Below are 143581 nucleotides of genomic sequence, written 5' to 3'. Positions count from 1 at the left end.
GGAAAGTTTTTTCATTGTGAAGTTAAGGACTGAAACAAGGGCATGGAGTCTATAGAATCTCTGTCTTTGGAGGATTTCAAGACCTGACTGAACAAAGCTGTGAGCAACCTGGTTTGAAATCAGTGTTAACCCTGCTTTGAGCAGTCCCTTCTAACCTGGCTGAATCTGCAGTTCTGTGTTGGGTGAGCTCCTTCCTCACCGCTGTCATCTCCATACACTAAAACCTTTCTTTCAGTGTGGTTTTTCAGCTTAGATAGAAGCAAGTCTGTTCAGGGGGTGCAGAGATTGCTTGTTTCCAAGTTAAATGGATGTAGTCTGGATTGTTATTGCTATGTTTACTCTCTGACAGGGCTGGAATACAGGAAAATCCTTGTTGGTCAGGGATGCCGGTGTGACTGAAAGCATTTAGAAAAAATAATCTTTTATTTATATTCAGTATGCTTTTCTGGTGACTGCCTCGGTACAGTTCGCTGGAGGAGTCATCGTCTTCTTTGGGCTTCTAATTTCACCAAAGGAAGTGGGTAAGTAGAAGAGAGTTCTACCATTTTAGTCTGTTTGTGGAAAACAGGTTTGCATCTTTCTCTTTAGTACTAAAAGTGCTGCTAGTTCTGACAGTGCTTATCCTCAGAGCTCTTCTGAAATGGTGTTGCACTTCTGTGCATTTAGTGGAGTAAATGCTTTCCTCACCAAGATCACACTAAATGCTGCCTTGGATCATGTGCCTGGGTATTTTTAAAAGTAAAATAAAACAGCCTGGTTCTAAGGTCTCCATTAGGATATGCCTAGTTTCCTGTTTTCCTTCCTGGAAAATTGGTATTTTTTTAACAATCAGTAGGAGCAAATCATGGCAAGCTTTAACTTTGCACGACGAAGGGAAAGTGCTTTGTGTGTACATGACTCCTTCAGCCAATTAAATAGTGCTCATGTGGGGTAAATGTCCTGTTCTGAGAAGATGGTGGGCAAGGCAGAGTGTGACAGGAAAACAGAAGAACTTTGGGGCTTTGACAGGGCTGTGGAGGTTTCCCAGGTGTCTACAAAGGCTATAATGTTGGTAGCACTAAAGTAGTGGAGCATGTGGGTAAGCATTCAGCAGCTCGGAGAGCACAGGGCAGTTCCTAGGCCTTCTGCTGCGGAGGAGGCGTTAACAGGTGGCAGCTGTCAGAGTAGGTGCTAGCGCACTCAGCCTCTTTGCTCAGGTGAGGTTATGCCCAGGAGACAGGCCCAAGGAGTCCAACTGCAAAACAAGGGGGAAAATGCACTAATTTGTTGTGTCTTCCAACAATGGCCAGACACTCAGAACAGACAAAGCCGACGCCAAGATCAGAGAGAATACTTTCAAGAGTACTAGAAGACAAAGGGTAGAAACTGGTGACACTTCAGAACACTATCTAGAAGAGTTTCTAAGCCAAAGGAGGATGGAGGTATGGGAGAGCAAGGGAATTGCTAGAAGGGAGAATTTCTTAAAAGAAGCAAGTGTAGCTTTAAAGTGGGGAGAGGGTGGACTGGCTGTGGCCCGTTGTTCCTGTTGTACATCCTTTGTATAATTTAGGCCTTCCTGAGCTTGGAACAGATGAAGAAGGCAGTGCTGAGGAAGATGCCAACAGACCTTTAATGGATGATAATGATGCAGATGATGAGGACTGCAATTACTCTATTCAAGCAACTGACACTGATAACCAGCCAAAGGCCATTGGCTTTTTCCAGGCTTGTTGCCTTCCAGGTGTTGTACTGGTGAGGACTTTTAGCACACAGATTCTTGAGTGAGGTCTAACTTTTTATGTTGTTAAACACATATCTGACTTTTTGTGTTGTCAACATTTGACATTGACATGTTGACCATGTGTTGTTGTTGACATCTGACTTCTTATGTTGTTAAAACCTTCGGGGTTGGGACTGTTATCCTTGTGTGTATGCATTATAATACTATCCTAATATGTGGTTGCATGTCAGTCTTCCTGTTGGACTCTTGCTTCATTTGGTGCATGTAATGAGCCAACTGTGGTAGTAGAGAGTCTACCTTTTTTGATCCTGAATTTAGAAGGGAGGCCATTAGCAAAGCAGGTGGTTGTAGATACTCTCTTGGTAAGGTAGCTACTCGTTGCCCTGAGGAATGGGATTCTTACTGCTGACTGAGCATCACAGAGAACTCTGTGGCACTGGTATTTGGGTTTGGTGTTTGTGTGTGGTTTTTTGTTGTTTTTTTTTAAGTGCCTTTGGGCAGAAAGCCTGAAAAAGCCTTAATCAACATGATGTATTATGTGGCAAAGTCTTTTTATAAACAACTGGCAACAGGGCCTGGTGATGCAGTTTCACCATTAGCTTAAGCTGAACTGAATCTTGGTTACATCTCCATCCTGTCCTTTCTGTCAGAACTTGTACTTCTGCATCAGCATTGTTGCCCAATTCAAGTATTTGGTTCAGCTGAAAAATTAATCTACCAAAAAAAAAAAAAAAGATATTTTTCCTGTGCCAGTAGGCCATGTGTCCCCTGAATACTAGAGCTGGTACAAGAAAGGGGGCAAGGAGGCTGGCTCAGTAATACAATATGAATTCTCTTGATTGATCGTGAAACAGAACCACTGAATGGATGGTGCTGTCAGATACCCTTAATGAGTAAAGCAGTTGGTGGTTGCAATTAAAGTAACACAAAATGTAGAAGGGGTAGGTAGATTGTCAGCATGCAGAGTGCTGGATAACCACCACTCTGTGGTGTTGCTGAAGACCTGGGTTCCGGGATGGCAAAAGGAAGTGAATTCTCTTGAGGTCTTTCCTAATATGGCACTTTATATGGCTCATTTTTCATTATGCTAAGAATGGGATGATGTACAAAGAACCTTTAGGCGAAATACGTTGGCAGTAGTGAAGGCTGCCTAAGCTGATGTATGACTTTTCTTTACTGGCCAGAACATAAGGAGGTACCAAACAACTGATGTTGCTGTTTTGGTACTTGAGATTCTGAGGGTGAGCTCTCTGTGCTAACCCAGCCATGTGAACACCTCTGACATGAATCTGTGAGTTTTATCTGATGTCAAATCAGTGAGTGAGAAACCACATAGTGAGAGAACCTCCAAAGCCTGGTCAAAATTATACAAAGATATTAGTTGACAAATTTGTCTATAGTTTCTCTCCTCTTTTACTGATGAATGATATGATAAAAGAGTTTTAGTATAGACAGATGTCCCATGGGCCTCTGGAAATTCAGTGTTTAATTGGTCTGGCAGTTGGCTGACAGTTTCTAAGTGTATTGTAATAAATATAGCTTGGTACAGTGCAGCTCTACGTACCAGAGCCAGCAGAACTCTAGTGAACATCACTGTCTTACATGTGTGGTGAAGATTGCTTTGTGACCTTTAAGAGTGGAAAAGCATTGACAATACAGCTAAAAAGGGTATATTTATTAAAAGAATCTACCTTGAGAAGAGATGATTTGGGGGCTTTTAATATATCAAAATGTCTGCTTGTTAAAATCCAAAGACAAGTGCATGTGCACAGTCCCAAAAGCTGTGGTCCCAACAGGTTATTCCATCTTCATTTGCCTCTTCAAATATGGGTTCCTTCAGCTGCCATGTCAGTGTTTATCAGGAGGCCGTACTAAAACAGTGTGCCTTATCCTTCTGCATGCTGGCCCTGCAATCCCCCAGAAAGAACCATTGTCGCGTGTGGAAGCTCTAAAGGCAGAGCTCTCCTGCTAGCTAAGGAGAATTTGAGCCCAGCAGCCAAGAGCAGGAGGCTGCCTCAGTGTTGGGTTTGGAGGCCTGTACTTAGCCTTGGCCAAACCTTTCATCTTGTATCCTGGAATACCTGTCTGGGGATTATGAACAAAGATTTTTCTTCTGGTGCTGTAACCAGGTGAGCCTTCTGAACAGCAGAAGATAGCACAGAGAAACTGCTTCACATAACTTTTCTCATCATGATGCACAGATGACTAAACCTCAAGCTTGTTTCATGTCACACAGTTGGCTCCATTTTCTTTAGTAGGTGAATTAAAAATGTTTTTGTGGGGGGGGGGGAGAGAAAGCTTGATGTTAGTTCTTCTCAAGGTTACACTGACAGCATTTTAACTCTCTGCATTCAGTGAAAAGAAAATAACCTTCCTGGCAATGATTTTCTTACTCTTGGGTTCCCTTTGATCAGTATTAAGCTTTCATAGTGCTGCCTCCTTATATGAAATGCAAAAGCACTTCCCGCTGAAAGCTTCAGCTGGGTCCAGAGCTTTATGGGAAGAAGCAGAAATGCAGTTTGCATTTCTCAAGTGCTAACTGCTTGCTGGCTGACTCTTTGTTCCAGTATTCTTTGGCCTATGCCTGCTTGAAATTGGTGAATTACTCATTCTTCTTCTGGCTGCCCTTCTACCTCAGCAACAACTTTGGATGGAAAGAAGCTGAAGCTGACCAGCTCTCAATTTGGTATGATGTGGGAGGAATCATAGGTGAGTGATCAAGTGAATGACATTTTTCTGCAGTTGCCCTGTTAGTATTTGAAAATGAAAGACAGCAAATGCAGCACAGAGCAGTCATGCCTAGTGGGATCTAGCTAACTGAATATATAAAAGGGCTAGTTATGTATGTGGCTGCTTGACTGTTTTCTAAAATGCAGAGTATGTGAGCGCCCTAAAGAGTTTATATAAGATTTAAAGGGTGCCATCTTATTCTTGTATGGTACCCCCTGCAGGCATTTTTCTTTATGTGCTAGGACTTTTGAAGGGTGCCATGTACAAAACAGTGCTCCAGTGCTTCCTACTTCCTTTCTGACAGGTACCCTTGAGGGAGAGGTTAGACTTGGACTTAGTGGGTTCTGTACTGTCCCTTCAGCGCAGAGCTCACCAGAGCAGGCATAACTGTGTTGTGAAATCCAATCTAATTGCACTTGTTTCTGCTTGCTGCAGAATCTGCTCCTGTTCCTCCAGAATGTAGTGAAGAACATACTGTCTGTCTGGGCTTCCACTCCCCAGTGTTCAATTTCTTGCTTTATACCCTAGTCCAGTTAGCCTTCGTAGAATCAACATCCTTGTTCTGGTCTGTTCAGGGTCAGTTTTTCTGCATCTCTGGCCTTTTCTGTATTAGGCTTTCCCCAAACGTCCTAGTTCTTACCAGCAGAGCAGTTTCTACAGAGGTGGCAGTGATGCGTATGCTGATCTTTGTCAGCTATTGGCATTTCTTACAAACCCTACACCTACCCTGAGTAGGTGAGACAGCAGGAATGAGACCCCTGTGTGCTAGTGCTTTCCCTTTGAAGTAGAACTTCCTTTTTTGTCCACTTTCTATTAAAGAAACCAGCCACAATGTTAAGCTTGCTCAGATCAGGAGTTGTGGTTGCTGTGATGGTCCTACAGGGGAATGAAAAGAAAAGCAGGATCATTGCATGCCAATAAAAGAAATATTTCCTGGGAAAACAGTATGAGTAGTTTGCTCTGCTCTGTCCTGGCCACCTAGGTTTGCTCTTGCCTCTGTCATGGGCAGTAAGGGCAGGAGACTTAGTTTTCAGAAGTATAGAGAAAATGTATTTTCAGGAGTATAGAGAAAATGTACATTAATGAGAAAGCAAGAGGCCACTGCACTCAGTGAAGTGACCCAGTGTTGTTCAAGGTGTTAGCATCCTGGGCCTGATGATGTTTTATTTTTTGCAGGTGGGACCATCCAAGGTTTGATTTCTGATGTGCTACAGAAGAGAGCTCCAGTGCTAGCAATTAGCCTGCTCTTTGCTGTAGGCTCTCTCTTTGGATACAGCCGTGAGTATGTTTTTGCTTCATGGTGATTGGAAGCTCTTTTGATACTTAAGGGAGAAACAGAACACAGCCTGTTCTGATCACGTTTGGCTTTCTGGTCTTGAAACTGCTTCTGGATCACTATGGCACCTTTTGGTGTATTTTGTTTGAACTGTGACACTGCATAAAACTATACTGAGCTTGGAATCCAGGAATTGGGGAGGAAATCTGTTCTCTGGTTAATGAGGTGGAAAAGAATTAGCTGAGTAGTTGGGTTGCCATGAAGTGGTGAGTGATGGCACTAATCCTTCTCCAGTGTCAGTGAAATTTCTGGCATTGTCGTTGTGTCAAAACTGCAACTGGTAAAGCAGCAAATCTATCCCAACTCTAACAGGAAAGGGAGTCTAGGGACAGAGCTGTGCAGGAGCGTATCTACTACAAAGAGGCAGACGCTCTTAGACTTCACCCCTTATGCTTCTGTATGTGGTGAAATCTAAGAGTTTCTCCCTCTCTGGTGGTAGATAGAGCTCTCAGTGACTGATGTTTTTGTAAGGAGCCTATCAGGAAAACTGAGTAAAAGGGCAGGCAGATCTAGTTTCTGTGAAGTAATGGCTGTGAAGCTATTGTAAGGGTAAGGGGTGTGCATCTGCAGTGGTACCCCTGCTCTCCGGTGGTACCAGAATGCTTTAACTCCATTGCCTGTCACTTCACTCCTCTGTGTCTTCCCCCGTCTGTAATAAAAATGAAGTGGCGATGCAGACCTTATTCTGTAGAGCACTTTGAGGTCTGTGGGTGGAAATCAATGCCAGAGCTACACATGAACAGTAAAGCATGTGTTTCTGAAGCGTGCTGACTCAGCTGATCTCAAAGTAAGGTCAATAGGGAATCATCCTTAAATAGTAAGGGTTAGGTTTGGTGGTGTTCAGTGGAGTTTTGTAGGCCCTTGTGCTGACTCATTGCTTTCATCAGTGAGTTGGAAGCAATATAAAATCGTTGCTGATAGCACAACAGCCAGAGGTGCAGGTGTCTTGTGCTTAATTCAGAATGCACTACTGCCCAGCTGGATACAGAAGGCTTAGACAAGTGATACAGAGTTACTGCACTGGATAATTAAATCACCATCAGCCAAACTAGGGAACATTTTTATGCTCTTAGCCTGCTGCACATCAGAGTGAAAGCAGGCCAAGAATATATTAGAGGGCTGCAGTTTGCCTTACGCATGATAACTTGGCTGTGTGTGGACCCTAAGTTGTGGTTGAGAGTAAGGAATTCAGGTGATGACTGGAAGCGGGGTATCGAAGAAAACAGTAATTCTGAAAAGCACTGAGGGATTGTAGTGGAAAAGCAGCTGCGTATATACAGTATGATGCTGTTCCTGAAAAGGCAGACAGATCAGTTGGATATCCAAGTGTGGTTTTGTAAGGAGGAGTAAGGAGATTGGGTTTTGTGTTTTTACCCTCTTGTCCAGCATTGTTTAGATAGTTATTGGATTGCTACCTCCAAATTTAATATTTGCATTTTAAAAAGGATGGTGAAAAATTTGGAACAAGTGGAAAAGATGATTCAAGTGCTAAAAGGAATACTTTATGGTCGGAGAGTTGGAGTTGAATCTCTCTCACTTCCCCAGAAAGACAGAGGAAGGATTCTCTTACTATGCAGATGGATTTTCAAGGAGAGTAAATGCAAACTCTGTCTCATGAAAAAAGGCATAATGAAAGTTGGAAGCCAGAGCCAGGCAAATCTAGTACAGAGGCAGGGCATAAATGTCTGATGGCAAAAGCGATTTTCTGCTGTAAAGTGCTGTCAGGGAACTGGTGGATCTTCAGTCTCTAAATGCCTTTGCAAGAAGACTAATCTTTGTACAAGTCTCCAGTCAAATAGTAGTTACTGTTGTCAGTACATGAGTAACTGAATGAAATTGAGCAGATAGTTCAAACTGGATATTTGCATGCTTCTTTCTGATCCTAAATAAATAAATTGCTTTCTCAAGTTCTTTTTTTTTTTTTTACACTCATCTGATCTTTCTCCCACAGGTTCTCCAAACAGCAAACCTATCAATGCTGTGATCATGGCAATTACAGGTATCATGTAAAATACCACCGTTACCCTGGTAGAAATGTACATTGCAGAAGAATCAGCAACACCAGCATCAGGTGGCGGTAATGCATTTGTGTGTGCTGCCATCTCTGCTGGTTTTGCAGAAGGAGTAAAAGCTGAGGTCCAATTTATGGTGCTTTTGGAATGTGGCAGTAGGAAAACTAATTTGCAGATGGGGGTATAGACTATATAGAATAAGGTATTGGAACTATAAAGCTCTGCCTTATCTTGCTATGATAGAGACAGATTTATGCCAAAAATACCTAGCAGTGATCTGTTATCTAGAGCATGGACACATGCTAGCTGCTGCTGTCTGTGTTACAGGAGCAATAATTTCTGGTAGAGGGGTGAATATATGGTGAAGTTGTGAGCTGTAACAGCTAAATTCAAGGGTGTTTGTCTGTCAGAACCCCAGATGCGCTGCGTAACGTGAAGGGTCACAAGTTTTCTGTGCTACCAGACATACTATGCTGTGTTACAGAATTAAGATTAGCTTGCACGAATAGAGCCTTTCTCTTGGAACACTCCTACTTCAGAACTCTCTGTTGTGTGGAGTTTTTTTTTTCTTCCATCTCTCCATCAGCCCCTGGAGACTGAGGCTATAGCATGGGGGTGTGCTACTCCAAAGTAGAGACCTATCTTTATCTGCTTCGTGTTGAGGGTTTGCTTGTGCACGCTCTTCAGCAGTAGCTTTCTGTATTCAGTTCAATGCATCCTGACTCTTCTTGCAGAGTGAGCCACGTCCAATTATTTTGGTTTTGCTGTTGGATGAAAATGTGCATGTTGGCTATTTCCGTGTGCATACTCCATGCACACAAGCTGTGCTGCAACTGTATGCTTCAGCTGTGACAGTTAATTTCTACCTGCAATTAGTCTGAGGTCACTGTACATAAAATTCTGATCCTGAGGTTTGCGTGATAGAAAAATCTGTGTTTTTAAGATGTTCTGTTGAGAATCCCCCTGCTTGTTTTTCATCAAGGCTGTTTTCTTGGCAATTTCAGGATTTTTCATTGGAGGCCCCTCTAACATGATCAGTTCTGCGATTTCTGCTGACCTGGGTCGTCAGGATCTGGTCAAAGGCAGCAGTGAGGCTCTGGCAACAGTCACAGGAATTGTGGATGGAACTGGTAGTATTGGTGCTGCAGTGGGCCAGGTGAGGTGAAAATAAAATATTTTGAAATTTGTTTGGGATTTTTGTTCAAAGGTAAGGTAACAGCAAAAACCTTTGTTTAAAGGAAAGTTTACCTATGTAACCAACCAAAAATGACATACTTATCACAAACTTAACAGTGTTTACAAGGTAATTTAAAATTTGCTCTTATTTGCAGTTCTGGCTGGGTAGATGAGGGGAGAGCAGTGGATGTTGTCTACCTAGACTTCAGCAAGGCTTTCGACACTGTCTCCCATAGCATCCTCATAGACAAGCTCAGGAAGTGTGGGTTAGATGAGTGGACAGTGAGGTGGATTGAGAACTGGCTGAATGGCAGAGCTCAGAGAGTTGTGATCAGTGGCACAGAGTCTAGTTGGAGGCCTGTAGCTAGCGGTGTCCCCCAGGGGTCAGTACTGGGTCCAGTCTTGTTCAACTTCTTCATCAGTGACCTGGATGAAGGGACAGAGCGCACCCTCAGCAAGTTTGCTGACGATACAAAACTGGGAGGAGTGGCTGATACGCCAGAGGGCTGTGCTGCCATTCAGAGAGACCTGGACAGGCTGGAGAGGTGGGCAGAGAGGAACCTCATGAAGTTCAACAAAGGCAATTGCAGGGTCCTGCACCTGGGGAGGAATAACCCCATGCACCAGTACAGGTTGGGGGTTGACCCGCTGGAAAGCATCTCTGCGGAGAAGGACCTGGGAGTGCTGGTGGACACCAAGTTAACCATGAGGCAGCAATGTGCCCTTGTGGCCAAGAAGGCCAATGGTATCCTGGGGTGCATCAGGAAGAGTGTTGCCAGCAGGTCGAGGGAGGTGATTCTCCCCCTCTACTCAGCCCTGGTGAGGCCACATCTGGAGTACTGCGTCCAGTTCTGGGCTCCCCAGTACAAGAGGGATGTGGCACTACTGGAGCAAGTCCAGCGAAGGGCTACAAAGATGATTAGGGGACTGGAGCATCTCTCTTATGAGGAAAGGCTGAGAGAGCTGGGCCTGTTTAGCCTGGAGAAGAGAAGGCTGAGAGGAGATCTTATCAACGTGTACAAGTATCTGAAGGGAGGGTGTCGAGAGGATGGGACCAGACTCTTTTCAGTGGTGCCGAGCGACAGGACGCGAGGCAACGGGCACAAACTGAAACACAGACAGTTCCATCTGAACATGAGGAAAAACTTTTTCACTGTGAGGGTGACAGAGCACTGGAACAGGTTGCCCAGAGAGGTGGTGGAGTCTCCTTCTCTGGAGATATTCAAAACGCGCCTGGATGCAATCCTGTGCAACGTGCTCTAGGTGACCCTGCTTGAGCAGGGGGGTTGGACTAGATGATCTCCAGAGGTCCCTTCCAACCTCAGCGATTCTGTGATTCTGTGATTCCCTTTTCTATCTAGGGCTGTCTCTTACACCTTGTAAATCTAGCACCGCTTGCTTTGATAGTCCTCACAGTATGCTGCCAGGGATTTGAGGACTAGACAGTTGCAGAAAAGGAAGCTGATAGTGTGCCTATCGGACATTCTTATTTCTCAAATACAAGATATGACTATGTGGAAGAGCACAGTGGTGCTTTGGGGAGAGGAGGACTTAGTAGAAAGAATGAAGCCAGTTCTCTCCCAGGCCCTCTCTAGTGCTGGTGAAATACCAAGGACTTAGGCAAGGAGTACAAGTTTCTATACAAACTCAAATCCTGTTTAAGAATTTGTCATTTATTGCCTAATAAATACAATTGTTTTGTCTTTCTTTCATAGGAAAGATGCCACTTAGTTCCATTAAACATGGAAAATTGCAAGTGTCTTGTGGACTTCTTAAAATGCACTGTTACACTCAATTTTCTTGTTATATTGTCTTCAGTGTTTTCGCCTTCCTCCACACATACCACTCAAACTTACGTCATCATAAAAACTGGATCTTTAATTCTGAAAAATTTCACCGGTCTTCCTATTCTAACACTGCATTTATTTCAAGAGAGACAACCATGATGTCATTCTGGGGGTGTATGAATAACAGCAAATGCACAATGAATGTGCTAGAAATCAGATCCTGTTTTGTGCTAATACAGCCGGTAGTGAAGAAGAGAGGCCCTTGTACAGCAACTGAATATAAATCTGCTAATAAGGAATACATTTTCTTTTGTAGCCTGTATAGCCCTATTGAACTGGGATGTGGTTCAAAACGGACTGTAGTCTCAAGTATCTTGCTTGCGATGAAGGGTTAAGTAGTTAGTGGTTGCACAGCTCTTGAAAATGGATCCTGTGTAATTTATAAGCCATTCTAGAGCTTTTAGTTCTTCTGAGAGTACTTATATCCACTTACGTCCCAGTGTTCTGCACAAAAAACTTGTATTCAATGGAGTCAATTTGTCACCTTTGAAACTGCAGTTCAGTTCTGTCTTTATGCTGCTATGAGTTACTGTAAAGCTTCAGGACGGTATCTCCACTTTGCTGAGACTGTGGGTTTTATACAGAAAGGCTGCTGTCCTAAGTCATCTATTGTGTCAGGGAAAGATCAGCTGGAGGGTTTTGTGATCAGCTTTTTATTGAGTGTTAACAGCCCACAAATTCTAGAAAATGAAAGAGTGGTGTCTGAAAGTCATGCTTATCTTCATAATTTCAATAATTTTTCCCCTCTCTCTTTTTAGTATCTAGTGTCTCTGATCCAGGAGAACCTGGGATGGATGTGGGTTTTCTATTTCTTTATTCTAATGGTAAGAAATCTCCTTTTTCTTTCTTTTGTCAAAGTTCGACCTGCAGTAGAATGTTTTTGCAGGAACCTGAAAATTGTGACCTAGGTATGCAAGGTGTTCCTGCAGCAGCTGCAAACTCTGCCTGCCGTTCCCAAGGTGATCTCTGGTGTGCCTTTGCCTCAGGATGTCTAAATCAACCAGGTTCATTTTAACTCCTTTAAGGTCACGTTGCCCAACAGCAACTGGGGTTGTGGCAGAGAGAGATTTGAAAATACTTGTCTAAAAATACCTCTATGCAATTCCTAAAGCTTACTGCATTTGACTTCCAGGGCAGGGTTTTTTTCCCCTTTCATCACCATGGTACGTGATTCCTAATATTTTCAGGGAGCTGAAGTTAAGCTGCTTGCTTATCAGCCCTTCAAGATTAATGAAAGGAGTGATGAGGATTTTGAAGCTAAAATTAATGCCTTGGCCTTGTATGTGGGAGAGGAGACAGTTCAGGCCCTGATCTTCTCAGCATTGCCACAGTGGTGAATGCTGTACAAATCATGCAGTATAGTCTGTGGGAAGTGCCAGGAACTGTCTTTACATCTGTGCTGACAAGTGAAAAAGCCACTTTGGTTACCTTCAGAGGCAGCCAGGAGGAAAGCCACTAAGGAGGTGAAGAGCACAGCTTCTTTATGAAAAGAAGATCGCGACAGTCAAAATCACATATGCTTTCCTTCAGGCTCAGTCTTTCCGTCTGCAGGGCTGTTTTGTCATCTCTTCTCTTACCATGTCTTCCTGTGCAGGCCTTGAACCCACACTGCAGCACAGGATGATTGTGGCAGTGTTTGCTCTGCACTAATTGTCCTGGGTATGTTTCTTTTCACAGACAAGTTCAACTGTCCTGTTCATTTCACCATTAATAGTGAGGGAGATCAGATTGCTTCTTCATGAACGGTACCCGCGAATGCTGGCTGGATGACTCCCGTTTCCACTGGATGGACTGTTGTATGGACCTGGCAGCTGGGAGACTAATGAAAACTCTGAGAGACTTGTTTGTTACATCCTGCAGGTTTGGACTAATTCAGAATGGCTCCATGAGACTTGATTCACCTGCTTTTGTGAGCTCAGTATTGAAATACCAAATACCCGAATGGCCTGAGACCATCCACACCATCGAGCTGCTGATCTAAGCTAGACAATCCACAGGACTGGTGTAGGTCTGCCAGATTCTTCCATGTCAGCAATCACACTAAGATCTTCTGTTTGGGGGGGGGGGGGGGGGGGGGGGGGCGGGTGTCTCACTACTATACTCATTCTTATTTATTTCTGGATGTCCTGACCAAAGGTCAGATGTTTAAAACTGACAGTGGAGAGGCTGTCTTGCAACAAATTTTGATGCTTTGTTGTGCTGGTAAAATCATACAGTGCATTTCTTGGATAGTCTAGAAAGGGCAAAAATGATTATTTGGAATTTGCGCTGTCCAGGTGTTTCAAAAATGCTGTTGCTAAATCTCTGCACAGATGGACCTCTGCTATTCCTAGCTTGCAACTGTCTTGTATTCCAGCAGGTTCTTATGGAGAGGTTAACTCCATATTTGTTTTTAGCGTTTTTTTTAATAATATTACTAATCTCTGGGAAATGAGATTTCAGTTTCTGAATATTTAAGTAGACAAATAGTGTGCAATATTTGGATAACACTTTACTGTGATTCCTGAAAATATGCTTTAACAGGTCCTTTTTCTCTAAAGGATCCTTGAACGGCTTGGGGACCGGGAATGGGACACAAATACTTTCACTAGCAGTTTGTTATTTGAAATCTGATCAGTACTGACCAAAAATGGACTGTTGGGTGACCCTGTGAAGGGAGCTGGGCTCACCAATTCCATTCTCATTGGGCAATTGTCCATCTCCAGCAAAGGAGAACCAAAACTGAATTAAAGGAACTTAAGGGACCTGGCAGCTCTTAGATATGAGCTTCCAGACTGGGACTGAATCATACCCTTAGGATAGCACAAATAAGCAAGTGTTGCGGTCTCCCCTATGCTTCTCTGCCTGTGGCTGCATAGGAGACCCCAGTTCCTGGGTTTTCAAACTGAGTTGCATCTTGTAAAGAAAAATAGATGCAAGTCAGCTACAAAAACATGTGACTGTACTTAGTATGGTAGTGTCTGAGCATTTTCCAGTACTGTAGTAAGGATAACTGACTGACACCTCTCACATTTGTTGGTGACGTTACTGAGATATTGCATAACCTCTCAACAAATTGTTTTCTGCTTTTGCCTTGGAATGCTTCATTATAGTAGGTACTTGCTAACCAGCAGAATTTCTGATCAAATATACAGTCTAATTAATCAGTGATGCCTGGATGGGAATGGGGAACAGGGAAATTCTTAGAACTGAAAATTTGAAACTTTTTTAACAGGGAAAGTTGCCTTTTAAAAATGTAAAGCAATTTTTTTTAATTTATGAATGTCAATTTTTAGTCATGTGATGATTGTAATAAGTGGAACATTATTAGTGCCTTACAGTTTTTTCTGTATTGAATGGTTGCTTCATGATTGCTGCTTCTGCAACAACAGCTCTTCATACAGCTTTGCTTACTGGGAAACTCGGTTGTCCCATTTTATACTTTTTTGACAGTCTGTCTTTCTGGTGGAAGTGATTCTTGCATTCTTTGTTAACCCGCAAAAGGTTTCAGTGCTTGGGAAAATGATGCCATTAATCTTGACTAGGGACCTGAATCCTGTTCTTGTCTCTTCTCATTCATGTTCCAATTTTTGCCAGTATAATTAGAGCAAGGGACTGAGAATCTATCATCATGCTCTCAGAATTATGCCCTGGGGTTAGTGTTCAGGTCCCAAGCTACTTGTTAGTCCCTGTGCAAATAGAATCAAAACTCCTTGAAATTTAGTTCCAAAGTTGATGGTGGCACCGTTTGCCCCAGCCATGGTGTCTGAAAGTCTGTGGTTTCAAATTCCAACCGGGATGAGCTTTTTGGCTGACTGTCTGGGTGCTAGATAAGCTTCTGATGAAAGGTGGGGTGGGAAAGGGACATGGCGGGGGGAGGAGATGCAGCCCCCAGGAACAAATGGTTTCCTGTAAACAGTTCTGTCCCCTCTTGAGAAGTGTCAGAAGTCTTGCGAGCACTGCAAACACAAGCTGCCTAGCAGCTTGCGTGTAAGTGTGCAGTGGTGCTTTGAGGCCACTGTCGATTAGCTAGGCATTCCTATGTCTTCAAGACTTTTTTTTTTTGGTCCTAGATTTTTGGTCCTGTCTGTTTCCTCGAGGTGCTCAGATGCAGAAAGGTTTTAAATTTGATAATGTCTAAATTGATCTCACATGAATAAACTTACTTTGACTTGATCTGGGATTACTCTTTTGTGTGCTTTATTCCACTCTGCTCGGTGCAGTTTTGCTGAGCATTCTTCTCCTTCCTCATTATAGGCCTGGATGTGGCAGTTGCTTCTCAATCAGCTGCTACAAAGACCTGAGCCCTGTGCAGTGCTTGCCCACAGGGTGTCAACCTAGCTACTCCCTAACTGTAACACTTAAACCAAACCTTAATCCCAACCCCAAAGGGGGCCCTGTTCCTGCATGCTGCAATTTGGCACTCTTCCTGATCAATCTCATAAGCAGCTTTGTGAGATTCCCCTGACAGAGGTGCTCATAATGGTGTAATTCATGGTCTTATATAAAGAAGCCAGAACACATACTTGATTTTATTTATTTATTTATTTATCTGCGTGTAGAAGTCAGGTGTTCTTCCCTTGAAATAAAATGTGCCATGTGGCTGCTGGCCCTGCTGTGCCTTCTCTTCTGTGGCTTGTTGCTCTGAACACAAATCTACTCCCACCCTTAGCTCTGTGCTTAAATGGGCACAGTGGGGAACTTTGTGTTTGTGTTTTATAGTTCACAGTAAATTCAGAGTTGAGCACGATACTGGCTTTCTAGAGAAGCCCCAATATGTGCTTGTTCTGGTTCCACAGCTCCAAGCAGTTTGGTGGTGTTATGATGCTATTTGTTAAGGAAAGTAGTGATTCATATTTTTATTCCTTTCACTCCCCCATTCATGAGTAGAGTTAGAACTTTCCAGCCTCTGGGTACTCTAAGAAAAGTTGGTTTTACTTTAATATCTATTTGAAAATGCTGATGCTAGCACTCACCATCACCACTGCTGTGACTGACCTCCAGAGGCCAAAGTTTGGCCAAGTAGAAGTATAGCAATTACTTAACTTTGTAAAAATGATTTGGAAATGATTTCTGAGTGTTAGACTGTAGCCCAGGATGTGACAGCCTGTCTGATCAAATTAGTTATGAACGAAAAGATGTGCTGCAGCTCCATAATACTTTTTCATATGAAGGTATGGCTTTTCAAGCAATACTACTGAGCCCTGGTCCTCTCAGAAGTCTGGAACTGAAGGGCACATCACTCTGCCCAGCAGCAGTTACCAGTCTCCTCCAAAGATGAAGAGTAGGACTTCTGCCATAAATGCTGGGCAGCCTTGGAGAGCTTGTGAACTTCTTTTCCTGATCTTGCTCAATGGAATGGCATTCCTTTCAGCAGGGGAGTTGGGAGGTAAAGCAGCAGCATATTTTAAGAGGTTGTCTTTTTCTCCCCAATAAAACTAGACAGTCCCCTAGAACTCACCAGTAAAAGCACTAGCTGTTCAGGGATGTCTCAAACCTATCTCTGTTAGGTTTTCTTGCGTAATTTTGCCCTCCATCCAGCATTAGCCAAAGTGCATTACCAAGCCTATTTGCAATTTCTCCTGCTTTCTCTTCTAGGTAAGCATAACTAAAGTGTCTACAGCAATCTTTCAGGTTGTGTATTGCAAGACTTCCCTGATGCACAACATGTCCACCTTCCTACATCTTTGTCAAGCCTTATCTAATCCTTTTTATAAACAGCCTACAATTCTCCTAAAGTTGTAAGTACAAGCTCCTTATACTGTTTTGGGTGTTGGATCCTGGGGGAAAGGAATATGTGCATGTTCATGCAAGCATCTTGGTTCTATGGAAGCCTTCCCTAAATGAGTATTGCTTGAATCAGTAGTTAAAAGTAATACAAAGCAGAAGAATTCTGGAAATTTCTGTGAATGCTTCCTTTGGTTCTCCTGTGTTGGTGCTTATCTTGATATGTATGTGTTTGGATGCTAATCCTACATTTCAGGAGGTTAAGTGTCTCCTTTGACCACCTGTGCAATGGTGTGTGGGTGTCTATGAAAGCAAATGTAACTGGGAATTTGGAAAGTACTCCTGGAGCACACTGCAGATATCAGACTTCGTGACCATTTTTTTAGGTTTAAGATTACTGCAAGGAGAAGGAAAATTTCTGTCTGAGATTACAGTAGCTCAGTTAAACTGTTTAGGGACAAACTGTCTTGGTTCTGAATAGTTTAAAATGTACCAAACTGCATGTGATGGAACAGTAGGTGAATTGGTGAAGTCTGCATTTAGGACCTTGATGTTCTTGCTCAGCTGTCAAGGGGAGGAAATAGGAAATTCATACACCAGTGCCTGTTATCCTTGTGGACCATGAAAATAACAGTACAATCCAGAGTGTACAAGTTTGATGACAGCAGATGAGAATAAGATTACTTAGATGTACTATTTACAACTTCTTTCCTTTTCTTATAAATTAGTAAGTAAAGTTTGGGGAGATTGAGGATGGGTTGATTTCCCTGGGCTCTTAAATTCCAAGACCAGCTCAGAGAGAACCTAAACCCAGAGATCTAAATCCCACTTTTTTTCCAGTTTGTCAGGCAGGACCAGTTTCCAGAAACTCACTCTGATCTCAGTCAAGTCTGCTCTTGATTGTATGGGGAAGAAAAGCAATGCTGGGCTGACAAAGCCTGGTGCTTACCTGCAGCTAATACCAAAGATGACAAAGTTTTTCAACCAGGAGGATGGGAGTATCAGAGAAGCAGTTTCATCAGGGCTTGCTTCGCTATCCATTAACCTCTTCTTCTTCTTCTTCTTCTTCTTTGTGCTCTGCTGTAACTGTTGCATCCTTCTGGGAACAGTAATGTTTTGTTTCTTCCAGTTAGAGGCAGGTTCATCCCAGGACTGCTTATTACAAGACATGGTGACAAGTAGGACAGATGGAAGCAGACAGCTGTGGTTCCTGCTGCTGAAGTGCAAAGGAGCTGTTGCGCTGGAAGACGTGAAGGTGGGAGCTGTGCTGCAATAGCAAGCATGTGTGGTGGTGTACCAGCAGGAGCAGTTCCTTATTAGTGCATGCCTCTGAAATGTCAGGTGAGCATGTGTACAGGGCTGATAGGTGTCTCTGCTGGAGATGGCCTTTCTCTGCATTGTTTTGTTTCTCTGCACATCTGTGATGCTGTTCTGTGCTACTGGAGCACTCAGGCACCTTTCTGAAACACTGTTGGTGCACTCAGGGACTTTCAGGGCTGGTTTTCTTGAGGAAAGGAGGGTTTGGGGGGAATATGAAGCTGCTGCACTAGGAGCTGGTTAGACACCCCAGTCCTGAGAGAATCTGGCCTTTGTTCACAGGTGTTGAAATACAGATTGCTTTACATGCTTGGTTCTGCTGTGCTGTGCCACTTGCTTTGGCTGCTGTTTTGTTGTCAGTTGGATGAGGATATTTACCTGTCTTCTAAGACTTTGCTGGCCACAGTTTTATTTTCAATTGCCTTTATTTCTTACGCAGGCAGGTAGCAGGGAGCTGGTTTAGGGGTTTTATCATAAGACAAGGTCCTGTTTTGCCAGGCTTGCTCTTTTCTTCCATACTTCCATTGTGTTTCACCTCTGGTTACTCATTCATTCTCAAATGTGCAGGGCCAGATTCCCCCTTGTTCTGTCCCTAATGCATTCTCTTTGCTTCTGCCTTTGTGGTAGCTTGTCTCAATGCCTAGAAAAGGAGCCAGTATTTTCTCTGCTAACAAAGTGAGCATTGTAATGCAATTGCAGAGTGGGTGGATGTGACTGCCGACAGACAGACAGACAGACGTATTCCTTCTGCTAGGGTGTGGATTAAAGCTCAAGGTGACTTTGTTCCTGCATAAATTCACCAACTTCCCCTAGGGAACTGAAGGGGCAGGGGTGGGAGGGGAGAAGTATGATAAATGAAAGAGTTGGAAGGAAATGCACTTGCATAGCGTGCCCTACCAGAGCATAAATGTGTGCTCTGTAAGGAGCTTTCAACATAGTTTAAGGTAGCTCTCCATGGATTTAAAGAAAAAACAGCTGATGTTTAGTTGAGAACTTGAGCATGGCTCTCTGCAGGCTGCTATCCTGGTGTAATTGCCTGGGTAAGTGGATTAGTGAGTGGCAATGTGGCTCGTTCAGGGTTAGGCAGGCTTCGAGGAGTGCAAGGAAAGCACTGTTCCTCACAAGAGGATGACAGGGAGGAAGGCAGCCTTTGCTACAGAAAACAGCATTGCTCTCTACCAGTTAGACCTGTTTGACATTGAAATCTGTGGCAGGCTGTTGAGTTGTCATCATGTGCACTTTCTGGGAAAGGTCCCATGGAAACGGTTACTTTCAGAGCTAACACTTGCCCTTATCTGCAGCAAGGTGGGTATCATGACAACAAATCACACTTCAGGACACTTTTTCATTGCCTTTGTTGCTATGGGAATCTGTATCTTCCACAGCTTTGTCTTCTGTGAAAAAGAGAAATATTGTTACGTTGTCTTGTTCACCTACCAAAATGTGCTGGGGCTGAGGGGGGCTGTGGTCTGCCATGTAGCAGGTAGAACAAAATGTTCATGGTGGGGACAGGGCTGTGAAGTCTTTTGTCTTAAAATCTCATTTATGCCGTGCACGTCCCTCTGTGGTAGTTATCACATCTATTTTACAGAGTGATGATGCAAAGTACAAAGCAGTTAAGCAAGTTGGCCCAGGTAAGACAGGCTGCTGTGCAACCCTGGGTGTCAGACACACAGCTGTCTTATCTTGCTTGAGCCCCAGGACTGTGACCTAACCTTGCAGATACTTTACAGTATAGGGAGCAGAATCTGGGTCACACGCAAGTCTGACATGCTAAAACATGACATTGTTTTTAACAGAAAGTCTGGCATGTCCTGGCAGTTTGAATGCCAGTCTGGTGAGGATTCAGGTGTGATCCCCTGGCTTTGAGAGAGGGAGGTTGGGGCGGTGCAGGGTGCACCCAACTTCTGGGAAGAGGTGCTGAGTTTCGGCTCCCTCCCTGAGCGACTGAACCAGCTCCCAATAGGGTGCGGTGGGAGCTGCATAGCTGATCCTTCGTGACTGGAGGGTGAAGGCACTGTGGAGCCCTTGCAGGGATACAAAAAGTTACAGGGGAGCAGGAGACCAGGCGGGATCCTAACCCAGCAATCTGCTTAAATCAGTGTGGGCTTTCTGTTGTGCTTTGTTTCATGACCAAGCCCTATCAAGTCTGGTACAGACAGAACGGAAACTGTATTTACAAAGTGAGCTCTAGTTATTACAGGAAATGGTTCCGTCTTTGGAATTTTCCATGTTGTAAATGGAGCCAAGTCACTCGCTCTGAAGGTATCCTGAGGTGATACAAGAAATCAGCTCTTAGTTCAGATAGCTTCCTTCATTTGTAACATGCATTGTGTTACTTCATCCCAGCCCTTGTTTGTGTCATCTTTTCAGATCGTAACTGATCTCCATTTAGCTGCAATTCTGCAGTGGATTCTGACACCAAATTAAAAGATACCTATCTGCACAAAACTCCTGTGAAATAAAGAAGTTGTGTTATTTCCATTGTGTGAATGAGGAACTGAGTCAGCGGGAGGCTAAATGACACATCTGAGGTTACCCAAGAGGACTGAGCATTGCTGGGAATTGAATCTGGATGTCCCAGGCTAATATCTTAATCACTGCACCATGTAATGTTTTAATTTGGGGCATCGCTGCACTGTGCCTATGGCCTTTGATCTCAGCCTGGGCCCTTGGACTCTGAAGCAAGTAATAAATGCAGTAAAACTCTTTCAAGAAGAAAGGCTGATTTATCTTGTGCCCTAAACTTTTGGCACTGGAAGGAAAAGTAGAATTTGAACTGGTCTGTAGAAATAATGCTACAATTACAGCTGAATGCTGTTGCTTAGATTTTGGTGTTTGTGGTGCCATGCTCCCTTGAGGAAGTGAATATTATGGCTCCAGTTGAAAAAAAGTTCATACTTGTACCTAACTTGATGTAGGTTTTGTAACTTCACTAAAAATAATACCTTCTTTCAAACTTTGCTGCTTCAAGCTATGCTAAGACTCTTCCTCTTAGTGTGTAGTCATTCAAAGTAAACTTGATTAAATTTAGAAATATATATAGTAAAATGTGTAATTTTGGAGCACTAGGAGAAAAAAATACAAGCAGTCCAACCTCATGTAGAAATGACACACAATTCTCAATGTGTGCTATATTTTTAAAGTAAAACATTTCTGTAATAAGGGGTTTTAAGTGTCATTCAAAAATGACAATTCACAATACACAAGGAAGTTTTACTTTCTTGTCTGAAGACAGATGTTTCTGTGTTTGTGTGTGTGTATATACATATATAACTATATGAAATGCTCACACTATTTTTAGTTTGAACCCTTTTCCATGTTTCCCATGTTTTTCCATGTTTCTCCATCCCTAACTTGTGTTGTTTACTTTTCAAGGGTATTCATTACAAAATCCACTTTAACTCATATACTACTGATTTTACAGAAAGTGGCTTCAGTTACAACTTGAAGCTATTTTCATTGTCCTTGGCCTCTGTCCATGAATGAGCCTTCCTGAAGTCAGGAACATTGAAGTGAAATGACTGGGTAAAAACAATGAATAACAGAGCGTGGGTAGTTAGTGAATCAACACAAAATCTTGTCAATGGAATACACTGAGAAGAAACTCGGATTAGTCTAGCTACCTGTGCGTCGTTGCTGAGTTCTTAGAAATACTCCTCTACAAACAACGATGTAGTCATTTAACCACAGTGAAATGGTACAACTTCAAAGTTCTGTGAATAAAAGTCATGTCTGCCACTGTCTGATTACTCAGCTTTTGAAAAAAAAAAAGTAAGTATGAAACCAGCAGCAAGAGATTTATACTCACAAACAAGGTGAGTCTTAGGCTGAGATGTGTTAGGAATTAGTCATGTGTCAGCCCGGGTTTCTGAATTTGCTCAGCCGCCTGTTTTGCAGTCGCTAAGACCTGCCGTCCAGGAAGTTGTGTAAGATGGGAGAAGCAGGAAATGAGAGGTGTTGGGGAAGAGAAACTCTGAACGGCTCCGTCATGTCAGGGCCTTCTGGAAACTCGGAGCCGAGTGGTGCGAGGTGCTTGGCCGTGGGTGGGGAGGGCCGGCTCCGATGCCGGGGCGAAGCTTTGCCGAGGGTAGGCTGCTTCGGCTCCTGCACGCAGGGCTTTATGAGGGAACCTGCTGCCGTGGGCTGAGCTTGCCCGCGTTTCCAGCAAACAGGCTAATGACGCTTAGGAAGTGCAGTTCTGATGAACCGTTTGAAGAGGGATTCACACAAAAGGTGCTTTTATGGGCCTGGGGTTTCTCATTCAGCAGCTTCTCTGAAATGGACACCTCCATAAGGAAGTCTTTTACCTTTGTCAGAAGGAAGAAGAAAAAGGCCACCTCATTGTTCTTGGACTTTTCAAAACCACTTCCCCTCCCCAAAACTGTATGGCCAGTGGGGGGCTGCTTTGTTTTCATTTTTCTTTCATGAGCTTGGGAGTGGGTTAACTTGATTTTAAAACACCTTCCTAGAGCCTTTCCCTTATTGTACAGCCATATACTTCTGCTGACAGGCAGTAAACTAGCAGTTAAAACTCCGTTTTTGGCCAGTCCCGAGCCCCCAGTTTCTCCCCCTCATTCTCTCCCCTGCTGCGGGGCTTGGCCCTGCCATGCTGCTTTCCTCCCATCTGGTGGAGACACATGCACAAAGGTCCGGCCAGCAGCCTCGGCATTTCCCAGCGCTTTAATGTCCCTCATTCCCAGAGGGTCAGGGGCTGCTGTGCCCAGGGCCCTGCTTGGCACGTTTTCTCCCTGCAGTGAACCCCAGACACAGTGTGCTGCAGCCGCCTACCGAAAGCCAGGCCCTTTCCTTTGCTTGTTTTTTGGTCTGAAGCCCACCAGCACTGCTGTTCACTTCCAGCCACTGCCCTGGCCCCTGCCAGAGCGGAGGCTCGAGCACAGTGGTGTGGGTGCCTGTCACGTGTGGGGCGCTGGTGCTAGGGTGAGCCGGCAGGGCAAGGCAGCTGTGGTGGGTAACAGCACCAGGAAATGAGCTTGGAGGGAGCAATGCCATGCAGAGGAGGCACCTAAATGTTCCCCCCCCCAAAAAAAAAAAACAATATGCCCAGTGCAGGGGAGTGAGAAATGCTGCCGCTGCAACATTGGCGTCACACCAGGAATTTTAAGGGCCTGAGCAGTGGGTGGATTTATTTGTGAGATCTGGGGTTTCCAGTGTTTTATTTTCCCTAACATTGTGGGTGTCCTCAGTTGCAAAGCACGCTAAGAGTGACAGGTGCTCTACAAGCATAGGACTATTATAAATCTCTTTTTCTTTCCACCAGATACCATGTTGATGAGGTGCACGGGATACAGCCTATGCAATTGTATGGGAGGGCACAAGACTATGGGCTAACTGGCAGGGAATACAGGGGTGCTTGCTTTTGCCCTGTACTGGTATTTTTGCCAGTAGGTAAAGCCCTGCACAGATCTGGGCTAAAAAGCTCAGAGAAGTCAGTGCAAGAAAACCTGTGTTGGCTCAAGTCTTTTAAGAGCCAGGTAAAGTTCATAAATCTGAGCAGAAGGGCAATTCTGACATAATGGCTGCTTTTAATCAATGAACGAATCTCTTGCAGGTGAGCCCAGCTACTCACAGCACTCATTGCCTTGGGTGCCTGCAAAGTGACCCCTTCAAACTCACATTATCCAGCGCTGCCTGCAAAGCTCCAGAGACCCGTTTTGAGTTTGGGCCGCTTTAATGTTTAACAGGTGCAGGTGCACCTCCACAACGAGGGCGGTGGAGCAGAAGGCTTGCGGTAGTCAAAGGAGAAGGGTTTTAAAGTGTTTGCTGCAGATGCTGTTTGAAATGTTAGTATCACGTTATCTTGCTTGTGCTTTTCAGAAGAGTAAAGCCCAACTTGTACAAAAATCTTCCATTGGAGGTAATGGGGAGTTGTACCTATCAGTCTTTTCAGTGGCTGGGAATTAATATTGAGTATTTTATCCCTTAAAATGCTTGGCAAACATTAACTAATCCTCTCAACACCCTTCTGGGGTAGGTAGATATATTACTCTCTCACAGGTGCAGAAACTGAAGAGGAAAAGTTAGGTGCTTTGCTTAAAGCTGCAGCGGGAATCAGATGGGGATAAAAACTGGGGGAGTTTTTTACACCTCAGGCCTGTGCTTGGGCTCCCCGAACTAGCTGCCTCTCAGCCAGTGTTGCTTTATAAACTTGGTGTGGGGAGGAGTGCTGGGGTCTTCTTTCGTTGCAGTGCTGTAAAGAGCAAAGCAGCTGATGTGTGATGATACCAGCAGTTGTACAAACCTCCACATGTGCTGGAGGATCAGCCAGGAGCACAACAAAAGCGAGGGCTTTGGGGGGCAGGGTTGTCGGGGAGCACACAAGTCTGCAAAAGCCCTCCTAGGGTTCTGGAGGACGTAAAGTTTTGGCCAGCCAGCATCAAGGCAGACTTTGCTATGAAAAGCTCGTTGCTTCCAAGCTGAGATTGCCAGAGGAGGTGCCTCTCAGCGGGCTTAGCTCCGAGCCACCAGGCTTTAAAGTGGGTGATAAATGTTGTCTGCAGAGCTGGCCTTGTTTATCTTTCGGCTTTACATAGCAGATACAGTGACAGGCAGGTCCTGTGTTTGCAGACACAGAGGGAAAGCTGACCACTGGCCCCTGCTAGTCCGGCCTGATAAAGGGGCTGCTGCTGGGCTTGCCAGTGGGCTCTGCAGTGGTTAGAGAAAAGGGTAGCCTCAAAGAGTGGTATTTTTTTCTCTAAGTGTGGCAGAGGCTCTTTGAGAAGCCAGCGTTTGGTGTTCCTCGCGTACCTTGGGACATTTGCCTCCTCCGCTTTGCAGCTAGGATTTTAAATGCCATGCTAGTGAGGAGTTTCTTTTGTTGCACTTAATTACACCACACATAATCTCTCCCTGCTCCTATTACCACAGCCGTTGGCTGTCGTCTTACTTGTTTTCTCATCTCTGACCTGGCCGGCGCTTCAGTTCACAAGCGATTGGATAAAATTCAGCGGGGGCATGTGCGTGTAAAGTCACTCACGTGCTGTGGGGCTGGGGCCTCCACCTGCAAAAACAACCGTTGGTTACATGCCTCAAAGGCAGCGCTGAGAATAATGCAGGGCTGGAGTATTTACCGAGCGGTCTGTGACCGTGGCTGCTTAAGGGCAGTCCCCGTCCACTGCAATGCCCTTGTTTATTGTCCCGGGAACCATTTTGGGTTAAGTCTGAGGTAGGGCCTCATCTGGGCTATCGCTAAGGCTGTTTGCCTGGGGCCTCCCTGCGAAGTTTTTTCATCTGGGTCAGGGTATCCGTGCTTGCCCACAGGCTCTCGGGGTGTGCAGGTTGGGCAGGCTGCGTGTTCAGAGCCTATTTCAGTATGATAGGCTGCTGGGGAAGGTTTCCATCTCTCTAACGTTGTGTGCAAGGTCTTTTAAATTAGAGACACTTGGTATATTATTTAAAAGAATATGCTTGCCTGGCCATTTGTAAGGATTTTGTATCCAAGAGTGCTGCAGATTGTAAGCCTTAAATTAAACCGTATGTATATTGAGCACCTCAGACTCCTTTTCTGTAACACCCCCTTTCTATTGTTTTCTCCCTGAATTGTGGGGAAGCTTTTCCCCCATTTTGATTCTTTACTTGTTAGCCAACTAATATACACTGGGTTTGTTTCAGTTTCCATCTGTTCCAACTTCAGTTTATTCACTGCGCTGTAGGTATTGTACAGTATTCTTTTTCCTTTTTCTGGATCAGAGAGACTCCCCTTTTCATGGTTTACTTATTCATTTTGTAAGTCTCTGGCTTCCTTGTCAAGTTTTCTCTTTTGTGTATTAATTGGTCTTAAATCTATAGTCAGGTGCTGCTCATGTGCTTCCAGTGTACACCTTAACCATCTGCTGTGTTTCATCTCCATGGCACCCAGGCCAAATTCCAGCTCTGGTAATGACATCCTGCCTGCCTGCCTTTTTCCTACAGTTTTAATTGGCTATGGTGTCTTTTTTTACTTTTTGTCTTAATATGTGTCTCTGCTCCATGGTGAGGATAGATGGATTGGGTGATGAAGGGCTCCTTGGCTGCCAGCACCTACCTGGAGGAAAGCTGTCTGGCAGAAGATAGCTCTCCTGCCTCGAAGGACTATATACAAGACTTGGTCATTGCAATGCAAAACGAGGGAAACATTGGACTGGAAACATAACACATTTTCAGCACTGTCAGCCATTAAACAGTTTCCTAAGGAGTGCAGTGAATTTTGCATTCTTTGAAGTCTTTTGTAGGAGCCTATGTGGCTTTCTGAAATGTACACCATTGCGTCAAGTCCACAAGTTCAGTCCGAACAGAAAGTGACTGTAGTTCTGTGGAAGACAGAGTAAATGCTGATAATGTTAACTTCTGGCCTTAGCGCTCACAGATCTTGCTATACCAGCATAAAGCTCAACTTGTCCGAGAGATCCCAAAGAATATGTGAAGCTCCATGAATTTCACTGAGGCTTTCTTGTGCTAGGGTTGACCAGCATAAGTCTGGTTGCATGGCTTCTCTGGTGCTTTATTAGTGAAACATTTGCCAGCTTCACAACTGGATTTCAGGAGGAGAAAAACAGTATCTGTGCTTGGAAATTGCAATGTGGACCAAACATTTTACTGTGTGTGTGTGAGGGGTTGTTGCTATTCTCTCTCTCTCTCTCTCTTTTTTTTATACTGGATTCTCCTTTCTGTTGAAAAGCTTCTCTAATGCTCAAAGCTAGCTTAAAAGTATGTCTTGAACTTTTTATGTACTTTGTTTATTTCTTGTCAGTCTGGAACTTTTTTTTTCCTATGCTAATCCTGTTACTTCCAGTGAAAGCCTTGGTTCTGGGGTGAGCTGCTTGCAGGGCTGCAGGGCACTGTGTCATCCATCATGTTGGACTTAATGTTACAGCTGGATGTAATGGTACAGTCCTTAGTGTTACAGCTGTGCTCTCGTTGTCATGTTGAGTCATATACTGATTACAGCGAGCACCCAGGCTCTGTATTTACGTTCTCTCTCTGTTACTGTTTACTGCTTATCGTCTAATCTCAGTTTTATTGGATCAGCTTGTGTAGTCTAATGTCAACGGTCAAACCTCCCCTGCCTCAGTGTGGTTAGTTGTTCATTTATGTTGTTTCATCTGGTGTAACCTGCCAGGAGATTTCTCTCTATGTGTTGCCAGGGTGGAAGTTTATGATAGAGAGCCCGTTCCTGCTGCCTTCCTGCTGCGGTCCCCGTGAACCTCCCAGATGCAGGGCACCCCTCTGCTATCGGTGGCGGTGCCTTTGCCTCAGGCTTTCTGCAAGTACATGTTTATTCTGCTTTTAGGCGTTACTGTGGTGCTCAGCAAAGCACAAGAGAAACAGGGACAATATTTTTTGCCGCAGGTGCTGGCCGAGAGCCCCAAGCACAGGCTGTGCTCTCCTGGGGAGCCTCGTGCCCTGCTGGCCGGATTCGCTGCCTTCCCTCTCACGATCCAAAATGCGGTGCTCTTTGCAGATGGTGCTGTGAACTTTCGGAGTAGTTCAAGATCAGCTTTGTCCCCATCCTCCCCAAATTCTTTGTGCTCTCTGCATGGATTAAAGATTCCGGAGTGCTTTTTAAGATTGTGCATAAAGGTTGTGTTTTGGGCCAAGTTACCCTCTGTTTTCTCTGAGTTAGGTGAAACGTGGATCATTTCTCTGCTGGAGGGCTCCCATCTTAGAGCAGGGACAAGCAGTCGTGGTGGCTAAGGCAAGGGACTAAATTCGAGAGCGGGGCTAGCTGTTTGACACAGGGTTGGGGGAGAGGTGCATGCCACAGTGTCTAGCCAGGGCCACCATGAGACTCTTACCAGCTCTGCCTCCGTTGTTAGATGAATTTATTCATGCTCAGTTAACTTCCCCCTTTACCTTTCATATAAACTTCCATGCAGGTTAAGGGATGGATTGGGACTCTCATGTGCTTTTAAATATTGGTAAAATGTGTATAAAATGAAATACCCACATGCCTTCTTGCTTGCTGGCATTTAGCTATCTGTTCAGTAGCACTTCTACATTTCAGAGCCCTCTGTGTGCACGGCCCAGTACTCCTCGTGCCCACTGAAGAGGTAGGTACCTGGTGAGGATGACACCACCACCTGCATCTGACCTAGCTTTTTGTAGCAGGTAAATCTTCTTGGCTGAATGCAGGAGCAGTGGCTGAGGCCAGGCTACAGACATCCTGCCAAAAGCAAGGCAACAACTTGTATCACTCATTGCCTCTGTAGGCAAAATGTCTGCGGGACATCAAAGACCTGGTAGTTTCAACTGGTTTGGAAATACCAAAGGAAAGACTGGGACTGTGGAAATATCCAAGGAAGACAAAAAACTCTTATCACCTCCTGTTCTTGTGTGAACCAGTGAAGGAAACTGCAAGGCTTGTCTCTGCAGAAATCCTCTGGCCATTTTTCATACAGCCGTTCCTGGCCTTCCTTTAAACAGTGGCAGGCTGCCTGTGCTGCTCTTCTTCAAGCAGTCAGTGGCAGAGAACTTACCCTGATGTCTCCTCCAGCAAACCAGCAATCAAGCAGGGAGGGCAAAGACCAGTTCCTAGCAACAAGCAAGTATAGCTAGCAATAAAACTGCAATAAAATTATCTGCGGTTGGTGAACAACCCTGCATGTCCTGATCTAACACATGTCCTTGGAATATTATAAATTATTTAACTTTTGTGCCTGAAGCTCTTTGAGAAGATGGTGGCCCACTCTGTGAGGTTTTAGATGTGTACGCATGTGTGTAGGAGAGTGTCTGCCCTGAAGAGTTTAGCATCCAAATACACAAGACAGGTGGGGAGAAAAGAAGGGCTATGGGTCCCATTTCACTGACAGGGAGTAAACCAATTACAGGACAGATTTTTTTAGTAGTATTTAGAGGCATGGTAATATAGAGAGGTGCCTTCTGGGTTTTCCTGAGGAGCTGGTTGCTGGGACACTTCTGAGAACTGTAGTACGGCCCTTGGTGCATCTCTAAGTGCTTAAGTGGCCTCGAGAATTCAATCCTCAATAACTTGCCCTGCTTGGGAGTTTCACCCAAAGTTTCTGACTCCAAATAGTCCTTTAACCATGACAGCTGCCTTCATTTCCTATAAGGTGAGATTTTAGATCAGCAATATATTGGATCAGATTTGATTGTTTCAAAGAGATGACTTTGTCAGTGCAGCTGGTCAGTACTTTGCTTTTTTTTCCTCTCTTGCAGCTCTGATTTCTGTAATGATGTAACAGCTTGTGAATGTTAATGAATTTATCACTGTTCTCACTCCTGGGGGGGAGAGAAGCATTTTTCTTGCTTTACAGGTAGATAGTATGGCATAGAAGAAATTAACTTTTCTAGCAAAGTCACAGAACAAAGTGTTGGCATTGTATTAGCATTAACTCAGATCACCAGTGTCCTGCCTCTCCCCCAGGGATGCTTACAGCAGGACCACTGCCAGGTTCTTGGGAGCACAGATCTTCTGGCTAAGATGTAAATCAGTGGTCCCTTCTCCTATCCCTTTCCTAATTCCCGCAGATCGGATCAGCCCTCTGCTACAGCAAGTCACCTGATTTATGGGAGCCATGAACTGCAAAGCAGAAAGAGATAAAAATACTAAACACTTATATTTTTAAAAGACCAACAGTGCATTGAAATCTCAGTGATAATTTGCTCATAAAAAAATATTATGCTTCAAATCATAATCCCAGGCTGCAGATGGAGACTGAGATCTGCTATGAGTCACTCCCTCTCAGGCTGTAAAAAGAAGTTTATGTGACAAGTAACATCAGATAGCAGGTGGGGATTAAGTTTAGGTATCTCGCTATCCATCACTTTCCACGCCTGGGAGGTCATGGGGAGAAGTGCTGATGATCCACAGAGAAAATATTGTCCTCTGCTGGAGGAACTGTAGGCTCAAGGAGGGATTGGAGGTGAGTGGGGAGAGAGGAGGGTAAAAATCCACCAGCAGCGGTTGAACGATTAAGATCTATAGTCGACACGAAAGTTTCCAAACTGTCGGACTGAAGGCAGTTCCCCTTGGGCTAAGCTGGGGCTCTGACACACTTTAACTGGAATATTGTTAGCTCTCCTTCAGCCTTGTCAAGCCAAACATTTGTAGATGATGCTTGGACACCAGTTGCACTTAATAACCGTTGTTGAGTACTGATTTTGCAGATGGGTCCCTGAGTTTCCAGCCCTCAAACGAAGCAGCACCTGTACAAGCTGACACGCAATAGGTATGTGCACGGGTTATACCTGAAGTGGTCTCAGTGTTTGATTTCTTTGAGAGATCTCCCGGCTGCCCAGGATGGGGGCTGGTCTGGGCAGATAAAATTTCTTTCTGGTTAAGCTTCCTGCTGCAAACAGTGCTTTTGCCTATTTATCTACTGGGCTCGCGCTGGCACCTGTCACCCCATGGCTAGAAGCAACGTCCACCCTCTGTACAGACAAGGATGTGGTGCCCGGCTTCCTGCCTGGCGACGCAGCTCATCTAAACGCAGCCATCTGAAGTCTCTGGTCAGCGGCAGGGACGGCGGCTGCTGCTGACCCTCTTTTGCTCCTCGTGTCCAATAATGGCATTATTTCTGTCATGGGGTGATGCACACCGGAGCAGGCCCTGCGAGGTGTTTGCTCTGCAAGGCGACCAGTGCCGGTTACAGCTGATACCCAGCCAAAATCCCATACACAGCGCCGCAGGGGACACCCTTCAGCTACTGCTCCCCTCAGTCTGGGGTTAAAAACAACACAAATATTTTCAGTAAATAACAGTGGTTAAGCAGCAAATTCCCCGTTCTAACTGCTTTCAGTCACAAGCAAAGGCTGGATACGCTGCTGACATTGGTCTGTTGTATTTCAGTAAGACTTTACTGTGTTACCGTGTTTAGAGCAGCATTTCTTTGTAAGGGATAAAGGATTTAAGGGCCAGGTCAGTGCAAATATATTTTTTTCTATCTGATCTTATCCACCTTACCCTATCAAAACCACCTATTAGTCTGTTGCCATCTCAAATTAATCTTGTTATCACATTCTTGGGTTGCAGGAGGGCAGAAAGGTTGTCAGGAATTACTTTTTTTTCTTTTTTCCCCTCTTCTATCCTTTTCTTACATCTTGGAGGGAGGCTACTAGCTGGAAGGCTGCTGGTGGCTCTGCCTTGCTTCGTGAAGAGTACAGAACTTGGTTCCCTTTTTCAAGTTTTCTTCCTACAAGAAACTTTTTTTTTTTTTTTTTTAAAAAAAAAAGAACCTTGCTTTTTCAGATGCATATCCTGAATGTGGTGATGTTGAAGCAGAACAGGGCCATTTATAGAGATATGGGAACTGGAAGGAAATTATGACTTCTGAGGTTTTCTTGTCCCTTTCACAAATAATCCAAATGAATAGATTTTCCAGGAACTCCTAACTCTGCTCTGCTTCCGGGACTTGGAATATTTGTGCAGTCTGCTCTTCTGACACTATTCCAGCTGCAGCCTCACTGGTGTTGAATTATCACCCACCTCGGTCTGACAGCTACACTCCCCCTAATGTGGCCTGCTATGTGGTTTGCCTCGTTTGCAAGGAGAGCACACCACTAATGCACACACCCGCAGCACCCACTGCAACCCCCAGGTCCTTTTCAGCAGGATGGCTACCCAGCTGGCTTGTTCCCAGCCTGCTTTTGTGCCTGGGGTTGTCAGATGCAAAGATTTGCCCTTCTCCTTGCTGGAGAGGTTCCTGTTAGCCCAATACTCAAGATTCTCAGGGTCGTTCTGGACCGAAGCACTACCATTCAGTGCTAATCACTCTCCCCAAATTTGCTGAGAGCATCTTCTGTCTCCCATGCTTTATTTAAATGTTTTTTATCATCCTTTGAGAACTGCTAAGTTCAGCCTGCCTGTGTCTTAAAAGCTTGCTGGAGATTTCAGTAGATGTGTTAACTGAAGGGACAGAGTGCTCCATTTTAACAAGGACTTTATTAATTAAAATAAGAAGGTGTTAACAACAAACCAAAAGTTTAAGCAGCCTAACTGAAAAGGGAACCTGAAGTATTTAGCTTCTCCTGTGAAGCTGCCACTTCAGCAGTTCCCCAGTTGCAAGGGGCTCTGCTGGGCTAGACAGCATCCATGCTCCTAGACCAGGAGACAGTCCTGCCCTCCTTTGGCAAGCAGGAGGGTTTCAAACAGTCTTTATCAACCATAAAGAAGCAAGGGCATGAGTCTAGTTTAACTCCCCCGAGAAAAATTGCCTTCACCTTGTAGATTAATCCAGCCAAAGGAGTGTTCCCTCCCCTCAAGCCCTTCACAGTATTAAACATTGTAGGAGAAATCTCACCTGCAGAGAAGGCTTACAAGCTATTTCTTCTTCAGGTAGAACATGCGGTTCTTTATCTCAGAGAAATCAAAACTTTCAAAGCCTCTCACTGCCCCCACCTTTTCCTCAGTGTTTCCTGAAATGTTTTACAGCATCCTCTTTGCCTGTTGCCCAGAGACTGAGTTCCTCTTTGTGGTAAAGGTTGCTCCTTCCCTACTCCTAAGCCACTGAGAAGCAAAGGCCTCGTTAGTACGTCTCTGTAGGGAAAACGAATTAACGTAATGGCCAAAATGCATCATCTCTTCTGGTCAGCGACTGCAGAAGTGGGACTTAATTCCTTGCTCTGAATTGTATTTGCTCCTGTAAATGTGAGAAAGGAGGAGCGCTTGGTCCCACCAGACGTGAAGTACAGCTGGAAGTATGGTAAACTTTTAAATGATCCCATTAATAATATACATAAGGAATACAGCTCTGAACTTTATTCCCCCAGACCTGTCATTTGATTAAGAAGCCACTTATATGTCCTTGCAGGTTTGGAAATAGGCACTAATACCATCCGAATGGCCATTAACATCTGACTTTAAATAGGGCTAAAATAGTGCCCCTTTATGGGTCAAAGTAACTAATAGTTGCACGTTATCAACTGATGCCCAAAATGGTTGATAAAACACTGATTTTCCCAATAAAATGGTCAAAAATGCGGAATACATAAACTAACATTACTTGTATGCCCTTAACTGATCTTCAAGGAGTGCAGGTATTTATAAAGAATAAATACAGATATTAATTATAAAGTATGTAAATAAAAGCACTTTAAACAACATAACTGTGTGCTCTCTTGATAGCAGCAACTTTGGCTAAGCAAGCCTGCGTGCTCATGCAGGGTCCTGTAGGGTTCTGTGGGCTTAACTCCTGCTATCAAGTTAAATGCGCTTACCTACGCTGTTTTGTACAGAAGCTGCAAAGCGAATGAAACGCATTTGGCTCTTTCGAATGAGCCTGCTTGCGAGCCTGCAGGAAAGCTGCCGCTAGCATAGGGTATTTGGCTGACCAGCAGGTAGGTAGGTAGGTAGGTAGTTGTAATTGCTGTGTAACCCCTTCCGGCCAGGAAACTCAATCATTACAGTGGCTGTATGTTGGGGCAAGGGGTCCCAGTCCCAGATCAGGCAGGATTCAAAGCGTGCAACCCACTCAGTGGTTCTTTTGCTTTGATTTTCTTTCTTTCCTGTGTTGTCCTGCCTAGTGATACCTTTCAAATCCTGCTTCTCTCCCAGTTTTTGATCAGAGGTTGGGCTCTGGTCTTCTACTTTGCTGTGGTTAGTAAGAACCCAACGGAGCACCAGATCCCACAGGCTCGCAACCCAGGCTGGAGGCAACACTGTCCTAGGATTATTTTTCTTTATGGTCTCTGTTGTCAGATAGAGAGAGGAGAATATGCATATACCAGTAGCCTGTGTTGCCCTACGCTGAATGTGATTAACTTTGGATGCTTTAAAATTCCTTCTTAAATCTGCTCTTATGTCTCTGAACCATTCAAATGGTGCACATTGCTGTACAAAGCTGCGGAATTAAAAAGAGTTTCAGAAAATGTTATGTTCCCCATATTTAATACCTTTCACCTGAGTAACTCTGTCTTAAAAGATATTACTAATTAAGTCTTATGATAATCCTGCTAATTGTTCTGTTAAAGCAGTAAGCATTCCTGTTTTGGTAGTACTACTGGGATTTATAGTCTCTTGAAAGCTTAGAGTTTGGCATGGTGATACATGCCTGCCGGCGATTTGGTCTAATAGCTTGTGATTCACTCTTCAGCCACAAAAGAGGTGGCCTTTTCCCCTCCTTTCCCCCTTGCTTTTCTTGCAACTCCCCTGCCGCATACACCTGCTGCATTGAACGGGGTGGGCTTCCTGCCCAATGTGGGGCAGCCCAGGTCTCTGCCTCCCAGGGCTGTTTGCCTGTCCTCTCCCTCCAAAGGAAACGCTTCCCGGGAGCAGTGGTGAGCACAGTAGGCAGACAGCGGATAGAAAATCAACCCTGGGATCTCTGAGTTTCTTTTGAGGGCAGTGTCAACTGGCCTCTGCGGGTTTAGTGCCCTGCTAGGGGACTGCCTGCAGGGAGAGCAGCAGGCTCCTGGTGCCTGCCTGTCCCGTGTGCCTGGAGGAAACGGCCCTGCTGCTCTCACATGAAGTTATGGTGCCTTACTGATGGCATTATCCATCCCTGCTTGTCCGGTGGCAAATTGATTAATTTTCCAAGTGACAGTTTGTTCAACATCTCTCTCTCTAAATCAGGGCCCCGGAGGCATAATTTAGCTTAGGGCTACTTCCAGCTGCAGGGGAAACACTTAAAATGTACAGCTTGTGAGCTGACAAACCCACTCATCTCACTGGAAACCAAACCAAACTGCCTTCTAGATGGAGAATTTCCTGCTGAACCATGGCCCGTTTCAGGTGCGAAGCTGTTTTGTGGGAGAAGAGCAGGAGGGATCCAGCGGGCTCTGCAGCCCGACGGGAACAGCTGCGGGAGCTGTGGAGGTTAGGCATGACGCGGTAAAGAAACACAGCATCTTGCAACCCTGATACAGAGCTGTGCTGGGAAGGCATCTGGGCAGATGGGATAGGGGGATGCTTGCTTCAGATGTCGCTTTTGTTCCTAGAAAACCTGTGTGTCGAGTCGTGATTAAGACATTGCTCTAGAAGCGTAACTAAACGCATGCCGAACTTTGATCATGCGAGTGTTTGTGTTGACCTGAGGGCTTTGCGGGAACTGAAGACAGTCTCAGGAAGGTTCCCCGCTTTTTGGTAGGATGCACCTTGTTATACAACATCCCCATGTTAACCGGCTCCACTGAGTTCAGGTAGACCCTCTGCCTCTGGTGCTGGAGCTGCTCTTGCAGTCGCCATAGTTCAGGAAGGCGTCAAGGACAGGCGCCGAGGCGAGAAGCCAGGAGGTCAGCCACCAACCCACTGTGGAGCTCTGGGCAAGCGTCTTTCCCCTTTGTCTGGCTTTTTATGTATTAAGATGCAGGCCTCTTGCTTAATCCAGCCTCACAAAGTGCCGTCCCAGTGCCTTTGGGAGCAACTGTATTGCTGCTACCACTGCCAGATGTAATCGGGAAGCTCCTGTTTACTCAGTTCAGTGGAAGCCTTGTTATATAACCATAACATGCATGGTTATATGCATGGTTAAAAGCTCTGCTGAAGTTTCACTGTGAAATGAAAAACGCAAATGAAGGAAGTGATGGCGTTTAGGTATCCTGGCTTCTCGTCCTGCCTTCTTTTTTTTCAAAGTAGGAATTTTAAAGTTATTGTTTTCCTTTGTGAAAATTTATTTCTGAACAAAGCCTGTTTGGAGACCTCCTTACTGATGGCCACAGGAGCTTTTTTGCCACAATTATTTAGAATTTATTTTAAATATCGCTAATATAATGAAAGGAAGAGAAACCAAACTTTGGATGGAACCTTCCTCTTTCATGTGCAACCCTTAGTATCAGAAATTGTTTTTCCCAGGCCAAAACTGAGAAGTGGCCTCTTCAGTTGTAAGTAAGCATCTCCCTCCTTACCACACCTGTCCCCGATACGTGCCCTTCAGGCTAGCTCCTTTAGCAGCCTCCACACAGGAGGTCCATATTCAGTTGCTGGTGTATGTTCCCACATGGCCCCTTGGGGATGAAGAGCCCAGTGCCCCATCACAGCGGCAGAACAGGTGTGTGCCCGGGGCTCTCCCACGGGTAGCATGGCTCTTCAGGAGTGAGTTTCTCCCTCACATTTAGACCCTATCCTTCTTTCTTCACATATGTCCCGTTGGCTATCTTGCCCAAAAGAGACCCACCTTGCAGTTGTTTTCATGTGTCACCAAGTTGGCTTGTGCTAGCAAGAGGAGCGCTCCCCATGAGGAGATGCATGACAGCCAAGCATGGGCAGGGCAGGGGCCTGTGCAAGCCAGTGTGCAGTGTCTGGGTGAGTGGCACCTCTCTGGCATCGCTTGCCGCAGTGAACCCATGGGCAGGGGGGAACTGTGGTCCCTCAGCCGGTGGCACAGATCCCACGTCCCAGTGGTGCTGCGACTATGACATTGGTGCACCAAAAAGCATCCTTTGTCCCTCTGCTGTAACCTGGGCATTGTGGGGTAACTGTGCTCTCTGCATGTGGGAACCGTCCTTCCTCTTCTTTTATCTTCCCTGGTCCCTCTAAAATGAGTTTGCTGAGGCTGGAGAGCTGCCTGACACGTTGCAGCTGGGGGCTGACCTTTCAGTGTGGCTTTGCAATTACAGCTCTGCCCCGACACAGGAAATCTGGGTCCTGTCACCAGCTCTGCTATAGACTTGAGCAAATCACTGGGGTGGGGGGGGGGAGCGTGTAATGCTGCAGCCACAGATGTGACTCACGTGGGGAGGCTGCAGAAAGCAACAGACAAAGCGGTGCAGGTTTGGCAGAGGTTTCCATGCTGGCTCTCTGACCGGGAGCGATGCTGGGGGTATGTTGGGTGTTCAGCACACGCCAGATGCTCTGTTACCAGATGAGCCTGACTAGCTGGTCCCCAATGTTGCTGTCACCTTGGCAGGGCAAGGGCAGCCCCCTGCTCTCCTCGGTAGGACAAGGCCATTGGTTCTCACCTCACAAAGCTGCTGCAGGGACAAATCACTGATGGGAGCTGGAGGGCCCCGGGAAGGGGGCTGCTGGGTGCCCCATAGACAGAGAAACCACACCTGGGCTGCACGTGGGCTCTACTCTGCAGCTGCCTCTGCTCCCAGCCCTGGGGCCAGAGCTGAGGTGCCCAGGGATGTGCTTGGGGATGCACCCAGGGATGAGCCCAGGGATGTGCCCAGGGATGTGCTGCGTGGCACCATGAGCCCACCCGCTCCATGGGCTGCAAAGAGCGTGGGCCCCTGTGCTGGATGGACGTATACGACTTGGGCAGCGGGAGAGGAAGGGTGACGGACAGAGGCTTTCCGAGCGTGAGGGCTTCCTCTAACAAAGCTGCGTCTGTCCTACTCCCAATATTTCTGTTTGTGCGGTTTGGGCCCGGCGCAGTCAAGAAGCACAAAAGGCTCCGAACAATAGGGCAGGAGGGAGCACTCCTCACACCCATCTCGGCAAGCAAATTAGCTTTGTTCCTGGCGGCTGCCTCACTCCTTTTCCGGGGCTGTCGCTGCAGTCCTGTGCCGCCGTCCTTTGTTCCTGCGCTGTCTGACAGGGGCGAGACAGGCAGGTGAGCGGCTCGCAAGGCAGGGGGCTGGCGACGTGCTGCGGCAGATGCATATTAATAGATTTTCCAGCCTGTCACTGGGTGTTTGACTTGATTCATGAGACTCCTCAGTCTTTGGGGCTACAGATCTGGCCAGGAGAGAGAGAAAAAGTGCCATTGTCTGCGAGACCTGGGGCCCCGCTGGTGCGGCTCCGGGGTCCACCACCGCCTCCCCCAGCCGCCGAGGTGCTCTGCACCTCTGCCCGGTGCCCTAACTCCCTTCCTGCCTGGGGCAATGCCGGGTGGGGGGAGCCTGCCAAGCCCCGCACACCACACGCGCCGCACGTTCCCCAGCAGGCCCGCATCTTCCCTGCTGCATTACGCTGCGAAGGGGCAGCAGCTAGGCGGGAGGCTTTGCAAACATGAGGTCTCAAAGTGCAAAAGCAATTGTACTCCAGTTGCAACGGACTGTGTCCAAGCCGTGTTCCTTGTACAAATGAAAATGCTTCAACCCTGTGCCTTAGTGGCATGGAGAAATGAAATGCTGGTGCTTTTTTTTTTTCTTTTTTTCTTTTTTTTTTTTAATGGCAGTTGTAGATCTTACAGTAGATTTTATGATTGGCTACAATTTCTGAACAAAATAAACACCCAGCTAGCGGACAGAGACTAACCAACCAGAAATCAGCCTCTGTTTTGAAAAAACTGACTGCTATAGAATTTGATAACGCTTATATGGAAAGGATGTATATGATAATACCCAGAAAGGAAAACAAACAGGCTGGAACGTACTTTATCACGATGACAAAGACCCTGATTGTACATGCTGTGGTGCAAATAGGATTGTTTGCATATTCGTCTGACTCTGTCTTCTCTCTTCCCCATCCCCAAACACCAGCGGTGCCCAGGCTCCTCAGGGAGCTGTTTGAGCTGGGGGAACAAATGTGCGGGGGGGAGGGGGAGCCAAAGCAGCACGTGGGAAAAGGGATGAGAGCAGAGAGGGTGCTGCACTTGGGCTTGAAAATAAAAATGGACTAGCTGTTAGAATAAAGCTTTTGGGGTAGGATTTAGCTGAGTAAGTGTAGAAACCTACAGCTGAGCTAGTGAGACCGCTTTGCCTTTATACTCTTAGAGTGCAGCTCATCCCATCATCCTGAACTAGATATCTAAACCAAATCCAAATTGCACTCCCGAGTGAAGTAAAGGTCCTGGGTTGGATCTTTCCACTCAGCTTTCAAGGAATGAAACAGAGCTGAGGGGAAAAGGAGTATTTATTCCTGGGGGAAGCAGAGGAAGGCTGAAATTAAAGCGTTTCTCCAGTGGCAGCACTCTGCAAATGGCAAACCACACCTCTGAGTTTCCTGTGAATCTACGGGAGCCACAAGAGCTGCCCCATTGGCAAACAAATCCAGAGATGCCAAGGTATATTTACTCTGCTGCTGAGGTGCTGCTCCCTCTCCCTGTGCAGGTGCGTGCACAGCCCTGGTCCGCTCCCTCAGCCATGTGGAAAATTGGTTTTAAAGCAGAGCTTGTGCATGCCTCTTTTCAGCTGTAGCCTGAGGAGCTAATGTTAGAGTAACCCAAAGTTGACTGGTGTCAAACACTGGCTGCAGGTGAGACGGGTTTCCTGAATGAAACGTTTTACTTGGTGACACATTCAGAAGCCCTAGAAGGAGCTTTCTGAGAAAGCTTATTTGTAGGTCTCTCTTTTTTTCTTCTTCTTATAATGAGAATTAGGAAATCACAGCATTTTGATGCAGCTGTCTCTTAGCCTTTTGCTTCATAACACATGGCATTCCCGAAGAATAAAGCAAGTGATGAGAAATTGAGTTTAGGAAACTTGCATTTCCTTCACTGATCAATATCGCTTCTTTCACTGCCCTCAGAGCACATTCTGCCTCCAGTTGTCCTGTAAACTTGTCTCTACTTATAACACTCTGCACATAAAGCACAACCGGGTGTTTTTTGCTCTGAATAAAATCATGCTGTGTAAAAGAAAACACAAATTAGCTATGGCCTTTGGGCTCCTGACAAGTTTCCAGTGTTGCTTTCAGCACCACCGAGATTGTGTAACTCCATGTCCTGTGTGCAGTGACGTCTCCCTCTCCGTCACGAGCTGGGGCAGCTGAGGCAGATCCCTGTTCAGCTGTTAATGCTTCAATCAGCTTTTATCACTAAGGGAGGAAGAGATGATTTCATCAGCTGAACTGAATGCAGGAACTTGCCGCTTCTTGCTAGGATGAAATGTTTGATGTGGAGAGGGGTACAAGGAGGAGGATTTCCTGGGTAATTCCAGTCAAATCTTGGTGTTTGCACAAGTACCACTCGGTCAAGTCTGTGATGAGTGACTGCAAAATTAGGGAGCCCCACAGCTCGGGTGTGGGGAAAGCGGATATTTCAGTACAGGACTAACTTAGCACCTTTACAAGCAGTTGCTTAAGTTTGCCAGTTCTTTTACATAATGCAGTACAGGACGCTTGCCTGCCTTCTGCAAAGATTCAAGTAAGTCTTGTACAATGTTACATCATTTCAATGCTCATAACATAAGGAGAAGGTCTGAGGCTGCGGCTATTGTGTTCAGGTTTCAACAGAAATGTTTAAGTCTCTGCAACTTCCTCCTAGGACACGAAACCAAATACTGTCAAGACTCACAAGTGAATGAGTTGAAAGTGACATTGCTGCTTTGAAACAGAGCGTGGGCATGATGTGGGTGAATGTTCCCTGCACTGGGTGTTTTCTAAAGGTCTCTGAAGTGTGAGGCATGACTGAATGACTTGTGTTTTCTTTAAATGATGAGTGGGTGAATCTTGAATCCTTGGGCTGCTTTTATTTTTGTGAGATGTGTGTGGGCTGACAACATGACTCAGTATTTTCTCCGCAGATGCAAAGATCATATTGCCAATTCTGGATGTACTTCGGGCAGTTTCACACAGAGAACTGGAACACTTTTTATTTCAGAGCTTTGTTTTTTGGCAGTCTTAAGCCTCTTGATGCAAAAATAATTTTTTTTTTAAAAAGTGCTCTTGCAAAACGCACAAAGACACTCTGAAAAATGACTGAAGATGGGGAAACCACACCTACCCCCCACGCTTTCCTGACGATTTATCTAATTATTTTTATGTTATTCTGAAAATGTCAGTTAACGTCTGATTTCTTTTCTGGTTCTTCCTAATCTTGACTGCTGCTAGGTCAGCCCTTTGTCTGCTGAGAGTGTCATCTCCAGCGTTTGTTTAACCAGTGCTCTCCAGCCGTGCCCTGCCAGGTGAGAGCCACCGTACTCTGACTGAGGGGTGTGACTTTTACCCCTGCTCCCAAGAGGGAAGTAGGCATATACGTGTGTATGTATACATGTGTCGGTAAATGCAGCCAATACCCAGAAGGGGAAAAGAAGCCCCGGGAAATTTCCCTGGTCACTCCCTTTCTCCCTTCTGGCAACCTCTTCCCCACACTTCTTTATCCCCTCTGGAAAGTTTTCTGCTCTGTATGACAAGGAGAGAGTATGCCATGTGCTTTGGGAGATGTGTGAGACCAAACATGGACTGTGGATGTTTTTATTTTGCAGTGCTGAATGCTCTTTTCTCCCCATTCCCTCCCTTTGCTGTTTTGAAGTGGAGGGCTGGTGGTTAGGTCCTGGATAGCAACAGATTACTTGCTAAGACTAGGGTTATGATTAGTCTTATCCAACCTTACCTGTAATCATAATCCAGAGTCCTAAAGCCACCAGTAAAACACATTTCCATGCTGATACCAGCTCTGAGCCCACCATGAGCTTTGCTGAAGTGTGAATGGCTAGAGAGTAACAGACTTGTGAGAGAAGGATGTCATAGGGCTAGAGTTGTCTTTCTTTTCTGGACAATGAGGTCCAAATACCTTTTCAGAAGGGGTAAAATGAAGGGATTCCTATGCTCAGGCGAGCTGGGAACTAAGTGCTTCTGTGCAGAGGTGCGTGAAGGCCAGGAGCTGGGAGGAGAACCAGCTCCAGCAGGAACAATGATTTCTTGTCCTTTACGGTCACAGGGCCTTCAAGTTAAAACGAGGGTTAGGATTCAGACAATCATAGGGTAAGGCTGTAGTCTTGTCAATAGATTAGGAAAGAGCCATTAAATGTGTTGGGAGAAAAAGGGTAGGGCTTGGGGAAAGTGAAGACCTGAGGGGCTTGGCTCACTGCTCAGTCTTATGAAGTTCAGAAGAATAGGGAGAAGACAGATGTTGGCATGGGAGATCACCTATGGTTAGTCCTGAAGTGTGCTGAGCCTGCCAGTGGAAGGTTTGGGACAGTGGGGGCTGAGGAGCTCTGCAAGGGATTTCACAGGGCTTGGGGTGAAATGTGAGCTTCTGCTAGCACTGGGAATGGCTTGAAAACAGTTTGGTAAGGCCTAGGGTCACTGAACTAGGGTTAGGGTTCGTTTCAAGCTTGGGTTAGGGTTTGGGGCAGCATGGCTGGCCAGAATGGATGTTTGCTGTGTTTGGCAGGTCTAGCAGGAAGGTTTGATCCTGAGAGGAGTAAATGGTCATTGTCTTATGACCAAAGTCAGTAGTAGAATTGGGCATAGGGTTAAGATTCAGAAAAAGAAAGGATGAGAAGCTTACCAAGTAGAGGGACCTGCACAGAGCTTAGTACTATGAGAAAGACCAATGTCAGGTGGCACAGTGTTGGATTTTGGAGAGGATGGGATTTTCTGGAGCTCTTAAGGATCAGGGTATTAGGGATAGTCAGGGTTAGTTTTGCAGAACTGAAGAGATTTGTTTGTCTACCCAAAAAATCAACAGAGCTGGGATGAGTGCTGATGATGGCATGGGAATATGGCTTCAGGACAGTGTAATGCCATGGTTATAGATAGGGTTAGGGCATGTTTTTGCACAGTTTTTGCTTGGCTTTTACTGAGGAGCTAGGTATTTTGCTGAAACCTGCAAGACTGACAAAACAGGGATGAAGGCAGATGCCTGCTTATGTGAAGTTACCGGTTGGGTGGAGGTGGTTAGTCTCTGATAACTATAAGTGAACTTTAGGGTTCAGGAAATGAGTAGCTGAGGAGCTAGACATGGACTTGTAATCAAACCTCAAGCAGCTGTAGGGAAGGGTCTACTTTGTGCCTCATGTCGGAAAACTGAAATTTGAATAGAGTTAGGGCAAACCTAGAACAGGACTTTTACAATCAAGAGTAATAGATGAAGAGGATCACTAAATACCTTTCTGACTTTTCACTTTGACAGAAGTGGCTGCAGAGCTAGGTTTTGGAAGAAAATGTAAGACCTCTATAGGTAAGATTATGAATTCCATATACCCTGCTTTCTCAATCTCTAACAGTGACTTTAACCTTAGAAGAATTCCTGGCTGACAAGAAGCATGTTCAACTCCTAGTGATGGCCTTAGCTAATGTGACCTGTACCTAGCACCAAGGCCCAAAACCTACTACAATCCTAACTCTATACTGGCCTGTACAACAGTGAGCCATACTGTTGGTCAGGACCAACAGCTAATAATAAACCATTTGCACAAGCATGCACAAGCATGTATTGCCATGTTAAAGGACTATATGATCTTCCTGTCATTCTAGTTCCTCAGTGCCGAGCCCTAAGCCCTATCCCTGACATTTTCTCTAGCCTCCATTCCCCAACCATGGCAATGATTCACCCAAAACTTCAGGCCAAATGCATCCATCATCCTTCAGACCAAATAAAAAGCTGCTTGATCTTGTTTAGCACAAGTCTCTTTGAAGCCCTGACCTAAAATATCAAGAACTCGTACCATCCCTCATCTTGTCTCTGTAATCCTCATGTTATTCAGGAATAACTGTAGACTTTTAGCCCTTTCCATCCCAAAGACCGATTCCAGCCTTCACTGTAAACTGTCATCCACCACCCCCCCAACCATAACCCAAAGCCTTCTGCCTTCCTGGGTATCAGCACTCACACTTGCCCAATGGTCTTTGCAGGTTCCAGAAAGAAGTCATGCTCTTTAGTCCTTGATGTCCTGATCACTAACCTAACCCTAACGCTGATGTCAGCTTTAATAGACCTGATGCTCTTTGCGTACAGGCCCGTCCTTTTGTGTGCCATTCACTCCTGTCAGTACCAGCCCTCATGATTGCATCTGTAAGGTCTTTGCGGGAGTCTGGGCAGGGGCTGGGGACAGCCAGTGAGCAATGCTAGGTATTGAGGCTGAAAGTTGTGTTTATGAAGGGCTGTGGTAGTCAGGGCTGGGCAAGTTTTGGTGGAGTTTGGGGTAGAATGATTTTTTGGGGGCATAGCTAGAAGAATGAATGGTTTACTCAGGCTGTTGAGGGGATGGTGGGTTGGGTGCAAGCTAGAGTGTGGGGGAAGTGGCAGTGTCTATGTATAAGTGAGAGCAGGAAAGCACAGTATTACAGAAGAGAAACAGCAAGTTGGGGATGATTAAAAAAGCCTTAGAATGGCTGATGTATTCCATGACACAGTTCCTTTTATTTTTAAACAAGCCTCATTGCTCCTGCCTGCTTACATCTCCCTCCCTCACACCGGTTCTTCATTGTCATCCCCACACCTTGTCCTCCTGCCTCCCGATCTCCCCAGCTGCTTACTCCTATAGAGTACTAACTACTCCTATAGAGTAACAAACTCTTCAGTACCCCCTGGCCCCGTGGTGCTACTGCCTCTCCTGCTTTTGGTAGTCAGTAGTCCAGAGGTCAAGCTATGAACCCAGCATTGCCGATTACAAGGCGCTCTGCACCTCACATTTCATGTTGGCATGCCTTGTTGGGTTGCTGCAAATAATGAATGAGCTTCTGAAGTGTTCTTGGGATTGGGCTCTAAACAAAGATCGTGTACTTGCTTCATTTATTTATTTATTCTCAAGGTTGATTTCAGTTTTGTTGTAAACAAAAAAAGGTGGGTTTCTCAGTTTTGTTTTTAAACTACATTTGATGAGACTGTAATATGAATCATATCCCAGTTTCTGGGAAGTATACTTATTAAAAGTGGTTTTGTAATTCTCTTACAGTGTGTAGTCTTTTCCTTTTCTGAACTTTTGCTGTGTTATATTCAAGTGTGGTAACTAGTGTAGTTACACTCAGAAAGAATGCTTGGCAAGAAAAGAGCTGACAGGACAGATCAGATCTAGACTAAGATGAGGCTGTATTCCACTTTTTCTGCAACAGATAAAGTAGGTGCTCCCCACCTGTTTAAAGAATGCCAATAGCAGATTTAATCACTGATGCCTTGTTCAAATTTAAATCACAACAGCAAAAGGCTGCTGTTTGTGGTAGTAGACAATGTGCTTATTAAATGGTGATCTCTGCTTTGTATGGTTAAGGTTGTAACTTCTTTCTTTTCTGAAAAAATTAAGTTTGTTGCAATAATGAAGGCTGGAAAAGGGAAGGTCTCTACAGAATGCAATCATTCTGCTTCCTCATTCTTCGCACTCTCGTTTGGCCAATTCTTTTCCATGCCAGCTGAAAACTTCCTCAACAGGTCATGTAACACTGGACTGACCCTGAACAAAACTAGGTCTCTCCCTCAAATAATTGTTACACAACCTCACCCCCATCTCTTATGGGAATACCCAACAGCATGCTTCACCAAGGTGATTAAGAGGTTTGCTGTTTGCAGAGACCTCTTGAAATACAACATCTGTTTATTTTTATGGCCACTTTGGATAAAGTTACCACTGCAGCTGGTAACTGCAACTTCAGGGTAAAACTGATCATGTGACAACCTAGCCAACAGCAGACTAAAGAGGGAGAAATTGTTCATTTTTAGACTCCTACATGATTATACATACTGATGCTTTGTTGCATAAACACAAATAACGACTTTAACTTAAAGCTGAGCAGTTGTCTATAGCAATATCTGCAATTGTTTCTCCAAGAGCTTGCAGGCCCTACCGTTAATATGCAACTAGCTTGATGAGCTTTTCAATCAGATTAATAAATGAAAATACATTTATGATGGTAACTTTATAGTATATATTAATTCCATAAATCATGAAACCTTCATTTGTTACTTCACTGGTATTTTTACCCCTCTTGAGCTGAACATTAGCTGTTAGAGCAGCAATGTATCTGTGGCCACATTCTGAGTTGCTGAAATACTGGGATATGTAAGAAGAGTAACAAAACAACCTTTTACAACATCCTGAAGGACAGAACTGTGTGCACTTTCTAAATGGGTCAAGCTTTGGGTCTGAGAATCAGATGTTTCTTGAAGATGTCCTGTACATTCCTTATATTCCTCCCCTTCACTGTTCATTCAGTTGCAAAGTCTGTGTAGAGGATTTATTTGTTTTACATTTCTTCGCTGTCCAATTTGCTGCCAAATCATCATTTACTGTTGCTGTCTTATATAAATGTTGACATTAGTTAACTTCACAATAACAGCCTGGAAATGAACCATTTACTTCTGAGCTTCCCCTTGCCAAACAAATGTACAGTGTATGATTTTCTGTGGCTACTGGTGGTTAATGACAAATTATAATGTTGTATGCATGGTTAGTCTATTATAGTTATGCTTACAGTAGCATGCACTTGAACATATTTATTGTTTCACTTTTAAATTTGTACAGCTAGTATGAAAGACAAGATTCCCCATTCCCTAATACACCGTAATCCATGGGTCCTTGAAGCTCTACCTGCCAGCAGGAAAACAAACATATTTTAAATTCTAGTTCTCTCTTCTCTGTATAACGCATCCATGTTATTTTTGTGTCCTGAAATAAAGATTGATTCCATTGAAGGGAGCAGCACAGAAAGCATACAGAGAGCTTCACAAGAATTAAACCCATTACAAAACTCAACTCCACAGCATGAAAATGCTAACCTGTCTAGACTTAGTAAAATTCAATGTGCCTCTGCCTCGAGATCCCTTCAAGGAAAAGTGATGTTGTCTGCCCACTGTAGCTCTATATGGCATTTGGTTTGTGTTCTGGTGATCTGGGACAAACTTTCTCCAAAGCATGTAATAAATAATGCTACTTCACTGATTTTCTATAACACTTGGTTGATTTTTCCGCTACTTTTATTGAATCTGCCTGAGAAGAAATAACAAGTTGCTGCCTACAGAGAAGACCTCCTTGAGCAGGCAGCTCATGCAGGTCCTATGAGCAGCAGAAAGTGGCAGGGCCCTGCTGTTCCTGCCAGCCGCAGAGCTGAAGGCTGAGCTTGCAGCCCAGGAGCAGGTGAGGTAGGACATGGGAAAGCACTCGTGCTCCCAAGACGCCTGCTCCGGCGAAGCCCTGCCAGCTCCTCAGCAGGTCCAGTCCTGCCAGCGGCAGAGGGGTCACTAGGGGGAGAAAAAACAGCGCGACCATTTCCTCCTTCTCCTTCAGCCCCGCACGCCTTGTCTTCCCATCTTCAGGAGCAGCTGCTCCTTATGGAAGTTTAATTTCTGTGAGATGTCCCGCTCTAAGAGCCTCCTCAAGGCACTCTGGGTGCCTGGACTGGGAACTACAAACCTTGGCTTTGTACTGTCTGACAATGCACAGGAATTAAACACATTTTTAAACTGGCTTTTTTTTTTGTGTCACGCCATCTGCCCAATCCACCGGCACGAGCCTTCCGCCAAAACCTTCGTGTTTTAGCGCGGAATTAACATCGCACAACTTGATTAGCACCGACCCTCCGCTGCGCGAAAACACCGTTTGCTTTAGCTGCCGGGGAGAGCAGGGTGCCAGGGCCGAGCAGGGGAAACCGGGCAGGGAACCGACGGCCCCGCGCACAACTGCCGCTCGCCTCCGCCGCGGCGGTCGCTCCTTGCCGCGCGGTCGCTTCGCGCTGCCTCCCCGCAGGAGCTGACAGCGGCCCCCGCCCCCCCGTCCGGGCCGTCCGCGCCTGCGCGGGCCGCGGCGGCCCGACAACAAAGTCGGGGCCTTCGGGCGCCTTCGGCACTTCTCGGCCACTTCCGCCGCCGCCGCGGTTACATAAGGGGGAGCCGGCGCGCGCCGCGGCCCGCGCTCTTTCTCTCTGTGTCCTCGCGGCACCCTGCCCCTCCCCCTCCCGGCGTGACGCTTCTCGGGGGAGGTGGGGGGGAGCAGGGCGAGCGCGTGCCTCCTCGCGCCCCGCCTCCCGAGGAGGGGGGGAGGGAGGGGCCGGCGGCGGCACGTGCGCTCCCCTCCGCGCGCCCAATGGGAGCCTGCTGCCCCCGCGCACGCTCGGTTCGGGCTGCGCGGAAAGGCGGACGGGGTGGGAGGCGCACGCGCAGTGGGCGCGGGCGCCGTGCGGGGCGGAGCGTAGAGGAGCTGGGGCGGAGGGGGGTTCGTCCTCCTCCCGCTGCCTCGGCGGGGGCTGGGTGACGCACGTGCGCGCGCCCCCGCGCACTGTTGTTTGCTCGCTCCCGCGCCGCCTGTCGGTCCCGCCCTCCCTCGCGGTGGCCGGCGGGCGGGCGGGGGCGCGCGCGGTGCGTGCGGGGCTGGCACGCGCGCTGTTGTTATTGGTGCCGCGGCGGCGGCGGCGGCAGCGGAGGGAGGGGGCGGGCGGGCGGGCGGCTCAGTCAGGGAGTTCTTTAAAGATGGCCGGAGCGGCCGCGACCCCCGTGTACTGCGTGTGCCGGGAGCCTTACGACGTGAGCCGCTTCATGATCGAGTGCGACATCTGCAAGGACTGGTTTCACGGCAGGTGGGCGCCGGGGGCGGCGCGGCGCGGCACGGCAGGGGACAAAACCGTCGGGCCGGCGAGCCGCCGGGCACAGGCGGTGGCAGTTACCCCCCCCCCCGCGGCCGTTACCGGGGGGACAGTGGCCGCGCGGCGGTTCGGAGGGGATCGGGGTCCCCGCGGGGGGGGGGGGGGGGGGGGGGGGGGGGGGGGGGGGGGGGGGGGGAAGGCCGGTTATGAAAGAGCAACAGATGCGGGGTTCCCGCGACCCGAAAGTTGAGCCTGTTTGGGGGAGGAGGGGAGCGGGGGCTCCGCTGGAGGAGTGCGCCGCGGTGCCGGGACCTCCCCCCCCCCCGGCGGCTCCCGGCTCGCCGTGCCGTGTGCTCGGGTCGGGGGGCTGCGGGGGGCCGAGGGGGGGTCGCCCCCTACCCTCCCCGCGCCGTGACATTTCTAGCCCCATCCGCAGCCACCGCCGGCTCGCGTGTGTTTTGTGAGCCGAGCGCGTGAATAATAAAGGCCCCGCGGCCGGCTCCCGCCTGCGAGGAGGAGGAGGAGGTGGCGGTGGGGAGCCACGGGCATTTAAACAAAGGAGCAAGTTGGGGGCTCGGCGGCTCCCCCGGGCCGGCCGCGGCCGGCGGGCCCCGCGTCGCCGTGCCCTTTATGTGCGGAGCCCCCGCGCCGGGTATTGACCGAGGAGCTGGCTGCGGCTGTAGGAAGTGCGTCTTGATTGACAGCAGGACATTTAAATACCCCCCGTGCAACAAAAACAGGCTCCCGGCTAGACAGCGGCGTCGCCCCCTGCCGGCGCGGGCCGGGAGGGCGGCGGAGCGGGCCGGGCCGAGCCGCCGCCGCGGCCCCGGATTCAGTTGCGGCGCCGCCGGGCCCCGAAGTTGTGCGGGAAGCAGGAGCCGCCCCGGAGGTTTAAATTCCCCCTCTTTGCAGGCGGCCGCTTAACAAAGCGGCGCGCTGCGGCCCGCTTCCCCTGGTGGCGGCGGCGGCGGCTGTCGCTCCGTAAGCAGGCAGCAGCGCGCTGGCGGTCCCGGCGGGTCTGCGTGCTCCTCTTTCATCTCTTGACCCCCCACCCCCACCCTCGAGCTTGCAACGGGGAAAAAAGAGGGTTGTGCGCTTTCCCGTGGCAAAGGGAAAAAAATAATGTTGGCTGGAAGTAGGGCGCGTGTCTAGGTGTTACTTAACAGTAATCATTGTACATCGGTGTTTCAGTACGCTGTTCAGAACGCTTCCGATGTTCTGGATGTTGACTGGTATGTTCGCCGAGTTGAAATCTTGCCCTTTGTGTAGGGGTTTCCCCCCAACTCAAAACACAGTATAGTAGAAGCTATGAGAAGGACTTTATAAACTGTAAAAAATGGCAAAACACAATCGTCATACTTTAAAAAAGCAAAACTGTAGCACTCTCTTTAACTAGGTTATTACTCCTCTTGCCAGTACTGTTGTTGAAGCTAGAAGCACAGCAGCATTTTTGGATTAGAGTAGCTTGATACAAGTTGGCAGAACTTAAAGTCACTTCTTGTAAAGGTGCAGACATCGTCAGAAGATCTTTGTAGGGTTACAGGTTATCTCTCTTGCAAGTATTTTTCTGAATGAGACTGTTGGTCTTTCAGTCTGTCTTGGCAATTATTCAATTTGCATGCAGACTTGACTTAAATGCCAGTGTTGCATGCTAATATTACTGGGGTACAAGTGATCTCATTTCTGAAATTTTTAAGAGGAAAGTATTGACCATCTGATGCGGAGGTGGGACCACCTCTTTTTAACGTCTTGATCTGCATAAAGATCAAGAGTGATTCCTGTGCTCGTGCTCTGTCAGGCAGTTGGTAGAAAAGTTGTGCTAGCACTGAACTGCTAGATAATCTGAAACCCTAAGTGTGGGAAGAAGTAAGCCAGGAGGAGCTGGCAGCAGACACGTTGCTGTGTTACTCTGGGGTTTAGTTGCATGCTCAGCCCTGTCCTGTTATTAAGGGACAGGATCGTGAGAGACTGTTGTCCTCTCCCAGCTGTGGTCTACGCTGGGAGCTCCTTTCCCTTTGGTTTATGAGTATCTGAAGACTCTGTTACATAGCTTACGAGAACAAGAAAATAAATAATCTTGGATCGTGAAGTTTTTTGTGAACTTCTTGGTATCGTGCTGCCATGATTTTCCTACCTGTGGAATGGGATTGATATGACACATATTCAGAAGCACAGATAACCATGCTTGCTCGAGGCACCAGCCCTAGCATGATACATAGCATGTATTATTGGACTATGGACTCTTTGCTCCCTTCCTGTGTGTAAAGAGTGCCTTAGTAATGTGCAGGAGGTAGTACAAAGTCTGTTTTGTGGCAAACTTTTGCTAGTCCCTCTGAATTTCATGGGATGTTTCTTCTGGGTGTTCTTCTTGCACTGTCTGTCTTAAAATGACTGGATTTTGGCTTGCTGTTATCAATATGTTAATCAATATGTTATCAAATATACATTTTATCGTTTCTGGCAAATATTGCTATAAAAGCAAATATTTTGACATGCCTTACAAGGTTAAGAACCTACATTCTCGTTTTTTGTTGCTCTACAAGTGGGCCTAACACCTGGCCACAGTCTCGTGTAGTTATCTCTTGCTGAACAAAAGAAAATAAAGTGTGCATGTATTTTGTTTTAGGCTTCATCACTTCTTAAAATGGTTTGCAAGATTGGAGAGGCTACAAAAACTTAAACGTGACAAACTGTCAGATGTTTCCAATGGGCATATCCATTTATATTTTAGACAATTTCCATCTTTTCCTGCTCATTTTATCTTCTCTAAGTGAAAATTTCACATTAAGCTGCCTCTCCTTTCTGGCTTCTCTAGCATATACTCCAACTAGAATGCAGAAGAAAAACTTTTTTTCTGCTATTTTTAAGTGCTCAACTTGTTCTTAAATCTGCTCAGTAGCTCTTTACACCTGTAAAAGTTCTTGAGTTTGTCTTCAAATGATATATATATGTATGTGTATGCATATACATACATACATATATATATATGTATCATAGCACGATTTTCTCATTCTGTCCCTGTTTGCTTCTTGATTGTCTACTCAAGTATTAGGTTAACTACATCCTAGCTTCTTTTCTCATGCTTGTTTTTTATCTTCATGTATGTAACTTCATGTACAGAATGTCTTTTTTATCTGAATTTGCAATTGACTGTTCTTAGAATATGTACCTGTGGAGCTGGCAGAAATTCTTTTGTCAGCATTTAAGTTTTTGACTTTTTTTCTGCCTAATTCCCATACTCAACTAGATTTATGTATATTGCATAGATGCACAAATAAACTAAGTTTAAGCATATAGTTCAGTTTTTATCTGCATGATGTCATGTTTTTTGTAATGCTGTAGAGAGAAATTATTGTAGAGCTAACTTTGTAAAACTGAAGCAAAACTACACTGGTTTTCTTTTTACAGTTTTATCATTACTACCAAATGTTTAATAACTTCATTTGAAAAAAAAAAAATGTGACTCGTGCCTTTTGAGCATGATTATTTAAATTGTAGGTGCCTTGAGTCTTGTTGCACTTTTGTCAAATGGAAATATAGATCAACAAAAATCAAATTTCAGCTAAATTAATGTAGAATATAGTTTTTCTGATATTATATAGATGAGCATGTTGTCTTTTAGTCTGTGAAGAAACATAAAATTTCTCAACCACTCCTTAATTTGATCTCAGTTTCAAAATCAGGGTTTGCTCTTGCAGCTGTTGAGATGGAACCTGCACCAAGTATCCTAACATACCGGTTTGTACTCTGAAGGCAGGCCTTCTCCTCCTGGTTAAGTCCAGAAGGCATTATACATCCTATAGTGACTACTTTTCATAAATTAGCCCTTTGTTTTGGAGCTTTATACATGTTCTGCATGACTAGCTATGCCAACCCTTTGCTGCTGAAAGAGACTGTCCCACTCCTGGCTGCATGCTCCTGTAATTTCTCTTTTGCTTGTTCAGTGCTTGTCTGACTGTTTGATAAGTCAACTCTGCTTAGAAAATGGACTGAAAACATTCCTTTGCTGAGTTAGTGTTTTGTTGGGTTATAGAGCTACACAGGCTCATCCAGGACTAGGATGAGTCCCAGACTGTTGCAAAATACTGGTCAGGGTTGTGTTGCTGGAGGAGGAACAGATGATGGTGGGAGTCTCAATCTTCCTCCTTAGTGCTCCTTTTGGGGTCAATGACTTGCCCTGTTTTGTGGAACTTCACTTTTGTGTCTCAGTCACCAGGTGCAATTGTGCCTTGAATCTAGTGTGCTAGAGCTAGACCCAGCTGCTCTTCTGTTGGGGTCAATAGTGAGTAAGGCATGTTCAGTGCTGCTGCAGTATTGCAACCCCAGAACGTTGTCTGTCTACAGAGGAAGTCGAAGTTCCTGAGTCTGCCTTAAAAGGACTTAGAGGACAAGGCATGGTGATGTTTATGTCAGGAAACATGGAGGGTGCAAAGAGACGGTTACAAATGCCTTTTGGTGCAGGCCTTCTGTTTAGAAAATTAACTCCCTGTAATTATAAAACAAATTTAAATGTGTTCAGGAGCCTGAAATTGAATCAACAAATTGTTGTCTGGTCAATAGAGCTTTGATCTAATACCAGAGGCTCTTGAACTGGCTTTCTGGCTTTTATGATATACAAGCCTTAGATTCTTCCTATGGAAACTGAATGTATGTTAGGGAAATATTTTAGATGGGGGAAGGGAAGGAGTAAATTTGTTAACCTTATTTTCTTTGGTTTTAGTCTCATTTTCTCAGAGGTAAGGCGAAGGCCTCATCTTTAGTCCAACGAGCTGTATTTCCTCTGCCAAAGAATTAAGTGATTTCAAGTGACTTCAAGCTCTTCTAACAGTACAAAAGCTGAAACAGTTTCGGTTGAAGTGAGAAGAATCTGTAGTAATAATAAAGATGCTAGACTAGCACTTGTGTAATTGGATATCTGTTTCAAATCCTTTTATATTCTTCATTTGAGTAAGCCATTTTTTCCTCTCAGTTCCCATCTGTGAAGTGGGAAGGCATATTAATATATATTAAAGTAGATGTATTCTACTGTAATAAGCACTATAGAGTAGTAAGTATTCAAATTTCTTTAATTTTTGAAATTGTGCAGTAACATGTAGAATTATATGCATGAGTTTTTTTCTTTACAGTGTTCTTGCAAAACTGGCTGCTTTGAAGAATCTATGCATCCGAAAGTTAACACCTTTTTTCCTTTAGATCTGTATGTTGGTGTAGCTTGTATTTGGCATTCTGGAATAAAACGGAATAGATGTTTTAGAGTATACGTTCTGGCATGATAATTAGGACAAGAAAAATGTAAAGTGTTGTCCAATAAAGATCTGTAAGAGAACTGAGATCCATAACTGAGCTTTCTTAATTATAACCTCGACAAGATTCTAGTGAGCTTCTGAACAATTGTTACAACACTAATAGTTCTAATTTCTAAAGTGCAGATTAATTATTGCCTATTACATGTTACTTAAAGATGCAAAGGTTCAGAATTAGTGGTTTAAACACTACCTTTAATTTTCTGTAATGTTATGGTTGCTCTGTATCAGTCTTACTGCTATCATTGTTTTCTCTTTTTTCAACCTTTCTTGATTATGTAATTGATCACGTGAATGGAGACACTAAGTCTTCAAGTGTGTAGTTTACCTGGCTGATAGTGATTTTTTTTTTTTATTAGCCAGTTAGTTTATAGTGAATTTATATTCCAAAATGTCATCTGTTAGTGCTTATGTAACGCTTCTGTATCTTGCTTTCTTTTTCCTTTCTTTAATATATGCTTAATTTGACCGAAAAAATAGAACGTTGGTTTAAAAGGCTCTGTGACTGCTTTACTTTATATCTATAAACTACAGAAGTAAGAGAAGTCTGGGTAGGATGCTGCTTGGTAAACTGATTTTTATATATGCTGTGCACTCCAGCACCTAAGAGATGTGAAATAAATTCCTTTTTCTTTAAACTTACCTTGGTCTGTTGATTGTTTATTATGCTGAGTTCTCTTAGGGCAACACAATGACAGTAAAATGGATTAAGCCTTACAGTAGAGTATCATTCTGTTAACTGCCAGTGGGCAAAATTACATTAATTTTATTTTCAGTCTTCATTTGTGGTTTCTAGCTTTTTGTGAACAGTTACAGTATTCATTAGCTGTTTTCATATGCTCAGTTCAGTTTTCTGTGCACTTTCTATGTCATCTTTCCAAAGAAAAGATCATGTAATACAATGTTTTGATTCTGTTTTACATGGCAGTTTGCACAAGTTGAAGATGAACTCTTACTCTTCATATAAGTGCCTGTACTTTTTTCTACATTGTTTTTAAAGTAAAATACCATTCTCTCAAAACACCTCTGATCAATCTGAAAAGACTTTCACAGGTAGAATGTATATGCTTAAAAAACAAAAATACTTAAGTTTTACAAGTTGTCTCATTGCTGAAATATGAGAATTTAATAAACAACATTGCCAGTGCTTTATTGATAACACAGGAGAGACATCTTAGTAAAATACACTGGCTATTTTAAAAGCTGTATATTTCTCATTTGTCAGTCCTTTCTAATGTGTTGTAACATTAGCTCAGGAGTACATAGAACTAACCATCTTGTGGAATATGAATAGTCTTCAGATGTCTGCTCTATGGTGGTAATGGGGATTTATGTGGTTAGTTATGTCTTTTCAGGTCAATTCTGCTTTTGAATGGAATTAATATTTAATACGATTTTCTCCATTACTTCAGCATTAACTAAAGAAGACTTTAAAATTGGTCTTTCTTTTTGAAAATGTTGAGTTCATTGTTTCTCAGGCAGGCATAAATGTTGATGTTTGCCACAAAAGCAAGAAGCTTTCCTAAAACCCTCCCACATCTTTCTATCTTAAAAGCCAACTGGAGTGAATATGACTGTTCTAAATTTTTAATACATTGTGGTATGAAATCTATTTATTTTCATTTGAAACTCTCAGCTGACATTGTAGCTAGCCTGGCAAATTCATTTCATTTAATTATGTTCGTTCCATTTACATTAATGCTTTATTCACTTAAAGGCTCTTAAAGCACTGTTCAGGAAAATGAGTGCAAGGAATGGTGACATTCTGAGAAATTAAGTCTTTGATATTGAGGATATAGGATTGATGAGATGTACATCATTCTTGCCAGTTACCAGGCAATATTTCCTGAACGAACTGACATCTTCCTTTTGGATTTTGATGTTCTAGGGCCTATAAACAAACACCAAATTGGGTAATTGAAAAGCAACCAAAGAAATTGCTGTATCTAATTACCCAATAGTACTTCCGGTTGGCTTGCCCAAGGAATAGATTTCTAGTTTAGTTCCAATAACAAAGATGTTCAGATCTCTTCACTAGAGGATTACATCATGCTGTTGACTTGCAAAACCCAGTGTCAAGAGCAAGCGGAAGGGAAACAAGGCGCTGCAGAACTTATGTACAGCTTTCAGCTGTACTAATGGGCAGATCTGTGAGCAGTGGAGTGCAGTACATGGGCTCTAGAAATAGTGCCAAAAGCAGGGGAGCCACACTGATATAACACTGTGCCCAGGCAAATGTTTCCAGTCTGCCTCTCAGGATAATGTTTTTCCTTTCTATTTCATGATGGTGTGCTGGATTGGCATGCCACAGCATTGAGCCTGGGTATGCTGTCCTAGGCATTTCTTGGTGCTATATTGCTTATTGTAAGATAGGCCCAAAACTGTATTACCAGAAATGGTGTGTTTGTGTAGTCTGTTAAATCTCAAGTTAAGTTCTCACTGCAGTATTTGTCTGCACTGAGAACACATCAACGTGATGCAAATGTGAGCAGCCACTTGCTGCCTCTGATGCTATGCTCTCCTGTGTGAATTGCTAGTACCTACAGGAACATCATTTTGAATCTTTTAGCTTTGTGGTAAAACATGCTGCTCTGATGTATTGCAAGGAACATAGGAGAAATTAGAATGTTATTTTTATTCTTGCTAAGGAAGAATTGGGCAGCTGTTAATACTGAGTGATTTCGTCTGCATCCTCACTACAAAGTGAGTGTCTTATTCAGCTGAGTAGAAAGCAGTGCCTTAGCTGTATGTAGCTTACACTTCCAACATGGTTAGCTGGCTTGTGACTTAAAGCATCATGAAATTCCGATAAGAAAGATTTAGGTATGAACTGGAGTTGAGAGTAACATCTGAGTAGATCAGAATTTTTCTGAAGTGAAGATATAACTCTTAAGTACTCTTCCAAATGCTATCTCTTGCTGTTACAGCTTATTAGCAAGTCCAAATTCTAATTTTGTCAGTGATGTCTCCACTAGCATTGCAAAATGAAAATGTACTGTGCATTCCATTTGCTGGCCTTTATTTGAGTGTGGCAATAACTTTATTGGCTGATCAGAAAACCCACAAACCCTATACTTTGTGTAAGAATGAAACTCTTATTTCTAGTTTATTCTGGTACTGGATACTAAATAAATTCACTACTATGAGAGACTGAAGTCTTGTTTATTGATGAAAGGAAGTATCACTACTCTTGGTGACAATGCTTGGTGACTTAATCTGAGGTGATACTACCCACTTGTCAAAAAGGTAGATGCATGCCTTATGCAAGTGCTCTTTCTCCCCAAACTATTTTCTTACGTGAAGGATTAGATCTGAGGTAACTCCACAATCCTGTTATTGCACATTAGTACTCTTGTGCCATTTCTTTTTTCTAGCATGTGAACATCAATGGATGTGTCTGACTTGATTGGCTGTGAAGTTTGAGTCCTGCCGAATGTAAAGCAAATCTTTAGCTTTTGTAGGCTAGCAGTGTATCTAATTCCATTTTGTCTTTGATGCTGCACACAGTCTTAAACTGCGATGTATGTGGGGTGAGGAGGCAAGGAAAGGAGACAAAATTATGAAAAACTAGTAAAAATCGGGGTAATAAAGTTTTAGCCTTTTGGTGTGGTTGGATGATCAGTGAAATGATTCTGAACAAACATCTTGTTTGTCTGGACTAAAATTACATGAAATGGGCATGATATATTTGTACCATGTATCTAAGAGTGAATTTCAATGCATTTCTTACTAGTCTCTGCAGATTTATGGTAAGAAAAGAAGTGGACAGATCCCTGCAGTACTTGAAGTCTGTTCCCAATACAAACTATATGGAAAATTCCCACAGAGTCACTTGCAGATCACGTAGCAGCTTGAAGCAGGGAAGCTTCCATCTGCAGTCTTCCACACCATCCCAGTATAGCATTAGTAAAATACAGTGTGTTGTTTATAACGCATGATATTAGTATAGTTTTTTGAATGATACTTCATTTTTCTGTGATATTTTTCTTATGGTTAATTGGGAATTTGGAGACAGAAGTAGAAGGCTAAACAGGCAAACGTGTTTTATAGTGGATTGCTGGTTAATGCAGTCTATTAAAATTCTGTTTGTTTACTGATGATGCCAACCTGAGAAGATTGGACTCTTTTCATTGTGAATATATGCCTTACTCTGAGCCTCTGGGAAATTCAGCAACTTTCTATGATGTTTGTGCAGCATGGTACTTTGGATTAAGGTTTTTGTTGGGAAAACTTTCTCTGTCCTTTTATATGCCTGCCAAGTGTCATGTCTACCTTAGTAAAAATACACATTTGGAAGAATTGTAAATCTTTAAATGATGACTGTTGGAAATTCTTATTGACTGTATGCCAAGAGGCTAGGAGTAAAATAAATGCTTTCTTTTCAGAAGTCTATTCCAGACACAAGGAAACCGGTATTGGAACAGGTGTTAAGGTGGTGAAAAATCAGAACTGAGACGAGGAAATTTTTAATTTCTCATCGGGTATCTACAAAGGGAGTAAGCAGCATAGAGGAAGAGGAAACAGTCTTACAGGTGAAGAACTGGATGGAGAGAGGACAGGAGTGTGATCTGGAGACAGTGCAGATGGAAACGGATAATAGAGTGAAGGATACTTGGAGAATATTATCTTGTACTGCAAGAGTTTGGAGTTTTGAATTTGAACCTTATTTTGGTGTCAGTGGAAAAAGCCTCTCTGCTAAAATGTCTGCTGCCATGAATGATCACTCTCAGTCAAGCGTGGAAGGTTCATCTTCTAGTGTAGCTAGTAGGCTTGTTGATGCGGATACAGATCCACGAGTCATACTTGATTTGATGGAAACCAGTTTATGGTGTGCAGAAAATAAGTGATGCTCAACATTACATTAATTTAAAAATACAGCTTTCTAAAAAATATATTTTTCTCTGAGTGAAATCTAACCTGAATCAATTGCATCTTGTCCAATCTTAAATCTTTTTTTCTGTCTCTAAATATACAGTTTAAATATACAACTTGAAGTCTTATCTAACTGTGTAGTACAAATTGCTAAAAGTAAAAACTGGATTTTTTGTTTTGTTTTTTTGAAAGCTAACTCTACATGTATTTAAATTGATACAGTACTAATTATATTGTTGTAAGGTTGGGGAATTGTCAGTCTTCAAATAGCCTGATTATTTTTTCTAAGCATTTTTAATTGTGTCTGGCTTCATAGCCAGTGCTGTGTAATACAAACTGATAAATAAACTTTTCTTCTGTAATCGAAGAGTAAGATAATGGCTTAGTATTTTGCATTCAGTGAATCATTGAACTCATTAAAGGTTCATTAGAGATCATTGACCTCTAAAGCTGTATCTAGGAGACACTCGTGGCAGAGGCTTGGGTTGGTTCTCATGTGAAGCATTTACTAGTTTTTGCTAATTATTTGGGAAAAGCCTTTTTGGAGCCGTTTGATTATGTTAGTAGAGGTACTAGAGAAAAGCAAAACATCACTGCCACCTTCAAACCAGAAAAGTGACCGCAGTTAGGTGTTACTTTTACTCCAAAAGGTAGGCCAGCTATGAGTCAGTTTTAGACAAACGTAAAACCCTTCTTGCCAGTTCCTGGAATCATTAGAGATATGGATAGTTTTGTCCTATCTTCTTTTTTAAAGCAGGTGCATTCATAGTCAGGGGATGGCCTCTTCTATTCCTGTAGGAAGCAATATTAAATAAGGTAAATAAAAAGTGTTAGTATATCTTAGGACCTGGAAAAGCTTGTGCTGTAAGATATGTTCATTGTATGTGTTTATTCACAAGTGGCAGGAGCAGAGACTCAGAATAATTTTGACCACGTCTTGAGTGCCCGAACCAGAAGGTTACATCTGGTTATGTTGCATTCTCTCTGGCCCCATTGTGTTTGTGTTTCTGTTTTTTTTTCCTGCAGCGTAGAACACTAAGTGGGGAGGTGAAGAATGTCTTTACCTAAAAAATAGCCTGCAGATTAGCATTCCCTTTGGACCCGTGAGTTTGAGCCTCGCAACCCAAGTGAGCGCTGCTGCCATGTCATTTGAAAAACAAAACTTCTTCCCTCCCCACTCCAAGATAAAGCTCTGTTGTTTGGTGTTGGATCCTGCGAAGGTGTGGCAGCTGTGCTGGCCTGTTAGCTTAGACGCCAGGGAATTTGGGTGACTGGCTGAGTGTGCTGGGAAAGCAGAATAGACGGTGTGTTTGGAATTTTTAGGGTCAAACAGTGAGATGCTAGGTGTGTTAGGTACCTCTGTGGTCTGATGCCCTTCAAATAAAAAGGGTTTAGATTACAGTTCTGAATTTAGGTAGTCTTTAGGGGCCTACATCCCTTATTTGGATATTGCCCTAATACCCTTATGTAGACATATCCTTTTCCTCTGTTCTTGCAATGTGCCCCTTCTCTATTCTGGACTTGAAAGTATTCATTCCTTACAACTGTTTATGCCAAGGCTAAACCCCATTGTACATGCTATTTTAACTAACCCACTTAGTAATAACTGATGTGGAGCAAAAGACCTCTGGTAGTCTTATTTTTGGTTTAAACCAGATTTACATCAGTGTAGTGATAGACCCAAATTAAACCCCAAAAGTTTGGTTTAATGAACATTTTAATCTAAATGATGCAGTTCTCCCATGCAGACAAAGCCTAAGGCCTATAAGAGGGTGTACTTTCACTCTTGAATCGTAAAGACGTAATTTCCCTAATTCATATCAACACATTTTCATTTAATCACTGCTTGTGGTACTGACATCCAAAATAAAATATTTGGACGTGTTGCTCTTCAGCAGACTTCCTGTCTTCTCTCACAAAAACAGGCAAAATTTGAGCCATTTCTGCTGGTTATCCTGAAGAACTAATTCTGTGTTTTTCACAATAACTGAACTGTAATGTCTCCCATAATTTTTCTATAAACAGGAACTGTGTCTGTACTCATTTTCTGAGGATCTTTTGCAGCAAATCTTTTGCTTCCTTACTTCATTTTCCTGTGTGCTTTCTTGTTCTAATGTTATCTGTATTTTGCCCATAATGAAGAAAAAGAGGGCTTTTTAAGAACCATATATACATATGCTTGAGAGATACCTAGGTAAAATTTTCTTTTCCCTTCCTAAAAGAAATGGAGCTGAGTTGCACAGACTGTGAAGCAAAGATTACCTTTCAAAGTATTTGTATATAAAATCTAGAATAAAAGAAATGAATTTGTGCTTTTGCAAAATAATTTGCTCGCCCTAGATGACTTCGGCTAGTTCACTATATAACAAAGCTGGTCTCAGTATCCTGGACCTGAACCATTTAGAGCTTTAGATTAAAATCAATATGTTAAATTGTATCTGGAATAAAATTAATTGATGCAGATACAGTTAAACCTTAGTGCTCATGTAATTCAACCCCCAAACTCTTTTCATGTATACACATATGTATGTCTGCTTAACTTTGTTCTGCACTATTTGAAATTTCCATGTGGTCTGAAAATAACTATGCTCCATTAATTCCATCTGAAGAGGATTGCACAGTTAGATTACTGTAGATAGAATAATGTGCAAAAGTAAATTCTTGGTGTTGTGTGGACTATAGGGATGCGCTTTTGGCCAGTACGTCTCTAGACCTCTGTGGGCAGCTCAGAATCCAATAAAGATCTCTGAATTATGGGCCATATCCACCTCATTGAAGGAGTTTATTGTACTTACTGTTCTGCCAACCAGTCAGTGTAACATCTGATATTTAAACTCATTATCTGTGTATCTGAGACAGTTTGCTTGTATCATAGCTTAAATAGAGATTAATGTAATCAACGACTCCATCTGCGTTTGAAATGAAGATGGAGAGCTGGAGATGATGAGCCAGTTTGCTCTCTGATTTCTTCAGAAATGGAGCAACTGTCTCTACTTGCTATTGACTGCAAGCGTATTGGCCTTATAAAAGTAAGGTATTTAAAAGTAAGGTATTTTGTAGCTATAGGAGCCATCGTCTATTCTTTTATATTATGTTTAGAAGGATGCAGAAATTATTCTGTGCACAAAAATGCTTAATAAACAATTTCTTAGTAATGTCTGAAAAAGATTGTACTCTGGAGGGGGAAGTTATACAGCTGACAATCAGAGAAGTTTAAAAATGCCTTTGACTTTTTTTTTCTTAAAGGAGGAGACATTTTTAATGAGCTGGATTTTGAAGGGAATAGAAAATTCATACAAGTAGAGATTTTTTACCCGTGTGTGTGTATGTATATATGTGTGTGTGTGTATATATATATATATATATATATATAATATATGATTTCCAATACAGCTGCACAGATTCTAAATGCTGAATAAAAAATATGAAAGTGTTAAGGCTACCGAACAGGAGGCTCAGGAGGTCTTTAAAACCAGTCTGATTCAGAAGTTTCCAGACCAGTTAGGTGAAATACTCCATTCAGTTTCAGGGGCAGGTTAAAGCAGGCTGAACCCAGGTGTGGTGTTGCTGCATTCTGAATAAATAGCAGAACAGTAATATAGTAACCCAGGGATAAAGTATTTGCGGTAACGGAATCTTAAAATCTTGCTAATAGTGGTTACTGGTGCTACAATACGGGGACAAAAATGGGTATTGCCTTTATGTTCTTAGTTGAAAGTCATGTTCTTGGATTATGCTTGTCACCATTTCCCAATGAAGGGGCACAATTTAAAAAACAATTTTTAGCTTCCTAATCAATCCCCTCAGGTTAAGAAAACATAGTGGATTGTGTCACCTGTTCACCTCCAAAACTTTTGTTACCACAGTGCTCGAGAACAAGATGATCTGATCCTGTCTATTAACAGTATTACTTAGGATGTTGAAAGATTTACAGGCTCTGCATTGCACAAAATAACAAAGTACTGACAGTACTTACCATGCATCATGATCTTTCTAAACAGCTCATCTTTATTAGGCAACCTGAATAACCAGCTAGTGCTCTGGAGGAGGCTGCAGTCCAGGCCCTTCACTGATGAGGAGCAGTCAACACTTCTGACTGTTGAGAAGGAAATGGAACAGCTGAAGGTATATCAACAAATTCCCAGATGAATCCAGCACTGCTTTTAATGTGCAATGCAGATCACTGAAAAGAGTTGGTTGGCCTAAGATCTAATATTAGAGATGTTTTGTCACTTGAGAGTATGGTATTAAATGGCTTTTGTAAGGTTTGAGTGTAGGCAGTTCTGGAATTCAGGAACCCCTGTGAGTAAGTATATCAGAACCATTTTTGTAGTTCAGTTTATTTATTTTGCTATTATTTTCTACTCAATCTCAAAAAAAAAAAAAAATCAAGTCTGAGTGGTTGTTTTCCAAAAGACTGCCATCAAGTAGTATTTCTTTTATTAAGACAGGGTAGATATCTTCACACTTCAGGATGGTCATCGTGCTTCTCTCAAACTAGGTGGTAGGAATCAGGCTGCATATTTGTCCCTTTGATCTTTTTCTGCATTATGGAAAGCCGTATTTGTGGTTTGGCTTTCGAATTGTCTGGGTTACACGTTTGGTTTTTGATCTGTTGCTCAGTTACTGCTATTCTTTAGTGAGTTACTGGAAATACTGTTTTGTAGGCGAATGACTTATTGCTAGTGGCATAAAATCATAACTGTGCTTGGTACTTGCCTCAGTTATTCTTGTTGCTGGAACGACAGATAGCTAGTCTCAAGGAAATGATTAAACTAAATATTTCATCAGGAAGGGGATTGGTATACCTAAAGACGGTCAGACTAAGGCCATCTTGAATGCTATACTATCCAAAAAAGTTTGGTTTACTTAGGGCCTATAATGCCAATAAATGCATCTCTTGGCCTTAACATCTTTTTCTGTGTTGTGCAGAGTAGATGATTAAATTCTAGGCAATTTTTCAGATGCGAGGAAGGATGTTCCCTGCAATCTGATTGTGCAAGCTACCGGCAATTTATCCGTTAAGTCAGAGCAGCAGATTAGTGAATAAGGAAGGTGAAGTTACCCAATAAGCATGACCTGGTCTAGTGGCTTTCTGTTACCGAAAAGGGCAGCCCCAGTTCTCATTTCTTTTGCTTTGGGTTGTCTAGTTCCACTCCCTCATATGGATTGGCTCCGCCAGTTGTCTGACTGTAAACTAACTCAATAAACAGGTAGAAAAATGGTTAAGTTACTTTCTGTCAGATAAGCAAAGCAGGTTACCTTGTAACTAGGCAAGTACCAGGGCTGTGGCAGGGACCGGGCATGGGCAGTGCTTGGCTAGAAGCTGTATTGGAAGAGAATGAGTAACCTGCCTCTTCCAGTGGCTTCAAGCTGTTAGATCAATGCAAGCTATATTGTGTAATTGCTTCCTAACATGTATTTGTAGTTTTGGGCTGAACCTCAGTTTCTCTTCAAAAGCTGTTGGTGATTCAGATAATTCCTCTCTTCTTTCCTCTTCTTCCAAGGCCCTAATATGGGTATTCTGTATACGTTGCTTTTAGAAGCTTTGAACTGTAACCAGAACTAAAATTCATGTTGGCCGTGGTCCAGCAAATTGAGACTCCAATATTCCTAGAATTTTATCATATCCAGTGTTTTATTAATATACTTAGAGTAATAATTAGTGAGAGCCTGCGTACGAATTGGTGCTGAGGAAGGTTAAGGCAAATAAGCTAAGAGTGTGAAAGTTAAGGCAAAGGTGTGCAGACAATGTAAAACAACCCCCCTTCCCCATTTAATTTTAATTGTGGGTGTTTTTATTCAGGAACAGGGATGGCTTTCATTTGCTGTACTACAGTTGACATAGTTGATTTATTCCTGAATAAGTGTACCTGTGTGTAGGTTTCATGAATTTATATACTGACTTCCGTTTTCCCCCTTCATGTTATCTCTGTAGCAGAGCTTAGCCTACTTCCTCCTATTTTTGTTTGTATTAGGGGAATTAGGTAGCAGTTTTGGGTAATAGTTTGTGCTCAGGTTGAATATGACCACATACATGCCCTCAGTTAAGATGTCTCTTTCAAGATAGCTATAGCAGCTGATATGAGTGGGTTGAAGCTCTTGTGTTTTGCGTAGAATTGTAGATAGAGTATTATTCCTTACTGGTCCCCTCCTATGGCTGTAAGGTTGTTTGTTTGGTTATAAGGATTTTTTTGTTTGTTTGCTTTTACTTTATAATCACAGTCATAACAAGGTAACAGTGACTGGTAGCTGTAACAAGACAAACTGTGTAAGATGCAGTTATCTGTCAGGGGCTGTGATTAGATACTGGAATGTCTTACTGAGAGGAGTAGGAGACTTTCCATGCTTGGAGTCTTGAAGCAGAGATAAAAATAATGAAAAACTCTTTCTTAAAGACCTAGAAAACCTTTGTAGTCACTGTGTAGGGAGTAAGGATCATAATCAGTTAATTTCTGTCTTCTTTCCTCCCCTTCCAATGCCCTCTCTCTTTGAGCCAGATAAGTAATATGTGTTTTCTTCTGTGTACATAAAAACCTTGCTGCCTAATAGGAAAACTAAGCAATTACAAACTTTATACTATAACCAGAACTAAAATTCTTGTCTGTGGAATTTGGATTCCATTATTGCTAGAATTACTTCATGTCCAATGCTAATCCTTTTTCGTACGTCAGTTGTGGAAAGGAAAGAATAGCTCTCGTTTACTTTAACATGCTTATGGCAGTTACAGCTCTGCTAAGATGCCGTGCCTAGTGTAAGACTGGGTTATTGTTTCTCCATTTCTTTGGTGTGTCTGACCACACTGGGGAAAATGTGAATGGAGGAAGATGGGGGTCTGAACTGCTGCAGCGAATCTTTTTGAAGTCCTGAGCAGAGTGCTTTGCTCATATGTGAAAGGTTGCACTGATTACTTGTTTTAAAGTGCTAAAGAAATTTCCTTTAGGTCAGATAGATGTAGATTTTTTTTCTTTCCTTCCTATAAACCAGGATGATACCAGGAAGTGAATCATGCCATATGGTTTATCTCATGTAATCATTTTCACACTGAAGTAAGGCCTCAAATAGCACTACTGCTTTTTAAATTCTGCTTCTCTTTGCTCTCACTGACATGTTTAGTTTTGAGGTCTGCTGTAGTTTACTTAAATCTTATTTTTCTGAACTTCTTGATGCAGCTTATTTTGCTAAAATCTACACAAAATGATGTAGGCCCTTTCTGACCTTAATTTCTGTAAAACAATGATTTAGAAAGGACAATGACAGAAATTATTGTTAACATTCTTTTAAAACAGCTTGATGTGATCAATATAGCTGCAGAAGAGTAGAAATCCTAGTTTGCATAGGAAGAAGAGAGAAATTGGGTATGCACTTAATGGGTGATACTAAGCAGAAGGAATACATTAGAAGTACTTTGGTGATGTTAACTCTGCCCTGTCATGAAATCATTATTAGGAAAAGCAGTTGTCTCATAAAACTGCTACATGTAATCTGTGATGACCAATGTTGTTATGAATTAAGCATGACTGTGTGTCTCTTCCTGACACTCTTATATGGTAGTGAAAAGGTTGTTTTCCTTCAGTGTGCATTTTTTGCATGTTAAGCTCTGTGGATTTCCTGAGCATGTTACTTTTTTTGGCTGCTGTTTGAACAGTCATTTTATTTTTTGCTTAAATTCTTAATAGTTACATAAATTCATTATATATAGATAAAATCAGCTCTCCATGTAATTTTTAACAAACACAAATGCTTAGAAATACGATCATGCTTATTATACCAAATATTTACTTGTCAAAGTATTTATGTAAAAGTAACAGTCCTGTCTCTTTTCTCTCCATTTTAGCAGTTTCACTTAATTGAAGAAATTGAACTAATAAACTTGATCTTGGAAAAAGCACACGTTCAATCTCAAAAAACATATCAACTCATTTTCTGACTAGACTGGGATTACAATATGGAAGAATCAATGTACAAATAATGATTTCACTTCTCTTTTTGTGAGGTTTCAGGTACCGTGATGATTATGTTGAATACATGGCTTTATCTGTAACTGTAGTTAGAAGGTTTTGTTTATCTGTAACTGAACCTGTATCATTTTGTGACTTGGTAGCTTTGGTCCATTGCTCATTACTTTCCTATTAGGTTTCCGTTTCAGAACGCATTCTCTGGAGTTGAGCTTTCTTTCACAAGATGTCACTTACTGATCTTATTTATTTTAGCCTCTGTGCTTTGAGTGAGTGAAAAGCTTTGTTACTTGAGGGAGACACTATTAGTACTGATTTTCTTTCTCACTGAAAGAATGAGCTTGAGTGTTGGCATTAAAAGCATCTTCTGCAAAGGTAGCACTAGTATAACTTTAACTATCAAACTTGAAATTTTGATTCTGGAGGTTCAGAAAGTCTGAGCTTTAGAAGACCCTTTGGAAATCAAAATAGGTCATATCTTATATGTGTGTAGGATCATGCAATTTTTAATAAGTTAGTATATTTTGAAGTATTTTGCGAGTTGGCTCTACGGGTTATTTTTCTGCCCTTGAGGACTTGATTAATGGAGTGTGTGTGTGAATATGTACTAGAACTATGTATACTGTTGGGCCCACATGTATATGTTCTGTACAAATCTAACAATATAATTCTTTTCTGGAGAAAATAGATAATAGTGGCAGAGGGAATATTTGTTGCAGATAAACATTACTCTGTTTTTGTTCTTTTTTAAATGTATTTATGCAATCTATCTGAAATCCGTTTATAGGAATAGCTCCTTCTAAAATGGTATTTTATTTTGGGAAGTGAATAAATACAGAGAAAATACAAGCTGAAATGTTTACAGAAAAAATACCCAATATAGAATTTATTTTAACATGTAGCAGTATGCTTCTATGATGTATAAAAGTTTCTCACTTTTTAAATTATCTCATCACCAAAGTAAAATCACTGTAAGCTTAAAATTACTATTATCACTGTCATTCCAGAATTGTTATGTTGCTTATCATAGGAGGATTAAGAGATGGCTAATGGTTCCTTCTGCATCCCCATGTTGAATTGTTTGGTCAGTTTTTATTACTGTGATGTAAATGCATGCATTTTAAAAAGGAAAAATCCTGTATGTTTGCCTAGCTGGCACTTGAGGTTCAGGTTGTTAAGACTGACCTTGTTTATTTTAGGTTTTAGACTCTCCTTCAAGTAAACTCTATTTTTCAAGCTGCCATTGCTCTGCAAAAGTCTATTGAGTCTGAGAATAGTATTGTCACTCTATGATCTTGTCTTTTTATTCCTAACCAAGTAGTTCAATATCTTCCCTGAAGGAGTGACTGTTGTGACTTCAGAAATGCTTGAGAGCTATCTGATCAGTTGTGGCAGTGACATCTTTAGTACTTCCTTTGTTTTAACCTGCAAATATTTCTTACTTGGCATCATTTTGACACTTGCAAAGAGTAGGCTAGAATTAATGACTAACCAAAATTCCTTAAAATCTGCCAAGTTGACTCCTTACCCCATCCCCTTGCTGGGTAAAGATGCTTTTCTCTGCATTTTTCTTTCTAGGGATGGAGTAGGAGGAGCTGCTCTTTGTGAATCTTGCAATCTTGCTAGTTGATTCTGACAATAAAGGCAATAGTACTTTGGGTTTTGTTGGCGTGCCCAAAAGATGCAGAACTGGAAGTAGTGACTACAGACCTTGTTGTAGGTAAACTGAAAAGTTTGCTAAAAACCTTGCCTACCTCTCACAAAGTATTTTGCCCATTTTCCTTTGGATTAGTTTGCTGAACTGACTTGTCATGTGGTCGCCCGATTGTTAAATCTGATGAAAAAAACAATGGAAGTCCATGGCCAGACAGTTGGAGGAGAGAGGATGGGACCTTTCCTCTCAGCAGGAACCTACAGCTACATTAAGTTTAATGTTACATGAAACTGTACCTTGAGGTAGTGATGTCAATTTGGGGGCAATTAAGGCTTTCCTATCTACTTTGCTACCTCTAAAACTTGCATATCCTCTTCCTCATCCCTGTTAAGACACAGTAGAGACTCGCTGCCCATGTATCTTCTCAGCAGTTATGTGACCACCTGGAAATTGAAAAAGAATTTTGGGATCTGCTCTGTCAGAAAATGAACTGAGTTAACAGGAAATGTGCCTGTAGCCCTGGGAATAGTGTATACCCCAGTGTACCTGCTAATGGGGAACATATTTCTAATATCTCTAATATTTCTCTGTCTTCCAGGATTTTTGTTAATCTTCTCCTACTGGATGTCATGATATGTGTGCTTTTTTCTCCTTTTGCCAGATAAAGCCTGCAGTGCATGCTCAGGCATGGCAAGAAAAGGTTGAGGGTGCTGATGCAGTGGTGGGGTTGAAGAGGAGGATGTATGGAGTTCTCAAGGCAGAAAAAGAAGAGTAGGGAAGGAAAAGGAGAATTGCTTTACAATATTTATTTGGGGAGAATATAGGGAGAGCTTGGAAAATATAATTTTTAGTAATTTTAAAGCTTGGGCAAGATGCAAGGTATTGTGCCTAATTACACGTTAGCAAGAACCTTGAACCTGCATTTTTTCTGCACAATGGCAACAAATGGGTCAGACATTCAGGTCACACTGTGGAAAACCTAAAGATCTTTGGGCCTGAACTTCTTGTGTCCCAAGAAGAAAGTAAGAAAGAGACTTGAAGCAGAATTTTTTGGCCCAATTTTGAGCCATAAAGAATATCAAAACTCTTGAAGAAACAGTAGATGTTCTCGTCATGGCCTATCACGTATCCTCTTCTGCTATGTAAAGTTTATAGATGCAAAGTGTCATGCCAGTGTTGAGGGATGCAGAGGCTACTGTGGGAAACATAGAAGTATGGCTATGTATAAGCAAGAGTCTGTTAGATTATGTTACACTTGCAACTGGAAGATGTGGAGAAGGTGCTTATGGCATTGAAATAGCAGGGGAAAGGAACAGAAGACAGAAGCAAGAAGACTGGCATCCTGTGTAGGACCCAGCTTCTCAACAAATTTGTTCATTTTTTCATCTTTGGGATGATCCATCCATTTTCTCCAATCAAGAATTATTTGTATCCCTCAGTCTTCAAAAATTTATTTTCAATATGCCTGGTATACAAGGAAATAGCTCAGAAATTTCCTGGTAGGAATATCTGGCCAATAGCAGATAATCTGGCCCATTAGTATTTTCAGTTGTGACTATTAATTTTGGGGAAATGTGAATCCAAACTTTACCCATATCTTAACAACTGTTAATTTATGTAATGCTATGTGTAATCATTACCATTTATATTTGTTATTTTTATGTAATTATAGAGTATATTTACTGTAGCCATGTCCCTGTACAGACATTTTAAAAATAAAGGCCAGATCAAGAGTGCTTAGGATTTTTTCTTAAATCGGGGATTCTTTCAATTAGATCAACAGAGAGAGTTAAGCAACCTCTAAAATGTTATGGACCTACTTGCTAACATCAGAAGCAGGGAAGGGAATAGCAAGAATGGTTTGAGAGCAAGCTGGTATTAGATTTTGAAGGTGCAGCAGACTATTTGGTGACTGGCCTGTATCCAGTGCTTAAACGAACAACATTGTGCTGCTGCAGAAGAGAAGAGGTGCCAGGTGCCTTGTGGGGGTTACTATGTACTGCTGCATAGTCTTCAGGTATAAGGCTTCCTCTCAAGTTTTTGGAGTTTTGGAAACCCCTTCTAGCAGGTGTTCCAGCATAATTGTGAAATAATTGCCAAATCTGTCATACTGAATTATCTGTACACAAGATAACTAATTTCTAAATGAATAGCAATGCTGCAGTAGGGAACAGGCTCTGCAGGAATTCTTTTTTTTTTCTACGAAAAAAGCCTTATTTTCTCTTTGCACAAGAACAGGGTCTATTGGTATCTCTCAGATATGTTAGGCCTCTTCTGGTTGTTTTTGATTTATAGGGTATACTACTTGCTCCTTTTACATAGATAGAAATTGAATAATCAAATGGAAAGCTCAGACTAAAACAAAAATATTCACCTTTTAATCAAACTTAAATCTGGAGAATTGATTCCTCCAACTTGCAGTAGGAAGGGACTTCATCACTTGCTGCAGTAGGTGCTTCATGTATGCAATTACCTTAGCACTTCCCAGGTTCTTCTGCTGCCTCTTGCTGACCTCGCCTTGATGCTAGTGACCTTAGGGAAGTTACAAACGTCTTTCCCCGTTGTAAGCAGACAAATGTTCTTAAGACTTCAGAGAAAGGTGTTTTCCAGGAGCTTGCAGGAAACTTTTTTTTTATCTAGTGAAGAGTTTGAGGAGTTACAATATCTTATTTTTGGTTTAATACTGAAAAGGAGACTTGGACCACTCATAGACTGATAGTGTGGAGTCTTTTTTTTAACTAAATTTTTCTAGCTTGCTACTACTTTAGAACCATTTTCACTAAAACTGGACCCATTCAGACCTTCTACCTTCATGATCAGAATTAGAGACGTGTATTCTGGCATAGTCTCCTACAGTGTATTTTTATTTATTTATTTTATTCTGTAATACTGTAAACTTCTCACCATTCCTGAGGATTAGTCTGCTGCCTCCCTACAGGAGAGGAGTAATTTAGAAACTAGGTAATATATACTGAAGGCATTTCAACCAAAATGGACGGAGGAGTGAAGGGTGATCATGCAACTTCATTCAGAAAAACATCCACTGGATTGGGAGTGTTGTGTGCAAATATTTTAACACTTTGCAGGCTCTCTGTGACCTCTTGATGATGTTGCTTTGATTCTTGAGGCCCGAAGTTACAGTTAGCGCACTAACTGATTGCCTGTTGGAAGCCAGAATGATTACTGTCACATTCGTCTGTTTACACTGCAGAGGGGTCTCGGGAAAGTAGCTTGTAACGGCACTGCGTGCAGTTGATGCTCTCTGTGGCATCCTTCGCAATGCTTGTTCTCGCAAGTGCGGGAGCGCCATTTGCCCTTTACATCAGTCAGGTATCTGCTGCTAGATCCACTTGCTGTATCTTCCAGTTACTGTTTTGCCTTTCCAGTTAGTTCTGAGTTTCGAGCGTAAATAGTAGACTGCAAATGTTTGCTTTCTTCACTGAATGGCCATTCCAGCTATTCTAATACCATTCCGGCATCACCTGCTGTTTGTGTACACAAAGCCCCCAGTACTTTCATAAAAGGCTATGAGATTAATCAAGTTAGGGAGAGTGTTTAATACTTAACAGAACTTTTATCTTCAAGCTATCTGAAATGTCCTATAAGAGACAATAAGTTAGCTTTCATAAATAGAATATGACAAACAGTTAATTGTCAAAGCTTGAATGTCCTGTTGCTGTATTTGATGTAAAGTTCTTACTGTTAGCAAGATAACAAATGATCTGATTGCGATGATGATGAATGTGTTAGATACACAAAAGGAAAACGCAGTAAAGGGAGTAAGTGAAATTTTCACTTAGAGCTCTCTGTTTCATTGAACAAATGTACCAGTTTGAGCAAGATATCATCTAACATAAATACCTTTAGCTGTTCAAAAGTTAGAAACTTAACTAAAATATTTGGATTCTTAAAGATACATGCATATCTCGGTATATGCGTATGTATATACATGTATACACATAAATGTTTATTTTATATGTATACAGAGATATATAAATATGCCTTCTGGTTTGGGGCTTTTAGAGTGTTAATTTTTAAACATTTAGAATTATGAGTCACTCTTCTATAAAAAGAGAACACAAGCAAGAAGAAATGGGACATGCATTTTTAAAGAGCACTTCTGCCTTCATTTCTGTTTAGATGTCAGCTGAATTTGCATGTAATAACAGTTCCAGTAGCTGGAGTCTTAAAAACAAATATTAAATATTGCAAGAATTGTGATGAACTGCATTTGGCAGCAGTGCTTCATATTTAGATCGTATAATAGCAAGTATGTAAAAACCTATATTCTTTCTAAACTTTGTGTTGCAAATGGAGGGGAAGTAGAAGAATCAGATGAACGTTTACAGAGAATTCGGGATACTGTATTTGTTACTGATGGTTACATGAGAAGTGCTTTTTGGTTTCAGATTTGACTTGCTCATTGGTACAGTTTGAATGCAAAGCTGTTCAGTATATTGTTTTGGCAGTAAGTGTTTAATACTTTCTAATAATGTGAGAGCTTGAACACTGATCCAGTCAAGTAATGCTTTCATATCAAAAGTGTAATGACAGCATAAACACTGAAGCTTTGAAATTACTTAGCTACAAAGTCTTTTCCCCAGCAGCCTAGTGCCAAAGCCACTGACATGCTCCAGTCTGCCTTTTAGCAGGGAGACTTCTCCAGGCTTTTTTTTTTTTTTTTTCCTCTAAAAACCCCCACCTTTCTATCCCTCTACAGTTTAGTACTGTTGTATCAAGAAAGGAAATAACTTGCTGTGACTTGCTTCAACTTTTGGCCTTAGCATTGTGTTATTGAGATACAGAGCAGTGCAGATGTTTTGAAATGGCTATTATAAAGATGTTCCACTTAAATCCCACTTTGACAGCTTTATCTGGAAAAAATGTACACCAGGAAAATATTAAATCTCTCAAATGCACTTTGAAATATTGGTTACTATTTTAAAACAAAAACAGCACTCCTGAAGAGTGATTTGTGTGATCACTTATGTAGCTTACATAGCTACTACTGGTATTGCAAAGATTTCAGGGAGAAAATGAAAGCATTATTCATTATTTATCTTGGATATGTGTCAGATATCTGCTTTTTACAATATGTAAAAGAAAACATGCATGGGGAGGGGAACAAAAGTTTTGTGATGTCTCCTACCAATTGCCAGCACTTAGATGTCAGACATTCTTTTTTTTTAATCTTCACTCTTATGAAGGGAATTGCTTGAATTGTTTTATGTACCCTGTTTCCTGTAATTAAGATCAAAGCTATTTTGGGAGGTATGGGGTAAAGTTATATACTGTGGACTCATTTTTAGAGGAATTTGATTCTTGTTTCCTTTTATAAAAATTCGGCATTCTTTGTTCAACGGTAAGCAAATTATTACCCAAAATTTAAGTGGCAACCCAGCAGTTGAGTTGAAAGATATAATTTGGAATCCGATTACAATTTGCCTGTGTAGACTAAGCAAGTTCAGGTAAAGACTTAAGATTTAATTATTCTTTAGCTTAAAAAATAAAGCTTGCATGTATTCTCATTAATGTTTTAAAAATATTATTGCAGCTGTGTTGGGGTAGAGGAGCACCATGCTGTTGACATTGATCTATACCATTGTCCCAACTGTGCAATCCTTCATGGACCTTCTCTAAGTAAGTATGGGATATTCAAATTTTATTTTACACTTATAATCTGTTTTGGCTCCATATACAATTGGAAAAGACTGTTCAGAAGAACGTTGAAGATGAATTTGATCATTTAGCAGGTACTGATTCTGTGTGACTAATTTTGAGCTTTTTTCCTTGATCTAGAGGTGCAGATACAATCAAAAAAACACAGCTGTAGATTAGAGAAATCAAAGTACACAGAGCTTGAAGAAAACAATCTGGACTTGATTGAGAGAGAACAAAAATTAGGGAATCCTCACCAAAAAAAAAAAAAAAATAGTGCTGACGGTGATGCTTTATCCTCCTGCATACATTACATGTTAGTAAAATAATAATAATTTAAAAAATTGATGGTTCCCAGAGACTGCATATTTTAATCATGAATATTATAAAACCTAGGAAGGCCTGAAGAACTTTGAGAAAATGTAAGAATTTGCCATCTTACCTTTCTTGATGAATTGTAGGTATATGCCAAAAAAAGTCCAGTGAAAGCTGAGAATTAGAACTTCCTCCATTTTTTTCGTTTATGTCCTTGTCACTTATCCAACTCTGAATTCCAGGTTTCTGATATGTAAACATATTTCCATCAAGTTTCTTACGCAGTCTTACCAGTTGCCAGAAGACTCTATCAAATACAGTGGCAAGAGAGACCCCTTCTTTAGTTCTCCTTTCAGTAGGTACATTTGCTGTAGAGATCTGAAATGGAAAGATGGTAACATTGCACTTCTTGGAGGAAAAAAAAATTAACATTTTTTTTGTCTTTTCATAACTACTGAAAGGACACTACTTTATCCAACTTCTAGATTTTCCCCATGACTTCTGTTCTCGAAAGGAGGCAAGGTAAAAATTCATTTCACCTATCTAACAATGAATTAAGTTTCTAAGTTCAAATCTGAAAAATGTCTTCATACACTGTGTCTTGTGCTCCAGGCACTGAGTCATGGTCATGTTTTTTTTGTTTGTTTTTTTTTGTTGAAGACAACATAATGATTTATTAGTCATCAATGACTAAGTTCTAGAATCTTTTCAAAACTGAACTTACCTTACCATTTAAAAATAATAAGTTTAAAACAATTGCATCCTAACTGGTTAGTCTTGTGGATTGTGATTGAAGTAATAAAGTATCCCTTATTGATGTAATATCTTGTATAGTATAATATGTAGGTTATACTTAATACCTTTAAAATTCGCAGCCTTTAGGTTAGGAGCTAAAAAGTAGGATAAATGCTGTTTTACATGCTTGTAGTTTTTAGGATTTTGATTGCCTTCATCTGTTAAGAATCTGCGTGTGACTTCTGTAAATCAGAATACAAATATCAGCTACATTCTTTTCCACTTCTCTGACCGTTTTTCCTGTGGAACAGGAGGATAGGGCAATGAGTAGAAGGGGAATACATAGGACTTTCAGAATACTAAAAAAAGACCTAGTAAATCTAAAACTTATTTTCCCTGCTTGATTTGGCAGAACCAGTATGCTTCACCATCCTCGTGATGCCTGTAAATAGCCTTTCTTGCATGAAGAGGCTTCTAGCTCTAGCAACTTGACAAGTGAGATAAGCGTGATTTTTGCATTGGAAGTCTTTTTAAAGACAAGAATCTGTGGTAAAAATTATCCTTATTGCTTCATATTGCCTCAAGTGAGTAGATCATTTAGATTTAGTAGAAGCTTCAGATGTACCATTTAGCAGCTCAAGCAGAGGTGATGTATTGAAATATGTCCTCATCTGGGATTTTATTAGTTGCAAACTATAATAGACCTGATTCTGACAGCATAGCTGAGAACAGTTAGGGCATCTACTTATTTAAATGTTGAGAGAGACTGATAAGGTGTCAGGACTTCAAATGTTGTGGCAATGCTCCAGAGTGCTTCAGTCATATGAAATTATGTATATAAATACAAAGAGTGTTTTTTATTTACCACGTCATATCTTTTCTACTAAAGGAGTTTTGAAAGAAATCAAATTCATCTGTGTTCCATTTAAGAGGGCAAGTATATCTGTGATTTCTGCAGATGTGTGTGTATAATCCCATCTAATCAAACAAGGTAGTACAAAGTAATTTCCTGAAGATATACAGAAAGATAAATTTCATACTACCAAATAGTTATTTTCAGCATCCTACAAGTTAATGAAGGAAGAGTTCCAATACTCAAAACTACTGTATAGTTAGATGTAAAGATCAAATTAAATAATAACAATGTTATCTGATGTATTTTTTGTATTGCAACCAAAATTAAATCATACTCTTGTGCTGGAAGAGCAACAGTTTTACAAGGCCTTTATTAAGCATCTCTGTAAAATACCAAATAAGTAATCCTGAGAAGCTTAAAACAGAGTTTAAAAACAATTGTAGTACATTTTGGAGTTCTCTTGGCTTATTCACTCTGGAGTCTTCATATTATATTTTGTTATTTTCAAAGTTATCTCAGTGATTCTTAGGTGTAAAAATATGCTCTGTTTACATGAAAGCTGAGTGTCTCATGTTATCACTTGGCTCCAGAATCCAGAGTTTTAAGAAAGCACAAAGTACGGTAAACATTACTAGGACTGTGGTTGTCAGAGTGTTAATTTTTTCATCTGTTTTTACCTTCTCAAATTCTGTTACTAATCCCTCACCACCACTCTCTCTATATATATATGGTTTTTTTGACTGTGGTAATAACACCAGTGCTTGATATGAGCTGACTGTATATTGAGATGTTGTACCAGTCTTCAGAACTGCTATTCTGTTGTTTCCTTCATCTTCACTGTAATTTTTTGGTCTTCCCATGCTAACACTCCTCTTGCACTTTTGGTTACTGAGTATCATTTGAAGGACCTCTTACAAGACTCAGGGCCTCATTGTACAGATGCATAGGTCTTGAACCCCATTTAAAGTTTGGCATCCGACCTCTCATGCAAACAGACTAGTAAGTGTGAGAAGGCAGGGAATAATGTTTGCCTAAGCTAAAAACAGTTATTGGCCCAGTGTTTTGAATGTGTAAGGAATGTAATTTAAAAATAACTTTCAGCTTGCTTTTCATGAAAATTCCCAACTCACTCCTTTCCTTTTACATATTCTCCTGTAATTCTCTGGTGTACTTTTGGTGTGTATATTTTAAATGTTGTCACAGTGGGTTGTTCCTGAGTTTTCAAGAATAGTGAGGGTAAAAGCTTTCCTTCCGCTAGTTTTGAGTGTGTGATTTTTTTTTTTTTTTGGTTATGTGTCCATTTCAATTTACACAGAAATTTTGTTTTAAATTTGAGCACAAAGATCCATTCAGTTACATTTTTTTCTTGCAACTGTTATTGTAATGTCTTAAGGGATTGTAAAAGCTATGGAAAATAATTTAGAGAGATATATAAGAGGGAAAATAATTTTCATTACTGTTCTTTAATGTTTTCTTGTTTATAGAAGTATGATACCTTAGCATGTGCTAAGTAGAGAAAAAGAGCTATTTTAACTTCTAGTCTTTAAATGTTGTAAAGACAGATTTTTAAAAGTTGGTTTTGTGCTATAAAATCTCTTAAACAGCTGTATCATCTTACAATTTTAATGAGCTGTTATAACAGCAGTGAAATTATGAAAAACTACCTTGTTACAAATTAGCATTAGCCACTAGTTTCTTTTATTATTATTTACAATTGAGAAAATAGCTTTTAAAACTTAATAAAACTTGGCTTCATTATTTATGAAGTTTTACTATTATTTGGATAACTGGCTCATTAAACTGGCTCTTCAACACTGATTTTCATGTTAGCAAATAGCTGTAAATGTCAGTTTATTCTACTAAATGTCTTCTAAAGGGTACCATTTGCCACTTATAGGCAGTAGCTTACCACGAGGAATATTATCTGTTATGTGTAGTGATTATAAGATGTCAGTTATTTCTATATAAGCAACTGGTATTTCTGCGGAAGCAGCAGTGAAGCTGCTTTTTTTTTTTTTTTTTTTTTNTTTTTTTTTTTTTTTTTTTTTAAATCCCCAGCATCATGTTATTGGTAGTTCTGTTTTCAGTATTGCTAGCAATTCTTTGAGTTTGGGCACATCATGATGGTTAAGGATGAGCTTTTTCATAAGGTTCAAAGTTCAACTTTTATTAATACAGTTGTTTAGGTGGGGGTTGGATTTGCTTTGCAGGCTGTTTTGTACATGCCTGTAAGACACCGCTTGTGCAGACAAGTAACAGTAGCTTTCCTCTCCTCCATGTTTCCTCAGCAGATGTAATTTCTGCTTAATACTGGTTGTTAAATTATAGAGCTGGCCTCAGTAAATCTTCTTGGGGCAGACTTTTAATAGCAGCTATTAAATACAATGGAGCAGAGCTTGGCTTAGTTTTGATTTTTGGGAATAACTGAAACATGACCTAAAAATTACTGTATGCTGCTTATGTTTAATTTCTTAGTGTAGTAAATGGTATGCTGGTATGTCAGCAGAAGGGCAGCAAGTTGAGCACCATTAGAGGTTCTTCCCCAGCTGATGAGATAGCAGTCCTTTTTGCTGAGGCACCTGTTGGGAAGGTAATTGGGATTTTCAGCCTACTGAATGTTTCAGGACGAGTGACATAAGTTTGTTTGTATAGACTGAAAGTGCTACTGAGTGCATTTTGCTAACTAACAGGTAAATGATCTAAATGAGAGCTTCCTTTCAAAGTACTAAGTTTGTGTTCCGTATACATGAAGATACAAAATGATTGGTTGGTTAAGATGAATTAATGAAATATTCATAATGAAATAATTCATAATGAAAACTTGAAGGCAGGTGGTAAGCTCACCACAGTATCATAAGCCACTTTGTCCTCTGATGCACTTCAGGCCAAAAAAGGTCAAATGGGGAGGCAGCGTACAACTTGGTGTTTTTAAAAAAAAGGGTGGTTTTTCATTTGCGTGTCTGTCATTTGTCATGAGGTGACCAACACAGTGATTTTTATGAGAATGTCTAGTTTTTCTTTGGCCCTGTAAGTATAGGGAGATGTTAAATTCGGTTTAGTTAGTATTGCGCTGTCGATATCAGATTCCCCAGATTGTAATAGAACATTAGTTTATCCTTTGTTCTTCATTAATGTTTTGTGAAAGTGCCAAGAAGTTTCAGACAACTCAGAGATTCATTATTTTGGGACATTATGTTTGTATGTATGTATTATGCCTGTGTAATAAATATGGTACCTACCCGAAGTAGTTTACACCCAGAGTTGTTTTGGAGACATGAGCAGTGGATAAAAGAAAAATTCATTCAGAACAGAATAAGGTGGTGAATAGTAGTAATAGTGGTACTATCAGACTGAATATGGGGGTGTTCATATGGTGAATAGCACAGTGGGGTTAGTTCTTATTGATTCTGTGTTAATACATAAAATGAAGCATGTGGATCTTGAAGAGGTAGGATTTTTCTGTTTATTATAAAGGTCTGAGCATTAGGAAACTAAAATTCTATTTCTAGCTTCGCTGTTGACTCTGTCTGTAATTTTGGACGTCTTTCAGGCTGCCACTGTTTATTTCCTTATATTATGCTGCACTGAATGTGGAGTCTTAAATCATGGTGTATAATGTGCATTGAGATTCTCAGCTGGAAGGAGCTGTAGAAATGCAAAGGATTACTGCCAGGCCTGCTGAAGATTTCATTTGCTGCAGATAGGTAGAGTGTCACCTGCATAAACAATAAGGTTTGATCTTAGTAATGTGATTGAAGCGTGTCTGGTTCACTGATGGAATGACTGCTAATCTGAGCCATCCGATTTAACTAATGTAAAGCCTTCTAAAATACCTAGTGAAGAAGAGGAGGAACTGGCACAGACATGACTACACAGAGTTGGATGATGGTTCCAAACCGGTCCAGGCTGGAACACGAACCTTTGTTAAACAGCTGCGGGCTCGCTCTTTCCCAAGGTACAGAAGTTCACTTAGACATTTTGGTGAAAAAATGGAGAAACTCTGTGGAATGAGTGTGTCTAAGAAGAGCTGACTTCAACATTTCTCCGCTTCAGAAAATAAAAATCTAGGATGTCTTCCTCTTCCTCTAGAATTTTTTTTTCCTTCTCCCCTACCCCTGGGCACTCCCTGTTCCAGAAGGATACGTTTGCCTTTTTCATGCTGTAACTTCCCCTGATCAGTTTTGCACTGAGACATGTTGTCCATCAGGATTGCTACAGGGTTGGTGGTTGGGTTTTTTTGTTGGGGGGGGGGGGGGAGTTCTTTTGGAATGCCTTAACTGTTCGAATATTGTCTATTCCTCTTGACCAGGAAAGGAGAGACTGGGAAATAACTCCCCAGTTTGCCTTCAGATAACATAGAATATTGACATGAATTGATAGTCTATCCATTTTCACATGCTTCGGAGGAAGGTGGATAGACTTGACTGCAACAGAAATATTTTTATCCCAGGTTGTCTGTGGATGGCTTTCTTACTGAAACATAATGACTTATAATCCTTTAAAGGATTTTTGTTGTTGTTATTAAAAGGTATGTTAATGTTTTCTCCAAGAATTCCTTTTCCCTGTCTTTTTAAGCTATTGCCTTCAATCGTATGCAAGGGCTGTGAGTTCCCAGGTTATGCACGTCAATATATGTTTTCTTAATAGTTTAAAATACGTTGTCATTGTCTTCTAGTTGAATGCCCAGTCTAATAACACTGGGTCCACTTCTTTTGGATTCAGATGCATCCATCTCCCCATCCATCCCCTCAAAAACAAACAAACAAAAAACCCCTGAAAAGGTAATGTAATTATTCTTCAGTAATGCTTGGAGGAGAGTTTTTTGCTAATACTTTGTTATTTCTTTCCACCAGTGCTGATGAAGTCATTTTGAAAATGCATGGCAGCCAGTTGACACACAGATATTTGGAGAAACATGGGTTTGATGTTCCAATTATGGTTCCTAAATTAGATGGTCTGGGGCTCAGACTTCCGCCACCAACTTTCTCTGTTTTAGATGTGGAACACTATGTAGGTAAGGGTCACTCTAGAATATGTGCAAATGATTCTGTCTATAAAGTAAAATAAATATTTGCACAATTATAAGAGCTTCAAGTGTACTAAATATGTATTCTAAATTGAATGCTTCTTACCAGCAGACTGACAAAGAGTAAAATTAGACTGATTTTGTTTGTGGTAGGTATGTGACAGGAGTACACCCTTACATTACAGTTTTCCAACATGTTAATTATGGCACCAGCTAAATGAGGAACACTGATGTGTTTGTTCTGCTACATATTGTAGACCAATAAAATATAATGATTTTCAAGATTGTTCTCTTTGTGTGAATTATATGAATCACTCTTAGGATCAATAAAGGTTGATCACTGGTCAGGATATTTTAAAATGTTTTGGGGTCCATAAATTGACACTACCTAATGAAATCCTTTTTTTGGAAAGCTTCCCACCTCGACCTCCTTTCGTAGGAGAAATACAGCTTCTCCAGGATCATTTCCTGCTTATCAGTTCGGCTGACAGTCTGTAATCATTTCAACCTCATGTGAGTGTGGAGCACAGAGAGATCAAGACTGAGCCAATTGCACCATGAAATTTCCAGTAGCATATAGTGCAGTTGAGAAGTCTGTCTGTGTATGGCCTTGTCTGTGTTCCTGTGATAACCTAATATAATGAAATGTGCTAAAAGCAGGACATGTGTCCATTGGCATTTTACAATGGCAACAGAACAGAAGAAATATGTAGTATATGGAATGTTGTTACCATTATGATGATGATAAGCTAATTCCCTTGTATGATGGCATTCTGCATCAAAGTGTAATTGTCATTTTGATATTTCTGAAGCTTTTCTTTGGAAAATGGCCTATTCAGATTCGGAGGGGAATTTAATCTTCCCCTTCCCATACATGTATTTTGACCTGTCAGGTTCTTCAGTTCAGGGAAAATTTGAAATTTCCCCAATCTACCTTTCTGTTATTGAAACCAAAAATAAGAAAACTGAGTAAATATTATTCCAATTAGAATTTACCAGGATGATATTAATCTGCAGTTTTGAAGTGAATGTGTTTATAATGTGTATCTGGATACATTCCAGCATTCCAAACATAATTTTTTAATTTGACCCTTTACTAACTAAATAGGCATAATATAGTTACTACTATAATGCATCTTTACTTCTTTCTTTATTGCAAGACTGAATTATAATTTAATTATATAAGGAAATGTAGGACTAACTTCAGAATTAGTTCTAGTGCTTTAAACTGTTCATTAATCTGCTGTGCTGATTGTTTTTGATTTTTGTGCTGCTCCTTTTCCCCTTTTTCTTGGTTAAAGGCTGTCTCTTGCTTGTCTAGTCCTACAGGGTTGTTGTTTTAAAATACGCCATATTTAAACCAATCCCTGTCGTCTTCAGAAATGAAGCATGCTCATGACTCAATTATCAGTGAAATTACTTTATGCTTAAAAGTTATGCATGTATATAAGGTATTTTTGTGTTTAGAATGTGTGTGATGGAGTACCTGCATAGTTTTCAATGTTGAAACCCATCAATTATGGCACAAGTTCAGTGCAGATTACTAAGAATTACAACCTGTGAGCCATAGGATTCATTATTTGTAAAGAATTCTCAATGGTCCTTGTGTTAAATATTCAAGTGCTCTGGTGATGATTATTAGCAAGACAGAGGAATAGATCTGCCTTGATAACTTTCTCTGCACTAGACTTTCCAATGTCAGCCACAACCCCCCCCCCTTTTTTTTAAGCTGATTGCTGTCATTCTGTGTTGCTCCCTTTTCTTTCTGGTTAACCACTGAAAAGAAGGACATACTTCTAGACTTTTTTCAGTTCTGTCCTTAACTGACTATAGGAGTTAAAATTAGACCTAATAAGAAATTGATTTATACTTACCTATCTCTGTTCCAAGAGAATGTTGATTATAATGGAGTTTTTGTTGAGAAATGGATTGGTAAATGCTGTAAAAAAGTTAAATTTCTCTTAAAAATGGCTGTTTATCTGTGATAAGATTAAGCAAGTCATCCTGTTTTTCACAGGTGGCGACAAAGTGATAGATGTAATAGATGTAGCAAGACAAGCAGACAGCAAAATGAAGCTCCATAATTATATTAAATATTTCACAAATCCTGACCGACCCAAAGTATTGAATGTGATCAGCCTGGAATTCTCAGACACAAAGTGAGTGTTGACTTTAATTTCTGCAAAATGAAAAGTTGTTTTTGCTAAGGTGAACGGTATGTTGTAGGAGTATAATAACTGTAGTAGGAAATAAGGAAGCTGCATATTTTGTTGAGACAGCTACTGTGTTGTAATACAGGTTTAAAAACAATTTTATTAATTCAAAAGTAATAACGATGTAGGAAACGTAAGCATTTAAAGTTGTTGCTTTAAAAAGGTGTATTTTAGTCTTCATTTTATTTATTTCATCTATTTATCTATTTATTTATTTTTAGGATGTCTGAATTGGTGGAAGTTCCAGATATTGCCAGAAAGCTTTCATGGGTGGAAAACTATTGGCCAGATGATTCTGTCTTCCCTAAGCCTTTTGTTCAGAAGTATTGTTTGATGGGTGTCCAGGACAGCTATACGGATTTTCATATCGATTTTGGAGGAACATCAGTTTGGTACCATGTTCTCTGGGTATGAAAGTTTCTTGATTTTCTTTTTTTTTCTTTGAGTATGTGAAACAGAATTTACTCAGTGTGCATCTTTCTGCTATGAAAAGAACTGGCATTCAGGGATTCTTACCTATTTTGAATGAAATTTTACACTTGAGATGAAAATGAATTACTGATTGTTGATGCTGTACTTTTGTGCTCTTATTTTAACATGCTGTTGGTGGCTTCTAGACTGTAATTGGTGGACTGATCATTATAATAGCCTGGTAGGTGGGATGGTGAGGTTTTAGTATGAAAAAACTAATGCAATGAAAATCAATGACATGTTCAACTTTTTATTCTTTTTATGAATTTTGTAAACAACGTAAAAGAATTTAAGTGGTTTCGTTTTATGTTTCCTCATTTGGCATGTGTGCATATATCCACAAATTGTTTATTGAACCTGGAATTTTTCATTGAAAAGTGGTGGGGTTGTTTAGTTTTTGTTTTCCTTTTTAAATCATAAGTCTCTTCAATTTGCATCAGTCTCCAGCTGAGAATGACTGATCACTGTAAATCTAAGGAGTAAATTATTCCTTAATGTTACTTAGTTCCCCCCCGCTGGTTAGAGTGTAACATTGACTAAGTTTTTGATGGATGGCAATTGTGAAATACTGTTATGTTAATAACTAGGAAACCCCAAAGTTCCATAGTGGAAATACAGAACATTGCCATTTAGACCAATCTATTGTTTTTGTTACAAGTGACTCCAGAGTTGTACTATGCCTCCAACAGGACCTTAATTTATTTGTTTGATATTTTTGTTTAACAGGGTGAGAAGATATTCTATTTGATCAAGCCTACTGATGAAAATTTGGCTCTGTATGAGTCTTGGAGTTCATCTGTAACCCAAAGTGAAGTATATTTTGGGGACAAGGTTGACAAATGTTACAAATGTGTTGTGAAGCAAGGACACACTTTATTTGTTCCAACAGGTAAGATTCATAGGACTTAGGTGTCTATATTTAATCCCCAGGAATTAAAGGTGTCCTAAAATGGAACATTACATTCAAAATTTTAGGATAAGCTAAAAATTGATAATGAGAGAGAACAATTTAAATATTTATACCTTGAAAACAAATAATTAGCTCTTTAAAATTGCTGACAGTAATTACAGCTCTTGAGGAAAGGAGTGGTGTTTGTTACCCAGGTATAAGACAACAAATAAAAGCTCAAGCTGGTTATCAAGGAAAAACTGTTCCAATTCATAAAGTTCACACTCTCCACCTTTTGGTCAATATCCAGACTGAATTCTTCTCTTAATTTTAAAATACAATTTCTTGTATTTTTACAGTTTGAGAATCTTGTGAGACCTATTAGGCAAAATTATTGCAGCTTCTAGCCTAATAAATAATACACATATACAAAAGCATTACATACTTTTCTTATTCTGTAGGCTAGAAGATAAAGAGTAGAAAAATGTTTTGCATTTTTGTTTTTTGGCTTCATACAAAAATTTGTCCATACCACAACTCTATCAGCCAGAAATGTAATCTGTGTTGGAGTATGTGGAGACTCTGAGCTTTAAAAGAATTGCATGAAATTGTAAGCTTACCAAAATGAAAATGTCCCTAAATAAATTTGAAGAATTTATAACTAAATTCCTATATGTTATTTCCTTTTATTAATAATAAAATGATTTTTGTAGATGCAGAGTTTCTGAAACTGTGGAATTCATAAATTCAGTGCAGCAGCTTTCTTTAAAAAAAAAAAAAAAAAAGAGGCATAGTCTTTTCTCATTTTCTTATAAAAATAAAAATAAAATTCTCCCAACCTTCATCTGATAGCATCTGATAAATGATGGCACCTCTGGATCATAAGTTGACTGTGCTAATGTAGTGATTGATTTAAAAGGATAATCCTAGTAACAGTTTTTAAGAAAAGAGAAACACCAAGCCCAGGTAAACTTCTTTCCTATATACCTCTTAAACCCCATAAACCCAGAAATCTTTAATGTATCAAACAATACTTTGGCAATAGAGAGAATGCCAGTTAATTTCCTGTATTTTCATTTATCTAGCCCATCCATATAAATACTTTCTTAAGGCTTGTACTGGGAACCATCTTCCTTTTTCTGGGAAAGGAAGCTTTAAGTACATGTAGAAGTTGAATGATGCACGATTCTATTTCTAGACTGAGCTGTGAAGATTATGTTCAGTTCCTTACTCTGTCACGGACTTCCTGGACAGGTCACTACATTTCTCTAGTAGCTCAGTTCTCTACCTGTGAAGTTTACTGTTCTAGTTCATGGCTTGTCCAGAATAAATATTTATTGTGGTCAAGTACTACATGGTAAAGAGCTGTATATGTACTTAACATTCTAGAACCTCCAGAGCTCTTTAAAACCATATATTTTTGACGAGGAATGACAGTCATTTTCCATTTATCTAAGTGTAAGGTCCTAAACTATGAAGAAAGAAGGCAGGATATACTCACAGAATGAGGAGCTTCATTGTAATCCACAGATCTTTTGAAATAGTTACTGCTTCCCAAATAATCAGCAGATTATTAAAGATGAGTATCATTATTTATATTTATGACTTGGAGTATGGCATAAGAACCAGTAAAATACACTAGCTCTTCAAGACTGATGTTTAAGAAATGGGAAATTTTGTAAGACTGATTAAAGGATTTTTAAAAAGCGTGTTCTTTAATGGAAAATATTTTTGCCATTCCTGCTGGCCATGGTACTACAGGATCTCATAATTATTATATGGTCTCTGAAATATGTTAGGAATACACTTGTAGTTTAAAATTAATCTTGCATGTAGATGAATAACAGCTATTGGTAGGCTCTTGAGAATCACATAAGTATAATTCAAGATTTCCATCTTAATTAATGATCAAATTGTTCTGTTGAAAATGTTCTATATGGTCTACACCAAATTCTCTTACTTTGTTGCATAGACCGTTTTCTAAGCTACACCATAAAAATAGCAAGTAGGAATATGAAAAAAATGGCATCCCTTAGCTGATACTGCTGTGCCAGAAAAAAGCTTGATGTTGATGAAACTGCAACAAGCTTTTTTGTCGGTTTAGCCAGTATCCGGGGAGACATGTGTATGATAGGCTGAAGTACACCTTCTCCTTGGAAAGTCAGAGGTATTCATATACTGTGATGATGAGAAGAGTGGAAAACTGAAACCATATTAACAAATGCAAAATCCATCTTCTCATACAAGGCAGTCTGCGCTTTTCAAAGAACAGCAATAAAACCAAACAATTTATAACTGTAAGAAAAAAAAAAAATCCCTTAAATTCCATGTGCCATTGTATTCTTCAGTTTTTCATATACCATTCTGTGACTTACATCCTTCGTAGGCTACATACTAGGCATGTTGCTTAGTCCATGTGATTGCTAGGTTTCAGGTCCTTCTGTCTGTGGTACCATACCAACCAGAACTGGTTTTCTTAACTGAATTTAGGGTATGGTTTTAATGGTAATTAGAAATCTATAGTTGCTTGTGATTTGGGCTGATCTTGCATCAAGTTGAGGTCTTTCTGTATTTATATATGCTGCCTATGCTTGATCAAACTGAAGTAATCAGCAAATATACGGTCAACTGGTCTTTTATCAAAAGATCATCTGTATGCATGTAAAATCAGAAGAAAATCTTGGAAGAGGAACCATGGATGTGTGTAGATATATACAGTTTATTTGTGTTAAATCTACACAGTATAAATCCAACTGTTTTGAATTAGGAAGCTAATATTGTATGTTCTTTCGCGTACCTATTTGAAATTCTCCAGTAGTAATCAGCCAGATTGATAGCTTAATGTTGGCCATGCAGTTACCATATTGAGTTGTGGAGTTCAAGAGGACAGTGTTTCAATTATGTGACAAATTAGTATAGTCAGAGTGCCTAGTCTGGGTTTTAAATTGATTATAACTTCACTGGAAATAGAATGATTATATTTAGAATACTTAGTGGAATTACTTCTGAATTCTTATTTGAGATACTTAAATAGTGCTAAATGACTCTCTTATATGTTGTGCAAACAGTTCAGTTACTGTAAGCAACACCTAAGTATTGAAAGGAATATAATTTTTTCACTCATTTTTACTACATTATCTTTTGTTCAGTCTGTTCTTTCTCTCCTGACTTACTTATTTTTCTTGATTGGTGGGAAAACTTTGGGGAATTTTTTTACTTGGAAAAAAAAATAAAGAAAAAACCCCACTGATTTTTCAAGTTAAAAATGTCTTTAAGATCTTTATCTGCTTTTAACTGCTTTAGAAAACTACAGTTGCACTAGATTTCAGAAAGATTTTATAATCTTCTTTTTGTTAAAATTGAGATTGTTGGTTCTTAGCACAGAATACAAATTTGTATTTGCTTTTTTGTTTCCAGGTACAAAATCTTGTTATGTGTGCATATATATTAAGTTTCAGAATTTGTCATTTCAGGCTGGATTCATGCTGTGCTCACATCTCAGGATTGTATGGCTTTTGGAGGAAACTTTTTGCACAACCTCAACATTGGCATGCAGCTCAGGTTAATCTCAGCTTTCACTATATCTTTTCCTCCATAAGTAGGATATTCTTTCAATGGATACTTTTAGTCATGCTCTTAATCAGGATCAAATGGGTACAGGCTCTGGAAACAGGCCATAGTGGCATTTTTAGTTAAATTGTATCAAGCACATACTATTATTTCACTTCTGCAAAGTTTGTTTCAAAAGCAAAAGGAAGGGTGCACATAAATTTAACTAAATCAAAAAAAAAACCCAAAAACCTTCTTTGGAGATTAGTATAAGTGACTAAATCAAAACTGAGCAAGCCCAGGTGTGCGAAACTGAGTTGAAAAGAGCATCCTCGAGTCAGCATTGCTCTAAGGGCAGCTGTATTAGTTTTTGTCCAAGATGTGGAGCTGTCTTCTAAACATATTGTTTTTATTTATTACAGTGGAATCCAGATAAAATTCCATCTGTTAAAAGATCACACATTGGGTTTGTGTCCTAGTTTTATGAAGTCCAACTTTATTCTTAGAAGTGCAGCAGTCAAACTTGATAAGGTCAGAGCCTGGATGAGACCAGAGTTCAATCTTGTCCAAATGTGGTCTTGTTGGGATTTAACTATGTGGTACTTGAATTGTTTTGTTTATCATGGCCATGCTTATTTTACTTTATTTTAAACATTGTATCAATTTGAATAATTATGTAATTGAATAATGAATTAATTTATTGAAAATATTCATGTAATACAATGTTTCTATTTTTTCAGGTGTTATGAAATGGAGAAGAGGCTAAAAACTCCAGATCTTTTCAAATTTCCTTTCTTTGAAGCCATCTGTTGGTTTGTGGCCAAAAATTTACTGGAAACTTTGAAAGGTAATTCTTTTCTTGTTTTCAGAGATATTTGTGTATGTGCTTCCCCCCCCCCCCACACACACACACCTTAATGACAGTGTCATAAAGAAAAGTTTATTACTAATTTGTGAACAGAAGAAACTTTCTGAGCTGGAAAACCAGACTTTAATTCCTTTTTTTGAAAAGTCACATTATTTCTTAACCAGATCAACAGATTTTAGTACATGCTGAACTGTTACAGTTCTAGATCCAGCAGTTCTTTAGTAAATGATCTTTCTGAAAACGACTTTGGGAATTAAAAGGCTTCCAGTGGAACTTGAGCTGCCCATAAGTCTTAATGCATATGTGATGTGTGTAACTAACATTTTGTAGCATGCTAGTGGAAACTTTGAACTTTTTAAATGGTTTTTCATCTATGCTGATAGTATATCTGGTCAATGAAAATATTCTAGATTATCAAGACAGAATATTTAAGATTCTGGCACAGTGCAGTTATGCTACTGGGCAAACAGGATTAATTTCCTGTTACCTGAAAAGACTTTTTAAAGCCAGATTTGAAGTTGTTATTTCATGTTATTTCATCCCTTTTTCAGTCAGGCTTCTCCCACATCTTTTAACATCTTTGGGTACCCGTAGCCTTTCTATCCTCATCAAACAACTCTCTTTGGATGATCCCACTGATTTATATCTGAGTTTCTTCTTGGTGGCTTCCCAGTTCAATGTGGAGATTTTCTTGCTCTTCTGCAATTTTCTTTGACCTTTTCAGTCAAACTACCAATTGTCTTTTGCTTTTTCTTGTCAAGGGAAAGATATCCATGAGGGCTTTTGGAGGAAAGATGGATCAGCTCCTTTATTGCTATTAGCAGTGTTAGACCGGTGTTTATCAGTAGGCATCTCTACAGCTTCCTTTCCTTGACAGCTTCCAGTCATTTCCAAACTTCCTCATTTAGTCTCGTAATTCCTGTATCTGTACCCTTACATAATTGAGCCTGTGAGATTGCTTTTCTCTGACTTCACCTTCTTTTCCTCAAATATCTTGCCCTCTGCCTGCTCTGATTAGTCTTATTAATAAAAGTCACATTACAAATGATGTATTTGAAAAGAGAGAAGTCAGCCTTCAGAGGAGGCTGGTGACTTCTGCTTCTGCTTTGAAAGAGATTGTATTCTCGGGTAACCTTTTTCCAATGTGAAAATAATTACAGTGTTCAAAATGATCTGTTCTACTTCGAGCAAGTTGAGGCACTGAACAACTCTGTTCCCTAAAACAGCATTTAAAGTTTCTGTGTTCTGTATGAACAGTGGGATTTAGGTTTCTAAGTAGTCTAATTAACTACACTGCGCCAGGTTTTTTTCTGCTTTTATCACATGAATCCTGTACTTGAGTATGTGTAGACCAGAAGACCATAAAACATCAGTGTTTCGTCTCTTAGGGGAGGCATATGAAGATTTCTTGTGTTATTTTTGATTTATGGTTTAGTAGATATTTTGCTGCAGAACACAGTTTATGATCTATAAACCCAGTATTAAAAATCAAAATTGAAGCTTCCATAGCTAGAGTGATGATTATGTTGGGCTTTGAGCTTTGGCATCAAGACTCCTGTGGATAAGGTGTTTACCAGCCTGAATCTTGTGTCTTATAAATAGGGGATTATTATCAGTTTAGTTGTGAGAGATGATGGTGACAACCAACTTGTAATGCATTGAACAAGTGGTTGCTAGCAGTAATTTATGTGAAATTCAGGTCAGTAAGCAAAATTAGTGTGTTGTATCTTGGGGTTTTTTTTGTTCTTTTTTTAAATGAAATGATACTATAGGGTCATAACTCCTTGATTTTTGTCTTTTCATTGACAAGAAGTGCTTGTGGCGGTATTATGAGTGTTGTGGCGTTCGCCTAAACGGTATTTTGTCCGTAATTTTGGGGACTTCAGAACAAGCGTTTGTTCATCTCTACAGTACATGTTATTTGTGTTACACTCTTATGTGATGTAGTCTTTTCCATTATAGTTAAAAAAAACAGTCTGTGGTGCTGCATTGTATTCTCAAAATTTTACCAACTGAGTCAGCAAGTGGGCAGAAAGGCTTCTGCTGCAGCTCAAAGGCCTGTTGTTCCTTCTTGCACCTTTTGAGAAGTAGGGGCCATCTTGGAGGGAAGAGCAGCTGTTTAGTAACAGAACTTTCTTTTCCTGCAAGTGAACTAATATACTATCCATAAGAATAGAGAATTATTAGTGTATTCTTTCAAGGGAATTAAAAGAGCCAAATAGTTCTAGGACTGATCTATTCCTTATTGACAAATGGAAGTGTTTGTCAGGAGACTGGAAAGAGGCTGAAATTTGCTTTTGACACTCTCTGGAGGATTTGTTTCTTGTCTTTTCCATAAAAATGAAAAGAGAAAATTGAAGAGGAACTGCAACTACTTGGGAGCACCAGGTTCCCTAAGAAGAGGAGGAGCTTCCTTAGCAGAATGTGATTTTTTTTTTTTTTTCCATTTTTGTTTTGGAAGGGAAAACTATGTAAACTGGGTGAGGGAGAACTGTGATATTTGGAAGGGTGACAGAAAATGTTCGGGGAGTGAAAGTGTGCTAGTGTGAAACATTTGCTGTATGTATAGGAACAGGCAGTATGAATTCTAATGTAGAGACACAGCTCATCCCGCATCACTCTGGTCACCTTTGACTAAAATATTTCTGAATGAAACAAAGGTGATTGTTTCTTCAAATATGTTTTCTCTTGTTCTACTTTGTAAATCTATTTTATTTATTTTTATCTGTTTAATTGTAGTATATCAGTAATTTGCACAATAAGAAGCCAAAAAACCAAGATTTTATTTGAGATTATTTTGGGTTTGGGGTATTTTTTGATGGGATATACATACAGATACAGGATACAGTGTTTAATTTACTTGTACAATTTTTCCTTTTTCTGGGGTGGGTGCATAATGGCAACTTTATTGCCTAAAGGGTAGATATCATTCTGTTGTTTTCACCATTACATTGTGTTTCTAAATTGGTATCTATATCTTTTTTTAGAACTGAGGGAAGATGGTTTCCAGCCTCCAAGTTACTTAGTGCAAGGAGTGAAGGCTTTACTTACTGCTTTAAAATTATGGATGAAAAAAGAAGTGAGTATGAGTGATTTCGTTTGTTAATTTGATAAACTCTGTTTTGTTCTAGAAGTAAGTTTCAGATTATTTTCATCTGTTAATGAATACTGGAATACTCAGTGAAGGTTATGTGCTGTTGATTTGGAGAAGAATCATCATGATGATTTTATATTGCATGATGCTAATGAAGTCTTTTTAGACCAGTTAATAAGCTCTGGTATTTTGGCTAATAGAAACAGAACCTTGCTTTACCTCAGCGTGTGATGAGTATGCTAGTGGATAAGTTTTTTTTTTTTTTTTTTTTTTATGTCTAACAAATCAGTTCTGTTTATACAGTCAATTCATCCTTGTCTGAAGCAATGGAGACATGTAATGCCCTTATATTTAGGATTTTCCATTAATGTCAGTGCTTTAAGAAGCACAGTTCAGATACCTCTGTATCACTGAAGAGTCAATTTAGATCCATAGAAGGCTATTAACTTCAGTTGGATGCTGGCCTTGCTGAACATTGGCTGACTCTTACAAAATCATTAGTGTGTTGTCTACTCTGGGTTTTCTGGTGCGGTGCTCTCCAGGAAAGCTTATTTGTTTTGGCACAGCACTGGACCTGGACTGGTTCCATGTGTTTTTTCATGTGCTGGAGCCTGAGCTAATAAGCCCTCTTGGAACCTGTGCTTCTGGGAAGTGCCGTTCAGAGACAGAGTCAGGATGGTTCTGACTGACCTTATTAGTTCTAGCTTGTTGCTGGCCATACTGACCCAAATTGGCTTTTGGAGAGCTGTTTGGCGTTTCTGCCCACAAGTTCTCCTTGTAAGAGGACTTGCATCGCAGCAGGCTGTGATACTTGCACAGTGCTGCACCCCATATAGTAAGCTTCTTGGAACTCGAATCATGGCGTACAAATGAAGAGGTTGTTACTCCATGTGGAGTTACTGTTTCCAGGTGAACCTTTGTTCACCCTCTGTAAAACCTCTGAGGTGGTTCTCTGTGTCTTGAGGATGTCCGTGCTGTTCTGGACCAAAGCTAGCTAGCTACAGGATGCTGTGCCTAAGCATCAAACCACATGTGAATCCAAGCTATCTCTACATCCATGGCATGAATAGTCAACAAACCAGGTAGTCTGACTGCTGGTAATTGGGATCAAATATGACCTGTATAAATCTTTACTTTTAATTGAAGTTGATTTGGAATTCCTCTTTTCTAAATAGATTGCTGTAGTACAGTATCGTAGTATCTGTGTACTGTCTAGTAGTTCATTAAATAGTTTAATTAATACTTTGTCTAGCATGTGATGTGTTTCCTACTTGTCTGTGAAAAAAAATAATTGTAGGCTCTGCTTTCTGAATACTTATTAATGAGACTAGTGAGTATTCCCAAACCATTGACTGAATACTGACACTTGAATTGTGAGGAAATTGCACTGTATCTGTGAACTATTCGGAATGTTCTCTGCTCTCCGCCAACTATTATGTTTTGCAGCTTGTGTTCATCTTTTCTAGCTGCTGCTTCATAAGTGAGCTGATATTTTCTTTGCAGTAGGCCATGTGGGTGATAGGGTTGTAGTTGTATACAGTAAGAGCTTTGTACTTTGCTGTATGATCTGCTTACACTGGGTATTTCAGACAGGAATTTCAGATTCTGAAAAAACTGACAAATGAATATGCCACAAATGAGAAGCCTACTTGTGAAGTTTCACATTCCTATCATGGAGTACATACTTTCAAGACGTATATGAATCATTTTAATGAATTGCTTTAACTACTTGCTGGAGAATTTTTATCTTGTCTTCAGCAAGACAGCAGCATCTTCATTTCTGCAGTGTTTAAAAACTGCCAAGAGTTACAAGAGGCTGAGAACAGAGATGATCAGTGCTGCTACAATTATTTTAGTTTTCATGTCTTGACTTGAATTCAATTTGTGCAAGGTTTTTATTGGTATGTGAAATCTCTGATTACTTTGGTGCAGATCACTTGTCTGCAGGTTAGTTGATATACACAATCAAGATGATGATGTATCCAGTCTTCTGAGCTCTTGGGTTTAGCTCTGACTTCCTTCCACCTTGCGTAAGCAACAGGTCTCAGATTCTATTTTCTAGATGTTTGGCCCATGTAGCCATAGGACTATTTTGGACAACTATTCTGTGTTTTTTTTTTTTTTTTTTTTTTTAAGGATAAAAAAAAATTTTTTTCAAGGTGGGGTAAGGTGTTTGATTTTTTTTTTTTGTGTGTGTGTGTGTGTGTGTGTGTGTTTTTATGTATCAGTATGCTTAATTATGATGCTAGTCTCCAAAGATGGATGTATTTGTTTGCCTTCTAGGGGTTCTTTTTTCTATCTGTATCTCTTGATTTAAGATAGGATTCTTGTTTCATAAAACTTGTGGGACTTTTGACTAGAATATCATCTGCACTATATATCTGTGAAAAGAATACTTTTTTTTTTTTTTTAAACATTTGTCGGCTTGGATTTTAGGGGACAAGTGACCAGTGTTTGCCAGTGCTCATTTTCCTTGTTTTAGTCTTATGTCATATTGGTTTCTCAGGCAGGGTCTGTGTTCCCTCTTTTGAAGATTTACCAGATATTGATTTGCCTGTATGTATGAAAGATGACGCAGTTACTTTAAGGGATGCATGCATTGTAGGGCCCTCTGTTTTCAACATTTAGAAAACAATTTCGTGATGTTCTTGAGTGAATCATAATTGTTTCCATTATTCTCTTTATCTGAAATTTTACGGCTGATGTACTTCAAACATTTTGCTGCTACTGTTCTCAGTACAAGAGAACTAAGTCCCAGAGGCTGCTTGCTGCTCCTCCAAGAGGCAGTATGCAGGGGCAACTCAAACAAATTACTTAATAATGATTATTATCATTTTTCAGAAATGTCATTTCTAGATATTCATATTTCCTGCCCATCCTTTCCCTCTGTCAGACTGCTCGGTTATATATATAAATTTGAATTTGTTGGTGTATCAAAATTGCTTGGATGGATTTTTTTTGTAATTACTCTGCCACAGATTAGTCAGGAAAGCTTTGGTATAAATAGATGCCTTTTATACTGGCAAACAAGTGAGCTTGCAAGTATAACTTATTTTGCTCAAAGAGTTATTGTAAATGAAACTAGCAAAATAATTTACTTCTTCTGATATAAACTATATTTGCATTAGGAAGGCTTGTCAGTATTTTTAAACCAGAGAAACTTTCCAGTCATGGCTTTGGGGGATCACATCAGAGTCATTTCCCCTTGAAGTCCTCATGGACAAGAAAGCTTTTGGGAGAGTGAAGGTATAAAAAGGACTGGGTGGTCCTAAAATGACCAGTAACTTGCTGGAAAAAATACAGGTTAGTGCTACAGGTGCCGTTCCCAAGTGTGAATGTGTAGAATTGGTGCACTCGGAGTGAACAATGGTAAATAATAGCAGCCAATTTAATCTTTCCTGTAGAATCAATGACACTGGTTGTGTATCTGGGGTTTTTTGGAGAGAGCATTGGTTTTAATGAGTGAGAGGAAGCCAGGTTCAGTGAAATGCACTTTACAATATCATATTACTTCTATCAATAATTCTGCGGCTGAACCTCATTTTTGAAATGTGGGTAGCTGAAACTTCTATACAGCGTTTGTGAGATAATTTTCCGTTTAGAAAGTCAATTAAGGGGATACCAGAATTCATGTCAGTCATTCTGGTCTATGTGTGAGTGTTGTTTTGTCTGTTCAGTTTTAGCTAAATATCTCTTGGGACAAATTTAAACTATATATATATATATATATATATATATATATATATATGAAATATTAAGGTTTTCTTTTTCTTTTTTTTAAACTAGAACTAACTTTAGAGCTTTTGAACCTACTCAGATTGGTAATAAACATACAAAAATCGGTCTGTGCTCTGATACTGTTTCACAGGATTAATGTGAATATACACTGTTAGGGCTTTGTAGGGTTTTCATAGTGAATGATTTTGAATCACTTTCTGCAGCCTTCTACCAGATCTTAAATATGCTAAAAAGGTCATTTAAAAAGTGAAACATGAGGCACCTGGCTAGAAATTCATCTGTTGGTTACTCATTATTGCTCTTGATTTGATCTGTAGGTTAGATTTTTGCCTTAGTGAAATTCCCTTAGTCTTTAGCTGTTTTGGAGGTCATTACTGTAATAAGTTCCAAAGTGTGGTTCTATATTGACCATGGTAGAAGGAAAAGGAGAAGCCGAAACCATTTACTGAGAAATAAAGTTATTCACTTGTCAGTATGGCTTCATATTGCTGCTTTTTTAGGCTCTTAGAGTTTCTAAGAGGAGCTGTGGGCTGGCTGACCTTGAGACTCCCTTATATACCCTGAGCTTCAGGCATTGCAGGGTACCTGCTGCCTTCTAAAGCTTGGACTGGGTGCTTCAGAGTGTGCAAGTATCTGTCCTGGCAGTTTGCTATACTTATTAAAAGAAGTTTATCTGGCTTTTTTCTTGTGTGTTTTTTTTTTTTTTCCTCCTGTGGTTTCATTTATTTCATATTACCTTTGCTTTTATCTGAAAAACAAATCAAGTGTCTTTTCTTCACCCTTTGCATACAGCTTGTAACAGAACATGCCTTTGAAATTCCAGACAACATTAGACCTGGGCATCTCATAAAAGAGCTTTCAAAAGTGATTCGCTCTGTAGAGGTAAGAACAGAGGTAACCCTACTTTAACTTTGCAGGAGAAAAATCTTTGAATCAGGGAGTTCCATGATAATTATGCTTTTGATTCACTGTGTTCACCTTTTTATTTAATGCTAATTTTCTAACAGAAAGTCATAGAGGAAAACTGTTGGGAATACCATGCTACCAGTTTTTCAGATGAAGAAAATGCATAGCAGGGTTTTTCCTTTTTCTTTTTTCTCCCTCTTGCACTCCCCTCCTCTCCCCCCCCCCAGCCCTTTTTTTCTTTCTTTAAGTGTTTCTTTAAAAAAGATCTTTAATGGTGAAGTGATTTGTAGGTCACTATTTTTAAATTTTTCTCACTTAAAACTACTTAAAATAATTGTTGGGAATATTTTATTGTTAAAAGGTACTCTCTGTATTACATTCTCCTACTCCCTTCTCTGTGAGCTCTGGTCCAATTAATATCTCTTGTACTCTTTCTTATGTTTTGTCCCTATTTGTTGTATAGTCAGTGTTCTTTTTCTTCTTCCTATAACAGTATTTTATTCCTTTATTCCTTAATGAATGCTAATTATTAAAAAATTGCCACATTAAAATGTGGAGAGAGCAGTGCTGAAAAACAGAGAATACTGACGTATTGGGTATTGCACATGTATACCCTACCCTGCCTTCAGGAATTAAACCTTAAATGTTAGTGGTAGGTTTTGGTATTAAACTCTACTATTATGGGAGAATTTAAAAGCCTCAAATGGAAAAGAGGAACTGTAGAACTAAGCCTTGTACAGATCCATAGGAATTACATAGTACTTCTCTAAAAGATCTAAAATCTTACTTATACAGTTTTCATTCAGTTAGGTGAATAGGAAGCAGTACTTAAGTATATGAATGTGCCTGTGTGAGACTACTCTGAAATATGTATTTTCAATTAAAGGAGGAAAACAGCAAACCAGTTAAAACTCAGGGAATTCTTGGTGTATGTCCAACTTCACGGTCTACACATGAAAGTACCTCCCCTCACCATTCCAGACGAAGGGTGAGGAAACTGCGAGACCATGCTACCAAAACTCCTTCTAATCTGGACATCCTGGAACTGCACACAAGGGAGGTACTGAAAAGACTGGAGATGTCACCATGGGAGGAGGCAAGTGTTACATTTCATGGAAGAAAACCATAAAAACAGAACAGAATAAATTTCTAATCTCTATTGAAAAGGAACAACTGTTAAGGTGCATAAAAATATAGGCTGCAACTGTTTGTCATATGAGACATAGGTAGATTTGTCTTTGGTTTATCTCTTTTGAGTTTGCCTGATAGGAGTTTCTCCCTTTCTTCCTTGGTAATTTTTTGGGTAGGTTAACTTAACCTTTTGGTTCTGGAAGTCCCCTGAATCCAACACCTACTGCAAGTATAATTTCTTAGTTAGGACTACCTTAGCTATCAAATGCTACTTTGAGTCAATTCTGTGCAGAAGAGGGAGCTTGCAAAGCCCTAATTTTCTGAGGCTCTGGGCCAGACTACTTCTCTGTGTGCTTCTAGGCAGCTGTTTCTTACAGTTCAGTTAGTGTAATTTGATTAACCTCTCTTTCCCTTCATGCTTCTAGTTCCTCTATGACTGTGATTCCCTACCAGTAAGCCTAAGGCTACCCTTGTCTCTGGTTTGGGGCTGCGGACTTTGTAGTCATCCTACAATGGTATCATGGAGTAAATGAGCGAAATGTACTCTACTGAAATGTTCTTTTTCTCAGATCTGATGACCATATTTCAAAAAAACAACAGAAATGCGAGAAAGAGTGAGAGAATGGGAATGATTAATGGCTAAGAGTGAAAAAATGCAGAGTATATTTAGTTGTGAGAGGACTAACTGTCTTAAAATTATATATAATAATGGATAGTGTAGAAATACTGATTTGAGTCTTCCTGTTGACATTCATAAGACATGAACAAGAAACATTCAGTTAGTCCCAAAGACAAAAAGCTGAACTTAAATTTTACTGCAAATAATTAACCTGGAATTCACTGCTACAAATTGTTTTTAAAATAAAACACTTAGCAGTATTAGTGATTGTCATTTAACATAGAAACACATTGTTTGTGATAAGTATAGACTTCATTTATTTATTTATTATTTTACATATTCCTGGTTTGGCCCATAAATTCTGAAACAGTTAGTGATAAACTTAAGTTGAACATAAATTGCTTTGAGCTAAGAAAGTTCTGCTTATGGCAGGTTAGTTTCCATTACAAACATTTTGCTGTCCTCTGAGTCAGTTCTGGAATACCAATTCCAGGGAGCAGATATCCAGCTTTGAAGTTGCTTTACTTATCATCCCAGTGATGCTTTTGGCTTGCCTTGCTCTCTTGGTATTTCTTTATTTTGAGTACAGCAATAATTTTCCAAAGGCTATCCAGAAGGAGTATTATAGAGATATTGTAGTTGAGTTATAGATGTTTAAAGAGGCTATAGATAATTCAAAGAAGAAGGTGCAGTTTGCTCTTTCTTACATCCAATCATGTTTTGTTTGGCCAGTTTTTGGCTTCAGCTGGTTATAGAAAGGTAACCATCCTGGTACTGGATTCAAGCTTTTGTGGCATACAGAAAACAAATATTGAACTTGTAAAAGCAATGTTGCTTATTTTTTATTTCTTTAGGATACAGCAAACTCGAAACTGAACGGGAGATTTAACAAGCCCTTTCAGCCATCTTCTACAGTACCTGAATGGCGAACGAAAGACAATGATCTTCGCCTTCTGCTGTCAAATGGAAGAATAATTAGGTACAAAGGGTTGATTGTGGATCATTTGTTCCTAGTCATTATGGACTGGCACACTCTAACTCTATAATAACACTTTTCTGTTTATGGAGCTCTGAGTTCCCTTCTATCAGTAAGATTCATGTTAGGAATATAGGAGTGGATTGTGTCTACTGTCCCCTAGTGGAGCTACAGTTGGAGAGTGAAGAAGAGCAGATGCACTGCATGTTCTTTTCTCATGGCATTCCATTCAGTTGCTTAATTGTTTTTTTTCTGAAGGGAATGCTTCAAACTAGAAATGGTTGCTTTTGAATCCATCTGTTTATTAGAATGATTCTCATTAAAAACTCTGGTGTCAACACAGTGTCTTTATAGGAATGATAGCAATACAGGAAGTAAAATGGGGTAGATGCAATTGTGAATGACGAGATAAGCGTGAGAGAGTGTTACTGTTTTGTCTCCAGAGTGTTGCAAATAGTGAAGGAAAAGAAAACAATTGCTTCAGGTTTGTAAGAGCAACATGCCTACATGCTTGATTTTTTTTTTTTTTTTTTGTGAGACAGAGATGAGAGACGGCCATTTACAGATCGAAGTCTTTACACAGCAGATAGTGAAGATGAAGATGACAGGACAAGGTCGAAAAAGACTACTGTTAAGATAGAAGACCAGACCTCAGGATTTGAAGGAGAAGGGAATGCAGATGCCCAGAAACCACTGAACAGTAAGCTTGCTTTTAAACCCTGTCAGTTCAGCATTTTGATGATCTAGAAGAGAATCTAACTAGTGTGAAGTCTGACTGAAATTTTGCTGAAGTATGAAGAGGATAAACTAATAGATCAGTGAAGTAATATTACAAGTTACAATGATACACTTGTCAGTTTTTTTTACTTGAAGATGCTAATGACTGCTTATAGTAGAAAAATAAAACTCATCTTTTTACCTAAATTCCATCTTGAATACTGTTCTTACTAGTTCCATATAGGAATTCCAATGCCCGGAATAATTCCATATAGGCAAACAAGCGTAATTTAGCATAAATAAAACTGCTCCCACATGTTTTCAACCTTTGCAGTAATCTGGGGAAGAAGTTAAATTAGTCCAGAAACTGTGAAACACTTCAACCCCTCATTCCAATACTTTATATCTAAATCCTACTTGACTAGAAGTTGATCTTTCCTATCTTTCTGTAGCCTCAAGTCTTTTTGCCAGTGTGAGCTCATTATACGTTGTATTAGTAACATATCAATTCTGGATGCCTGTTTCCATTGCTTACTTTTAAAGCGCTGTGTGCACTGACAAATTGGTTCTTCAGATAGCTCATTCAGCTCCGTGTTTAATTATAAAAGTCACATCCTTTCACAGTAGAGCTCACAAGGGCTCATAGGATACGTATTAGGAAACTGAGGTCAACGTTTATAAGATAACGAGAGTCCTCTTGAGACTTACAGTTCCTTTGGTTTCCTGCACATCTGTAACAACATTCATGAGTCCGTTGTCAGCCTGGATAAAATATTTAATTATTTTCCTTAACAAAGCAATTTGTAGTCGCTGTTGAATGTGCTTTCAAAGGTCGCAGAGGACAATATTTAAAAAAAAAAATCTGCACAGGAAACGGATCCCTCTTGTGTAGTCATGAACCAACAAGACAAATGGCTTGTTGAGTGAAGGCTAGGCACCCACTATGCAGTGCTTGTCTGCTTCAAAAATTAAACCAAATTTTACACTTGAAGCAAATATTCAGTCATACAGAGTAACGGTAGATTATCTTCAAAATTGTTGTGCTTATTTGATGCTGAATGAATTTGGCAGTGTTGAATGTAAATGTAACAAATATACTTAAAACTAGAAGTGAAAGCTGAAATTGTTTTTTCCAGCAATTGAGCATTCAAGGTTTCGCTAACATTTGTAATTGAATAGTGACAGTCTTCAAACTTCCTTATTAAAAGTCACTTAAACTTGGTTGTGTTACTTTGCCTTAACTGAAGGTTTAAACAGAGGGAGAAAATTTTCTTCTGTAGAGAATTCCATAAAGAACTAACTTTTTCTATAACAGATGCGCCTTACATTGTTCTTACTAGGATTTAGGCCAAGAGACAATGTCTGTAGAGCAGTGCCTTGAAACAGATGAGTTCAAGCTCGGTACAGCTTTGCATGTCATGCAATGGTTCTAGTCTAGCGACCAAGTGTTATTAGTGAGACAAAGATCAAGCCATTCTACTCAGATTTTAATAGAGCAAGATCCTTTGGATGGGTGGAGGGAAGGTGATTTAAGATATTTTTGGAATTCACTGTAGCTTAGTCTGATCTTATAGACAGATTTCTTTTTCTCTGCCTTCATCCAGTGAGCCACTTTGGAAGTGAACTGGTGAACAGTAGACAACTTATTAGAGTTTTGAGCAAATTTGACTTGTGAACCAAATCACTGTGCTTTTGTTATACAAGCTGTTAAAAATAAATGTGTTTATTTTCTTTACTTAAAAAATAAATGTTAACTATTGCACATAATAACTTCTTTTTCTTTTAATTTTTTCCTTCTCAGTGTTCTTTGAAAGTGTGAAATCAGAACTCAGGAATGGATCCTCAGAGTACTCTGATATTTCTGATTCAGAAGAATCTGAGCCTGATTGCACTACACAGGTATGGCTAGAAAAAGTCACAAAAGCTAACGAAGTGGTAATTAAATATAATTTTACTGACTTATTTCGAATTTACCTGATCAAAATTTGCGTTAAAAGAACAATAACAAAATATTTAATTCTTGTACAAGTTCCTATCTCAAATTATCACAAATTCACACTTCTACATCATTCTTCATTTATTTTAGTCTTGAGAAAATTGGCAAGAGATGCCCTGTTGAGACAGGCGTTACGATCTTGTTTGTCATTAAGGTGTAGTTGGCAAAGGATAAGCCCTGCTCTGGAGCATGCAGAGGCTGAAAAAAGTTAGGTCCTAGTTGCTTTGTTTATTTCTTCCATAAATAAATCTAGATTTCATCAATAGAATTAAGAGTATTTGCCATGCAACTTCACTTTAGAGCATGCTGAAATGGAAACAGTCTTATAGGCCTTTAATTTTTTTTAATAAGCTTAAGTGCCTAGATCATATTGAGGTGTTTGAGTCTACTTAAATAGTGACCCTCCATTTGAGGATCTAGACTGTAGTGCTTTCTTTACAAGTGAACAAAATTTGAGTGTGTGTGTGTGTGTGCATGCTTGCGCACACACACACACACACGCATATTTAAACACATGTATCTTAATACAAGTTTTAGTAATTAAAAATGTGTATATGTATATGCAAATATTTTATCAGTTTCTCCCTTGCAAAGTTATGCTCTGACCTACTAACTTCAATTTTACTTGGATAGCAGTTAGATGCGAGTAGAGTAAAGTGATTACCTAAAAATTTTGTTGTGTGCTGCTGAAAAGCTAATGCCTTGGTCTCGCTTTTGATTTCAGCCTATTATAAGATTATCTGTATTTACAGTAAGTCTTTAAATTCCCACTTTTGCTGTGGGAGTCAAGATGTATACTTAATATTTGTTGTCTCCCCTCATTACTGTATTTAGATGTTGGAATAAGTGAGAAGAACCTCCTTGATGTGGCTTCTTCTGATTTCCTAACCTGCATTGTCAGCAACTTTGGCTCAGCAGTTTGTTGTTGTTTGTTTTTATGAAACAGAATCAATAGTTATTTGGCAAGAATGTTTTCCTTCTTTATAGGAGCATATATCCAACATTGAATCATTCTGATGTTCACTGAACGGTTTTGTATAAATGCCGTTGATTCTCTTAGTTCCCTCTATATTCTACTTTGTAGTTTCTAATAGCATCTAATAGAATAATTTTTCTGCCAGTTTAAATCTGTTTTTTGTAGGGATATATCCAGAATGAAGTATTTCAGTAGCTTCCATAAATCCCTTTTATATTTTTGTATCTCACTGAAGAAGATCTTAAAAAAATGGGATAAGAGCTTTCTTACTAACATTCAGTTGTATTTATAATACAATTGCTCATTTGTGCAACTTTCCAGGTGTCAAAGATTAACAAGCTGCCCTTGCAAATGAAGCTCTTGTATGTAACTGTTTCTCAGTGGTCTGAAGCACTGACATACATTCCAGCTATGTTTTGATGATGGGAATAGTGGTGGCAGTCTTACAAGACTATGACTCTTCCATGTTCTCATCTTCCATTTCTAATGTTTTTATTGAATATCGTGTTGAGTTTATAACTTGAAAAAAAGTATATTCTTTCTGTACTTGAAAACAGATTAGTCTGAATTACTGAGATGAACATGTCTGTTGGAGCCCTTGCTTCACCTGAAGGTGTGTTGAGTCAGATATGTTTGTTTCGCCTTTGAGAGGCTCTTCTCATACAAGCTGTAATCTCCAGGGGAGCTGGGAAGCTCTTCCATTCATGAAATGAGGGCTTTGCCACTGTAAGAGAGACAGCAGCTGCTGTGTCTCTGCTCCTAGTGTGTTTTGGACTTACCTGAGAGCTTCTGTCGCTCATAACTTCAATCAGTAGCATCTCTCTTATCTTGCATTTGTGAGAGCAGGAACCAGAAGCTATCACCTGAGGGTAGGATATGTCTTCTTACCTGTAATAGGTATCAGTTCTGGGCTGCTGCTTGGAACCCTACTTGGATGGATTTTTTTTCTCCAATTTGAGCACAGAAGATAAGCATAGTTATTACTCTCATTAAGGAGAATAAAATGATTTGTGTTTGGCTTAAAATGTGTAGTGTTTTCTGTAATAAAATAGATTTTGGAGGTGCTGTCCATATTGCTGAAGCATGCACTCCCTTAAATCAGTGTCACAAGATTTGGATATATAGGATTTCCATTCCTATATTCAGATTAATTGCATTCTGAATACTATATATATCTGAAAGTTGGACTTAGAAGTTTTAGAATTTCTCCTTTAGCATGAATTAAAGTAGCAGTCCTACTTTAGGAGGCATGATGACCGTTCTGTATACTGTTTGTTCTTGTTCCAGCAGAAGAATTTCTCCACAGAGGAGTCAGAAAGCTCAGGTGATGAAGAGAAACAGGAAGTAACATCAAATTTCAAAGAGGAATCTAAGGTTACGAGAGACCTTTGTCAAACTACCCAGAAGCCATCTAGAAATGAAACTCCCAGTAAAAAGTAAGCATGTTGGCGGGATTTGTTTATAAATTAATGTTAGACCTTTCCCCACAAATATGTATGGTTCTGCTTTATATGAATATAAAAATAATTCCTTCAGAGAAATTTTGGATTCTGTATTGAACTGCTTAACACGCCTGTATTTTTCTAGGGACTATCCTACCTCGACAAGTACAGAAGAAGAAGCTATTCAGGGCATGCTTTCTATGGCAGGATTGCACTATACCACATGTTTACCAGGTCACACACAAAGCACAGACTGCACAGACAAAAGACTCTCTCTTCAGGAACACAGAAGCTACCCCAGAAGTAGGCATAAAGACAAACAGCCATCTCAGAGCCACAAAGCAGTAGAATGTGGTAGGTACCTGAATTAATTACACTGCTGTTGTCTGTTGTTGGACAAACTATTCAGAATAAGTACTTAAAGTTAGGTTTTTAGATTTGCAGTGAAGTTTTGAAGCAAATAAGACCAACTTTTAAAAAGTGTTTTGTTTTTTTTTCTATAAAAAAATAAATGTAACTTCTGAAAATTGGGACAAATTTAGCTTGAGAGGTCATCAAGATCCATCTCCTAAATATTGCTATTTAAATGTTTTGTGGCAGCTTTACAAGAGTTTAAAAGTTATGGCTAGGTTAGAAGTGTAATCTCCTTCAAAAAGGAAGATTCACAGACTACACAGTTGCAGCTTTTATCGTGTGTGTGTTTTAGAAGTGTGTTACGTAGGAATCTGCTTTATGGCTTTTCGTATTTCTTGTGTCTTTGGAAGGCACATTTGGCTTTATTTCTGAAATTCCGCTGTGAATGCAGTCCAGTAAATTGAAACTTCCATTGGAAGAACAGGTTGGTAGGTCTGTGCTGTCACCGGGGCAGCAAAGAGAACTCTAGTCTTGAAGAGGAGAATCCAGAGGCGATTGTTTCGGTCAGGGCATTTCAATGTCTGAAGAAAACAGATTCTGTTAAATGCGTTTTGGGAATGACAGACAACAGAGCATTGCCACTAATTTCCTTAAAGGAATCAAAATCACTTTGGAACAGAGAGAAAAAGAGTCACTGTGCTTGAAAATTCTTCATATGGGAGTGGAATGGAAGATGATTATGGCTTGGTTGATATGGAATATAATAGATCCCCACCAGCAGAGAGAGCATTAATTCAAACAAATAATAGTATGTTGATTTCTTGTGTAAGTAGGTAACAGGAAAGCCAAATGTGACTTCAGGGACTATGTTCAGAAAGCCAAAGCTGTATGTCTTTAAAAAAACAACCCCCCAAACCAACAACAAACCATGCAGACACACAGTGCCTTTTCATTTTTACAACTTTCTGAAAAAAGTAATAACCGGGTTTCTATGTCGAACTCCAGGGGTAAAAAAGACGAAGCTCAGTGCTTCATAGCTTATCAATATTTTGCAAGACCTTTCAGTCCTTACAAATTTGAAATCAATTGATGTCCTGGGATGTTTTAAGTTTTACCAGTTAACTGTATTGTAAATTTGTTTTCAATGCAGATACTTTCATGGTAAGTGTAGAGTCTGTTCTGTTTTGTGTACCTGAATAGCACATCAGCATTTAGAAAGAAAACAGTCGATAGTAACTGTAAATTAAAGACAGTCTCCATCTTTGCATGAACTCCTAATGATACAAAAACATGGTAGAGAAACTGAAAAAGGTAGCAAAGAAGGTAAGCTCTCTTCCATATCATTTCTTTCAAATTTGAATGGTCATGTTCATCTGACCTTTTTATGGATGCATATATATCTTTAGTTGTATTTATATTGTGAATTTTTTTTTCCAGTGTAGTCTATAGAATGAAACAGATCTTAAAAACTTTTATTCGGCGTCAAGGAAATATTTTTCCATTGTTTTTTTTTGTCTTAATTTTGAACTTAATCAAATGTGTAATTAACTGTTATATTCGTCATTATTGATTTCAAAATTTAAGCTTGTTGAACTTCTTTTTAGGTAGGTCTGTGAGGGAAGAGGAAAGAGACCTGGGGACTTCAACATGGGCTAGACAGCTGAATGAAGCTTCCAGGATTACCCCTCAGGTAAAGCAATATTTTAAACATTTTAAACACATTTTTCTAGAAAAAAAGGTCGTGAAGTTGTAAGCACAGAAAGTAAACAGAGTGGGCAGGTCTTTCCAGACTAGCACATAAATACATACAAGCCAGAAGCGCATCTTACATACATACAAGCATATCTGATAGTAGATAATACTGGTCCTGGTAACTGGAAACTATATTTCTGTGATGCTCCTCTCTTTCGTTTCTCTTCTGCTCCTCCCAAACTCTCTTCTGTCATAGTGCCTAGCATGGAGATGCTCAAAACAACATCTTGAAGAAAAAAGAAAAAAAAAGAATTTACATTCAGTCTAACTGGTGAAGCACTGTATTGTTTGTCCATTATTATTCTCAACCAGAGCATCAGGAGGAGCAGAACTCTTTGGTAGTATTTATAGTAAAGATACCTGCCTAGGAAACTTGCACTGCCAAACTTGTATGGCTTTTCAACAGCCTGCCAGTAGGAATATTTTTGCTTTCTGAAGTATAAGTGGAATCCAGCAAAGAACGTATAAATGAAAAGTTATGTATCTTACTCTCTAAACTTTCTGATATTTTCTGATAGGTGTATCTAACATTGTGTATGGTAGAAATCTTAGGAACAATTCAAGTTGCAAAGTACCAGTGCTGTTTAGCTGTATTTTAATTGCATAATTTATAGATTTTTCTCTAGGAACGCTGAACTGCGTGATATTCTTTACAGTTTATAATTCTCAATTTAGAATTTGTTCTCTCATCAGCTGAATATTGAAAACAAATTGCCTGTTTAAATTGTCAATGGTTATGATATAGCTGTTACAGTAGTCAGTTAAATCCAGAGCAATTGCATTTGTTTTGATCACTGCAAACTAGTTATGCATACTAGCATACTCAGTTTCTGTACTTTCTGATTTTAATCTATTTCATTGTCTTTAAGTGCTTATGGAGAAAGTTGTACAGAGGTATTATATTGTGCTATCTTATTTTAAGAGGTATCTATACTAGCAGAAATGGTGACATGATAAAGCAGATGGACACTGTTGGAACTAAATTTTTTTTTTTCTTAAGATATATTAGTATAATTAGAAAAAACTACAGTGAACTTTTATCCAGAAGCTATTAACTTTCACATTTTTTCCCCTTCTTCTTCTCCTCATTTCTATTCCAGGATACAAGTAAAATGCAAAAATATGTCAAGAAAGAGGGTGCATCAGAAGCTGGTCATAAGGTTCAGGAAAACAGGAATATAGTCCACAACAATGGCTTGAGTTTTCAGCATGGCAAGTATACTCGAGACTCCAATCTAATTCAAGGAGAATGCCGGCTGAGCGATGGCAGTCTTAGTCCTGACAGGCCATATGGTGAAACATCCTTGTCTGTACCACTTCATCCAACCAAGAGGCCAGCATCAAATCCACCCCCTATCAGCAACCAGGCGACAAAAGGTAATGTTCATCTCTGTTGCCCTCTTGCCAGGAAAGGAGGGAGGCAGGGGAAAGACTAAGAAAAGGAGCCTATAAACATCAAGAATAGCTGTTAGATGCAGAAATTGCAGAAAGGACAGACTTGGACCTTGAGGAAAATATAAAATGGGCATCCTGAACACACTCAAATTTTGGCATGGAATGTATATAGGAAGGACTAAGAGAGCTAACTGGGTGCAAGCACAACAGAAACCTTCATAGTTACCGTTGCATCTCTGCAGATATATCTGTTATGCATTATAAAAGGGATCAAAACAGACAGAACCACAACTGTACTCTAAAACATTGATCTAAATCAGATTTGTTCCTCTAAGTTCAGGTTTAAAAACTGTGACACTTCAAAAATATTCTGATGACTGTGCTATTTGGCTTTGTACTCATATAACTTACAGGAATAATTTCCTTGAGTAAAATTCAGAGAGCTCAGTTCAGGTTCTCCCTCACCCCACCTCCTGTCCTTCCCCAGACTAGAAATATTTGGAAATAATATCACTTTATCTATGATAAAGCTGACCAGAGTTTAGGAGAAACAATCCCTGCTTTTCCCAAAATTCCAGTTCACTGATTGTTTGCTCTAAAATTGACAAGTGAAAAGCATTTTCTGAAAGTGATTGAGGTGAAAATTTTGCCTGCTTCAGCTTGACCAAGCTGGGTCTCATCTTTGTTTCTATTGTGACAAAATTCTGTTCTGAGGTACTGGATTTCATTTTTCAGGCAAACGTCCAAAGAAAGGAATGGCAACCGCTAAACAGCGCCTTGGGAAGATCTTGAAGCTGAACCGAAATGGCCATGCACGCTTCTTTGTTTAATGTAGCTGCTACTTCTACTACTGCTGTCTTTCCTACACAGACCAGTATTGAGGTCAACAGAGCCTGGAGCTGCTGTTAATCCTCTGCTTGAAGCAGACTTGCATGTACCATATAAAACACTGCCTGATGAACAAAAAAAACCCAATGCTGCATTTTCACTGTGCCACACCTGCTCAGCAATAACCATATGGGAATGGGGAAATCTTCAGAGAGACATGGACTGAGAAATAGTCTCTCATCAGGGCTTGAATATCATTTGTTGCTGGTAGTGTCTGACCTAATTCATGAGGGGAAGATGATGAAGGTGGTTTATCAATAATTTATTTCTGATAGATTTTGACAACTTTTAAATTCATTTAAAAAAAACCTATTTATTTGGAAGACTTTTTTGTGGGGGTTATTAATTTAGATTTAAGAATGTGAAAGTTTTTAATTGTTTTGATAATGTATGTTTGGTGCAGTGGAGAGCCACATTAATGATGATTAGTCTGGACTCCTAAATTTGATATTCAGGTTATAGTCTTAAATAGGGGTAAGATGCATTATTAATTATTTTTAAATTAAGGCATATGGAATCTTATTTTTTCCTGCTCTTTATAAGCTGTTGGCTGGGCTTTTGTTGACTTGTAAGGTGCGTATTCTCTGCCAGCTTGATTATTTTTTGACCTGTCCTCTTTTATACAGATTTATTTATTTGATGGACTAGAAGAGACTCTCCTAAAGACAGAAGAATCTTCTTATGTCAGTCCAGTAGCTAACTTGTTTTAAACTGCACCCCTTCAAATTGGAGTTTATACTTTTACTCCTGGTGTGATGTTTGATCTAGCCATGATGGTTTTCTCCTGTAAAAAAAGGCTCCCTGAAATTGTATTTATACAGATTATTTAAATGTTGGTACAAAGGAGGGAATCTTCATATATCTTATTGGAGGAATGGGGAGATGAGTTAAGATGCATATTTCTTCAGAACAATTATTCTGAAATAACTCTTAAGATAGACATTGCAGTCTTAAGATTTGGCATATTACTTAAAGTAGCATGGAAGGAGCATTAAAATATTATTATTGTACTTTAAATACATTTTACTGAGGAGTCAGGAAGGCAGGAGAATGTGTGTTGCTTTCAAAGCTGGATGTGACAGCTAATTAAAAGTCTTAAATGGTGCATATATAAGTGTTAAGTAGCTTACTGGTATCAGAATGATCATTTGTGTCAGGTTTCACACAGAGCTGATAGCAAATGCCAATTCTGAATTACTGTAAATAACTTTGATTTAAGATTTGTATTTTTCTGTAATATAAAAGTAAATATTTAACTTTTGGGGAATGGGAATGAAGGTGGAAAGGGGAATACTTTTACTTGATTTTAGAAAAAGGGCATTTTGCAGGGTCCAGCCAAAATGAAAACATTTAATATGCTAGTGATAAGGTGTTTTCTTTTTTTTTTTTCTTTTTTTTTTTTTTTTTTTTAATGCTTGCTAAGACTAAAAGTACTCAGGCTTAGCTGTCCATTTCATTGAATTGTTTTGAATTTACATACCAGCTTTTCCTTCCTCCATATTCTATACTGGAATTTTCTTTTACTGTGGTTTAAAAACAAATTCAGTTTGGCTTTCCAGAATATTTGTGCAGAGCTATTTTTGTCTAGACTAGATTATGAATGCCTTTAGAAATTTATGGAAAAAGTTCTGATGTCAGGTGTTTTTTATTATTGCAGGGTCAAAACTGTTCAGCACTATGTTATCTTGTTTCTAAATTGAGAAATATCAAAATACAATGTAATTTCAAATAAGTCAGGTAGCTTTTATGGCTTAACTTCCTCCAGAGCTTGAAAATGGTATCTTACAAGCATTCTTTGCAGCCCTGCTTTTGCATTATGTTGACTTGACTTTACAGGGGTGCGTGTGTGTGCGTGTGATTTTTTTTTTTTTTCTTTTGCTGTTTTCTAATTATGGTTTCACAAAACCAGGACCTCCCCCAGTAAGCAGTGGAGATAAGATTACCAAATAGCAGAAGATAAGCTAACAGTTTCTGTACAGATGCTGAAAGTGGCCATAACTACTTGCTTTTTCTTAGGTGCTACATTTTCCAGTTGGAAATAGTCAAGAGAGAATACTTAAACTGTCTTCTCATATGTGTCATCAATATAATTTAAAATTATATGCCCTTATAAATGTTCTCTTTGTTTAAGCTTGAGCAAATTGGTTCATGCCTGCCAAGCTTCGAAAACTGTTCTAGCTTTAGCATATAGAACCAAACTGCTTTCTTCCTGCTGGCTGTTTAATTTTTAAATGCAGAAAATTCCTGGTTAGGGCAGCCAGCAAAATCAGAGGGGGATGAAGTCAGCTCTCCTTAAAGGCAGATTTTTGAGGACGCTAATCTGAAATAGAATTATATGCCAGAATAGAATCTGGAGTAAGGAATTTTGAAATATGAATTATACCTTCTTGCTGTCTATGTGACATATAAGAGGTCTCTTTTCCGATGATTTTCATTATTTATCTGTATCTTACAGTTGGAACACAGACTTGGCTGGACCCATGTATATTATTTTGTCTTGTTTTTTTTTTCTTTCTTTATCCTTCTTTCTCCCTTTTTTTTGAAGTGGCTCTCCACTGTTGTGAGTTTACGTAATAGTCTCTTCATAGGCTGTCAAGAGGCAGAGGTTCATTACCATTTTCTTCAGATATCCATGCTTCCACCAGAAGTCTACTTTTAAAACTTTGATGTTCCACCTCAAAAAGGTTATTTAAAAGAATTTGCCATGATAAGCTAGTATTAAAAAAAAAAAAAAAAAAAAAAAGTCTCCTGGTAGCTCATGAAGAGGATGTGGTGACCTCACTTGTTTTGTGTACTTGTATGTAGGAATATTTTTATTGTGTTCTAGATGAAAACACTACTGCACCGATCTTTTTGTAGATGGACTGAACCTCGTGTTGTAGTAGTGGAGAGAGAAAGCCCTATTTTTTTTTTCTTGATGCCACACTCTAGGGATGGAGGAGGGTTATGGGGGAGGAGTGGGGAACACTGAATGGACAACCCAGAGAATTAAGCCTACTGTGGTAACTCATTTTCAAGGAAAATATTTTCAAAAAAGTCAAGAAACTTGGATTTGACATAAAACTTTAACGTTTTTTGTTGGCAGGCAGACAGAACAATAGGAAATGAAGTAGTCTTACTGTTCTCTAAGTTCTCAAGTTCCTGCAATTTTTTAAAAAAACATGAAAATTAAAAGACCACCTAGAAACTATATCAAAGATTCTTCCAGCAACTTTCCCTTTTCTCCTCCTACTATACTTGCTAATAAACCCTGGCTACAGGGTAGCCTTTAATGACCTCTGATGTAGATTACCTATGCAACCTGTAATACTCTACATGAATCCATTCTTAAAAACAATTTTGAAAGGGTTAGATGTTCACAGTTGTTACTTTCTGATCACATAGAGGTTTGGGGGGTTTTGTTTTTTTTCTTTTTTTGGGGGGAGTAGTTGAAATTCTTGTGTTACCTTTAATAGAGATAAGAGAGCACAGTGTCATGATCACCTTTTAGAGAGCTTCAGCTTTCCCTAGGCTTTGCTATGTGGCATAAGCTATCCTCATTCACAAGGCCATGAAGTTGTAAATGTTGAAACTTTTTGCAGGATTTCAGAGTCAGTGCTGAACTGCATCTTGCTAACCCCCGTTTGGTAATTGTGGAGACTAAGCAGAGCTGAAGCTAGAATGAACTGGTACTATAACTAGTGCCCTCTTTAGGCTCCATGTGCCCATGTCTCCCTTTATCCCCCCCCACCCCCAGCCCAAATCTAGTGTCTTTTCGGAGTTATTCACATGATACTTCCGGACCATTAAAAGCTGTTTGTGGCTTCTGGGATTGAGTGAGCCCAGAGCTGCTCTGTTTCACAGAAGAAATATAAATGGAACTAAGGGCCTTACTGTTTGTGGTTAAACAAGATTAAAAGCTGCAACATCCATTTTTCCAGAAAACAAGAAAAAGAAAAAAAAAAACCAAATAACCCAATTTTTGAGAGCAAATGAGTGATAAATCATGCAATGGATGGGAAATATAAGTAGCACTGATAAGGAAATGCGTGTTCTTCACATACTGCATTTCTTTTTGGAAAAAGACTTTTTTCTACTTTAATATAAATTAAGCCATAAGAATTTCATGTTGTGGGAAGAGAATGAAAGGGATCACTTTAAGAGATTATATTGGTATGTATTGTCACTTCTGCTGGGAAATGTCTGTTGTTGCCAATTCCTTGGCATATCTTTCTTGAAAAAAAAACAACAAAAAACATGAAATTTGAAAAAAGGAGATAGTTCTTGGCTATATTTACTAGTTTTGTAGTAATGTTTTGCTAGCCTGTTTGTCTTTTCCTCTCCTTTTTCTACTCTCATAGTCTAATTTCTGTCTTTCTTTCTAATGTCTCTGAAAAGACTAGCTTGTCTGCTCAGTAGGGGTCGGTGTATGTGTGTCTTCCTTTTTAAAGAAACGCACTACTGTGTTAAGTATTTGGCTGGGAAATGGGATGCTGCAGCTTTAAGAGCATTTTTTTCAATTCATAACAGTATTTCCCATCCTCTTTTGCCTGCAGGCAGGGAAAGTGTATGTACAGTATTTATTTTGTTTCAGTTTTACTTTAAATTTGTAAGTTTCTATAAGTAGTTCACATTGATTATTCTAGGGGAGGACAAGTGGCTTTGTTTAAATTTGTATTTGATATTCATAGTTTCCACTTTCTGTACTTTAAAATACTGAAATTAAAAAATTGTATTGCTTATGTTTTGATTTTAGCACTCTAAAGTGTTTAATTTCTTCAGACTTCTCATTTGCTTCAGTGTAAATACAGAAAGTTGTATAGAATGTCTTGAGGAGAAAAATGCTTTTCTAGTTCTGATTTCTGTGCCCTTTATTCATCACTTTTTTGAGACGACTCTTCCTGGAGAAATGTGAGAACGAATATTCTCATATTCTTTTTATTTCTCAAAGTGCAAATTTCATTTCAATCCAAGTATATTATATGGCAACTAAATGCATTTTGTGATGATGTGTATATTCTTTTTGAATCCTAATATATTAAGGGGAGATGGGGATGTTCTGTGGTTTGTCATATTAGAGATCTAGAGAAGTAGGTGTAAATTGTAAGCAGGGTGTCAAAAGAAATGTTCTTCTGTTCTTCTCGCTCTTGGTTTTTGTTCAGATTTGCCTCATGCTTCTGATGACTGACTCATTTCTCAATTTTTTTTCCTTAAGTAGTGTGCTGTTCCTGGTAGAAGAGATTTCTCTTGCACCCTTTTGCTCATTTTGTCTTGCTTGCTTTTATCCTGGGTGGCTTCTCTGCTGATTTCTCCCACAACATGTCATCTTCTGTTTTACAGTCTTCAGTGCTCCCTGTTTTGACTCCATATGACAGTGCAGCATTTCTGGATGGGTGCTCTGCTTGGGGGTAATGGAAGCACTACTGTGTTGCATTCAGACTTAGTGTAATGCATTTTCTTCTCTAGCAAATAGTGTGCCATGCTACTGAGCTTCAGTGCTACATATGGACAGATGCTTAGGTTCCAGTGATGGCTGTTTTATGAGAGCCTTGGCTAAACGATGCAACAATGGGATTGGAAGAACCAGATGGCAAAAGGTGTTTGATTTGAGCATCCTAAGCAGCTGCTCAAGTTTTCTTCTTGGGCTGCTTTGAGTTTACAAAGAATTTACTGTCAACTATAATGTTCAGGAGCTCTGCTCACAGACGAGGACTCCATTGTGCTGGGTGCTTTACAGACAAAGAGCAAGAACGCTGTCCTTGTCAAACTGTATGCTGCTCAAGTATAAGATTGAAATAGCTTTTAAAAATAACAACAAACTAATGAGTTCTGTGGCCTAAAGTGTAAAGCATGGTAGTTTTCTAAATTTGGGAGCAGAAACTTCTGTGCTTTTTCCAAACAAATTTAGTTTGAGTGGAGTAAGAAATCATGAGGAAAAATCATAATTTAAGTACGGAACATAAAGATTAAATATTTAAATGTACATAAATGAGCTCCTGGTTGTATTTTGATGTGCCTTTTACAGTTTTTGAATTCATGTGTTAAAACGCATTTTAAATTTGGTTAGCCAGAGATATGCCAAAGATGTGAAGGAGCTGTTAGTCTATCAGAGCAATCACATATTTTAAAAAAGCATTCATCGCTGTAATTGGTCAAAAACAATGCTGCAACCCTAGGCATTTTCATCAGATAGACTGATTTGAATTTCTCACAGTGAACTCACTGTTTATAATAGTGTTTTGAACTTAAAGTGGTGGACTTAACAGAAGATAATAGTGAGTCTCAGTGGAATTCAAATAAATACCTATATAAAAACCCATATAACCGAATTTACTGTATGTCCTTTAGCCTTTACCAGTTATACTCCAGAGCCTTTCCCTATGACCACTGTATGTTGGGTAGGATAGGACACTGGAAAATCTGTGATAAAGATCTGAAAGTGCTGCTTTAAAAGCTATTGGATAGCATTCAGCACCTGGATCAGCATTTCTGTATTTCCTTTAACACTGAGTGTTTCTGGTTTTCTGCTTTTCTTTTTGGGGAGGGTGGTAAAGTACCTGGATTGTTCTTTCCTCATAGACAGATGGATTTTAAGGATTTCAAGGCTGCCAAATATGGCAAAATAGCTGAGTTTCTGTAGTCAAGGAATGGGCAAGATACCCTTAGTATCAGAAGATGTTTTTTCATTGCCTTAATTTTTTTTTTAATTTATTTTAAATCAGCAGTTTTTACTGCATTTGAGGTAGTCTCCTCAGTAGAGTGCCTACAACCTTGGCTTTGTGTACATTTAGCGAAGGTCAGCTCTTTCGCTAAAGGGTTTGCCATCACCTGCTCAAGTTGTGAAGCTATTGTGTTCGCTAATTAGTTTACACGTTCAATCAAATCTTTTCTTGTTTAGATATAACTTTGGATTACTCATGGAAACCTGGCTAGTAGGATGAATATGGGGAAGTGAATCATTCTTAGTGTTGGTTTCTATAGGAACTTTTTTTTCCTTTATATAGAAGTATTTCTCCTGGGAGCCCTTGAATTTATGCTTTTACCACTGGTAAGTATTGTCAGCTGTCTCAACCCAAAAGTTAATGAGGACTAAAACAGAAAAGCTGGAATGATATTATTACTCGCTTTGATTATGACCAGGCATTTTAAACACACTTGTTTTTACAGCAGTCAACAGCTAAAATGTTCACCTGCAGTAGAACCGACCGGTGATAAGACGATGAATGAAGTCTTTCATTGCCAGAGCTCATAATATTCCACCTTACAGCAGATTCATAGGTCAGTTTACTTAGTCTAAACTAAGGTCTGATTTCTCTGAAGCAAATTTTATTCAGTCTTTAAAATAAGTACTGCAAACTTGAAGAATTTTGTTTGGCTTAATAGATCTATTTATCTGTACTGTTCCTACTGTATTTACTTTGGTCTTGGAAAAAATATTCTTCTTTGGAACATACAAGTCAACTAAAAGTACCATATACAAAGAGTCTGCTTGTTTGTGATGCTTTGCCTGGAAGTTTATTTCTAATAAGAAATAAGTTTTATTTGCTGCAATGAATGCATGTAAAGTTCCCACCCATGGTGAGAGAACATAGGTTTATCTGTAAGAAATGTTTGCTGTATGCTTTGGTAAGTCATGAAGATGCAAGTCAGCTTTTTGTTCTGGTAAAACCAAAAGCCAACAAAACTTTTGTACCTGCTACTCTAGTGTCCTAAGGTAAGATCTTTGCTATGGAAATGTGCTTTAATTAGAGAGTTTTTCATGCTAGCATTCATTTGAAAAACATACTAAATCATGTGCTTCATTCTTAAATTGTTGATTATTAGTTACTGACAAAATTTTCACATTTTTACGAAGGATCCCTGAACAGATCAGTTACAGGTCTGGCCCAGTCAGCATTTTGCTGTGCCCGACCAGCAGTAGTAGGAGTTGTTTTAAATTTTGTCATGTGAGAATTGTTGACCAGAGCCCTTTCCATGTGGTTAACATGCTGCTTCTTGAGAGGCAGCCCACTTCTGTATTTCCACAAGGCTATACCTCTTGAGCATTCAAAGAGCATGTTTACCATATAAACTGAATGTCCTAAAAGAGATGTTAGAAAGAACTGGATGGCTCAGATATGAGGTAGTATTGCAAGCAGTCTCTTTGCTTCTGGGTCTGTTCATATTCAGCCCAAGTCCTTGGCGGGGGAGTCTATTAGCTGTGTAGTGGGCTACTGTGAAATGAGTTGATCATATTCCAAAGACTAGTGGACAGATGTGCCTGTCATAACACTAAGTGCCACAAGTGATGCTAAATTGTCATAGTCTTAGGAGGGAGACCAAGCATTAAATGGGACATGGCATCTGAATGATTTCTTTCTCCCCAGGCTTTTTCAGCAGCTCAGAAGAGGGGCATTAGTGAGATGCTTTGGGAAAAAACAAGAACATTGTTTAATGTACCTCTTTTGTGGCTAAATAAAATCATTTTAGGCATTGGTCCTGTTAATCCATTCTCCTCAATGTTAAGTGAATTTCCCTTAAAGAAGGAGTTCAATTTATGCAGAAAGCAGAAAGAAAAGAGATTTGATGTTTTGTATCCCATAGTTACCCTGATATGAGTGAGGTTTATAGAAGTGATATGTATTTGAGAGTGGGGAATAAATGTAATTTTCAGCACGCATGGTTCAGGTATAAGACATTTCCTTCCCCCACAAACCTTACCTTGCTCATGTCTTCAGAATGCAGTGCTGCTGTTACGGATTGGTAGCTATCGACTATTTTCAGTAATGTCGTAATTGCTGTTAATAACTTTCTTTTTTTGAAGTACATTTTAAATAGCATTTACTATAGTATTTCTGAGGAGAAGAAATATAGATTGGATAGACTGAATGCCTAATATCTCTAATGTCTAGGAGGAGACATAGGAATAAGGTGGAATTTCCTGAGATTAATATGCTTAGTAAATTAAAAAAAAACAGCTTCAAAGAGAGGATGATTGACAAGATTGGAGAACTGAGGAAGTCAGAAATGTTTTAGCAAACCACAGAAACTATCTATGTGTATTTTTTACAGTAGTCAAATTGTCTTCAGTTATGGCTGGTTCAATATCAATCAAGTATGTATATGTTTTTCATCTTTTGTCCCATGTTTTCTCTTACTTCCAATTTCCAGGGATTTTAAACAGAATATAGAACTGCAGTTACCAAATTACCATAGTATCACCATTTTTACCACAACTATGATGAAAGGAGTCTCTTTGCTAGTCCTTTTATTATTTATTACATTTAATTGACAGCAAAATAGTGCTGTTGGTACTCCTAAAAAATGTTAGGTTTAAATTCTTTTCCACTTGGTTGGGACATTCAAAGTTTTCTAAAACATATTTTTATGTACTGATGCTAACTCATGCTGCATTTTACAGTTCATAGCTTGAAGAAAAACCTGAATATTGTTCTGCGGCAGACTTGTAATTTACTGGAAAGGACTGTAAAAGATGGGCAACAATACAAAATGAAATCTTTGATTAATGTTAAATGTTCTGTGGAACCTGTACCGCCAGTCATTAGTTGAAGCATTAAAACACAGATTATGATGTAACTCAGAGATCTTGAAGATACTATGTGGCTGCTCAGATACTATGTGTCTGCTCAGATCAAAATGTTACATAGTGGTAGAAAATGGAAGGGAAACTATACATATGTGAGAATTTTTGTTTAATTAGCTATAAGAATGCTAGATTTTTATCACAGTAGACATTAAACAGACAAACACTATTACAGTAGGTTTTCACTTTCATGGAGTTACACTGAATGGGCTTAATACCTAAAATGTTTAGTCAGACTATCAGGTGATAGAAATGGCTGCAAGTAATAAGGCCAAAACAGCGTGGATTTATGGCTAGAAGCAATAAGGATGTGGGATTTTTTTTTTAGAGAAGAGTTTGCTTAGATTTGCATGCACTGGTTGAAAATTTTTTCCTTCTATAATTCTACCCTTAATTTCTAACTAGTTCCTATAAGCTGTTGACCCTGCATACCTTTATTTAATGAAATCTAATTTTATGCCTCAGTGGATGTAGTGATATCTCTTTAGCAATGTAGCTCGTTCTTCTAAGGTCCTTCAGGTGGTGCTGCAGTTTGCTTTTTTTTTTTTTTTTGGATGCCCAGTTAGACTTCTGGTGATTCAGAACTCCCAGTTCTGTCCTGGAGAATACAGTTGTCTCAGATGCTTCCCAGTCCCACCTAGGATGGGAATGAGGCAGTGTGATCCTCCCTGCTGCCTGGGAGTTGCTTTTTCTGATGCAAGAATTCATTTAACTGGATTGTGCTGCTGTATCCTAATGCTTTGTTTTGCTAATGTGATTGAGGGCCTCTGGGGTGTACTGGTAAGGGAGGGAGCAGGAAGGGGTCGGAGCAAATGGCCAGTCAGCGGAGGAAAGTTGCTCTTTAGGAGACTGAAGAAGCAGTCTGCCAGCATTACTGAGGCGCCTAGAAAAGGCAATAAGGATTTCTTCCATTTTGACTGGATGGCATATCTGCCCCTATGGGGCTGCTCTTTTTGCCTGTTTCCTCTTGTATTCGAACCCTCATGGGCCATGTGGTGAAGAGCGTGGAAGTCATGGGATCCCTGAAAGATGTACATCTCTGCTTTTCTCTGTGTCTGGGGAGGCAGTAGCTAGACTAAGACCTGAACAGAGGCAATAGTTTTCGTAGAGGAGGGCTCTCATCCCAAGCTGTGGCTTCATGCCCCAGAAAACTGAAGGAAGTTGCCCATTGGGGGCTGCTTCCAGGAGGGAGGGTCCTTTTGTGCTTTGCTGGATCAGTGGCCTCCCTGTCTGTTGCACAGATGCCTGGTTTGAGAAGGTTAAGCATGTTACTGTGTTTAATAGAGTGAAGAACAATGTGGAGGTATCTAAGCTGATATGAGAAGCATGGAGGGGTGTCACCTTTCTTATAAATGCAAACCGCAGCATCACCTTGAGCTTGAGCATTTTGAAGGATTAATTAAATCTCTCTTTCCCAAACCAGTCTTTCACTATACTACTGGTATAGTATGAGGCAAACATCTCTATTTTGCAAATTTGGAAAAGCTTTTTCTGAATGATTGTCTTTTTTTGCTGTATTTCATTCCTCCATTATTACTTTGTATGAAATTGAGTGGAATGTGGTTTTGTCCAATGTTCCAGTCATCTAGTAATGTAGTGGCTTAGCTTGCAAAACCAGGTTACCACTGCAGCACTGAATTACCAGTGTTTGAATCACTATAGTAACACAACCAGAGGAGGTTGAACAGATACATTTCCTTTTCTATAAAAGGTATGAAACAAAGGCTTGGGCAGATGAACAACTTCATGTTGAATTTGAAGTAATCCTTTTTTCTTCCTTCTCTTAATTATGTGGCCTTTTTGACTAATTATTCAAGATCTCTGGATTCCTTTGCTTGAATATCTTTATTAGCTACCAGGAAAACTGGACTGGATCTAGATTCTGGCCAGTTTTGTAAAGATTCTGAATTGGAGGATATTTAGTGATTTGGATGCATTTCACCACTTTGGTATATTCAGTCCTGTATTTTGTTGCAAGCAAGATTGATGCAAGTTAAAAAGCATAAGTCCAAAGAATCTACGTGGATGATTTCTATAGATTTTTAGTTCTTGCAGCTGAAATCTACAGAATCTTATTGGATGTGTATATATATATATATATATATATATACACATTTTTTTCCACTGAATCGTTTGGCTATGCTTTTCAATATTGCTGCATTTACTACACAAAGGCAGTGGTCCTTCTCGCTGATGTAATTCTTACGTGTAAGCTAGGACATCTCTGGTCTTCCATGTCTGCATTTTTCAAAGTCTCCAAATCTTTGAGGGTATTTTTTTATGCTACTGTACCTAGCTAGATTTCCTGTATCCTCAAATGGCATTGATGTCTTAAAGGCTCTAATTAACGACGTAGTGTGAGCCCAAGGGTTGCTGTCCCTATGAAAAGCTGATAAAATTTAACAGCCCATAGAGCTCTTAAATCAACACCTTCAAGATCATCATCAATAGCTGAGAAATTTAAAAGGCATTAAGTGTAAGAGTAAAACTTAGGAAAAAAAGCTTTTCTTTCTTGCAAGCATTATGGCAAGGGGCTTATAGAAGATCACCTTCAGAACTGGAACTTGCATCACCTAGTACCTAAGGTATCTTACAGGTGTGCAGAAAAAAAAGAGATATGTGTGCGTGTGTGTTCGTGTGTGTTTACAACTCATTTAACCCATGCTTTTTCCAGAAGAAGTGGGGATTGTACACTGAGGCAAATACCATTTACACAAGAACAGAGTCTGACACAGTCAGGCTGTGCCTCTGATCTCTCATATAATTCACCTCTTTTTGTGTGGTGGTACCTGAGCAATTTAGTTTTTGGAAGCCTGTGGTCTGCACTTTCTATGCTGAATAAGAGACAGTGATTACATATTAGCAGCAAAGGAAAGAAGGAAGGGATGCTGAGGATATTGTAAAATAAAAAACAAACAAACAAACAAAACCCCTCTAATAGATCATAGATCAGCTATTGAACGATTTGATGTCAAGTCATTGGAATGATTTCCTGGTCAAAATGTTTCTAAAATTAGCCTTTTCAATGAGAGTTGTATGTTTAGTAGTTCTGACGAGAGATGTTTTGGCTATGTACTGAATGTGGGCTGCATTAATAACAGCTTCTAGTCCACCCTCAAGATAGTGCCCTTTTCTGAAGAAGGTGATTTTGTAAGTATGTCAATCCAGTTTTTGACAGCAAGGCTCTGAGCAGAGGCAGATCTGACACCAGTTTTTTTTCTGCTATCTGGATAGAAAAGTGTGCATTAAACACACCAAATTCAAGTTATAAACAGATTCCAAGATACTCTGGATTTCCATATACTAAAGGCCAGCCAGAAGGGAGTGGAGACCATTGCTAGTGGTTGGCTAAAAATTATGCTTTTGGTCGGTTGGTATTACGTTCTTTTCTACCTTTTGCTTCACTTACTTGTTATGGCTTGTCTTTTATATTATGAACTTTTTTGAACAGCAGCTATTGGATACTAGATGCTTGTGCAGAGTCTAACAAACTTGACTTGGTTAAAGCCTTCAGCCTGGATAAGTTATGCTGTACCTTTCTGTAATATTTTTATCTACACTATTTGAGTAGAATAGAATTTGCCATTCTCTCTTAGTCTCTAAAAATGGTGGGGAAAACTCTCCTCCTCCTTTCCCTCATCCTGCCCTCCAGATTCAGCATGGAGAAGGCTGTCTTCACCAGAGGTGAAACAGTTGGGAAGGATGTATTTCTTTGGGTGTGGGTCATTCAGAAGAGTGGAGTCTGCTGTTCTTCCCTTGAAGCTTCAGACAAAAATTCTTTATTCTGTTAGGAACAAATAGACTGACAAGGAAAAAAGTTGTGTCTGTCTTACAAAAATATGCAATTGAAATGCTAGATTTTAAGTGAAATTCCTGATTTGGTGGAAAATTCATGTGAGGAAAAAGTATGTGCTTATCTCTTTAGCCACATCTGCAAATATCAAGGAATGAAAGCTTTTACTTCACTCACAGAATATATATGGCTTATTTTCTTTTTGCATTTTAAATCTGTTTCTTGAGTATAGAAGAAAAGAGGAGAAAAACATTGTCCAGAAGCTGTATTTTTTATTATTGAGCTCTCAACCGGCAAAGCTAATACAATATTAAACACCACCAGGAGGAGCTCATGATACAGCATGCAATGTTAACTTCCTGCCTTTAAAGTTGTAGGAAATTCAAGAAAGAACAAACTTCAAGTCAAAGCGGGGTGGAGGCAGTCATCCCTTTAGAGCTTTGAATGCTGACATTTGACATATGAACGTGTGAAATAAAGCTACATCTGCAAAAGGCAAAGCCACCCAAAACAGAGGGCAGATGGGACAATTTGCTGTGATCCCCATGTTCTGGCAGGTTAAAGAGGATGGTGATTCATCATGGTCTGAACAACCTTGTTTATACAGGGGATCACAGTCTCAAACTTTACTTCTGAAATCTCTGTACTCTGGTAAAAAGAAGCCACGAGTGGAATAAAGGCCAGCTGGCAACCAGAAGCGGGGAGTGTTCAGGTGATACAGTGCTTTTAAAAGTTTCATTAAAGCTTTTACAGGCCTATCAGTAACTCCACTGACTGATGTGAATGTTCTCAGCTATTCAATGGCTGCAGAAAAAATTTGTAAGTTAAAGACTAGTAGTTTTTTATTGTGGAAGAGATGTTTCATTTCATGAAGGACAGATCTTTACCTTGAAGCTGCAAAGTTTCCCCTGTTCAGGACAGAGCCACCAGCACTGAAATTGCTGAGGAAATGATTTTGAAAACTTTCTGCAAAACTCCAGAATGAATGAGAAGAACTCACTGTCTGTCGCGTCTGTTCTGCTCTGCATCTATTTTTGTACTTGTTGAAAAATCTAGTATTTAACATTGCCTCAAGACTAACCAGTTCTCATTTTGCTGAGGTGAGAGACTGAAGTCTGTAACCCAGTGACTGCGGGCACCTTTCTTCTTGCTAAAATTAATTAATGCTAAGCAGACAGAGTCCTTTTATCATGGCCATGTTCTTATCAGACCATCTCCTTTTTATATTCCTTCCTTCCCCACCCATTGTGGAAGCAGACATCCTGCCCAAGGCATCAGAATCCACAATCTGCTGCTGCTTCTATGGAGCCTCTGGATCTTTGCCAATAGCCCCTTGAGATGGTCCCAGATGTGACTGCTTTTTCTGTGCTACCCTGAAAATATCCGGTAAACACAAAGGGCTGCACTCACCACAGTTACCGCTTTGGAGGCCAGCACTTCCTCTGCTGTCAGGACTATACAGTGAGAAATGTTGGTCATGATGTACCCCAGAGTAACCACAACTCAAATGGCAGGGTTGCAATCAAAGGAATATTCCTATAATAGAATAAAGCAAATCCTTTTATTGTACCTCTCAGCTGTTCTCTGAGTTTACCTCAAGTTCCCATGAACCCAGGAAGATGCGTATGGGATATCTTTGTCACGGGGTTTTTCTGTTGGAAAATGCACCTGCATTCTGTGTGAAAGGAGATTAGGTTTTGATACTTCTTTTCATTAGGGAAAAAATTAGAAACAGTTTTATTTATATTTCAAAGTAACTTGGACTTAAGGAATTGGCAGTTTTTCTGTTTAAAATAAAACTAAAATGCTTTGACTGATTTAAATCATAACACTTTTGGGAGGAGGTTGGGGAAGAGAGGAGGAAAGTGGGAATAACAACTCATAGCACTTTTTGTGTTTTGGGTTGTTGTTATTGTTGTCGTCCTACTTCAGTAAGGAAATTTGTTTGGGAAATTTTTAGTAGTCCTGTCTATCAGAAACAAAACATTGTAGTCCTGGTTGTTGTATAAGTAGTTGAAGATGCCCATGAAGAATCACAGAGATGAAGGTACAGCAAACGCACCTTATTGCTGTGTTTCCTTGTCGTCTTATTGTAACCCTTCCTCCCCCCCCCGCCCCTTTTGTGGCTTAGATCTTCTTTGCAGCTTCCCTGTCTTGATGTATGCTGCTTAATTGCCAGAGTTCCCATAGGCTAAGAGTGTTCTTGTCTCCTCTGTCTTCATAAGCATTTGTGCATGCAGTAAAATATTCAGAAGAGTTTTAGCCAGCTCATCAATTTTTAGGCATCCATTTGTCAAAGAAAGTGAGGTGAGAATCCGGTGCCATTTCACGTGCGAGGTTGTGTTTTATCTGTTAAAGGCTTTACTTCAGTGTCACAATAAAGAAAAACTTCAAATGTTTCTCCATTGGGATCCGTCTTGTAATCTCTCTGCCACTAAAATGAAAAGATTGGAGAAAAGTGAAAAGAAAAGAAGATGGATCCCCATGAAATTCGTACAGGCCATGCCTCAACTGCTCTGGAAAGCCATGTGTTGTTGAGTTGGGCTGATGAATTGTTACCCTTGAAGGACTGCATTGCTACTTTAAATTAGGAAAAACTTCTGCCCTGCAACTTGTTTTCCTAACAGATATTAATCTGAGAAAATTCTTGTTGCATTTGTCTTTTGGGATTTGCAGTATCTTCTGGAACAAAGTAGATATAGAACCTGAAATGAATATAGCTTTTCAGGACTGCAATTAATGGGGTTATTCCCTGCCAGGTCTCCTTACCAGTCTGCAGATAAATTCAGCTAGCTTTTTGAGATCCAGTACTTGGCTGGCCACAGGACCACGCAGTAAGTTTGTGTCATGTCAGGGATACGTGGACATGTTGGATGTAACCTTTGTGTTTATTTCCAGAAATTAAGAAGTGTATTTCTATAGCATCTTTTCTGTTTGGTAGTGACTTTCTATAGCAGTGTTAGAGGTAAGGAACCTCCTATTGGAAAAATCAACTCATGGGGATTTGCATGGCAATTCTATTGCCTAAGCACAACCTTAGGTTTTTTGTTCATTTGTTTGTTTTAGGTAAGCTGAAATAGAGGTGCTTTTGGAAGCATCTCTTCATATGAGGCAGGAACATTGCTTCAACAAAGCAGGAGGGCTGATATTTAGTCCTTTTTATGCAAGACTCCTAAAGCAGAATACCTTAGTCACTGATGATCTGAAATCCATTTTAAAAGGCATCTGCCTTGTTGTTGTTGTTCAGAAATATCCTGACCTTGCAGTCATTCACACAGGCTTTTCTTAACAAAATACACAATGTCAGCTCTGGACAGAAACATATCACTTTCTGTAAGCAAATGTCCTGAAATAAAAGGCCAGAGGTGGCTCGTCAAGAGTCAGTGAACTTGAGTCCAAAGCATGCTGGAAACTTTCGTTGGAGAGGAAAATACAAGAACTGTATATGATGGTCCCTGAAACACTGGAGCTATAATACCTCAATGGGTATGCAGCCAAGAAGGATGTAAGTGTAATCATGCCTTTTGCAAGCAGAGTGGTGACAGAAAACCAGTTTATAATGATTCCATATGGGCTGAGGGTTTTTTTATGTCAGAAGGAAGACCATGCCTAGCCTGATGTTTTGAATAACATACTGCAGAATGTCACTTGGTAAGCCCCATAGCCCTTCCCTTTCCTATCATGTTAGCCTACAGCATGTCTCCTAAGGGGTTGTCCCATCTCCATTTGAAGTCATTTATTGCTGAAGGTTTTCTGTATCATCTGGCTATCTGTCTGATAGCTCATGGCTCTCACTGGTATGGCACTGGTGTGAAGTGTTGATTTTGATCTATAACCCTTAAAAGCCTGGATCTGTGCTACTGTAAATGGGTGTAGGTATTGACTGGTGCAAATCCAGATAGATAAAGGAAACTGAAGCTAGTTATAGAGACTTTCTGTGTAAGTGAGAAAAGTTATGCAATATTGGCATGTTTGAGTATTTAGACAATAAGGGGGACAAAAATAGGGATATCTATTGGTTAACTGCTTTATAGAAACTTTGTCTTTCCAGCAAAGGGAGAATAGTTCTAGGAATAAATGTACATATAAGAAGCAGCATATTGCAGCATCATGTCATGGAAAAAATATATATTTTATATACATATAAATATAATGAATAAGTTTATATTAAAAAAGGCAGCTGGAGCACCTGGTCTTCAGACTTCCAGTTCCAGGCAGATGCTGTCCCACTGGTGGTGGTGCTGGTGCGATACTGTTTGTCACGTTTCCAAAGGAAAAGTATACTGCAGTGATAGTTGTGGCTGAGAGCCAAGTTTGTGGACAGGTAGGTGAGAGTCCTTTTTGGCTGGTGGGAGGGGTGGGGCTGGAAGGGCTGACCCATCGCCTGATGAATTCCTCCTCAGCCATGCTCCGCTTGTTGGCTTGTCTTCATGGAGATCCTGGCTCTGGGCTTGCTGTGGACTGCAGTAGGTGTAGCAGTAAATCTGTCAAAATCTGGCAGGCTCCGAGCAAGCCAAGCCTTTGCTCTAAGTCAATAGGCACCTTGTTGTAACCAAATACTGTGAGGGGTGCTTTGTGTCTCTGCTGTCTTCCTCCCTCCAAATGGTGGAAAGGAGGAGGTATCCCAGGAAACTTTAGAGGTGATTTGCATCTTTGTAGACCTAAACTGTGTGTAGACTGTCACGCTCACTGTGCAAACAGAGTTACTGATTATGCTGAATTTCCCTTTGTTCCTTTGTTTTGGAGAATTTAGTACTAAAGGCAAGTATTAGTCTGATAACTCTGAAAACTGTAATCTCTTTATACCCTAGGAAGGAAAAGCAAACAAACAACAGCTTGGCTCCTTTCTGGTTTCTCTCCTGTTTAAATAAACCTGGCCTGAGGGGCCACTGCTTGGGCATGTGGGTTTTTTATCCCCACTGCCCATTTGTTACTGAGCACTTCTGCCAAGAGTTTCAATGAGGAAACAAAGCATGTGGGCAGGAGCCCCTGCCCCATCTTGAATACATTTCCCCCACACCACAGCAAAGGAGAGAGGTGCTATTGCCCGGTGTCATGGAAGAAATGATGTGTCAAAGACAACAAAAGATGCTGACTGCAGAGCAGGGACTCTTGCTTGGATCTCCAGGTCCCAGGTTTGACAACCTGACCATTGGCTGTGGTTATTTCATTTCTAGGAAATAGCTCGGGGTCAACAGCATCAGCCTATATTTGCTTAATGAGATGCAGGGAACTGAGAGGAAAAGCTAGAAGTGAGGATCTTTTGCTCTCTTTCCTTCCTCTCCACCACTGGACGAGTTTTGCAGGAATCCCTCAGCATTGCCAGAATGCTGGTCCTGGTGGCTGGTAGCGATGTTCCAGCTCTGGTGGGGTCATACCCCAAAATATCCTGAGTTGTTGTCTGCAGCCCTTATAGATTGAAACCACACAGTTGGAGTCTTCCTGCCTTACAGAGGAGCTATGGTCTTAATGTCCCAAGGCCCCTTGCAGCAAGACACTGTTTTGCTGGATGTCCTCAGCCATCCATTAACTGGGCAGTCTGGGGGAAATGCAACCCTGGGTGTCCGAGGCACGGCGTGTGGCACCGAGCCTGCTGTCAACTCGGCTTCGTGTCCCAAGCAGAACATCCTGCCTGTCCCAATAGGCTTGTGCAGTTCAGAGTGCCGTGGTTTAGAGGGCACCAGGAAAGTGAAGCCCTGCCTGTGTCCCACCTGCCTTCTCTGTGTGTCCCCTGCGCTCCAGCCAGGAGGAGTTGCTGCTGCAGGGCACAGCAGATGGCTAGAGGGGTTCTCCAGTATCTGCTTTCCTGCAGCCTCTGACCTGGCACTCTGTTGGCAGTGCACATGGCAGGGTTAACAAGCTGAGCACTCTGTCTGTTGTCCCTTTGAGTAGGGGTCCGAAAGCGTCAGCCGGTGCTGTCCGGGGTCAGCCGCAGGAGTAGGGTGACCTCAGCCTGTGCTGCCAGGCCTGATGTGCTGTGCCAGACCCGTCTGCTTCTCCAGCAGCTATTGCCACCAAAAGGAGGGGGAGAGAGGTCATGTATCAAACAGATTTCTGGGTAGCACGGGGTCTCTTTTGTTGGAAAATGCATTTGAATTTGCAGATCACAAAGAAAATGCCGTCTGTCTCATTACTGAGCTGCAATCTGTTCCTGGTGTCCTGCTGCTCCCTCCCCCCTGTTATATTCCTCACCAGGGATTTACTGCTCCTTTTTAATCTGATGTTTTACTCTCTCATTTGCCCATCTTTGCCCCTTTCATTTCCCTTTTCAGAGCTACTGCTTCTACTTTTCTCTCCTGTCCTTCCCAGCTGGAGAGATACACTTCCACTGTGTTGCACTCAGCAGTACCTTTAACTGCCCAGCTAGGACCTGCCATCATTAGCTGTCAAAAGACAGGAGATGCCCTGTAAACACAATAAATGAAAATACAGCCACAAGGCTGCACAGGTCTTTCTCTTTTCACAGTGCTCTTGCGGCTAGGCATTTTAAACAAACAAACAATTAAAAGCTATCTTTGTGAGATGATGACAAATTAAGCCCACAGCCTCAGAAAAGCAGGTGAGGGTTCCAGGTTTTTCAGGAAACATCAAAATGGGGGGAGCTATATCTATGCTTGTCCCAAGATTTATGTACGACAACTCAGGTTGAAGCAAAACAAGGAGAGAGAATGTGCTTATTTGTATTACAGTAGTGTGCGCAGACCTTGGCCAAGGTCCATGCTATCTCCATGCTTGACAAATTCTTTGCTGTAGGTTCTTCAGAGCAAGCAGCCCTGGAAAATGGTCCTGGCTACTTGCTTTTCATAGAAATATTTGGTGGCAGCTGAAAATGGAACCCCAATCTGTCACATCTTTAATGACAAGGGTATCATTTCCTCACAGGTAGAAGCAGTCTGGGAGGAAGGAGTGAGACGTACTGAATTTGAAGAGCTCCCAGAAAAGCCTGACAATTACATATTTCAGGACATGTGCTCTTATACTAATAATCTAACTATTTATGCCTAAGAAGGCCAATGACATGGTATGGCAGGGACATACTGTTTGTGCTCAAGTGCAAATTCTACAACGTTCCTCTGTACTCCAATGTCTTTGGCATGTGCTGTACAACAAGTCCTTTCTCTCTCCGATAGGAACGTGTTTCCTGTGGTTTGTTCTCAGATTCCTGTTTTTCAGCTTTTCCTGTCAAGAGGATACAAGTCTTCAGTGATGCCATCAGCTGGAAGTGAGTGAGTTGCCCTTGTGGGTCTGCTCAGCCCCAAGCTTGTTAGTGTTTATTATGCAGTGTCGGGTGCGCGTGCCAGGCATTGTGCAGCTGCAGGGCTCCGAGCCAGCTGTGAGGTCTCGATGTGCACCGCAGAATTCCTGATTCAGCAGCAAAATCCCCAAGCTGCCTTCAGCCTCCTGGAAAAAACATCTGCAGGCATCCCGCTTGGGGGGGAACACTGAGTGTTGGCTGTGTCAGCCAGCTCGCCATGTGTACTGCAGAGCGTACTACTGACAGGACAACTCCCAGGGGATGGGGCAGCCTGCAAAGCTGCTGGATTAATACCTTACCTTAAGAGTCCCGGGCTCCTCTCTGCTCAAGGTCACAAACAAAGCATAAGGGTTTCTCTTGCTGTTGCTCCTGCCTTTTTTGCCCTAAAGGCCTAACCCAAAGCCCACTGAAATCTGTGGAAAGACTCCCATGGACTTTCATGGATCTGGGGACTGAGATTGCTGCTCACTTCTGCTCTGTAAGTTGTAGATATGTAATGTCCTGCTAGTACCTTTTTTCATTAGATTTCCTAGGATAAAACAAGCACAAAATAGGGGAGGAAAGAGGAAAAGAACAAAATAAACCTTTTTCCTCATCTAAAACAGCAGTAGTTGGCTGGGGAGAAATGAGCTAGAGTTACAGGAATTGCCTGAACACAGTGGCCCAGGATTCTGTCTACCTAGTGTTGAGTTGCCACAAAAGCATCTTAGATAAAACCAGTCAAATGCATCTGGGGTAATCTCCTAAGACAGTTTTCTACTGTCTTCTCTCTGTTGATATGTGGAATATGTTGCCTTTTCTTTCTGGAAATATTTTACAAAAGTGAAGTGAGAGGCTAGATGCATTTTGTGTGTTCACACAGCTGGGGTGCATGCATGGCCCATTTGTCTGGGGCCGAGTGAAATGCATTGTTTGATCTGTAATGAAAAATTTCTCTCAGCTTTTTGACCCAAACTTATGTTAGGGTGCCTGGGGGAGGTTGGTGAAAGCGACCACAGAAAAGGAGAGGGCAGTTGTTTGACAACCTTGATGATGACAGGTGAATCCAGTGAGTAGGGCTCACTGTCACCTTCCCCTTCTTTTGTTCCACTGCCTCTTGGGGACTCATCACTGAAGGTGAAGACTGGTCAGCTGCGAGGAGGGCTGTGCCTGGGAGAAAAATGGCTGGAAGGGTTTTGCACCTCATATTGGCTGTGGCAAGGTCTAGGGATGAGCTGAGGATCACCACTGGTTGACAGCAGTTACTCTTAGTGGCCTGAAGGCCCAATTCTGAACAGGACTGAGGAGTATTTCTGACATCCAGTTAAATCATTCTGGCTGGTCTTGTATCAATCCCAAGTTTTGATAAGTGCGGAATCCCAAACCATGGCTAGAGGCCTTGTGTCCCTTAAAACCCATCTTTGCATGACAGGGGATACCTACTGGGTTCACAGGCACTGTGACAGGAAGTGAGGGCTTGGCCTCAGCTGTGCAGTCTCTCCTTTTGGAAGTATTTTCCACTTTCTAGAAGCAGCTTCTCAGCTGGTGCAGATCACACTCATTCCAGTGACATGTGGAGACTGTTACGTGCTTACATCAATCACAGCATGCCAGTTTATTTCCTTTTACTTAGCTGGTTTGCAACATCTTCAAAATTCATTGCTGATATTTTTCATAATTATATTTGAGCAGCTGTGTCAGTCTGGAATTCATACAGGTGTCCCCAAATTTGCAATGTTCTTATTCACACAGGAGAACATTTAAAAGATATTTAGTATACTGAGAAGATCTTGCAAGCCAGCCAGCATTGCTGATAGTGCCACAGTCCTTGCCAGAGTGATGATCTTCCTCAAGTAAACAGCTTCCTCTTCTAACCTCTCTTGGATGAATGGTAGTGTCCCTGCAAAGTCCCCTTCTCCTTGTCTCTACATGGCAAATCTTGCAAGCACAGGGCTTCCCAGCAGCTCTGCTTTGAACATCCTTTTTTTATAAAGCTGAGACTTCCTGTTCAGCTGTCCCTGCAGCCCCTGTGCAGGGACTCCCCTGCCCTGGGCTTAGCAGGCTGCTCTAGAAAAGCCCTGGTTGGCCCCTCAGGAAATGGGAGCAGATGCCCCTACACCCTGCATGTAGGGGTAGAGCTAGAGGGGAGAGGGCCTGGGGATGGAGATGAGCAGAGGTTGGATTTCTTATTGGCTGCTCAGCAAATACCCCAGTGCTGATCCCTGATGCCCTCCCTGTTAGCTTGACTTCAGGGGGACTGTACTCATCTAGCTCTGCTCTCGCCTGAGCTTCTTCCTATTGGGTCAGTGTTACTGCTTTAGGGAGCCAAAACGAAATTTGGAGAGGCAAAGTTTTCATGAGTTGGCAATCAGTGCCTTTCTGAGCAGTCTGTGTGCTGAAGGAGCTGTGTGGAGAGCAAAGGGGCTGGTGATATTCTGGTCAATATTGATTTAAGGCATCCAGGAGGAGAGGTGAATTGAGGTCTTTCACATTCAGGATGGTGACTCCTTGGTGTTGGCTATGAAAAACTCGAATCTTGATGCATCTCCTGGCTACAGCCCAGTCCTCCAATGGAAGGTCCTCCCTTCCTCTCTCCAAATATACTTATGCTAAGCCTATGCAGAGCCATAATGATAAGGAAAAAACACATGGCTTTTCTTTCTTTGAGTGCCTGGCCCTAGAAGCTTGCTGGGCTGAGCTGCCCAGTGCTCAGGGCTGTGCACAAAGGAAATGTTCTTCTGAGACTCCCCACAGCTCTCAGATCTGCCCCTGAAGCAGGAGACAGTGACCTCTATTTCAACATGAATAATTGTAATTGTAGTTACTGCCCCTCCAGTGATGCAGGTCTTTATTAAACCTGACTAGGGTCTGTAACCTCTACTGGCCGCAAGTCCTCCCAGCTGCTGGCATGCTGTGTGAAGTGCTGTTTGTATTTCCTTCTATTCATGCTAAAGTTACCTGCCATGAATGATGCAATCGTGCTGACAAGCAGAGATCATAAAGAATTTCAAAGTCCAGGATGGGGGAAAACAAAACAAAACAGCAAAACAGAGTTTCCAGGACAGAAACTTGTTGGGGTGGAGGCTGTGGATAAAACAGCAGAGAAGTGGGCTAGGAAATGGTCAATGAGGGCCCCAGGGACAGGCTGCCAAGGCAGAAGCCTCAGAGTTGGGGGCAATATCCACTTGGCACCTTTTACTTGCCTGTAGGTATCTGGGCTTAAGCCCTCACAGCACACAGCTGTGTTGAGTCCAGTGGCTTCAGGGAAGCCTGAAATTGAGAAGTGAGTCTCTGAGGGCTGGTGGAGCTCTGGTGCTGGGTGTGAATGGCAAGGAGCACTGTGAAAGACAAGGTGCAAGAAGATGTGAGGCTGAGATCCTGTGGGCCTCAGTAGCAGCAGGTGATTTGATAGAGGGCAACAGCCATAAGTCGTGGCTTGGGTTGTTCAGGTTGGACATTAAGAAAAAAATCTTCACTGAGAGGGTGGTGCAGCACTGGAAGAGGTTACCCGAAGAGGTCAAGGAATCTCTGTCCTTGGAGGTTTTCAAGACTTGTCTAGACAAAGCCATGGCCAATCTGATCTAGTGTTTGCAATAGTCCTGCTGCAGTGAGAGATAGGACCAGGGGCATCTAAAGGTCCCTTCCAGCCAACACTTCTGTGACTGTCCCTACTTTAAAATTCAAGAAACATGGCCTTATGTTGACTTAACCTTCCCAGTAAGCATGTTGGTCAGGTTTTGTTGACGCATTTGTTCCTAGAATCTGATTCTCACTTACTAAGTATGAGTGAAAATGGGAGGTGGCCTATATGCTACCTGCAAAGACATGTGAGATTAGTTTTTAGTTACCTTTTTGCTTCTGTCCTTTAGGCTCTGGTAAAACTGACACAGGCAGCATACTTGTCTCTGTGATGACACAATACTGAATGCCACCCTATAGCAAGCCCTGTTGATGCAATTATTGGGATCATTTTTTTTCTGGGGAAAGACTCCTCTTTGGGATCATGAGCCTAACGGCCCTTCAGCATTCCTTGTATGTCTTTATGCTTCAATTACTGCTGCAAGTAAAAACAGACCACAGCTAGTAAAGACTCAGGGGAATCCAGTGCTGAATGTTCATCCCTCACCTTTTCTAAATCATGAGATTTAAACACCTGTTTCTGCTTCACTGTAGACACTAAACAGGACCTTTTAGAGGTTTGTGTGCACAACCTGAGACACTTCTTCCAGACTAGGGGTTCAAGCTCTGCCCGAGTTGCTCCAAGCCACTCTTTCCTCCCCTTCTGATAACTTTCACCCTTAGCCAAACCCCCTCCCAGTGTCCCACCAAGACCCTTGTCCCACAGCTGCCAGTACAGCCCTTTGCTGTGCCGTCCACATCCAGACAGACTAGAAAGGCCCTGTATGTGCTTGCAGGGATGAGCATAAATCACATTCCCCTTCTGGCCAGGGTGTTTGTTAGCTTTTCACAAGGCACTTCTCTCTGTTACCCGGGGCTGACTGTCAGAAACTCCGAACATGTGTCCCTGTGTTGTCTCATGGGGGGATGAGATAGTGGTTCTGGCCAGAGAGAACCCTCCTTGCCCCCCTTCCCTTCATCAGAGATATAGAAAATGGTGAACAATTAATCCGAAACACTGCAGAGTAAAATATAAATCCCAATAGCCTTCAAAATTCTGAATAAGAGCCAGAAAGGGTTAACAAAGAAACATGTTCCCTCCAGCATAATTGTATATTTGGCTTTTATTTTAATAAATGAGTAACAGCTGAACTGAGAGGCCAAAAGGAGAGTCCCCCCACCCTGAAGTATGTTCAAGGCAGAGTTTGGGCTGCACGTGAGTCAAGTTCTGTAGTGGGTGATTTAGTGCAAACACACTGAAGATTAAGTACGAATTAGGCAGCTGCATAGAAAGTGGGTCAACAAACAAGAGTGAGCGGCTAATGCAGGTGAGAAGGGTTGCTTTTTTTTTTTTTTTTTTTTTTAATGTTTTAATTTTCTTTTGAATTCCCTTAAGGCAATGAGAGAAGGAACAAAACCAGGCACTGTGGTTGAGCCTAAGGGGAGCAGGAGGCCTGGGGTGATAAATCAGCAGCATTTCAATGAGATTAGGGGGCAACCTCGTGTAATATATAAGGCAATCTGGAAAAAGGCCTTTTATTATTACACTCAGCTCTGGAAGAATTCAGTTCCAGATGGGTAAAGCAAGGGTAGACCAGGAATCTCCTTTGGAGGCTCACCGTTCAGCAACAGTATAGCATAGCAGAAACGGGAGGAGCTCCTTTACACCGAGAAAAAGTTCCTGTCTAATGAAAGCTATCTCCGTTACTGGATAAAACAGTTTGCGTTAGTAGAGAATTTCCTCTTTGCAAGGAAAGGTGGTGATGAGTGTGACCATTTGAGTGCCCTTGGGCACTTTCCCCCACTTAGAAAATGTGTCCTGTTCTTGTAGAACAGTTCCAAGAAGATTTCGGTATCAGTTTGCTGCTGGAAAGTAAATGCTCCAGGCGATTCTGGAGGCTGATGCTGTTGGCCTAGTGCTGATGGGAATATTGGCCTTGATGAACTCCCCCCTACCGTAACAGCTCCAAAGACTGACAGCTTCAGGTCAGGCTGGTAGTTCAGCATTGGCTACACTGCAATGGGAATGTGTGTTCCCCAGGAAATGGACTGAAGCTGTTAACTTGTTTCTGATAAATCACCAAGCAGTGGCTAGGAAGCAATATTTTTTACAGCTCTCAGCCAGGGCAAGAGGTTAAAACAAAGACCTAGTTCAAGGAGAAATTTCTCCTGCAAGAGCTGGGGCTGATGGGCTTTAGCACTGTTCCATGTTAAAGGCAGAAACCCTCAGCCCATAGTACTGATGCAGTGCAACAAATCACCTGGAGGAGGGGGATCGCTGCTTTGTTACAGGGTTTCTTGATTTGAAATAGTTAAAAAGGATTCGGTTTGGGGAAGTTTGGGCTGTACTTTGCTACAGCATTAGACTTCTCTGTTGGGTCTCTTCTACTAGAAACATTTAATTTATTTTTGTTTGTGTTATGTCTTACGCAGCTAAGAAAACAGTTTCAAATAGGACAAATTGTTTTGTTCCAGGGAGGAGGTCTGATCTGAAGAGTGAAAACAGCTTGCTGCTTGGAGGATCATCCACAAAAGAACAAGGCTCTAAGGAGAGTTCCCTACACTGTGCCCCACAAGAGATATTAAAAAGCCAAGACGTTAGCCTAAGGAAACACTACTCTCCTAAATAGTTTTCACGCAAAGTGGCTTTCTTCCTAGGAGTGAGGATCCCCAGTGCCTGGTCATCTGGGTGCTGCTCCCTTGGGCCCTTGTGGAATGAGGGGCAAGGCAGCAGTGCCTGGGGTATTCCTTTCTCCTGTTTGTAAGAAGAGGAATTGTATTAATTTATTTCACAGGGATGCTAATGAGTCTTTCTGGTATTTTTTAACAGCCGATGCTATGGAGGAGTTAGGTCTGTCTTATTCAGGTGTGCTTGTCTCCCATATTTCTGTTTTGCATATGTTACTGGCAACATGAAAGGAAGAAATACTCCTGCAGATCATTAAGGGAAAATGAGTTCTGGAGGCACATAAGTGTGAATGTGTTATGGAAATCGAATTAAGAGTTATGCTCAGACACTTAGAAAAGTGACATGACATTGTATGATCTGTACATCTTGTGAAAATGAATTGGCACTACTACTGTTAAAATATCACTTACTTTTAATGGTTTAATGAAGAATTTTAAATGTGTAGGATAAAAATTCGGGTTGCAAGGCACTCTAAAAACAACAGGAATTTTGCTGTTTGAAAAACAGACTTAGTTTAGTTCAATTTCTAGTCAAAGATCAGAAGTGTGGAGTCAACATTGTTTTACACTCTCAATTAAAAGGTCATCACATCATCAGGAGGTCCAGATTCATCTCACACATCTGTCTGCTTTCCAGAAAATGTCAGTCTTGCCCAAGGGACAGTTAGAAACACCTAAATGTGATGATAAAGGTGATCAGCGTGACCCAGGCCAAGAACTGTTTTGCTGTCCACACTTATTTCTTTCTTAATGAAAATAATTTGTGAGGAAATTGCAGTCTTTTCCTAGATAAGTCACAAGAATAAATGGGGAAACTCTGTAGAAAGAGGAGCCACTGAAAATTATTCTTATATTTGTGCTTAAGACAATCACCCTGGATTTATTGCTAACATCTCAGGCTGCAAGCTTGAGTCTGATTTATTAACTACTATCCCTTTGGGTTTCTCATCCAGGGCCATAAACCAGCTGTAGAAAGCTGAAAAGAAGTGAGCTGCATGTCTTGTCTTTTTAGCCTGTTTCTTGTGTTCATTATAGTCTATAAACAAACATCTCTCGGGTCTCCTAAATAGATTTTCTGATTGAGTTCTCAGAACAGAGTACCACCAGTCTCATTAAAGCTTATTTATGCTACTTTCATGCATGAATAAAAAAACTCCTATTCACTGCTGATTTTATTTAGTTAGAGCCTATGTCTTGTGGTGAACATTGAATTGGAGTGACATTTTTTGGCACAGAAAAAAAAAGTGGGACTGTGGAGAACAGTTTGCCTGCATCTTTTATAATAAGAAAAGGAAAGGGTTAACCTGTTTTTGGCTGTATCGTATTGATGAGGCCCACACAAAGAAAATGCAGCTGCAAAGAGTTACGAATATTTGCTAGTAGCTATTTTTTTTGTTAAGTCATTGAACTGGGACTCTGGAGATATGATTTGTTTCCCAGGGATGCCACCCACTTCCTGCGTGATATTAGGAAGGTCATTAGTTGCTCTGGGTCTCAGTTCCCCAGATGTAAATAATGCTTTCTTCCTTCTCTGCTTTTTGCTTATTTAGACTGATAGCTTTTCAGGCAAGTAACATCTTCTGCTCTGTCTGTGTGCCGATCACAATGAGTCCTGCTCTCAGCTGGGGTCTCTAGACACGATTACAAATAACAAATATGATTTTCCCTTTGTGCTTGTTTGTCTTCTTCGTCTCCATCCATGCTACAGTGCCTGTGAGGTAAGATTAATGGCTGAAAAAATATCAGTAGAAATGAAAAACAAGTGAGTAAAAAACCAGCAGGTGTGAAAAATTGTGAAATGGCTTTGCTTTGCTCCAGTCCTGCTGGCTGATGATCTCATGCAAAGGTACTGCATTTTGGAAGGAGAAGGATTTGAGCCTGTATTTTGAGTCAAAGGGTGAACAAGCCCCAGCTTTGTATGTTTCCTTTGTGCTAAGCACATTGCAAATATTCTTAAGCATTGCCACAAGGATTAACATCTCTGCATTTTAATGTGCCTTGTGCTGGTGTTTAACTAGAAAGTAGCGCAAGCAGGAATGGTCTCTCCAGGCTGTGCTCTCTACTAGGTGTCTCTTTGAAGTGCTATTCAATAGCTTTCTGTTACTTACCCCCCCTCCCAACAGTTTCTGGAACAAATCCTGATAGATTTCATGTTTCTGAAATTCACTGTACTGGAGTGCTTTATCTCCAAATGTTCTTGTATGGCAATAGTATAAAAGAGCATGTGGACAAAAGCATGGAGTTTGGTATTTACTTTGGATCATTAACCTGGTCTGTAAATTTGGTTTGATCTCTCTTCTCCCCCCTTCTCTATGTAATTTCAGAGCCCATGAAGAGAAGCTGTCTTTTGCTGCTTCAGGAGTCCACCAAGAAATGGGAGTCTGATGGATTATAAATACACCTGCTTTGTTTAAAAGCCAGCCAAACAGATAAGTGCACTTCTAATTTTCTATCAATAGTATTTTAGACATATTCATACACAAAACATCTCTCCATTTTTGTTTCAACTCTGTGAACCTCCTGTGTTTTACCATTGCTAATGAATGTTCTGTGATTCTCCTTTGGGCTGAGAAATACCAGATGATTGGTATTTCATGTGAATTAATTAGCAAATGAGGGGAATTGCTATTGAGGGCTCAGGAGGCTCTGTGGGGTCTCTCTCTGCCTCTCCAGAGTTGCTGTCTCCAGCAATGCTTTGGGACTCCAGATAGCGACAAGGGATCGGGTCTCAGGTATTGCAGCGGGCTGATGTGACCCATCAGAGCCTGAGGAGTCCACTGTGACTTATTAGAGGTTTAGCAACCAAACTTGGCTCATTTGATTGAGAAGATGCTTGTGATACCTTGGCAAGGTCTCAGAGAAAGCAGCTAACATTGCTGGAAGAAGACAGGGCTTTATGCATGTGCAATTCATATGTGTGTGGGGAAAGGATAAACTCCACTTCTTCCCACTGCTTTCCAGGAAGGGAAGATAACCATGGATGTAGGAGAAAAGCCGTTATTCTGAGTTTAGACAGGGCATACGAAGTGATATCATGGGTGAATCATAACAGGAAGCATTCTGTCAAAGCTAAGGGGACACTTGTATCTTTGGATGGTAATTACAGGTTATTGAGAAAATAACTTTTGGCTTCTTAGATGTGCTTCCTTAGGTGACCATTACCTGCACTTGAACACACCACTACAATTATTAAACAATTTAAGGGATCCAGAAAATAGGTTTCTCATGTACAGTGTAACTTCACAATAGCATACTGTTAAGGGACTGGGGCAAATATTTATTATACCTACAATTTACAGCATTAGAATAATGAAAGAAATGCTCAATTTGCATTGCAAATACATTTTTATGAGTATTAGCTCACAAAAATTTAAGTGATACTTTATAAAGAGAACCATAATGAAATAGAAAAAAGTGACAAATGTCTGCTTTCAAGCAGAGCATGTGGGTGTTGGAGGGAGTTGTGTGGCTGGAGGAGGACAGAACCCAAATTACTGAATCCACACCAATCTTGTTTGCTCTAATAGGGCTAATGAGCAGTGTAAAATGTCTATGTCTACCTTGCTGTTAGAATAATTATAAGCAGGTTTGTCACAGCAAAGTTACACTGTATAAACTGGTATGAATTTGTCTTACATACCTAAGCTGGAGAGCTTCTTGGTAAAAGAATTGAGGGCAACCTGAGTCCACTTCTGCCACAGATTTCTATGACCTTAAGCACGGACTTTAACCTCTGTCTCTTGTTTTTTTCTGTCTGTAAATGTAGCTCATAATACTGCCCTTCCTTGCAGGGAAGGGGCATTGAGTAATGTGGAGAATGAGAGTCAAGATTATGAAGCAGAAGATTACTGCAGCATGAGAGAACTAGGTCCATCTCAATTTGTGATCCCTAGAGCATCTGAAGTTCCCTCTTCTCTAACACAAGCTCTTTACTCTTGCTGTTGTTACTGAGAAAGAGTTTGTAATAATAGAAGAAACATCTCTGGTATCTGTTTACCATCCTTTGCATGGTAAACAATATTTATTCTTGGCTCTTCAATCCCCTGATGGTAAAAGGGCCTGAGAATATACTAATAAACACTGATAAAGTTAAGCCCTAGTGATAAAACTGTAATCAAGTTGTGCCCGTTCACCAAGGATGGATAGGGAATAAGAGCAGCTTAAATCATTTGTGTACCCCAATTAACAGAGCTCTTTACTTCTTAAAAAAAAAAAAAAAAAAAAAAAGAGAGAAAGAAAGAGAAAAAGTCACACTAAAGTCGGAGATCTCCAAGGTCTTGATTCTTAGGTTTGCAGCTTGAACTCTTAGAGGATGTTCCCTGCTAGAACGCTGATATCAATGTTCACCCAGGTTAGATCCCCCTAAATTAACCCTAACCAGGTGAGTTCCAGTCTGGGCTGCAAACGTATCTTTGGGCATCAAAGTTGCATTTGGAAATCATGTCCTGATTTTGGCATGCAACTTGTAGTGCTCTGTGTTCCTTGCCAGAAGAGGGAGAAACAGGTAGTAGTCCCTCTGAGGAGCTGTGCCAATGTGAGAGATCGTGCCAAGTGTGCTTAAATGCAACTGTATTTTGTTTGCCCTGTGTATCCAATGGCTGAGGAGAATAGATTCAACAGATCTTGACAGGCTGCTGTGAAAAATCTTATCCAGAAAAAAAAGACCCTCAAATCCCTAACTCTTTCCTCCCATTACAGGTGAGCCTTGCGGACACTTTGGAGACCTTAACTTCTGAATGTGTGAGCTTCCCCTGGGGTTAGAAGAGCCATGGGGAAAGACAAGAAAGAAGAGGAGGCTGTATTTCTGAGGAAAAAGATTACTTTGCTGAGGGCTTTCTCACTTCTCATCGGCAGCATGGTTGGCAGTGGCATCTTTATCTCCCCTAAAGGAGTACTGAAAAACTCTGGCAGTGTGGGCTTCTCCCTGACTGTCTGGTTTGCCTGTGGGCTTCTCTCCATGTTTGGTGAGTGGTGAGTTTTTGTCAGCCTTTGCTTAAGCTCCTGGGAGAGGAGGGAAGCCAGCAAATTTTTACATATAAAAGAGGAGCAGAATAGACCAAAAATTCCCTCTTCCTAATGCAACAGAAACAAAGATCCAGCAAGCCTTTGGGGCCATACAGGCCTAAGGGTATTTTGTTAAAATGATTCCCTTATGGTTTCTGAGAAGATCCCAGCACTTGTGATCTGTGAATTTGAAACTACATGCAAGTCTGGGGCAAGCAGGTTAAAATGACTACAGATCTAGATAGCATGATCTGCCAGGAGAGCCAGGAAAAAATGTGGGAATTGGCTCTTTATCATGTGGAAGTGAGGCTGCAGTACGTAAAAAAAGTACCTGCTAGAATGAAGGCTATGCAGAGCTTTGACAAGAAGTAACAGTCTTAAAACGGAGTAAGGGAAAAACCCTTCCTGTTCGTAAGGACAGAGAAGCATGACAGCAGATTGCTGCAGGAGCTGCGGAGCCTGTAGCAGTAAGGGGTAGGCGGGTATCTGTCAGAAATGGTTTGGATATATCTGATTGTGTCTTGGAGGAAGTAGACAGAGTAGATGAATTCTTGACACCCTCAGTCCTGCTTTCTTTGCATTACACTTTGCTTTGTTTTGTGGCAAACACCATTCATTAACTTTTTTCTTTTTTCTTACGAAGGGTGGATTTTTTGATTATAGTTTAGCAGTCTCGTTCTTCTGAAATAATGTGGCTCTTAAAATTACCATTGATACAACACATGGCTTTCAGTTTCTATCTTGCCTTAATTGTGTAAAAGCACCTTCTCAGGAATGCTCTATAAGTGTTGAATAGCAGAACTACAGGATCTCTCAAAACTTTGGGGAGAAAGACGATGTTTATTTCCGTGGGTGACTTTAAAGTTCTTCCTCCTTCATAACTTAAAAAAAAGAGAAAGAGAGAGAGATACATTCTATGAAAAAACACCCTGACATTGTTGTGTGTGCATGCAAGTACTTTAGAAAACAAATCAGGACATTCAGTTGTTAATCTGGCAACAATTCTTCCTCTTAGTATATATGTACCAGTATTTCATGTTTTTGCATATGCTGTTAAATGTAGGCCTCATTTACTGTACATGTGGGATGCAGCCTATGTGTAGTTCTTTGGAGTATGATATATTTTGCTTAAGAAAAATCTTAAAACATAACGTGAGCACAGTGTTTCTTTTAACTGAGCAGAGCAATAAATTATGAAGCATGTGCTGGACGTATAGCCAAGCCTCTGCACTCGAAAAGGTTTCTCTCTCCATTACATCCTTTGATAGTGTCTTCTGGCAGGGCCTTGGGAGTCTCCTTGTCAAGTTATTACATTTTTTAACTGAATTTGTTGGTTTGTTCTTCCCTTTCATCAGCTTGACGACCTTCCCTGATCATTTTTCTGACACTTTTTTTGCAGTGTTTTAAAAAGGACCTGCTTTCTTTTATGCTTTTTTTTTCCTTTAAGCATGGCATTTATACAAGTCCCATAGCCTCAGTTCAGCAAAGCACTTAAATGCATGCTTGAAGCATGTAAATATACCCACTGGAATAAATGGAAGGAGGTGTCTGCCTGTGTTCAAGGCTTCGAATGGGAGTTCAGGATAAATTTACTGACAGAGAGGCTAGAAGAATGGGAGTCCTCACCGTTAGCATTACTCAAATATGGCATGAGCGCTGCAGGACTTGGAGGAATGGCTGTATTGCTGCCTGGCTTCTCTGCTGTCTCCTCCGCTGCCTGTCCTGCCCTGGCTACGGCTGTGTCCAGCGCTACGAGCTTTCTGCGTTTTCTTCTTTGTGCCACCTCTGAGCTGAGGACAGGCAGGAGAAGCTCGGCTGTGAGGCTGCACCTGTCACAGAGAAGGCAGGACATCACATCCAGACCTCAAACAGTGCAGCTCAGTATGGTCTCACCCTTGGGGATTGCACCCAAACAGTGCTCAGCCCCATTGCGAGGGACTTTATGTGCAAGGAACTGGAGTACGTAACGTGTAGTGAAGTGTTTTATGATTTCTTTTGGTGAACTAAGGATGTTTAATATAGCAAGGGGATCTGGTGTAGGCAGGGTTTAAGATTCATACTTAGATGTGTTCAAAAGGCATAATGAATTGCTATACAGAAAAAAAACAGATGGGAATTTTTTTTTGGCTCTGGTGGAGGTATAATGATTTCTATCAATTTGGCTGAAAATTTTAAGCTGCCTTCTCAAATGTGCCTCTTCTAGGGTTTCTCGTTCTGCCTAGATGTAGAGGCAGGGAGGTGCTGAAGATTTGTTGTTAAGACAGGAGTGGGCGGTTCTCAAATCTGTTGTCACACTCGTGTGTGCAGAGGTGAGCACATGAGAGGAGAAATAGTGAACCTCTTTCTTAGAAGTTTCCTATGCTCCATGATATCGGGGTTGTTTTTTTTCTTTAGATAGCAATTCTTTTCTCTCAGAGGTCTCTCCAGGTCTTTTGTTCAGGTATCTTTGAACGAAGAAAGAGACTTATCCTAAGGCACAAGATAAGGACACAGGAACATGGTCCATGATCAAAAATGTGATTGAAATGATCAGTTAAGTCACTGTCTGTCAGCTGAGCTGCTGTAAAGGACTTTGTAAGCACTGTTATTGTAATCTAATTATGAGGACAAATGAAAGAACCTAAACCTCTAAGAGTCTTTTAAAGGAAGTCTTATGTAGTTCAGTGTAAACTTTCTTTCACACAATTTTTCAGATAAACTTCTGTGGAAAAGTTATATCATTAATCAGAAAATATAGAATTTCTTTCTTTCTGACAGATAAATGAACTACTGTAACATAAAAATAGGGAAGAAAAATGGTTTTACTTTACAAAACAAAAACCAAAACCAAAAAAACCCACTATTTCTCTGTTTATTTTACTACTTATTTTACACAATTTAAAAATTGAAAATTTAAATTTTCAATCCTTGAAAAGTTCTACAGAAATCCACAGAATGATTTACTTGATTCATTTCTACCTGAACTTTTCCAGGTGCCTTGAGTTATGCAGAGCTTGGAACAAGAATCACCAAGTCTGGAGGACATTATATCTACATACTGGAGACCCTGGGGCCTCTGCCAAGTTTCTTATTTCTGTGGGCAGAATTTTTTGCTATCAGGTAAGACATTTTGTTTGTTGGTTTGCCTTTTGCTAGTTGCTGTGAAGATTTCAAAAAGAGTTATGGTGCCAGGTAAAAATCTAGGTATTTTTTAGAGGAAAAAGTAGAAACAATATGAATTACTTTTAAAGATTTTCAGTGATGAAAGGAAGAAGACAAAATGAGTCAATAGCTACATATCTTCAGTGTAATCTGTATTTGAAAAATATCTCTCTTCTACCCTGACAGCTGACATCCTCCAAGGGTCGTGGTATTTTTCAGTGACTGAGAATAGGTGCCAGTTTTATTTCAGATCTTCTGTTTCTATTGTTAAACTTTCTCAGATTCTCTTGTGCAGAAAACTTTCTGGCTTAGCCCGGAGTTAAAAAATATTTT

General features: G+C 40.7%; 3 protein-coding genes across 11 annotated transcripts in view; all 3 read left to right on the top strand.

Annotated features, from left to right (window-relative positions):
• The window catches only part of SLC37A3 (solute carrier family 37 member 3), a 26419-nt gene extending 11438 nt beyond the window's left edge, over window positions 1–14981 (top strand). For 2 of the 3 annotated variants that reach the window (XM_026083876.1, XM_026083875.1), the window contains exons 8-15: window positions 437–521; window positions 1550–1731; window positions 4288–4429; window positions 5627–5728; window positions 7738–7785; window positions 8803–8954; window positions 11580–11645; window positions 12499–12874. In XM_026083876.1, coding sequence (XP_025939661.1) covers window positions 437–521; window positions 1550–1731; window positions 4288–4429; window positions 5627–5728; window positions 7738–7785; window positions 8803–8954; window positions 11580–11645; window positions 12499–12591 — 870 coding nt within the window. In that variant the 3' untranslated portion in view covers window positions 12592–12874. Of the gene's footprint in view, window positions 1–436; window positions 522–1549; window positions 1732–4287; window positions 4430–5626; window positions 5729–7737; window positions 7786–8802; window positions 8955–11579; window positions 11646–12498; window positions 12875–14873 lie in introns of those variants that run through there. The other variant, XR_003256360.1, reaches the window with a different exon arrangement.
• Window positions 14982–47719: 32738 nt separating this feature from the next.
• On the top strand, window positions 47720–115670 carry KDM7A (lysine demethylase 7A). Of its 5 annotated transcripts, XM_026083862.1 has the most exons (22): window positions 47794–47851; window positions 62034–62157; window positions 73199–73284; window positions 78759–78912; window positions 79046–79163; window positions 80062–80222; window positions 82252–82393; window positions 82669–82855; window positions 83645–83807; window positions 87281–87368; window positions 88097–88203; window positions 91212–91303; window positions 95849–95938; window positions 96849–97058; window positions 98567–98691; window positions 99231–99388; window positions 101207–101304; window positions 103665–103813; window positions 103965–104173; window positions 105778–105863; window positions 107026–107302; window positions 108056–115670. In XM_026083862.1, exons 6-22 carry the CDS (start codon window positions 80084–80086, stop codon window positions 108148–108150), a joined length of 2415 nt encoding a protein of 804 aa, XP_025939647.1. In that variant the 5' UTR covers window positions 47794–47851; window positions 62034–62157; window positions 73199–73284; window positions 78759–78912; window positions 79046–79163; window positions 80062–80083; the 3' UTR covers window positions 108151–115670. The 5 variants fall into 5 exon arrangements, 4 of the variants coding, with proteins under 4 accessions (XP_025939645.1, XP_025939644.1, XP_025939647.1 ...); XR_003256356.1 differs by lacking the exons at window positions 62034–62157; window positions 78759–78912 and having other exon boundaries at window positions 47720–47851; window positions 108056–115235; window positions 115355–115670; XM_026083860.1 differs by lacking the exons at window positions 62034–62157; window positions 78759–78912 and having other exon boundaries at window positions 47720–47851; window positions 103668–103813.
• Window positions 115671–139362: 23692 nt separating this feature from the next.
• The window catches only part of LOC112974702 (cystine/glutamate transporter-like), a 17584-nt gene continuing 13365 nt past the window's right edge, over window positions 139363–143581 (top strand). For all 3 annotated transcript variants that reach the window (XM_026083954.1, XM_026083953.1, XM_026083955.1), the window contains exons 1-2: window positions 139363–140067; window positions 143080–143206. In XM_026083954.1, coding sequence (XP_025939739.1) covers window positions 139872–140067; window positions 143080–143206 — 323 coding nt within the window. In that variant the 5' untranslated portion in view covers window positions 139363–139871. The remainder of the gene's footprint in view (window positions 140068–143079; window positions 143207–143581) is intronic.

The sequence above is a fragment of the Apteryx rowi genome, unplaced genomic scaffold, assembly GCF_003343035.1.
Source record: "Apteryx rowi isolate R43461 unplaced genomic scaffold, aptRow1 scaffold_62, whole genome shotgun sequence".
NCBI classification, from domain to species: domain Eukaryota; kingdom Metazoa; phylum Chordata; class Aves; order Apterygiformes; family Apterygidae; genus Apteryx; species Apteryx rowi.
Note: the sequence above shows the minus strand (reverse complement) of the source record. Positions and strands in the feature narration are given on the sequence as shown.

Excerpts from the sequence above, each read along its gene's own strand:
- KDM7A (XM_026083859.1), top strand. The coding sequence starts at position 47,745 with ATGGCCGGAGCGGCCGCGACCCCCGTGTACTGCGTGTGCCGGGAGCCT. Across the intron at positions 88,204-91,211 it reads TTTACTGGAAACTTTGAAAG|AACTGAGGGAAGATGGTTTC; the intron begins GTAATTCTTTTC and ends ATCTTTTTTTAG. Across the intron at positions 95,939-96,848 it reads AAGTGATTCGCTCTGTAGAG|GAGGAAAACAGCAAACCAGT; the intron begins GTAAGAACAGAG and ends TTTCAATTAAAG.